General features: G+C 38.4%; 3 protein-coding genes across 5 annotated transcripts; 1 reads left to right on the forward strand and 2 right to left on the reverse strand.

Moving 5' to 3' along the window:
• Window positions 1-4,710: 4,710 nt before the first annotated feature.
• Window positions 4,711-27,578, reverse strand: rps6ka2 (ribosomal protein S6 kinase, polypeptide 2). Its single transcript, XM_084718609.1, has 22 exons — window positions 26,902-27,578; window positions 23,226-23,342; window positions 19,680-19,761; window positions 18,729-18,809; window positions 17,574-17,653; window positions 16,358-16,464; window positions 16,225-16,262; window positions 15,967-16,109; window positions 14,191-14,261; window positions 13,588-13,676; window positions 13,298-13,362; window positions 9,630-9,732; window positions 9,274-9,422; window positions 8,805-8,927; window positions 7,870-7,959; window positions 7,555-7,713; window positions 6,748-6,909; window positions 6,558-6,634; window positions 6,066-6,183; window positions 5,902-5,958; window positions 5,429-5,509; window positions 4,711-4,999 (listed from the first exon to the last, which is right to left on the reverse strand). Exons 1-22 carry the CDS (start codon window positions 27,004-27,006, stop codon window positions 4,850-4,852), a joined length of 2,247 nt encoding a protein of 748 aa, XP_084574735.1. The 5' UTR covers window positions 27,007-27,578; the 3' UTR covers window positions 4,711-4,849.
• Window positions 27,579-30,427: 2,849 nt separating this feature from the next.
• On the reverse strand, window positions 30,428-36,412 carry rnaset2 (ribonuclease T2). Of its 2 annotated transcripts, XM_084718568.1 has the most exons (10): window positions 36,244-36,410; window positions 34,974-35,054; window positions 34,724-34,778; window positions 33,310-33,359; window positions 33,037-33,094; window positions 32,616-32,680; window positions 31,645-31,758; window positions 31,415-31,460; window positions 31,227-31,301; window positions 30,428-31,087 (listed from the first exon to the last, which is right to left on the reverse strand). In XM_084718568.1, exons 2-10 carry the CDS (start codon window positions 35,045-35,047, stop codon window positions 30,893-30,895), a joined length of 732 nt encoding a protein of 243 aa, XP_084574694.1. In that variant the 5' UTR covers window positions 35,048-35,054; window positions 36,244-36,410; the 3' UTR covers window positions 30,428-30,892. The 2 variants fall into 2 exon arrangements, with proteins under 2 accessions (XP_084574694.1, XP_084574702.1); XM_084718576.1 differs by lacking the exon at window positions 34,724-34,778 and having other exon boundaries at window positions 36,244-36,412.
• Window positions 36,413-42,331: 5,919 nt separating this feature from the next.
• On the forward strand, window positions 42,332-88,875 carry myom2b (myomesin 2b). 2 transcript variants are annotated; one of them, XM_084718591.1, is made up of 39 exons: window positions 42,332-42,474; window positions 45,737-45,840; window positions 49,795-49,852; window positions 50,090-50,244; window positions 50,999-51,085; window positions 54,905-54,993; window positions 55,836-55,886; window positions 56,060-56,224; window positions 57,170-57,331; window positions 57,934-58,075; window positions 58,929-59,128; window positions 59,898-59,951; window positions 60,189-60,316; window positions 60,997-61,180; window positions 61,279-61,453; window positions 61,649-61,770; window positions 61,894-62,081; window positions 62,745-62,871; window positions 63,018-63,196; window positions 64,675-64,789; window positions 65,098-65,260; window positions 65,684-65,790; window positions 68,377-68,421; window positions 68,825-68,961; window positions 69,196-69,340; window positions 70,243-70,305; window positions 71,363-71,430; window positions 72,345-72,458; window positions 74,556-74,643; window positions 75,477-75,515; window positions 76,445-76,550; window positions 77,854-77,920; window positions 78,274-78,370; window positions 79,802-79,838; window positions 82,019-82,041; window positions 82,420-82,475; window positions 82,565-82,654; window positions 85,503-85,628; window positions 87,006-88,875. In XM_084718591.1, the coding sequence occupies exons 2-39, from the start codon at window positions 45,758-45,760 to the stop codon at window positions 87,210-87,212; spliced, it is 4,242 nt and encodes a 1,413-aa protein (XP_084574717.1). In that variant the 5' UTR covers window positions 42,332-42,474; window positions 45,737-45,757; the 3' UTR covers window positions 87,213-88,875. The 2 variants fall into 2 exon arrangements, with proteins under 2 accessions (XP_084574717.1, XP_084574723.1); XM_084718597.1 differs by lacking the exons at window positions 45,737-45,840; window positions 49,795-49,852 and having other exon boundaries at window positions 42,355-42,474.
• Window positions 88,876-120,722: the final 31,847 nt, after the last annotated feature.

Raw genomic sequence — 120,722 nt, forward strand, 5'->3', positions numbered from 1 at the left:
ACAGCCTGACAGGTCTTAAAAAATATGTGCCACTTCAGTCTTAATTTTCCACATTCAGTCAATCTACTGTCATCTTATGTGCATTCAAACATACAGTGGATCTACAAAGACACAAAACATTTACGCATGTTGGAGCTGAACAATGTATAGTATTTTACTCCTTTATGATTTGAACAACTCGATAAGATTAGAAATTTGTTTAATTTTCCAGACATTTCCACTCCTGTGTAGTAACGCCTGTGGACTGCATGTTTGACATGCCTGTGAGAACAATTTGACTATCTTGTGCTGAACTAGCTAGATAAATACTGCGATGACTGCTTGCACACAGTAACTACAGATGGATGCTAAACATTTCCTCACTTAATCTGATGGTGTTTTTACTTTGGATATTGAGCAACACTGTCAATTCTGTACAAGAGCAATGTCCATGTGCTTAAATCTAAATGTCTTTTCACTTTCCTCCCTTTGCAGGAAGATCAGAGGTCAAACACTGCTACGAAACAGCGCTAGAGAGGGTCATTATTTTGTAACTTGCTCAAGGACACATTGGCAGTTTGGTATCACAGGGACCTGACTATCTACCGTCTGGTTAAAGGATGGCTCGGAGCAAACTGAGCTACTTATTTTAATTCTTTTTTACTTGTACATGCTCACTTTTAAGGAACACCAAAGACCAAGACCTGACACGAGCCCTCTTTGATTGTATGTCAAAGTCAGATTAAATGATTTGTTGAAGCTACACAAGTGTGGAGATATTAGCTTACCATAAAATACAAATGACATTATACTGAGTTGTAATAAGATGAGAGAATTCCATTTGAAGTTCTCCCGTTATGAAAGATAATCTAAATTCTGACAAAGCTGTAATTGTTGGGTTGAGTTATTGTTTCTCGGAGCTCTTTTTCTTTCTTTTGCCTTTCATCTCTCCCCTCCCGACACCTTCTCCTTCCTCTATCTGTTGTTTGGTCTCCTCTTGTCACTCCACTGCAATCATCTTCGCAGGGGGGCTTGTCATCTGTATCTACTCATATCCTCCAATCCCTTTTGCTCTGAGCACTACTGCACTTAAATGTCAGGGCTGATGAGCCTGCCACACCCACCTGACACATCAGCTCAGCGCCTGCTAAAAGCTTTTATGGAACAGAGTGTGGGCCTGGTGGTTGATATAAATTAAAGCGTTCTCTCCTTTTTTTTTTTTTTTTTTTTTTTAAGGGATTACAGTTCTAAAGGGACAACTTCTGTAAGAAATGGAAAGAGAGAAAGTGGGAGCATAGGCTGTGATTGGTTGCCATCTAGTGGCTTTGACGAGTGCTTGCCACCACATAATGGAGAGAGAAAGATACAGTAACTGAACTTTTATTGTCTAAAACTATATTACATTTCATATATATAACCAAAGCAAATGATATTGACTTCCTTTACGTTTCATTAGTCATCTTGTTGTATTGATTTTAATTTGACTTATTTCAAATGGTTTCAGAAAACAAAGAATGAAGGCCTTAACGGCTGAAATGTGTCGGCATGCTTTTAACTGCTAAATAAGCATGAGTTAATGAGGTAATGTTCAACTGTTACCCTCCTGAGTGCCTCGGATTTCTTCACCAAGTTTAAAGTAATTTAGGGTCACAGGCACAAACCCTTTTCTTCCTGAACTGCTAACACTGATCAGTATCTGAGAATAAGCCATTCGTCTTTGGAAACAAATCCTGCATGTTTAGTATAAAACTTCAATGATGTGACAGCTGCACACACCGGACTGAGCACAGTGACCTTAATGTGACAACTCTCAGACATTTTGTTGCGACAGGAGGGAGGTAAAATCTATGAAACCCTTCACATTTATTCGAGTTTCATGTCTCACATAATCCAAGATGGTGCTGCATGAGCAGCAGCCTGTTGCAGCAGCTCTTGTTAACTGCTGAAACTCTTCTAGTCTCTACAGTTTAATTCTGCTCCCAGTAGATAATACACACCCTATACCTGACTTACTGACTGCTATGTTAATATATACCAATGTGCAACATCAATATTTCACTCAGGTGCATTATCATTTTAACTGTGCAATATCTTTATTTCCTATGAGCAATGGTGTATATTCAACTTGTTTCTTCTTGTCATCTTGCTTGTTAACTAATTTATTATTTGTTGGTTTTTATTGATGCTTCTTTTTTTTCTTTTGTGCTATAACACTGCAAAATTCCCCATCATGGGACTAATAATGGTTTATCTCATCTTGCGTTGTAGTATTTAATGTAATTGTATGGACTGATTAGTTTGTTATACAGATAAATGCATTTTCATGTTACATGTCCTTGTCTACTAATCTGTGTCTGTCTTGAACTTTACTGCATATAATCTTTAACTTGTTTTCTTGCCTCATGTTGGCCATCATTTTTTTTTTTTTTTTACTATGCTCAAACAGCTGCTTTAACATCCAAGAGAAGTGAAGCAAAACATCAGAACTGAAGAAGTTTCTTGGAGGAGAGGCAAAACGTCCTCAAGAACTCTATCAAGTCCAGTTGCCTATGACAACCCTTGCTACAAATAGCATGACCTGGATGACTGAGAATCTTCACAGACGTGAAGCAAAACAGTTTTGTTTTTATCTTTTCAAGGACAAAATTTGACTAATGTCAAGAGATGTAACTAAGAATATTAAACTGTACTACGAGGCCCTTTTCACAGAGGAAGTTTTGGCATGTTACAGTGGGAAAAGCAGACATAATAAAATAAAATGATAGAGTAATAAATGATGGTTGAATTCCACTTGACTGGATCGGAGCTGTCATTAATGTTGTTAATAACACCTGTGCTTTTCCTGATAGGACAAATCAAAATGTCTGCTGTGGAAAAGGTCTATCGTTTTCTAAGAATACATGTTTATTTCCTGTGGTACACTTTGTTAATTCCTTCACTGTACTTCAGGTGAATGATTAAAATACATTCACACATGGTACATAAACATGATTTTAATAAACACTCATTTCAGTGCTGTTTCCGTTTTTTTCCTTTATTTGTAAAACTTTGGCATTCTAGCCAATAATTTCAGTGATTGGCCAGGTATAGACAGTATGTACACTCTGAGCAATGGATGCACAACACAATATAATATGTACAATCTCAATATATCTGCAAACACATTATATACAGTCTTTCTGCTTGCCGATAATTGTACAACACTACATATATACAATCTAACCTTTTTACGGGTGGTTTTGCATGACAGTATGTACAATCTAAATTAGTAAACAATATTTACAGCTTTACCTCAAACTGATAGTTGTACATCACAATATCTACAATCTCATCTGCATCAGTCTCTGCTACAGTGCTTATTGGTTACACATCACAATATGTTGCACCTCTGACCAGTAAGTATGTGCATTAACGGTGGAGCATCATAATCTACATTCCTACTGGTAACGACACTGTAACTGTACGACACAAAGTGCGCTACTCGTATCTGCAAAACACCCTGTTCAGTCTTACCTCGTATTAGTGATTGTACAACTCATTATTAGATACAATCGGGGCAGCAGCAATAGACAGTATGTACAATCCTCTGACACAGTGCTTCTTACACACTTTGGCTTTCAGACACTAACAGCAAACAGAAGCCTACTGGCAGCGACTTGACACACTGGAGCACACACACACAGAAAGATGAACTATCACACTGAATGCAGAGTTAATAATACAAAGTAGCATAGGCTGCAGCTATGAGTGTGACATTTACCACAGAGCAGTACGGCGCTCTCTAGGTTTTCCGGCTTCTATGACTACTCTTAAAGCCAAATTACATTTTGAGTTATGTTATGAAAAATTACAACAAACTACGTTAAACATAAAGACCTTCGTAGCTCACTGTTCCATTTGATTCGGGATGTGCAGTAATGACACATTTAACAATAAACTTCATAAAGGCTGCATTTATGGAAGACAGCAATACATACAGTAAAATTATTGAGCATATTATGAACAATAAGACTTCAATGGCATTGTTAACTTAAGTTATAATTCCCTTTGGTAGGATATTTACACTTTTAACATGCATATCTGTAGAATTCAGACATTTGGTTGGAGAGGAAATATAATCTGAATGACAATGCCTCTTTCAAACAGATGTTAATCTAACATATCTTTAATGTTAGATATATACACTAGAGTAATGATTGTTAGGGATGATATTATTATGGCTGTACATGAAGAGTGACATACATGAAAATACTGAACATGAAAACTAAATTAAACTGACTATTTGGCATGTTTTTGTGGCACTGAATACTGCTTTTTCTGATTTTGGTGACCAGGACAATCTGTCCCACTTTCAGCTGTTGGAGCTACTGGAGATAAAGTTCAAGGCAGGTCATAATTTATCGGTTTATATTGCACTACAGCTCTTAACTGTTTTCTGACTTGTATATCCACTCAGACTGGAACATTTCCTTGTAAATTTATAGCCATGACTGAACTGTGACAAATGTTGTCTGAGAATGTCTGAGAATAAAATGAAGATAAATGTTTTTTCAACCTATAGAAATAAAGGGCAAACTAATCTTGTAATGCCCAAAATGTAAAAAAATAAAAAATAAAATTACACTTTGAATTGAGTGGACTAAAGCTAATCCTTTTGTCAGTGCTAGAGGACCTCTTTATTGTCAAAGTTAATTAGTCTTCATCCCTTTGGGATTGGATTTATTTATTTTTTTTTTTTGATCAGCTACATTCAGTTTATAGGCCTACAAGCACATTATAAGGAGGTGTGTGCTTTTCAGAGAGACTACATCTTCTTAAATTATGTGGGTCTAGGTTTGATTTCTTCTGAGTTTCATTGGGATTGTCGTGATTACTCCTTTTCTTTAGGATCTGGATTAACTTTGGGACTTCCCAGTTTCTTCATTCCTCGCCGCTGAGCCAGACTGGAGGACTGGACGGGCTCCAGGACCGGAGCAGGGGCACAGCGCCGCAGAGCAGAGTAGGTGGCAGACAGCGCCCCCTGGTGGAATAAAACGACACAATATTACACCATAATGATACTGCCATAACGCGTCCAACAACTAAATAAGTGGCAGACAGCACCATCTGGTGGACAGACGTAGAAACACATGTTACTGATGCTGACATTAAACCAAAATACATCCTAACATTTAAGAGTTCAGTCATTCAGGGTAATAGAAACTGTGACACATAAAAACGCTCACATGCATCACACACGCCGAGGAGATGGCGAACAGTATTTGTCAATGATTGATTTTGCACACTGAAATGCCAATTGTTCTTATAAACTGCTGAAACTTTTATTCTCTTACAATAACAGATACACACAGAAACACTGAACATATGAGAATAATTCTAAATAAAGAATTTTGATCTGACATTCTGATGAAATTTACTGTATATATACACACACGCCCACAGGTCTGACCTTGACAGTGAGTGCATCCTGTCTGGTAAGAGCTCTGTCAGAGAGCTGGTCTCTCTCTACAATCCAAGGGTGACGGAGAACCTAAAGGGCATCACAGCAAGAATTATTTCAAAAACAGTGATATACAGACAATACAGAGAGCATTCAGTATTTGCTGTGTATACTAACCTGACTACTTTAACTCAGAGGTTTAGAAAATGTGTACATAGGGGAAATGTCCATGTTTACCATGACACAGTAAACACTACAAACAAAAAACAGTATCAAGTAGTAGTATATAAAATTTCATCATTTTGGAAAATACAAACCCATTCAAAAATCAATATCAATATCAATTTTGGCATCCGTAAAATTGTGACAAAAAATATCAGTACCATATCAAATTTATAAAGTTAGGTATGACCCATCCCTAGTTTCAAGGGGCATTTATACTTTACTAAACCATACCAAGTCATATTATGGATAAAAGTTACCTGGGGGGCAGTCAGGCGCTGGTGAGGGTCCACATGGAGCATCTTGATCACAATGTCCTGTTAAACACATGCCAACATGCACAGATGATATTAGTATGTTTAGTCACACCACGACCAAACCGTTTCATTTTTTACCTTGTCTCCCCGAAAATTAAAATTTTTACCTTGGCAGCATCTGACACCAAGTCCCAGTTCCCCCCTGTGATAATGAATTTTCCACAGCCGATTTGAGCCAGAATTTCCTCTGCAGTGTCCTCAGAACTGCTGGCAAACGGACTGAAACTGTCCAATAAAAATAAAAATTTACAGAGAACAATTCAGAGGTTGGGGGATTACAATAACAGAGAATGAGTCAGACCGCAGAGAGCACTCTAAAATCTACTACTGGTGTGGAAAAACCGCATGATAAATTAAAACCTGACATTATAGAATCTAGAGACAATAAGAGCCACTGTAGAGAGGATAAAAAGCAATAACCTTTGATTTGACGTGGGTAAAATACATGGTCTCTTATTGTCTGCACTGTTATTTCACCAGGGGAGTTTATTTAGAACACATAAAGTTTACAGCAGCAGGGGGAGTGTTTATAGAAATATTACATGCAGAAGCTGAACTGCACTGCAACAGTCTGTCAGTGTTTGTAGTTTTAAACTGACCCAGCTATCATGGTGTAGAGCAGGATCCCCAGGCTCCAGATGTCACAGGCTGCATCATAACCCTGCTTCCTCAGAACCTGCACACACACACACAAACCCACAATAATTTTTAAATGTATTTTTCCATAAATTGTGTAGGTGTTGGTGAGACATTAGACTTCTTATCATGATTACCAATAAACAGAATTACCTCAGGGGCCATGAATGTTGCTGTGTAACAGGGTGTCATCAATAAGCCGTTCTCAGCCCTGAGCTGTTTGGCAAAACCAAAATCACATATCCTGATGCTTTCTGGGAGTCCACTGTCATCAGAATAGCGAATGTTACTAGGCTTCAGGTCTCGATGCACGACCTGAAAAAAGGTGAAAGACACGCACAGACAAAAACGCAGCACTGGCTTCAGTCATCTCTTGTCTTCTTTTTGTAAAAAATATCAATTGTTGCTCATATTGCTTCCGAGTCCACACACACACACAAACAGTTGGTGTAAACATTCAAGTACAATGTCAATAGCAGCGGTTTCACCACAGGAGCTTTCCCCACGGACTGGGAACCTTTGGAAGAACTATGTGTTCCATTATTTTACCCCCTAAAACGTCCCTGCTTGGAGAATCGTGCTTTCCAAAAGTACTAGAACTTTTTTGCAGTGCTGAACATCTCTGATTAGTCAAATACTCGCAGCATTTTAATCACCATTTTTAACAATCTAAATCTGTTCTTTGTTTGTTGTGCTTCAACTTACTAACATGGAGTTACAGAAAAAAAGCACATGACAGATGGACTGACAATGAAGCAGTGTCATCGTTGGTGTATAGTTGTGTACAAAAATGATATGTAAAAACAGCTGTCGCTTTTTCACACATCAGTGGACTAATTTGCCTAATCTTAGAGGGTCTTTAGACCGTGGTGAAAATGGGCTGAAAGATCCTTTCATTCCTTGAAAAGTAGTTCCTGGGACTGAAAGTACCAGGTACTCCAAGTGTTCTGTCTGTCTTACCCCCTGTGAGTGTAAATATTCGACAGTCTTGGTCAGTGTGCAGATGATGTCTGACGCATCTCTCTCTGTAAAGTTTGGCACCGTCAGAGCTCTGTCCAGCAGCTCCTCTCCTCTCAGCAAATCCTGGACCAGGAACACACACTGGCCGTCGTCAAACACCTAATTGGAAAAAGACACACACACACACACACGGCTTATTAAAAACGGTTATAAACTGTTATAAAGAGTTCTGCTTGTGATTTTTAAAATGGTTTCTGTGAAAAAAACATTTTACTGTGCGGCAGTGTGTGTGAGGGTTGGGTGTGTTAGACTTACATCCTTCAGGGTAATAATATTTGGATGCTGTCCATATCGTAACAGAATCTCAATCTCCTCTGAGGGATCTTTCCTCGCTCTCTCAATAATCTGGCACAAAAAAACAGGGGCACACAGGATATTAGAGGTGCACGGAGAAGTCATTATCTGTATCTGTTCAGCCAAGAAAATTATCTGTATCTGCATTTGGAGAGAAGACCAGACGTAGGTGTGTGTTAGACCGAAAGTTCTCATACTCATACTATTCATTTAATCCATTTCTCACTTTTCTATTTTTTATTTTTTACCTAAATTAAGTTGTATGAACTGAATCCCACCACCTCCCTTTAGCTGAGGGACACTGAGCAAAAAATATTGAATTAATCAAAAGATTTGTTTGCCACTGGAAATAGATACTCTTTACAGTAAAGATATTAAAAATATATTTCAGTTGAAGGGAATCATAAATTTCAATGACACTGCCTTCATGTTGAATCTAACTGCACTTCATAGTATTAGAATATTACAGATATATATTAATATCATAATAATATTAAAATTAAGTACTTGTGTAAAAATTTACTTAGATAAAAGTAAAAAGTATTACTCAAAACTATACTGTGTTTTGTTGTAGAAGAAATATCTGTTGTCATCACATTCTTTCTGCTTTCCACAATAATGTATTCTGATTCAGTTGCATCCCTGCAGGATATTTTGGGAAAGACACACAACTGCAACTTCTAAATATCACAATACACAGATCCCAGAGAGCATTTTGTTAGGCTGCAGCCTTTCCCACCAAGCATCACTGATCAGCCTTATGCATAATGTAATTATTACATTTTGTTGGCTGGATTTGGAGGCGTGTTTGAGACTAGACTGTGAATTCTATGAAACGCTATGAAAAAAGCTTTTTATGTACGTTCAGAAATACTTTGTATATATCAGAATGTTACCTTCACTGAATACTCCACAGCTGTGATTCTGTGCAGACATCTTCTGCAGACGGACATCGCTGTCTGTCCAACTTCCTCTTTAAGCTCATAAACTTCACTGAAGGCCACGTCACCACGGAGATGCTGCAGGGACACAAATAATCAGACAGACACACTCTCTATTATATTTCATAAATCTGTCATAGTCAAACGTGTCAGAGTCATATATCAGGAGAAAGAATAATGACTTTATCCTGCAGTTAGTTGTTGTAGTAATAAAACAGACCGTGATTTATGGGGATAATGTTGAGAAAGGTCAGCATCATTAAATAGCCAATCTCTTAATTATTTAGTCAGCTTATCTGTCATTTAACTCATTAAACTGACCAATACAGTGATTTATTTACCTAGTAAATTTGTTATCCAATCAGTGTGTGAGTGTATAATTTAAGTTAGGACATGAGTTGTTGTAAACACAGACTTACTATACCTGTGCTATGGGGTTGATGTTGTTCACCTCCTGCTGACGAGAAGGCGCTACCGAAGCAACGCTGGGCTCCTGATTTTGATTTGTTGCAACAAAGCTGAAACCACGAAACAACTGGTGCGTGTTTGCACTCGGGGGGATACCAGGAGAATCTGGACAAGCAAAGACACACAGATTCAAATGTGTTCAGTACTTGACAATGACTTATAAAGAGCATTAAAATTAAACAGATATTTCTCATGGAGTCATCAACAGCCACTAAATACATGTCATCAGTTAATGGACGCATCTCATTTTCATGTAAGCACACATGTGTTAATATATCCTTGTGTATCTGTGTTTCCATATGCTTTAGTTACCAGTGGGTGTTCTGGAGGTGAACTCAGGGTCGAAATGAAAAGTGTCTTCAGGTCTTCCAACTGTGGGTTTGAATGGAGGTCTCATTTCCTTCCTGTACAACTTCTACAGAAAACAACAACAACAACTGATATGAACATTTATCAGCAACAGCTGGTCGAATGACAAGATAACGGGATGCAAATTCATAATACAACATAACGTAAAAGTCATGCCCATAGTTAAGTAGCTGTTTTTAACTGTCACTGGATTCAGTGTGAATGAGACACAGGAACAGTTAAATGAGCACAACTCAGTTCAGACTTAATCATCCCACTGTGGCAGACTGCCTTTACACAATCTGTTTTTTCATACTGATGCACCAAACGCACCATTACCTTGTGTAAATTATGGATTTCTTGCGTTTGAACATTGTTGGAAATATTTGCTTAATGTAAGCACACAACTTATATCATATGTCTAGCATTTTTATACGCTTTAATGCAGAAATGTTACATATTATACCTTTACGCTTTTGTACATGGTCCTAATAAAGTCTAAAAAAAAGAGAAATGTTTATATACCACCCACCTGCTCTCATCCCACATCTAAGAATCACAGCTAATCTGGTGGTTTTAATGTTTATATGTACTGAGTAAAAGATGATGCAGCTTGATCTTTAAATTTTATATGATAAAATAGCAACTAAAAGTAAAATAAAGAATGTGAATATCCTAATTAATTGCTAAAATAATGTTTTGCCTCAACTCAAAATTCTTAATTTATAGACTATGATGAAAAAGTACATCTGTATCTTTGTATGTATTGTAAAGTGATGTCAGCTGGAAACATATGTATGCCTGTTCACAGTACATAGAGTATGCACATGCAGTTTTATTTAATGACATGTATTACTGGATATAACCTGCAGATGTCACCATTGCCTGCTGTGAACTGTGTGGCAAGGTTTCACATTAAGTAACTGTGACAGTCCACTAGACTTGGAAAAAAACTGGGGAGACTGTTTCCAGTAATACAAACTCCCACTTGCTTTTTAATTTGCAGTTGACATTCATTGTGATGTGCCCCCACTGGGAAGGTGAGGATGCAGATTTTGTCAGTTTTGTTTTGAGAGAAACTCCTTCAAGATCATGACATTAATAACAGACTGGAGGATCACAAAGAAAAAAAAAAATCAAACAAGATTCTGATGGACACCAGAGGACCCACTGGGCCCAATACAGCACAGTGATTTAATTAGCCTAGTGTGGAGGAGAATGTAAGCCTCTTATTGATAGCTTGTCGCATCAAGCCAGCAGCACCATCTGTAAATGAGAAAATGTGGTGTTTGGCAGCGACAAGTAGGTAGTAATGTAGTGAGGAGTAACAGTGAGAGCCAGTGAGGGCAGAGATTAGTGGGCATGCAAAGCAGATAATAGTGGATTTTGTTAGAAATGAGAGCATCGCTACTCACAACAGCGGATAAACAAGTGTCACAAGCCTTCCGAACATCTCTGACAAAAAGGAATGGATGCAACAATGCGACCATAAGAGAGATTTTAATGTTCAGTCAATAAAACAATTAAGCAGAGATTGCTCTGCTGAGATCTCTGGCTATCAAAAGTGATTTCACCAGGCTGCAAAATCTCTCTCTGTAACTCTAACAAAACCCCCCCAAAAAACCCCAAGGGCATCACTTTGTGTTAAAAAGTGGTGGGGACATGAGGGCTCAGATGAAAAAACTCAACATATGTGATTTTTGGCCGTGTAATGTGGCCTCATTATGAGGTCAAAGCAGATAAGTACAGCAGGTTGGGGGGGAAAAAATTGCATAACAGTGCATCAAAAGAGCAAAGCCAAGGCTTCTACGGAGCAGACAATCTAAAAATATTCATCATAAAACACTTCAAGAAACACTTCCCAAACACAGCTGCAACACCATGTCAATCAACCGAACAATACCAATATCATATCTACTAAAGAAATACCAGTGCATGTCAGTCAGCCCAACGATAACAATATTGAATATCATTGCCCTAAAATATGACAAAATAATAACAATAATCTATAAAAGATGTGAAATATTTTAAGGATTGTTGAAAAGCTGAGGCTAAACTGAACTGCTAGCTTTAATTTGTAAAGAGAAGCAGATGAAGGAGTATAAAGGTTGGAAAAGTGGGAAAGGGATGGGAAAAAGTATAATAACATGGTAGCTAAACTGTATTCTGGGCTTAATTTGCATGAAAATGCAAAGCAAAGCCAAGACGATAATTATGCTTTTCAGAGTGATGGAGACAAAATCAGCCATTTCAAAAAAGTGGTGGGAACATGTCTCAAGTGCTCTCAGTGTACATGAGATCTAGGACAAAGTCCCAGTCAACAGTACTGCCAATCTGTATACCTTAAAGGGATAGTCCACCCAAAAAAGAAAATTCAGTCATTATCTACTCACCCTCAAGCTGAATGAAAGTCAGGTTTAGGTTTTTAGTCCACAAAATACTGCTGGAGTTTCACAGGAAAACAGCACTGTAGATTCTCCCAAACAACGTAAGTGAAGGGTGACCAGTTTTCAAATGGAACAACCAAAAAACCCATGAACCCAGTTCAGACAGTGTTCATGCACATGTGAATGTGGCTCCAAGCTCAGGACCTATAGTGTATATTCAGGCTGGAAACATGTTGTAAATGACGTCTTTGAAGTCAACTTGGTGTGTTGAGGCTGTAGGAAACTTGAAATATACCAGATGAGCACTATAGAGGCATTTTATGTTTTTTTTTTTCTGTTATTTTATGTTTGAAAACTGGTCACCATTAACTTCCACTGTTTGAGAGATTCTGCAGTACTGTTTTCCTGTCAAACTCCCCTGTATTTTGTGGACTAAAAAGCTAAACTTGATCTTAAGTCGGCATTAAGGGGGGGTAGATAATGACTGAATTTTCATTTTTGGGTGGACAATCCCTTTACGGTTGATAAAGCTACAAATGAGTTGGTCTTCCTCAGACTTACAAACATTAAATCTCACCTCAATTATCTGCAATGCACTTCTTGAAAGCATGTACAGTAGTTACATAAGTGCTTTGCTTTTCACCAAGGTGAGGTTGCTGAGCCGCTTTTAACTGCTCTTGTTAGGGGTCTGCAACAGAAGGCTTCTGCAGCATGACTATTGCTTACATGTAACCCAGGGGCTGCAAGAAGAGCTTTCAAGTTTGGAAGAAGAAATGGAGTTTCAGAGCATGATTCAGTGATGTATGACAGGCTACTCATTAAATAGAAGCTTTAAGCGAGAGTGCTTACAGATGAAAGAAGGAGTGGATGTCAAGGTTAGATTATGATAGCAGCACAGGTAATGTGTGTAGCCAGAATATTTGTGCATGAGCAAACCTTCTGTGAGAAAGGCTATCACAGATAAGAGGATTAATTACAATAAAGTTTTGGCAAGACAGGCAGAAAAAGAAGTTGCCATTAAAAGCAAAATCTCACACAGCTACTAAAGGATGTTTAATGATTCATGATTGTGGGCAACTTTTGAGGAAGTGGATGAACAGCTGCAGGGTTTTGATGACAGGATAGAAGAATTACAGTCACCACAATGTGATTCAGACATGCTGTTTTTAAATGCAGTGCATCTCAGAAGTACAACTTCAGGGAAATCATGTAGACAATAGAGTATTCTTCCTAAACTGTACTTACATTCCAGTCTATCGATGCAAAGAAGCGATGTCTTTTTATTTCCTCCACTCCATCTGGTCCTGCACCTATCAGTCACACAGACACAGACACATGGTTCACATCTATGTGGCAAACAGACAGCATGGGGGGAAAAAAAGCAGCAAATTTTCCGGTGGACCCCCATGAGAGTTTGGCTGCCTGGACATTTGTCACATGAATGGTATCGCTTAACAATATTGGGACACTACAGGAAGAATGTGGAAGATAATCGTGATGAGCTTTTCATTTTCCAAGGTTTGTGTATAAAGTACCTAGTCGATTAGCAGGGTTCCTCTTGAAGAGTGCTCTTAATAAACTTTGTACTTCAGGACTGAGGAACTGTGGCATTCCCAGCTTAGCCCTGCACAGACAAGACAAGTAACAGGTTTGTGCACACGCAGATTTTCAGTAATGGTGAGATATGTTAACATAGTTTATTAGTTTTGGATTAGTTTAACTTTATTTTCATTGTAACAACTTAATTTTGCTTATTTAAGTATAGTGGGACATTCTGATATTGGTAATTTAAGGTTCATATGAAAAATTTATCCAGAAGTAACCACATCCAGAGAAATGAATCATTATCTACAGTTCTGTGATCGAAGAAATGCAGTTACACAGAAAGAGCAGAAGTGGACAAGAGACTTAGGGGCTGTATGTACGACCAAAATGCATCTTGTAAAAAATATATATGAAACCACTGACACACACAAACAACAGAAACAAGACACTAATGAAACATCAGTGACACATGAAACAATATTGTTAAACAATGCATCTACTGATAACTTACAACAGCACTTAAATCTGTATCCATTAGGAGTTGATCATAGATAAAATGTTTTAAGAATAACAACAATAACAATAGTCCTTACTTGAGAATAAGTGCCATTGTTTCCTTCCGATCTTTGCCTTGGAATGGTAATGATCCAGTCAGCATCTCAAACTGGAAAACAGATGATAACATCTGTCACAGCATATGGCAGCTGACCAATGACAGGCAACGTAGAGGGTAATCATGCTGAACCTTTATGCTCAGCGCAAGTTTCATCAGTAATTCGACTTCCCCTGCCTATGGACAAGACTTTCTTTGAACTGATGGTGCTGATATTGGAAACTTAAACAATGTTAATGCTTTTATATTTGTTTATCTTATATTTGTCTACATTTTGTTGAAATTAGCTCACTATTACATTAGCTTGATTAGACCATGAGTGTGTTTCTGGTCTATAAATGTTTCTAGTGGACAAATTTCATTAAAGGAAAACAAGGTTTTCCAGGTGAGGCCAGGTGAATACACTGACATTTTTAACTAACAGACAGCATCATGAAATTTCCTCTGTTGATTACTTTCATTAAGACAATTATTATCAATATTACAACTTTTAAAAATATATATATTTAAAATGCAAATAAGGCATTATCTAATGCTAACTTTTGGTGAATTTGAGTGAAATTTACAGACTCAAATAGACAAGAAAAACACCTAAATCTGTACTGAGGATGTTTTCTTTCCACTAGTCTGAAAGGGACATGTTATAGAAGCAAAACAGACCAAAATTTTAAAATTGAGAAGTGCATAAAAAAGCCTACAGTGCTGATACAAAGATGAAATGTGCCCTTTACCAACCTCAGTGATAAAGTTACAACAACTTTAGGAAATGTTTTATGCACCTACATGTTTCTGCAGCACCTCCAACCAGAACAATACCTGTACTCATGAACAGTGCTGTCATGTTTTCACAGTAATATTCATTTAAAAAATAAACGGTACAAATAATTAGAAATAATCCAATAACAAATAGTTCATATGAACTAATTTGTAAGTTTAATTTTATTTTGTATCATCAAAAGAAATCAAAAATTCAAAATAAAAAATGTAATATACAATGAAACATTTTGTGTACATATATATATATATATATATATATATATGTATAGTGTTATAATGTACTTATAACATTATAGAAGAAAACAGAAACAGGAAAAAGCGACAACTTGGCCTGCTTTTGACATGTCACTGCTTTTCAGCATAATTTTAATGGCATTTACCTGTCAAAACTATTATGATATATATATATATAAAGTTTTAAATTGGATGTAATCATAAAGAAGATTTTCCCACAAATAGGCTCTTTCCTTCCACAGCTGCCTTTAGTTTGACAGAGTCGGTTTAGTCCCATGGGAGCTATTTGTTGTTTATTTTAATAGCCTATTTGTATCTTCCTAATACTAGCCAAGGGCAGGCAGGGGTGACACTTTTCCCCGGTGCCCTGATGTAGCTGCAAGCTGTCAGTGAATGTTAACCTCCTTTTCAGTATTAGTAAAATAAGCCACCAGCCTAACAAAACAAGCAGAATCCAACAGATGCACGATTACTGAAAGTGATGGGACCTAATCTGCCAGATACGGTAATTAAGCAGCTTTACTGCCAGAAGAAAGCCAAATTACGAAACCAGCACACTGGCACATTATCCAAGAGCTCAGTTTCTGGCTCATGAGATTCAGTAAATTCATGCCGGCTGTTTTTGACAGCATGATCAGAGAACACTTGCAAGAAATAGTGACTATGTACTCAGATCACAAAGCACATAAAAAGTGAAAATAGGCTGTGAAAGTGAAAGGCTGTTTTAAGATGAAACAGTTCTTACCATGAGTACCCCAAATGACCACCAGTCAGCACTTTGTGTGTGTCCTCTCCTGTTTACGACCTCTGGAGCCATGTACTCTATTGTTCCACAGAAGGAATATGCTCTTTTATCATGGTCGATGGCCTCTTTACTCAGGCCAAAGTCTGAAACAGAGAGGCAGAGAGAGAAGGGAAGTGGAAAGATTGACATTAAGTAAAAGATGAATAGAAAGACAGACAATTGAAAGGCAGAGGATTGTTTCCAGTCGAATGCACTGACCAGTTATCTTAATGTGTCCCTCTTCATCCAGAAGAATACTGTTGGGAAAAATGAGCATTAAAATCTGCTTTTAAAAAATAAGAATTTCATAAAATGAATGGATACAGAAAAGAGAGCATTCATGAGGCAGTACTTTTCAGGTTTGAGGTCCCTGTAGATGATTCCCAGACTGTGTAGATGGTCCAAGGCCAGAGCCAACTCTGCAAGGTAAAACTTCACATCCTCCTCTGTAAACATTACCTGCAAAATATAAAGACGAGTGGATGTACTGAGCAATACATCACAAAGCAACAAATAATAAACAAATAAATGAACATGAGCAGGAAAAATCATTGGCAAAATATATTTTAGAAAATTAAAGTGATTAAAAAACATCTGGATGGCTCATTTTGGTATTTAATACTCAGTACTTGTTAAATTAATATTAAATTTGACAAATTACATAAACTAGAGCTGCAACTAACAATCATTTTCTTTAGATTAATTTGACGATTGTTTTCACTATTAATTGCTAATCAAGTCTATAAAAAGTCAAACTGTTGTGAAAATTGTGCATTACAATTTCTCAGAGCCCAAACCGGTGTCTTCAAATTGCTTCTTTTGCTTAAACAACACTCACAAACCCAAGTTTTCTTCATTTATTTTCATAAAAGACAAACAAAGCAGCAAATCCTTCACATTAAGAAGCTGGAACCAGCAAATGTTTGATATTTTTGCTTGAAAAATTAAATGATCATATAGTTGGCAATTCATTTTCTTTTGACTGACTAACTGACTAATTGTTGCAGCTCTAACCTTATCTCTTCAAAAAGAAGTACATATACATGTTCCTTCACAACTGTCTTATACAAAAACATAATATACTTGTGGACGTTGTCAAGTGTGATTATGTGTCTCTTGGTGCCTTTTAACAGTAAAGACAGCTGCTCTTTCATTAATTAGCGGGTCAGTTAATTTGTTTGTTTTCTTCATTTTAGAATCTGTGATTTCAGTGAGTTGGGAAATTTGCAACACAACAGACAAAAAAGCATCCTGCTTTAGCACAAACTCACTCAATTGATTTAGCTTTTGAACAAAAACAAAAACAAAACAAAACTGTCTTTTTAAAATTTAATCCAGCAGAAGAAGTCTCTCAACCAACACACGTGTGTGGCCTTTCTTCACTGGTGATCCATCAGAATGAAGGTAACACAGTGCTCACAAGGACAATAACAGCAGGTATATTCACTCCTGGTGATTCTGCATCAGTGTTATTCAGCCCATAAGAAACCTTGAAAAGTACAGGCTGGTAATTCTGTTAGTGGAGATGGGGACGGAGCCAGGGAGCCTGCTGTCAGGAGCAAACCTACCTCCTTTGATAGACGAGTGAAAAGGTCTCCGCCTCGGAGGAAGTCTAGGATCAGATAGAGCTTTCCTTCTGTCTGAAAAGCTGCACACACACACACACACACACACACACACACACACACACACACACACGCACACACACAAGTTATAAAACACATATTGAGGCTATATATTGGTGTATGAAGGCTGTGCTTTATATTGTGTTATTTTAAGGATGGCATTTTGAGGAAGAGGAAGAAGAAGGACAAACAGGAGGAAGGCATATGAGAAATACATGAGGGAACTGGCTGGACCATAATTATTTAAAACTTTTTAAATAAAAAATATCTTTGTTCTCGTGTGTCTCTAATCCACACAGCACAATGCCAACGCCTTTGGACAGACCCATTTGATACAGCAATATTTAGCTCTTTTGGCTCAATTGTTGAATGTCTGGGATCAAATAACATAAGCATGATCCCATAGATATCCGGACTGAGCAAAACAAGCAAGTAAACAAAGGGGGGGGGGTCTTTTACCAAGTTTTGTCTGAGGAGAGGCCCCCAGACTTTGAAAACCCCTGCTCTACATTCACTGACTGCAACAGTGTACATGACAACAAATTCTAAAATAGTCAGAAATTCACTTTTTGAGATAAAATTCTGAAATTCACAGCAGTACATCTGCCATGAAATCAAGATTTTGCCGTTTAATTCATGAACATCTGAGATTTTTTTTCAATTTTTGATAAATCAAAATAACTGGCCAGATTATTTGTGGAGAACAGTCTGAGTTTTACAGTTTTTGAGAAAACCGAATGATGAACTTCATAATCCCTACCAGCTTAAAGTATCTAAAAAAAATTCTGCTCACTGAGCCTACATTTTGATGAAGGTTGCAAAATGGTACCGATTGAAAACTGATTTGCTATGAATTTTTAAAGGCAGTTTTACACTTTAGGTTGCTGTAGCCCACAATGCCAGTTGAGAAAGTTTGGCATTAGGCATATTTCATATATGTTATGCATAGGAAGGCAGATTTCCTCAGAAGAAGAATAAGAAGTACTAGTATATATAGAAAACTGAGCATCAAAAAAGTTATCTAAACATCCTTTTGTCATTTATCTTGTTTTTGTGATATTAGACAGATAGATATTCAAATCAGACAGTCAGACTTACCATAGTGCAGTTTAACAATAAATGGATGGTTCACTTCTGCCAGAATGTCTCTTTCCATCTTAGACCGCACACGATCCCGAACTGAGAAGGAGAGAGTCGGGTGAGAAGTATTTCTTTAATAATGTAATATTCTGTTACTTCTAATGGCATGCAGATAAATCACAACAAGAAGCCAATACCATGAAGAGGTTCGCTGTCAGATGAAGCTGCATTTATGTAATCGAAAAATGTAAAGTGAATTAGACTTATCCCATGTTGCCGCAGGTCTATAGTGCAGAGGAAACTACAACAACAGTGTTATCACAGCATCTGTCTCCTTGACAGGATGAGACCATAACTATTTAAATTCCAGGGGTGCAGGTTAAGAGGATTAAGACTTGTGCAAAGACACTAAATCAGCACATGACATCTCAACCTGCTTTTACAGTACATCCTCGTTTACAATAATCCCATTCGACTCCAAACAGTTGATCTACGTCAAAAGTACAAACTAACCTCTTTTACCCCAAATCCTCCTGAATGTAGGACACTCTGACAACTCTGACATTCATACATCTCTTATCATTCCTGTGCGTGAACAATACTACTCTTAACAAAGCACCATTCAGCGCACAACAAAGAGCAAAGTTGCTATTGCAGCATAATATGTCTCAGTCAGTAATTTATTTTATTTTTGGGTGCTACAGACACACAGATAAGTTACAACTTGAACCTGGCGTAAGAAGCATAAACATCACAAGAAAAACATCCTTTACAGACAGAGCTTTTTGTTTCAGAATATTTTAAATCTTTAATCTTTGCCTCCCAACATTTTTAAGGGATTTTTTAAGGAATTAAGTTATTTTAAGTTACTGAGTTTGTTCTTTTTCATGAATTTCAAGAATCACTTTCCAAAAAGTATTACAACCAATTTAATTTACTGGCTGTCACATTTCATCTTATTATTTTTACCTTTCAGCGTGGCTTTCTTCAGGACCTTCATGGCATACAGCTGCCCTCTGTCCACTCCTCTGATCTTCCTCACCAGAAATACCTGAAATCATCATCATCATCCATAACAGTCATCATCACATTTTTGGGGGTGACAGTTTGTGACAATTTAAAACACTAATTTAACATTTTAAAAGATCATTAGGCAAAAATTAAAACACAATTAGGAAGTTTATACTTATACTTTACTTTATATTTCTATTTTATGCAAATGCATCCCTTAAAAGCCTTATGAGAGACAAGGACTGCAAATTAGCTGTGGCTAGAAATCCTACCTACACTGAATCTGTTGTATTTTTTAATTAAATGTAAAAATGTCTACATGTATCTTCCATGTCAAATAAATAAATAAATAAGCAAACAAACTTCTATTCCACCACATATCAGAGGCAAATGTTACACTTTTTACACCACAATTAGCCTGACAGTTTAGTTACTAGTTACTTTACAGATTACAATGATTCACACTGTGTTGTTCGCTTAAAATATATTTCCAAATTTGATTATTTCTTTGTTAGAATTTTCTCTGATTTAGTGAAAGCTTAAGTGTTTCTTTATGGAATGAGAAAATTGTACTCATTCCTAAATTAAATAAACTATTCAAAAACAAAAAAAACCCAAAACATTAGATCAGTATAAGATTAGATTAACTCTACCCCTAAACTATGCACTGTTATAAATACGAAAACAGTTCTTTATATTAGCTCATGAAAAGTTAACTTTTTAGAGACACTAGTTCTACAGGAGCTACAAACAAAGATGATACCAAAACTACAGCTGTGCAGTGCAACATATAAAACACTTAAGTGAGTATTTGTTTTACTTTTGATAATAAAAAGTACACTTTGCTGACAATACTTATATACTTATACTTCTGTGAGTGATATGTTGGATGCAGGATTTCTACTTGTAGTGGATTTTAATTGTCTAGTATTGCTACTGGAATGATTTTTTTTATTCCACCGTTACTAATGTCAGAAACCATTTCAGTAATGACCCACAGAGCCACACACCTGTGTTGAGACCACGCCCACCTGCTGCCGACACTTTTTCGCCTCAAAGGTAACTTTGACCCGTCCTCACCCATCGACACTTCGGTCAGCTAGCTGAGGTAAGTGCCAGTCAACGTTTCATAAAAAAGTCACATAAATTATGTTTCACTTTGATAGAGACCAGCCGAACAGCTAGCTGCCAAAAGCTAACTGTACAGCTAGCTGTGCAGACATGCTAACCAGGCCACACTGTGACTGTGTGTCTGTGCCTGACTGTTGCTTTGGAAACAACATCCAGCTGCCAACATCTGCTGTGGTTTCATGCAGACCTCTAATCCATGATCCCAAACAGTGTGCTGTGAGGCAAGTTCAGGTGTGCTCTGGGATGTTCTGACAACCATTCATTATTATTTCAATATACAACTATACAAAGAGATATAATGAATTTTGAATTTTACTATATCAGTGCTTTACACTTTCATTTGCCAGTACTGAGGCAATTCTATACTCTGGAAACCCTCAGTCATAATGAACCCTGTTTTTTTTTTTACTGTGGCACAGTTGTCAGATGGTGGGAACTACGACTGCACAATTAATATTTTAATAATATCGGAGTATGGCACTTGTGGAACCAAAACCAAAGCACATTTTTTTTTGAAAAATGTGTGAGAAAGCAGCATGATAATAATGAATGTAGTGCTGCAGAGATAGTTTGGTCTAAAAATATCACATCGTCACAATTTAATTTTTTTAAAATTGTAACACAAATATGAACATTCCCAGTAATTATATTGTGCAGACCTAGTGGTAACTTTTTAAAGTGTGAACCATCAAAAGCCCTGATTGATGATTGACACCTTATTTTTTTCCCACATGCACTGACCTCAGCCTCTGATGATATTACTCGTCGCCTCTGTTGGGTGGGTTAGTTATAGTGGCTATTTTGCATGGATATAAATACAGACGTGCCTTGATATTTTGGCTGTAGTCTACAATCACACTGACAATTCAGCAGGATTTTTACTCAGTGAAACTCAGTGATCTGTGGCATGAGTAAAGTACTACTAAACTAAAAAATAATTGAAAGTGGATGGCTTACCATCAATAAATGATGGCTGGTCAATTTCAGCACTTAAAACACACACACAAACTCTATGGTCAGAAGTAAGTGGACATCTTGTCCTGCATGCTGTTGTGTACTTTTGGTCTGGGGCAGTTTTTCACATTTTGGGCCAGGGCCCTTGGTTTCAATTCTGGGGAATCCTGATGCTACAGCATATTTGAATTCTACAGCATACAATGATATTTTAGCCCAGTGGTTTGCAAACTGGGCTCCTTGAGTGGATTGTAGGGGGACCCTTACAAAAAAAGGGAATGGAATCACATTTTGTGGAAGTTGGAACAACAAGGGAGAAAATAGGGTTGTCAGTTTTGATTAATTGTAATTTATAGAGACCCTAGTTTGATCATTAATTGACTATGAGGAATTTATTATCTTCAAATCTAAAAAAAAAAAATAAATTACTCAGAGAAGGTTCCTTAAGACAAAATCCTCTCAAATTGAGGGTCTGTGGTCTAATGTGCATCTATTGTTGGAGTCCTTGACATGAAAAGTGTTTAGAACCTCTGTTTCAGGCCAAAGTATACAGCTGCAGTCAATTAATTGATTAGTTGTCAGCTGTTAAATTAATCGGCAGCTATTTTGATAATCTATCATTTTGAGTCATTTACTAAGAAGTAATGTCAAAATCCGCTGAATTCAGCTTCTCAAATGTCAATATTTTCTGGTTTTTGTAGTCCTCTATAACATAAACTGACTTTGCGTTGTGGACAAAAAAAAAAAATTGAGGACATTATCTTTGTCTTTGTGAAACTTTTTCACCATTTTCAGATATTTTAGGGACCAAACAACTAATTTGATTAATCAAGAATGCTCTAGTTTTGGTGCTGCGGTTTGGGAAAGGCCCTTTCTTGACCCACCTGATCATACTTCTGTGCACAAAGAAAGGCCCATAAAGAGATGGTTTTCCCAGATTAATGTAGAAGAACATGACTGTCCCAAACAGAGCCCTGACCTCAACTAGCATCCAAAATCTTTGGGATTAATTACAATGCTGAATACGAGCCAGGCCTTATCAACCAACATCAGTATCACACGTTAGTGCTCTTGTGTCTGAATGGGAGCAAATCCCTGCAGTCTGGTATCAAACTCTCCTTGAAAGATGTCCCAGAGGAGTGGAGGCTATTATAGCAGCATATTAATGCCTGTGGTTTTTGAATGAGCGTGCACACACTTTTGGCCATATAGTGAATGTGTGAAGTCTAGATATTCCAATGAAACTGTTGTAGTCTCATCTACATGTAGTACATCTAGAGAAATATAACCTAAGATTAGACCTCTGTACTGTGATCCAGTGGTTTCGAGAGAACCTGCTTTGCTCAGATTTACTTAACATGAGTTGTGGTTCAAGATGTTCAGGTCTCAGCGGTTATGGTTAAAATGTTTATCCTGTACCTTTCCGTAGGAGCCCTGTCCCAGCACTTTAAGCAGCTGGAACTGAGAAGGGTCTGCTTTCTCACATCCCTCCTTAACATGGTGGCTGATATCAATCTCCTTCAATATGCTGTCATCCTGAGGAAACAGAGACAGATATTTTTATTAGTATGTCATTTAGGCTACATGTTTACAAAGACAGAAAGTCCCTGTCAGAGGTGATGAACTCGATTTCATAACATCAAATCAATAAAACAGACCCTAAAATAAAGTAAACCACTCTCATAAATACACACATGAAGACAGGTGGTTATTATTTATGAGCCATTATGTTATTGCTGGGAAGGTATGGGCCGAGGTCACGGGCAGTGAAGCATAGCGTAATCTGTCAGTCTGCTCAGTGAAGCAAATGATCAACAGCCTGAGGCTTGAATGAGATTGGTCAGTGTGACAAAATACTGTAATTCTGTAAAGCTGTCAGTGTCATTTAGAAGTTAAGAGCTTTACATCCCACTTTCAATCAAGTATAGAATGCTAACAGGACAGGAGTTAGTAAATCCAGGAAGGTAAAGGTTGTAGATTATATTTTCTTTCGATAGCTTTCATGTAATTTCTCACATAAGCTTAATTTTTAGTAAAATGTTGTGATCCTGCCTTCTGTGAGGTTTTTATTTCTCAGGGAGGAGGCACTGAGATGTTCACATGTGTAACTTGACATGGCTGAAAATGTTTTTAAAAAAAGAGTAAATTGGAGGTCAATATTATTGTATTCTTGGTTTGTATAATTGACAAAATGTCAGAACATTTTGAGGCCTTATTAGGATTAAATCAATAAAATGTATAATGTTCTATAATGGCATAAGATCGAGCTCTCTCGTTGGAATTAAGATTAATTTCTAAGGCTCTGAAGCTAAAAATAGCCAAACTGTCACTTAGATCTTTTTCTGCTAAGACAGTAAGTTATCTGATGCTATCTCTGCAGTGAGAGTGTTATTGAGCCTGTGAATAACGTCAGCACATTTGTTTTCCTGTTACAGTTTAGCCTAATCAAAATCATGCAGCTAAGCAAGGTCTTGGATCTCAGATTCAGCCTTGGAGATTCATCTTTATTATAGCAAGACCAAAATCTGCCAGCGGGAGAGATGACTCCAATTGTTCCAGAACAGTTTCCCTTGGATCAGGAATTCTGTTGAAATTAAGAGTCAGAAGAATCTCATTTGCATCAAGAAAATGACACTTCATTTGAGAAATGTCATAAAATATAAATAGAGTCGTACTGGAAACAAGTGAAATGATCTCACCCTCTTGGCAGTTCATTTTGGCATCCAATGTTGAGAGATAATTACTAAAATAGAGTTTTTTTTTTTCTTTGCAGTCTCGATCATAAAGGAAGTGGAGAACCAGGCAGGCAGAGCTGCACATTCATCCACAGTGAAACAAACCTGACAGCATATCAACGGCTGCTGACATGACAGCAGAGCAGCAGCAGTGCAGATCCACACCCCACATAAAAGAAGTCAGTGGTGTCAGAGGATTTTCTATCTCAATATTTTACATTTGCTTTGACTCAGTTTTCATATCAGACTTTGTGCAAATGTGCAAAAATAATTTCAGGTTCAAATTCTAGGATGAGGACCTGCATCAAATTACAGTGATGACATTATGTAAATGAGGTAATACATCATGCATGGAGTTTATTAGTGTAAACAGCATTTGAACAGTGCTTATATAAGATATCTAAGCACTGAGCATGTGAGTTAGGGTTTGCATGTTGCATGTAAAGGTTAAAGATAATAATTTGCACACTAAAACTAGTCAAAACTATGATAATGTAGTTTTTCAACAGCACCTGCTGTGATTTCATTGGGGTGTGGCTTGAAGTGTAACAGGCTGGAAAGTTTTAGCCCATACAGAGTAAGTACAGTAGCAGCTTGCCTCATTTTGGATCCTCATTTTGTGTTTTTTTATTGCCAGCCAGAGGTTTTACAAAAAGAAATTACAAATATTTTACTGTGCTTCTTTCTGCCTGTTTTTGCAATTATTGCCTTTATCAGAACAAATTCAAGTGCTTAAGGGAAGGTAACAGACAAGCATAAACAAAAGAGCATCCAAGTACAAATTAATTTCTATTAGATTCATCAGCAGCTTGGCCATTTCTATGTTCTACATTACCTGTTGAGAATATGAATTGAAGAATTGAGAGTTGAAATATCTAGTCTAGTCTGTCTGACTCATTGATCCATTATCTGACTGAGTTTTGTGACAGTTAGAATCTATGGCTCTGACCGTGACTCTGAAATATCAGTAGCCTAACTGTGCTGTGTATTCATAAATCCATGGTGCTGTTTGTGGTGCTGAAGTAGCAGACAGATTTGTAATTGCAACCTTTTCTCAGAGTACAGCCCGTCTGTCAGTTTTGTCTTAGATCTTTATTATTCTCTTATATCTTTTGAGAGTCTTGTAACAGTAACCTCAATTTAATACATTTTATGCTACAAAACACTTTACAAGGATGGAATACGCTCTATCATTACAGTGAGGTAACCTAAGTAAAGCCCCAAATATTCGAGAAATCAGAAACGAGACGATGTCACGGTTATCTAGCTAACATTAGTTTATATCAGTGTTTCCTCTGGTAGCATTTATCCTTGGTAATTAGCTCTGCTGTGAAGACCACAGGAAGACACTCAAAGAATCAGCATCAAGAATGTTATTAAGAATCAAAACAGATCAGAATCAGAATTGTTCAAATCCAAATGATGCCTGACCCGGCTTATGTGATTCACTGCTGTCTTATTCTATCAACAGGGCAGCATGTGTGATGTCCATCAACAAGAAGAAAACGGGTTCAAGGCCTCAGTACCACCCTCTTAGATGCTGGTGTGTAGCTGACCCTGAACTCTGACCTTCTCATGAAGTGGGAGGGAAATGAAATGAGCACTTCCCCACATGGAGCATCAAAGCATCACGTTACAGACATGGACAGTCGAGCTAACAGGTAAACAAACACAAGCAGACATTTGCCAGCCAGAAAGACTACAGTCACACTGAACAGGTAGATAGCCTGTCAGGTTGATTCATCAGCAGCCACAATAACAAAGACCACAGGAGGCGAGGAAGGGGCATCTATTTTCTATTTATATCTCAAACGTACAGGTAAATGTGCTGCAAACAGCATATCGCTTTTCTTCTCTCCCCTGCTGCTGGTTTGTTTGGGCTATAAATAGACCTCCACTGCTGCGGCCAACCACTGAATCAATCTGTCTGTATCCATTTATCTATCAACCTGCCAGCCTGGCTGCTTGTTTGCCTGTTAGCGTTTCTGTCGGATTGTATTTCCATACAGCCTGTCTTCCTCTCACACAGTCTCTCCCTTCCTATCTGTGTTTTCTGGATTTTTGACAGACGGGCAGAGCAACAGCTGTAACGATGCTGCAGTGACTCCTGAAGCACTCCACAACAAACCATAATAATACACATTCCTCCCACACCCATTCCCATGTGCACACATCCTCATCTACTGTTAATATGAAACGGCTGCTATTTTGTTTTTTATTCTCGGGGCCTTAATACTCACACAAACGCACACATGGTGCAACTGTGATGCAACCCCCCCCCAGCACACACAGATTTACACACACATGTATGAATCTTTAGTTAATATAGGTTGGCATTGCTCTTTAACAGCTTTACTAACCTCTAACTGACAGAAGCCAGTGCTGTTCTTGTTCCTTGCCGCCTTGTTCTTCAGGTAGATAGAAAACCATCTCCGCACTGTGAATTTTCGCGTGCTGGTATCCATGGCAATGGGCAGACCTGTGCATCTATCCCATAATGATGAACATCTCCCTGTAGGAGGTCCTAAGGTAGAGACGTAGAAACAGAGCTTTTTATTTCAAATTTTTTTGGTCTGTTGTCTATTTGTCCCGCAGTGTATCCATCAGCCCATCCTCAATGCAGTCGTCGCTTTTTAGTTTTCCCATCGTTCACTTTCGCTGATCATCTCCCCCGGTGGGTTTCAAGCCTGTCGTGTCCCCCTCCTCTCCGTCTCTCAGCTGCAGTGAGCACGCAGTCAGAGTTGTTACGGAGCCCTTAATCTATGCAGACGGACAGGCGGTGCTGCTGACAGACGGGGCAGGTGCTGCTTCCACTGCTGCTGGTGTTTGGGATTGTCTTGTTTTGCAGCAGGCTCGCTGCGTGAGGCTGCAGGGAGAGAGGTGACGAATAAATCTGTTCCGCTGAATCAGGAGAGGTGTGTGTGAGCTCCCTTTTCACATCTCTGCTTGACCATGTGTGTGTGTGTGTGTTCATCCCCTGCTGCCTCTCCCTCTCCCTTCCTCTCTCTCTCTGCAGAACAAGGGATTGTCACCAGTCACATTGTGTGCCGGCGAGCTTCCAACCCCCTCCCTCCCTGCCTTATTCTCCCCTGTTCCTGCCCCTCACCTCCCTCCCTGTTTCTCCCACCAGCATACAGCAACAGCTGGCGAGGTCACATGGTGTAACCCAGCTACCTCTTGCTGTCTCCCTTTTTCCTCTGTCCCTTCGCTTTAGCTCCTGCGTGACATCCCAGTAACACACACGGATACAGACAGATTTTTTTTTTTTTTTTTTACAAAAATGTGAAAATAAAGTAGAATTTAAGCAATAAAATGAGCAGTGTAACAGCAGAGGCCTGTGGAAAATCAGATTGCATCAGAATCAAATGCCATTTGAGGACAGCAGTCAATTTATGATCAATAATAATGACAGACACAAGGACAGCAATCACAGAGAGTACAGTATGATCTGGTTGATCACTGGGCGCGTGTGTGTGAGTGTGTGTGTGTGTGTGTGTAGGTACTTGGATCTGTCACATCAGCAGCTTTGCAGAACTGCAGTGTTACATAAGGGGAGAGAGAGGGGAGAAGGAGAGGGAAGTGGGAGAAATGGGGGGTGGGGGCTTTATTAGACGGAAGCAAGGGGGTAAATCGAGACTGCTGCTCTACCTGGGTCAAGTGTCTGTAGCTGATCTGCGTTGTAATTTTCCTCTAAAATCAGGTTTCTTCAGTCAAGGTAATTCACCTCTAATGTTCAAACTGTGATCCCCAAACTTGGAATGTCACACGGAGCTCATAGTACTGTTTTCATGTGTTTGGCAGGATTTGGAGCACATTTAGAATATAGCTGGCACATAGTTTCAGGGCATTTTAGCACCATTGAATATGTAATCAGATGTGTTTAGTCAATCTGTGGTGCTGTGTTGTGGGAGGGGATTCAGGATTATAGACTGGTGTCTTTGTCCTGGTAGGATTATGGCTCTGTAAGGAGATCACCACATTAATATTCATACACACAGTGTAGATCTGGACAGATAGAAAGACAGACAGGCTGGAATATAGTACTGATACTATACTACATTTGCATAGATGGACATACAGACAGAAGTTGAGATGCTCCTTTAATCGGCCGCCATTTTCAGCCAGATGGTCTCTCTATATTTATGCACAAAGATCTATTTATAGGTTGAATTCTCTTTCAATTAAATAAATTAAAAATGCAGATAGATACAGTTTAATCCATACTGTATGCTACATAATAACTCACTCATGACAGGAGGGCAGATTGACTCCATATTGACTGTTTTATTGACATTAAAAAATTACAGTACAAATGTTCATTTAAGTCATTTCACACCACAGCATGTGTCCACTGTGACAATGATCATTTACATTTCAGCTTACATTGATTTATCTGTGCACAAAAATGCCATACGGCACCAATAGAAAAAAATCATTGTACAAATCAGCGAGCATTAAAGCTACAGTTTTAAAAGTAACTTTTTGTTGTATTTGCTGAATCTGTCACTGTCTCTGAAAGCCACATCCACTGGACAGTCAGTGCCACAATATGTGATGAGGGGCAGAAACACCAACAAAGTGACTGTATCTAGCTAAAAACATTAGATTTCAGCATGTCAGAGCATTATGGAAAAGTTAGCAAACTCAAAACTGCCTGTAGATGTGAAATACTTTGATATTTGCAACTACTTGGTCAAATCACACTGATTAACCTAACAAAAAATTAGGCCTTTCACATAACGTAGTTAGCTTCAACTTCTACACTTTGTCTGGACAAATTGGCAACTGTAATTTAGGCATATCATTACTGAGTGTCAGGAGCCCATGATTTCTCCCCCATACATCCTGCTGATGCCTCATGCCTGTATCCATTCTTGTCTTCTCAGAGCCTACATTTTTAAGTGTGTAAGCTCGTACAAAGTTAGTTCTTTTGAGGGTATTTTTCTGTGTGTTAGCATACTGAAAGTGTCAAGAGGCAGCTTCGGGCAATACAAAGTCAAAGAAGAGAGATGAATTGTCTACCCCTCCAGTGTGGGCAGGTCTTAATTGCACTCTGTCTTTGTGGCTTTTGCAAGAATCCACCACGCCTAAACAAAAGTAGTCAAATACTGACATTCTGGTTTCGATTGATTAATGAGTCTCATGCCTAGGTTGTTAAATGCAGACTTTTTGGGTTGGAAGCTGGTTCTGGTTGGTTATTTTTGTTCAGATGTGGTGGATTTTTGCAACTGCCATTAGGAGTACTAATGACAGTTTGAGCAAATACAGTATGACAAAAGGTTATCCACTGTAGCTTTAAATAGTGTTTATAAAAATATTTGCTACATCCTTGAGAAACCAGCATTTCATCTGTAGGCGTAAATATGCATGTGTGGCATTTTATGTAATGCATTTTGTTCAGAGAGTCTTTGTCTTTTTGGACTCACTTGGAATTAGTTTAAGCTCACAAATGTAACTAACAGTCCTCTTGCAGCAGCAGACACAGACCTAACCAGGCCTACAGCTCAATACTACATAAGAGGCTTGGCAGACATTAGAAGGCAGCTAATGATAGGTACCACTAGTTTATGTCTGTTGTTGCAAAGCAGCAACGTAGGTTTAAAAATGATGAAACCCTTCAACAATATCCTTATTACCCACTATTATTTACACAGGGATTTAATAGTAAAGAACACCAGCTGATGACTTGAATTAATTTAATTCCCATAAAGTTGAAAAAAAAAAAGAGATGGCACATAAGCACACAAATGTGGTCTAAAATATTTCCAGCAGTCACAAGATAAACACTTGGGTTCGACAACTACACAATCACTAACATTAAGTGAAAATCACCTACAGATATGACAAAAGGCTCCGCTTATGTGCCAATATGATAGAGACACAGTAAACTGTCCGTCTGCCCGCCTGTCTGACCTGAACTCACCATGATGCCCCCCTGTTGAGCCGTGGATTGGATTCATCTAATAGTAAGGGTCAGAATGGGACATAATTCCATTAAAGCACTAAGTAGTAGTGGAGAGAGTGTGTGTGCGTGTGTGTGTCCTGGTTTTTGTAGGATATAAAAGGTACAATGCGCTTAAAGATGATTTTTTTTTTCAAGTATCTCTTCCAACCAGAATTTTCATGCAGTTCAAAATGTTTTCACGCTGCACTGAGTGTATTGAGCTGTATTTAACATAAATTCTAATTAAAGTTATGATCATGAAGCCTTAGAATAATAGCTAGTCAATGTGCATGATAATTCACAGTACAGATGGCTGATAAACAAAAACATACATCTGTTTGTATGTCTGTGTGTGTTAAAGTAAGGTTGTAATGTGTGTTGAATTTCAGTTTGCATATGTGAGTGTTTCACTGAAGAGGTGGGTAGTACACTGGCATATCATGGTCACATACACTGAACCCAGATGCTTTGTCAACAGCCATGGGATTGTCCCAGTCTCCCTTAGATATGGTTTCCACGGTGAAGTGTTTCTCACAGTCCACGAGGGAGAAGTCAGGGTCGAAACAGATCTCAATCTGCCCCAAAAGCTGGACTTCAGCATTCTGTCAAACACAAAAACATGTAATTCAATAATCTAGCAGACTGTCAGCTGACATTTGAAACCAGATACCTGGCACAAAAAAGATCCCTGAAAAGTAGGACTGCTAAAAACAAACAGCAAAGTTTAAAATTTTTTTATACCTTTGATGGATGGACACATTGAATCTTAGGTTTGATGCCATAGAAGTTCTCTATGACTCCTTCAATTTGTGAAAACTGCACAGACACACAGAGAAAAGAGCACTTTAATTCTACAGCTTATTCCTTACATCACACTAATATCTGAGATGCTAATATACCATATTGTGACATTAAAAAAATACACCTACTGAGTAGTATTTTTCAGAGGGAGTGATGTCAAACTTCTTCAGGATGCTACAAAAACAGAAACACAGATTTCTATGTGAGGCTTTGAGGTGTTGATGGAGTAGACTGTGAAGAGCACAAGATTTACGGGAACATCAAAACAAAACTAAGAACTAGAAAATAAGACACTGTTTCTGAGGAAAGAGGTGTATGTGCATATGTGAGGGTGTGATTGTGTGAAACTTTGCTGTACCTGTCCAAATCCACTTTATGGTATAGTTCCAGTGCTTTGCTGAAGTATTTGTGTTGACTATTCAGAGAATCTGCTCTGGCTGCACATGTACCATGTTTGTGCCATTCATATTTCCTGTTGAAACAGACAGACAAGTAGCAATATGCTTTACTATTACCACGTACAAAACTGAAGCCAGGAACACATTACATAATAATTATCTCACTTTGGCCAGTGATGTCTGATTTCAGGATCATGAAGCATCTCCACTAATCAAAAAATAGGGAGGTCTCCAAGGGCAGTTGACACATGATATCTTGTGGCATGCAAAGGGTTTAGGATCCAAATCCCCCCGCCCTTAACTAAAGCCTTGTCACATCAACCATAATTATATCACTATGTAGGATGCAAAATTAACCTTTGTGTTCACTGGCCAAATGACAAGTGAATGTTAAAATTTTATCAGCCACTCAATAGATTACCAGTGTGGTACTGATGAGTGAAGGGAATCTACCAGACCCATACATATTTTACCAGAATTTGGGAGGTGGCTAGTGATAATTTTGTGCCCTGTCACTAAGCTTGCTTTGTCAATGGTGTGATACATCACTTTGTTTGATGTGGCATTATACACCAGGTATTGGCCACCCTGCTCTCTGAATATTAGCATCACCTTTGAAAAACCCATATTGGTCAAGCACTATTGTATACAGTACTAAAACATGCTTCACATCACCCACCATATGATAAAAAAAATACTGTTAGTTTGAACATAAGGGAATATGATCACATACAGTATGTCTTTTAAAATAATACAAATTTCAAAGTGTGCAAAGCATGGTGTAGTGGAGCAAAATACATTGTCCACAACAGCAGTAGTCATTAAAGATAGTACAATTAAAATAAACTGTACACAAAACTAGAGGATATCCAACTAAGAGAGTCCTAGACAGATAGACAGAAAAAAATAGAATGACTGATCGATGCCATACCAGAATCCAGGAGATGAGGGGTTAATCAAGTCAGGCCAACTCTTCTTCATGTCTGGAAGCAGGTCCTGAAAACACACACCCAAAAACAGATTTGTTTTAGTTATCAGTGTACCAACTGGAACTTGATAAATTGAGGAGATAATCATGAAATAACCCTCCCTAGTTTGGTAACGCCTTATTTGACTGATTGTCTTGATTTTGTGAGTTAAGAGTTTTTATCTACTGTAGCTTTATCTTTTCTCCTTTTTCTTCTTTGTCCTGCCAAGTATCACTGGTGTAAACTAGTGTCTGTTTATGTTCCATCTCACTAAATTAAAATGACTACTACTCTACAGATTTAACACATGGCTGACAGAAGATACATGACTTAATGAATTCTACACCCGGTTATAAAGACACTCTCAATTTGAACAGTGATTACCTCTATTTGAGAAGAGTTGAAATGCCACGATGAATTGCAGTCAATCCCTTTATCTGGCCTGGAAAGTAGAAAGATTTACAATCTTAGATATATCACTTTCTCTGTGTCACTCTCTCAGAGAGAGAAACAAAACAGGAAGCAAAAACAGGTATTGCAACCATTTGCCAGGCTGATTAAGATAAGAACACACTTTTATCTCATTCAAAACCACACACACACACACACACACACACACACACACACACACACACACACACACACACACACGAATACCAGAGTCCATGTAGTGTCCAGTAGGTAATGTTGGGATGACAGTGTTCCATCTGAAATGTAAAAAAGAAAATAGTTTTGTTGTTCCATCTGGACACATAAAGCTAAAACTTAATTCTGTTATTACTAATTAATGTTACTGGCAGTACAAGATTAGAATAAGGTTGAAAGGAAAATAAATCTAATTTTGAGAAGTAGCTACTCTGGTTGCAACTAATTCAAGGGAGCAGCGTTAAAGGACAGAGTTATACTTGATAAAAGACTTAAGCGACTGATGACATAAGCAATCATGTTAAAGATACAGTATCTCTCTTTTCCCCACCACCTAAAATAAAAAAAAAAAAGTTCTTCCATTTCCCACTAAAGTACGTCACACAGTTGAGTACAGAGAGGAACTGCAACTACTTTGTGGCTTTGCGGTTTTCTAGATATTTAGCTCCTCAGTTGAGTCTTGGTATATAGAATTTTAAAACTTCTACTGAAAATGTAAAGTTTTTCATTCAATAAACAAAATGAGACCTAAAGAAATACCTCCACCACAAACAGAAACTTGTCATACTGAGACCATAATGTTGCCAAATCAAACCTTTACTTCTGACACACCAGGCACATGATGCAAAACCACATGTTACTCCAAGGTTTAAACCGTGGACGCGTGCCTGCGTTTTGAACAGAAAGCTGCCTAATCAAACCAGACTGCTGACACACAGCCAGTCTCATGACTCATAGATGTCACATGACATTTTGGAATTAAATACTGACTCAGTGTTACAGTATATATGTAAGATTCAAGGGTAATATAAAAAGGGCAACATTGTCTTGAGACGGGATACAATAATACTAATTTATATATTTACTATTTACTATCCACCCTGCCCTTCATTTGTCACAACATATATAAAACATAAAGCACATGAGGCTCTTGTGTAGATACTCAGCTTGATAAACTGCACCTTCTTTCTCATAAATATATCTACTATTATGCAAGTTGAATATTACTGGTATATACTGTTGATTCAGTGTCGTAAGTGAGTAAAGTGATTTGAGTAAACAGGATAAATAATTTAGAATCAAGTTAGTTTTAGCCTGTTTTCATCCTACAAATTAAAGAATAACAGAAGAATATGGAAATACAAATCAAATCTGGATGTAGTATGATGAATTACACGTTGTCCATATTTGTCCATATTCTGACTTGTCATAGTGTGAAAACTACAGGCATCACTAATAATAGTAACAATGGCTCTGTGCAATTCAAGCAGCTAACTAGCTATTATTAATTTTTTTTAATTACACTTATGCTTTTCCTATCGTGATATGTCAAATTGTGTTTTTTTATGAAACAGCCCTGTTGCATCTTTCACAAACTCAAAATGTATGAGAAAAATAAATAAATAAAAGTCAGGAAGAAACTCACACTACAGAAGGTGGTTGGCCAGTGGTGTGTCAGGATCAGTTTGGTCCACATATGTCTGAAATACACACATACATTAATTTCTTTAATGGTGCCCACTCCATTTATTGCCTATACAGAATGTGAATGAGTCAACTTTTCTGTTTAGAGTCGATTCAATAGACTTTCAAATGTGGAAGCAGGAGAAAACAGAGTTCATTAGACCATCTATCATTATGTTCATCTACACATACAGTACTCTTGCTGTACTTACGGAGGTGAAATCACAAAGGCAGAGGACAGGGCTGCTACAGCCAGGCAGAGCAGAAGAGAAGTACAAAGCCTCATGTCTGACCTGAAAGAAGATAATAGATTTTCCATTTAAAAGTTTCTTTTATCCACAGTTCAGTATTTGAAGACCAGAAATAACCTGAGGTTTCTGCAACACCTGCATTAAAACTTTAAATCAACACCCAGAGTGTAGAACTGGGTGTGAAGAGTTCATAGATTATTATTAAAGTACATTTCTATAATAATGCATTTGTATGAAAAAATGTATTACGAAAGATTTTTAGACGCTTGACTGGTTCACTAAGGAAGAACAGTCACGTTCACTGACAGTAAGAGAGAAACAGGTAGTGGGTTTAACTTTGGGGAAGAGACTGCTCATAAAAACTTCATATGACAGTTTAATTATGCAATCAACAAAAACCTCACCCCTAACCTTACCATGAAATAAAATGCATTTGAAAGCTCATGCCTGCACAAATTACTTGGGCTAGTTTAGCAAATAGTTCACTAAATCCCATTAATGGAGGTGATAGCTTATCTACTCATATAAAAAAACATCCCATTCTGAAATTGCCAGTGATCATCGGATAGATCTTTGAATTGTGACACAGAACTGCATATTTTAGTACAGTTTGACAGACTTAAGTCCCCCCTTTAATGATGAGGTTGACCATTTGACCATAATACACCACACAACACCAAGCAGTTTCTGCTAAACGCGTCCTGCAAACAACGACAGGAGCCAAAAATGCCAATTCATCTAGCAAGAAACTAGAGCTACTTGTTAGAAACAGCAGCTCTAACGACAGTAAACTCAGCTCAGTGCAGTTGACAGAGCAGCAATCGTAGGAAAAAATGGTGTACAACAATAAAATTTCAACACTCGGAGTGACATACTATGTGCATGTTTATTGGGCAGTGTTGAAAGAGTAAAGTCTGATCTAGTCTAAGTTAGCAGATGGCGATGAGCAACTTTGAAATCAACAATCAGGCATAAGAAATAAACACTTTCGTCTAGTTAGCGATAACTCAATTTAAAGCTACAGTACGTACCCAAACTTATGAAACGTTAGCCTAGCTAAGCTCAGCTGAAAACTCGGGAAAATATCGACAGTTAAACGTTTAACATTAGCCAGCGAACTAAACTAACTAGCCTAGTTACTCAATCTTCAGTCAGAGAAAACTGAACTAGCTAAAGTTTTAACCGAACAACTGTCTGTTTAAAGAAATATAATGTTTAAAATGTATCTCACCTTGTACCGGATATGTTGCAACAAAGATATGTGGTGGTTAAACAAACGTCGTGCAGCGTATCATTAAAACAACTTGGCTAGATGTGTGCATTACACAGCATAATAGTACGGAACAGCCTGTTGTTTATGTCCATAAACGTCCCGAAGCCGCTTCACTACCTGTCTGCCTTTTCAGCCAATCGTTCGCGCCGTATACGTCATGCGTCATCACGTGGTAGGATGGTTCGCTTGGTTTTAATTTCCGGAGCCCACCGACTGCTCTTTCTCCTCAAGCCTTGTATTGAGCTCTCTAAAACAAGTACGCCGATGTCAGAATGGAACAGTCGTCCCTCTCCAGAAAGCTCGCACCAGCGCCCGAAGATTTAATGATCATTATTGCTGTACATTACACAAAATATCAATAGTAAGATATTATTACAATGTCAAGAACTCTGGGGAGTTGTTCTGAGATTTTGAGATAAGTAGACGAATAATTAAACACCAGTTCAAATGTCAGTTCTTTAACCAAGCTGTATTCTGATAACACCATTTTAATGACTTTTGGAGACAATTTGCATGATGAAGAGTTTCAGAGCTTAAGGAACAGCACGTGTACAAGAGTGTCAGTTTCAAAATGAATTCACCAAAAATGACATATTTAGTATGTAATCAGTTATATTAACAGGTTAACAACTAAACAACACAAAATAAATTATTCCTAATTTTAAATATATGTATGTATGCATGAGGACTGGACACTTAATTATTATTGCATTATAACCAACTGCAATATCCCAGTTGCAGAAGCTGTATTTTTTTTTCATAATGGTAAAATGTGTGACAAAACAGCATGGTAATGAAGTACTACTGTAGTGCTGCAAAGATGCCCTGGCCTGGATTCTTAAAAAAAAATGTTGATTGTTTGGTACAGACCCCAACAAATGTCACATCATTATGATTTTAGTAGTTTTTTTCTCAGAGAAAATGAAAATTGTGCAAAAATGATTATTCCCACTAATAGTGAATCATATCGCAATCACAATATCTGTCAAAATAATCACATTATGATTTTTTTTTACCGTATTGTGCAGCCCAGGTATGTACGTATTTGATAGATGTTTTAAAACATTTTTACTAGGCTGTTTTTTCTTTTTTTTTTACAGAGTCCTGATGGCAGAGACATGAATGGTTGGGTCACTCACATCATACTGGGAGATTTACTCGACTCCATTGTCACTCTGTGAATTAAATGTCTTGCTGCAACTGGAGTTTTGGCCAGCTGCCATCCTCTATGCCTTGAAGCTCAACAGAAATCATGTGACCTAAACAGAGCTTTACAAACCCAGAATTAACACACTCTGCAGTTAATGAAAAGGGACAATACATGTAATATTTCTGTCAAAATTCCTAAGATCCTTCGGTGTAAATCCAAGATCAAGTACAGTTGATAGTACAGTCTTTTCCGTGTTTGTTTTTTGCAGTCATTACTTTGAATACAGTAAAAGAGTCTAAATAGAAAAACACTCAGTTCTTGCAGGCCAGCCTCATGTTTCTTCAATTAAAGACAAAGATTCAGTCAGACATTTCACTTTGTAAAGTGCTCTACATTAACGATTCATAATTTAATGTTAATCGGACAGGCCTGACTTATTAAGTGTATGAAGTGCCCAGGGGTTCCTTTTAAATAATGACTCATTATGAGCCAATGTGTAAAATTAAGTATGTCAGGAGGCTAAAATGAGGGAATAATTCATCCTGTTATGTGTCCAGGGACTTAAATGTCAAACAGTGTTCTCTGGAATAGTCAAAATTTCAAAATATCCTATTAAAAGAAGCAATGTTTGATCATACAACAAATCTGTACATGTATTTTCAATTTGCAATACTGTTTCTTCCTCTGTCAACCTACTGAACACCCCCTCATCACCCTGGAGCCCTGACTTACCAGTATCTCGCTGTCAGCCAGCAACATAATGTACTTCAGTTATCACTGGGTTTTGGTTACAGAGTGTACCACAACATGACCAACAGAGGGCTCTTTTCAACCACAGACAGACGTCAGTTCTGTTTTTCCCCACACATGCACGCACACAAAAAGAGAACAAAGACTACTGCACAGAAGTACAACAAATCTCTGTCCATATAATTCATTCATAGGCATAAAAACAAAATATATTTACTCTGTATAGTTTTCAGTGGTCCTGTTAAGGGCCCTATTGACTCCTGGTGACTGTTACGTCTCACAGCTCAATCTCAAAAAATCTCCAATCTCATGCTTATGCTCATGCTTAATATATTTTGTGTAGATAATTTATTAAAAATGTTTTTCATGCATGCATAACAATATTTGAAATTTAGCTAATAAAAAATGTTAGGCCTACATTGTGAGTTGTTATTGGGTAGGTGATGGGAATGGGTATGTGAGTCCAAAAAGACAAGATATTTAATGTTCAAACTGATAAACTTTAAACTGTTTTTTGTAAATATTCATTCATTCTGAATCTGAGACAGCAATGCTAAAAAGTTTGGACAGCCGAAACAAAAGACTGGGAAAGTTGAGTTGGAATACTCAAAACTATACTGATACCACTTCTTTTTCCAGACTGAGTACAAGAACAAGTACTTACATTTGTGTACTTGCCGATACCAAGTACTGATATGAGTACTTAATAAAGCCATTAAAAAAGATTTTTTGGGGGGCTTTTGCCTTTATTTTGATAGGGACAGCTGAAGATATGACAGGAAGGGGGGCAGAGAGAGGGGGAATGACATGCAGCACATGGGTCACAGACGAGAATCGAACCAGCGACCGCTGCAGACGACCAACAGCCTCAGTACATGGGGCGAATGCTCTACCAACTGAGCAATGGGATCATCCCTTTCTTACAATAACTTTTAAAACATGTTTTATTTTCATTAGATGTTCACTTTCTAAATGTAAAAAATCATTGTTGCTGTTTCCTGATACAAGTGTAACCATAGTTACTGTACACATTATATTTTTAGGTTATTTGTAGTAAGTTATTTTACTGATTTTGTGTTTCTTATTAAGCTGTGCAGTTTACTGTTTATTTCAGTATAATAATTTCACAACATTATTATGGACTTGCAGAATTAAGTTTACTATTATAAATCGAGTTATATATGATCATTATTTCATTATCATTTACAGCACTTTAAATAGTATTTTAATCACACATTTACACATTTAGTATTTAAGTTTCTTCTTCATGTCCCTCTTGTCTGAGAGCTAATTAGTTCCTACCTGTCATTGTTTAGGGGGGACAGGTATGAGTGTGGTGCCATGTGTGCAACACTTTTGTTGACCCTGCTGTGAACCTCAAACAGTGAATTTTTGTGTCCTGAGCTGTAAGGCTGTTTTGGTGAAGAATAAGTACACAAAGAGAAGTTGTAGCAGTTTATTATGAAGAAAAGAGGTTTACAGACTGGTGGCGGCGGTGTTTTTTTATTTGTCGTTGGATTAATTTGCCGAGGCATTGAACTAGTTTACACCCGCCGGTACTTGTTGGACAGCGGCTGGCTGCGGCTCCGCTGATGATGACGGCGCGTCCAAAAAAAGAGGGTAAGTTTCAACAAAGTCCTTTAGATATTTCCTTGTGTCGAGCGGCTACTTTTCGTGACGTGTCGGAGTAGTTTTATGAGTACGAGTACGTGAGGACAGTATCACAGTTCAAACACACCTGTTTGAAAACATTCCACAGGAAACTTGGTTAATCGATATCAGGTGATAGTGTAACGGTTGGGTATAAAAGGGGCGTCCTCGACAGGCTCACCACTACACCAGGTTCATAGAACAGTGTTTCTTGAGGCACAGTTGCAAGGAATTTAGGGTTTACACCATCAACAAACAGTAATATTAAAAGTTTCAGGTTTTGTAGCAACATATGCTGCCATTCAGACTGTTTCAGGGACGCTCCTTATTTCAGCAAACCAATGCTGAGCCACAGTCTGCTTATGGTAAAACAATGTGGCTTTTGTAATAAACAAATGCGGGTCCTAGATTGGGATGCCTGCAGTCAAGACCTGTTTTATATTTTACGTTATGAAGTGCAATTTCACTTTATTAATTTTCCAAAGTTAGTCTTGTCAGTTCTTAAACACTTGCTGAATATTCTTAATAGAAAAGGTGAACTTCTTTGCAAAATATTTCTGGCATTTAATTCAGAATAAGGGTCATTTTACATAAAATAGTAAAGTTTATCAGTTTAAATTTTAAATATATTGTCTTTGTACTGCATTGAATTGAATAGGCTGAACAGGATTTGTTTTTTATTTACTTTTAACACAGTGTCCCAACTTTTTAAAAAATTGGGGTTGTATTCAAGGAACAGTGCATCCCAAAATAAAAAATACATATTTTTCCTCTTACCTGTAGCACTATTTATTCATCGAGATTTTTTTTTATGTGAGTTGCAGAGTTTTGGGACTAATGGCACTGAATTGCAAATGAAGTGTGGTGCTCATGTTTCATGTTAGAGCTATTTTCTTTCTAGTAGAAATAAAGTAGTTCCAGTAGACTCTACTGCAGTTTCTACATGAAACTGCTTACAACAAGGTGTGTGGATTACCTTCAGTAACTCAATTCTGATTTATGGAAAACAGTGCTGCTGTTGAATTTTTCAAATGTATTTGTTTGAGCTTCGAGCACCAAAAGCTGATTGCCACTTAGTTATATTAAATTGGAGAGAAGGCAGACATCTCTATGGCCAGTTTCTCCAAAACTCACACCAAAACAATCCATATGGACGAATAGCACTACAGGCCAGAGGAAAAATATGTACTTGTGATTTTGAGTTCTTTCGCTTGAGTACCGTACTTTTAAGAGTGTCAAACTCCACATAGGGAATGAGGTCAAGGTTGATGAATGGGTCAAACAAACACAGGACTTTCACCCAGGAGAATGGAGTTTATGTCCTGTATAAAACTAAAAGTCATAGTCACTATTTTAAGTTTTTTTTTTAAATAAACGAACCAAGTAGTTTTTGTGCCCAAATCTAACCACACTGCTGCTGTTTCATAACATTAACCTTATGTTTAATGTGACATGATTTATATTGCATACTTAAGGTGCACCTGTCACTGATACTCTCATATATATTGTTGTGAGAGTCATTGGCAGTCGACCCATTCTGCCATTCAGAGATGAGGACACTGCTGCCTTTGTTGGCAAAATATCCTTTGCCTTCCTTTGCTAGTGTTGATCCGTGTTCACATATTCCCAAACTTTATGGACTGTTTCTGAGAAAGTTCAGACAGTTGCACATTTAGCTTTGAAGAAATTATCTGTCACCTGTCCTTTTTCCTTGTTTTTTTTTCTTTCACACTCTAATGCCTGTCTACATCACATACTCCTCCCCAGAACCCCCACCCTGCCTCTCTCCCCCTCTCCCTCTCTCTCCTTTTCTCAAATGTGACTCCATGTTGTCTCATCATATGAATTCGCCTCAGATGTGAAATGTGTTTCACAGCTTCACTCCACTGTGTCAGGAATAGTCAAGCTGTAACTGTAGCTGATTTTATAAATAGGCCCTGGCCAAAGTTCAGCATGCGACACAGTGTCTCAAGATGTTTCTGAATGCATATGGAGATAGATCTCAGAGAGGCGCTTCAGTACTGTCTGCAGTACACCTACAATGTTTTAAATGTATATCGGAAACAGCTGTAGATATGTTATCATTGCAGCATTTAATTGTCAGAGTTTGAAGCTCTGAAATATGTTTTAACTTTAACTTTAATCCCAGAACTGAATGACATTGTGGCACGGAAGGAATGAAAGTGACCAGCCTTGTTGCAATATGGTTCGTCAAACATATTGCTGCCTATAGACCTAGAAATTTGTATGTATGTGGCACTGCCATCACATAACATCACCATGGTCAGATTCTCTGCATTGTTTAGATCAGTTGGTTGGAATATCAGAATAACCAGCTGTTTAGCATCAGTCATTGAGATAACGTGCCAGAAACTTGCATTTGGGCTAACATGGCTTCCACCAAAAACTGTAATGGGCAAACTTTGTCAATCTAATAGTTGCCTGGTTCTAGTGGCCCTGGGTCTTGAAGGATACTGGTTATATATAGGCAGCTCTCTCTCCTTATAAGGCTTCGGGGAGAGGCAGGTGGGGGTCGGTTGGAGACGGGTGGTGGTTTTGTTGGCCTGGTACTTGGTTCAGGCTGTCTCCCTGTGGATTCAGGCTGACAACCGAAGTCGCTGCAAAGGGAATCTCAAGGGGTAAGAAAAACTACATTTTTTTTGTCTTTCTGTCGCTATCCGCTCTGTATCCTCAGCTTTTCAGCCTACTTTTGTTTTAAACCCAGGTGTAGAGGGATCAGTGGGATGGAGGAACAGAGAGCAGATTAGGGCACAACCAAGGGATGTTGCATGGCCCCTGACTAGAGCTGATAACACTTAAACGTGATGAATGGTAGGGTGTATGAATTATGAATGATGTGCAGCAATTCACTTGGAATAAATTAGTTTACCACTGTTTTGAGGATAATGGTCATAATTGCCTTGTTTGAAACAGGACAGATGACAGGACAGCCTGTTGCTCTGTGTGTTTATCATAGATGCTTAATTGGTTAAATGGGCTCCCACTGGACAGTCAAATTTGGTCGGGACTGTTGCTTAAGTGGACAGATTGCTGGTGTGTGGCTCAGGGACTCATAATGTGTTGACTGATGTTAAATTAAGAAACTTGGAATGCAAATGAGCCATTGTTATTCCATTTTAATGCCACTGGTACACAGCAAGTTATCCAAATAGCAACTGTTTATTATCAACCTGCAGAATTTTAGAGAGTTGTACGGTTATGGTTGAGAATTTTAGAGGTTTACTGTTGCAGACGAGGAGGCTCAGGTGTCATTTGGCAGCCATTTGTGCTGTTACAGTATTGGCCTGACTGACAGGGGCAGAGCACAGCCACTGGGGTGTACAACTGATGGGACAAGAATATGACTTGCCTGCAGTGACCACTTGCCTGGAGCCATCTGAGTTTAATGGTTATTTTCTCAGGAACCACAATCTGTTGTCATTTCTATTAAATAAACTTAACTTACTTACGAGGAATGATTTGGGAGTTGATTTTAGTGACACCGTTGGAGTGACAAATGAATAATTTGGAGCTTTTAACATGATTCAACCAGGAATTTAAGTGTGATTATTGTCTTTAGGGGTCAGAGGTTAGAGGTCAGAGGTATGGGCGTTATGTCATCTATCTGACCGATTGATCGGCTTCTTGATAGGCAGTTTTGGGGCATTACAAGTGAGCAAAAACATGGTTCTGGTGAGAGTTATGGTGACCCTGACACTGGGTCAGTGTTGCAGAGATGTGGAAACAGGAATGTCTTTGCCAGTAGAGCACTTCTCTGTAGCTTTCATGGGAGAGTCGCATTATGTTTCCTTTGACCTTATTTCTGGTCTCTGAAGACTTGGGTGATGTAAGGCAATTATGGTCCAACAGCACTATAGGTGCATGATGTAAGACAAAGGTATGCTGTTGCTTTGGTATGTGTACTGTAAAAAAGTGTTTCTGTCAGACACACAGCTAACAAGATTAAGAATAAAAATCATTTTATTACCTGAAAGTAATGTAAAATTAAGCTAACCTTTCATTGGAGCTCTCATTAAGAGCTTTCATTAAAGGCTCAACTGTTAAAATATAAGTACAGACCAATTTATAGTTTTCAGATAAACTCACTCATGTGAGATTTAAAGCTATAATATGTAAAAATACTAAAAGAATATTAAAATGTCTAAAAATGTCTATTTTGTTGATTTGTGTACTTATATTATCCCAAAAGTCTCCCGCATTGGTCAAATCCAGAGAAATCCTTAATTTATTCAACATAATGTTACGTTTCCTTGCTAGCTGCTAGTTGCTATAACTTCAGGGAAAACACAAGATATGTTGGCAATGTCAGATTGGGGAGAAAGCCAGTGAACGTGACTAAATATAAATATAACTTGAATTAGGGCTGCAACTAATAGTTATTTTCATTGTCCATTAAATGTCTTGTTTTGTCCACAACTGAAGGATATTCAGTTTGTTTTCATAGAGTAAAGAAATCAGAAAATATTCACCTTTAGAAGCTAGAATCGGACAATTTGGAGTTTTATTTCTTTAAAAAAGATTAATAAAACTGAATAAACATTTATCAAGTTAGTTAACTAAAGAGACAACTAACCGATTAATCATTGCAGCTTTAACTTTAATATTACGTCACCCATGAATATGAGACCAGGCAAGAAGAGAAATAATGAGACCCATTCCTTGTGTGACCACATCCCAGTATGAAAACACAGACTTTGTAGCTTCAGTGGCTAATGTTACCTTTTGGAGAAAAAATTGTAAAATTAGCTTTTAAATTGACAAACATCACATGTGTGATTAATGGCACAATTCAAACAGGATCAAAATATAATTTGTCTCTCTTCATAGACTACCATTCATATTTTTTCTGAATTAAGGTCCCATGTGTATTTGGTACAAATTAAAGTCAGTGCATTTGAAATGCATAAAACTAAATACAGTATGCACTTTCATAAATGGTTGATTGATGAAAATTTCTACAGAAAGGTTTTTAAAAATTAAAATAGGTCCATTTTTATATTGGAGTTTTTTGTTTGACTGCCAAAGAGCTGTGAGCTGAAAGTTTTTGGTAATGAATTTAAGGAATCATAGCTGTTAATGATAGCTGCAAGGCTTTCTTACTGTTTTTGCTGCTTTGCACCAGTGTGTACCATTTATGCCATGTTATGTCTTGGTTTTATTCCTAGTGCAGGTTATGGCGTGTGGATAATAGAAACTTGTTATGATTAGAGCTGTATTTTGCAGAGCTTCCACTCAGTTCGTGTTTAATTTAGTATTATTCCATTCGCTTGTCTTTAAAGTTGAAAATATTCACAGTCCGCCAGTGTTAAATAAATATATAAATGTTCGTGTTGGATTTGGAGCTGTCAAATTGATGGACAATCTTTGGTACAGCTGTGCTGTCAGGTGCTGTTTATATACGTGACCGGTCCAACAATAGCCTGCATACATGCCTTTTGTTTATGTACGTGAACACGTGTGTCTGTGTTGCTGATGTCTTTAAATCAATAAGGTGTCACCTTGTCATTCCTGAAGCTGACTGCTGTGTTTATGTGTGTGTGTCAGTGTTTCCAGCTCCGTCTGTCCAGTTTCCAGGATGGCTCTTCTTTTTGCAGAGGGCAAGACAGCCAACAAAAATATATTGTCCACTATTCTTACTATGTATTATTGCGAAGCACCAAGTCATAATAGACAGAAAAACAGGACTTGTTTCTAAAAAACCCCAAACCATTTCTTTTCTTTCTTTTACTTTGTCATCATTAGACTGCATCTAATTCCTGAGGTCACTTTGACAATCCTTAAGGGTTTGTGTATGTTGGTCTGACTTGTACGTGAGGATCTACTGTACTTTGTTACCATGTCAGTCTCTGTGTGTCTGTGTATGTGTTGCTGGTCCAACAGGTCAGTACCTACAGTGTCACCATGTCAGTGTGGATCAAACCTGGGAGTTACGACCATGAATACCACCACAAAGAGAGCAGATATGTGGTTAAAGAATACAGCAGGTACAGGTTGCACTCTGATGCTACTGTACATATAACTGTACACAGTTATATGTACTTGTAACTAAAACATGAAGCTAACAGTAGTACTTTAACAGTAGTAAGCTTTGCTATTGCTTAACCTGCAAATTAAAGCATATGGCCTAAATATAGCAAAAATAACTTAGCTTAACTAACCCTGAGTTGGCCAAGCTACAAGCTTTCATCTTGAAATCCATATCGGGGCTGAACAAAGTGTTTTTTTTTAATTGATCATTATTGGCTATATTAAGCCCAATGTAACTTCAGTCCAAGGTAACTGAAGGCTTTCTCACAGACCACTGTGCTCTATTAAAACACAGAAACCTATTTGCAATGCACAGGCGTGCGAGTGAGTGAGCTGCACAGTTTTAATGAGGGTCCCACATATTGAGAGCACACTTCAGTGAGCAGGTTGAGAGAAACTGCTCTGGATTTGCATGTGAATTTTAGTATTTTTCTCATGCTTGAGAGAAGCTGTCTGAACTTTCAAGGAGCAGAAGTCTGAAGTTGACATCTCTTCCACAGATAAAAAAAAACAGAGCACCATGGGAAAGTTTTGATGCAGAGTGACAAATATAGCTTATACTGATTTTAACATAAAAACGTCAACCTGAGAAGCTGTATTATAATAGCAAGTTAAAAAAGACAGCTTTCACTAGGAGTGAAAGAAAATATGGATACACTTCAGGATCATGATATTATGTTTTCATGGTATTGTGTTCATTCTTAAAAACGCTGTATCGTCATAATCATGATAACACATGCATAGATTCATGGTAGTGGATTATTTTATGCTGTGTTTAATTTCCCAACCACTAAATATTAGTGTTGTTATCTATCTTCATTGTTTTGATCACATAAAAAACTAAAACCTTTTAAACTATTAACTTTTACTATGACAGTTTTCCTAAAATTAGATTTAAAAAGGCAATATATCACCTTTCTTTGTAGTGCGATATGTATTAAAACCAGATTTTTAACCAATACACAGCCCTAGTTTTCTCTATGACAAACTTGCTGTTGTCATTTCTAGATAGTCCAACACGATGGGGAAAATCTTTTGCTAACAGATTTCCTGTTGCATTGTGTTTATGTGTGTGTGTTTTTATGTGTGATTTAAGAGGATTACCAACAGGTATTCTGGCTGATGTGTTTCATGTCTGTACTTACCATTTAAAAATCTTATTCTTGCTGCTTTTTTTTTTTTTTTTGCTAATAAGCAGCTAATCAGTGCACATGTTTAACAAGGTGTTCAATTAGTGGTTGTGATTTTGCTCAAACGGAGCTAACCGATTTCCTTGTTTTATATTTCAATCTCAAGTAAGTATGAAGGTGTGTGTGTGTGTAATGTGCCCTCAACAATGACCAACTGATTTGTTGATCAAGTTAACTATACTATGCTCAAAATGATCAAATCTCTGCAGACATCTCTGCACATGTAAACACTCACATATGATCTTTCCTAGTTGTCAAGGTAAACAAAGCTTATAGCGTTTGTGCTTTTTCACATTTACCCACTCTCCTCTACAGAGCAGCACACTGAAATCTGCATGTCAATTGGGATGAACCCACAGATCCCAGAGGCTGTGTAAATGGTCGGCATACCTCAACCTGGTGTCCACTTGACATTATTTTTGGTCAAGGATGGCCTTCCTCTCTTAATGTGCAACAAGGCCCTCTCCTCTTCTGCCTCGGTCACATCACTGTGGTCTCTACACCAAGTGCTCCGTCTTTTTAGGATTGCCCTTTCTGGACTGCGGGGCACTCCCCTCTATTTTCCAGTTGCAGTGGTGGAACAACCTCATGCTCAGAGAGTCACAGCTTCCGACTACTGGCTCTGTCTCTGCTGCTGACAACCTCCGTCTCTCAGGCAACAGGCTTGTTGCCAGCGCTGGGGCAGCCTTTCATGGGTTGGCGTTCAGTGTCATAGTCTGCTGAATCTGGGATTTGGTTATGCACAAAAAGATTGCTTATAGCAGAAAATAAACTGGGAGGTGTTGTGATTAGTTATTGCCAGTCACAATGGTTTGTGACAGAAATGGCAAAAACAGTTATGTACAGTTCTAAGTTAAATATTTATTTCTGGAGATACTGAAAGTCTGACCACCATATATTTCATGTCCAGTGGTGCACAGACAGACAGACATATCTAAGTAATAAGTCTGCATCATCAGAAACTTTAGGGAATTCTCTAGGGGCCTTTTTCCTCTAATATGTAACTGCCTCCACTCTGGTTTAAGAACCTAATTTTGAACAGTTCTGAGCATTTCTGCCAAAAGTGAACTGGTTCTGAAAAGTCGGTTTCCTGCCAGAACCAAAAAATAGGAGGTTCTCCTTTAGAACCAAAGTGGGCGTGTCATATTCTAGACTCTTGCATTGTGCATAGCCTGGTGTTGATGACATCTTTGATTACAGTGGTTGAACTTAAACTGGTGGAAGTGAGGGCTGGTTCACTAGATAGGAGCAAAGTTCCAAGGATTTTGAATAGAACTTGTTCAAGAACCGGAGCTTATTTGGTGGAAAAGGACCCTGAGAGACAGATTGTTGTACAGTTGTCTCATATCTCTGTGGTGCGAACCTTCCACAGGGCAAAAGCTCAGATGACCGTGTCTTGAATGCAGATGTTGTGCAGTAAGATGAAATCCTGCCATGTACCCTTCTACAAAAGCCTCTCTTTGTGGTGCTCAAGGTTCCCCAATGTCAACCACGCGAGCCCACTTATTAAATTTTCTCTAAGGTCAGGCTCAATCACTTTCCTCTCCCTGCTGCAGAGAGGTCTTGGAAAGTGGCCTGCATTCTTCTTCTGCACAATTAATTGCAACATCATTGAAATCACAGTATGGCCAAGTACAATATCCAAAGAACAGAACAGAACCAGATCACTATTTTTTCAAAAAGGAAAAAATGTGTGACAAACAGCATCATAATGAAGTGGTGTACTGCTGCAGAGATGCCCTGGCCTAAAAATCTTGTTCTCCAGATGAAAGAAAACATTTGTTTTGGTACAGACACCACCAAATATCACATCATCATGATTTTAACAGTTTTTACCAAATCATACAGCACTAGCATGAACCAGGTTTACACCCTTTTGTCTTGTGCTGGTATCATGGCACAGATTAAAAGCACTCACTCCACTATGAATGAATACCAAATGAATGAAAAAATCTAATTAGTAATCCTAATACAAAAACTACAGAAACAAGCTGTACACTTGTCACAGTACCACTTCTTACTGTAAGTCTTTATGAATGGCTGGTTGGGGTACAACAGCCAGCAAGAGCAGGCTGGGATTGGTGGAACAGAAGTGATTGACTTAACTGATCATTTCACATTTCAGTGCACTGTTCAGCAGAGAAAAGTGAACTGACCTGCAGGGTTTGCTAGCAGCCTCTGTCTTTGCTCATTGAACTATGGTTGTATTAGATAATCTTCATTTTAATTAATTCATTTACTTCATTCAATTTGTTTTAATAGTTACAGAAAACTGCAAAAAACAATTTGGAGTCAGATTACAAGCCCTGACCACCGCTGGCTACAGACTGCATACAGCCTGTTGCACATAACAAACTAACACGCGGCACAACACTAAAGCTACTCTGGATCCTTGTTATTTGGGCTGGTAGGCACCTGAATAACAGAACAGCCTGCAAGCACCAAACATCCTCAACAGCACCAGGCATTTTAACACCCACAGTTATTGTGTTTAAACCAGTGCTACTTTCTACCAATGTTACTTGGACAGAGATGCGCCCTTAAATGAGGATAATGTCAGATCTCAGATATTTTAAGAAGTGTTATATAGTGTTAAATACTTACAAACTGAGTAGATGTTGCGAAATCACATATTTTTAAGAATCTATTCAGTTCTCAGCCTGTGGAAGACACTGTTTTCCTGATTCTATCAGCAAAACTGACTCAAGTGTTTGTCTCTAGCTCTGAGGCGATGGAGGAAAGATATGAGCACAAAACACAAGTTCAAATCCAGGAATTGGTAAGAATCTGTGATGTTTCCCTGTCCATTGGATGAAAATTGTGTATAATTATCTGTATCTGAGCTCATATTGATACAGCGGCAGTGGAGCTACAGCTTTTTAAAATATTTATTTGTGTTGTTTGTTTATGTCATTGCGTTATAATATGCTATAGCAGTGATAAAGTAATATATGTGTGAGTTAGAAGTGTTTATTATTTATTTGATAGTTACTGGTAATCCTGTTTTCCTCTCTAGTTGAAGGCGAAGATGTTGGACAAATATGTGCGTGAGGGGCCGATGATCAGGGGACCAAAGTTCCTGGCCAGACTCAGATCTCACACCGTGTATGAACACACCCCGGTCAAAATCTTCTGCACTGTTGACGGTTTCCCCATGCCTGTTGTGAAATGGTAAGTGAGAACTACTCACTTTTAACATGTTGATCTAACACTAAAACTAACAAAATCTATTAAAGGGACATTTCACCCCAAAATTAAAAACGTTTTTTACCCTGTTTGTAGTACTGTTCATCCATCTAGATTTTTTTTTATGTGAGTTTCAGAGTTTTGGTTTCAGATGTAGAGATGTCTGCCTTCTCTCTAATATAATGGGATAAAATGGCACTAGTTCTGTGGTGTTCAAAGCACCATACATAAAAAACAAAAAAACAAACAAACAAAAAAAAAAACAGTCTCTTTTCAAAAATCTCTTTTCAAAAATTTAGAAAAATTTAAATTCCAAAGTAGTTCTGGTAGATTCTGCTGCAGAAAGAAAATAGTTTCTACATGAAACTGCTCACAACAAGGTCTGGATTATTTTGAGCAACCAGGTCATGAGTTCTGGAAAGAGACACTGCTTCTGAGTTTTTCAGATATATTTTTGGTGCTTTGAGCACCACAGGACTCGAGACATCTAGTTCCATGATTGAAGGGTAGGCAGTCATCTCTATGGCCAGAGGAGAAATAATTTTTGATTTAGGGATTAAATGTCCCCTTAATCAAAAGCAGACTTGTTTTAACACTGTTTTTTCAAGGTTGGCTTATCTATTTCTCTTTCTTCTTTTAGATATCATGGTAGATGTTAGTAGTGATGTTAATGAAGTTGTTGCTAGAAATGTTTTCTCTCAGGACTCTACTGGTGAGATGTAATATTTCTTTATTTTAGGTATAAAGACGATGTGATCCTGGACCTGTCCTCTGGAAAGTACCTGGTTGAATCTAAAGGTGGAGTCCATTCTCTGGAGATTCAAAGGTACAGTAAGTCAGAAAACACAGACTTGAAAATGATTTAACAAGGAGCCCTGTTTAGTTTTCGATGCCTTTATTAGCATGTTTTCATAATAAAGGAGCACCAACATTAGACTAAAAACATTGCAGCTTTCTAAACCAGATGGAGGGCTCAAACTCTAGAACTTAAGATATTATTTTTGGGCTGCACAGTTAAAACCTTTAATAGCATGGTTTCAGGATCTCTTCTGTACACGCTGGCTCAGTACAGAAAAAAAAAATTACTTGTAAGGCCCCTACAGACTGTGCCTTTCCTTGACACCCCCCTGAGGGAAACTCAAATGGTTGAATGGACCAGAGTCACATTTAAAATGTGGAGGAAAATAAAACAGTCATTTGGATCACCTAAAGCAATATCAGCATTAACCAACATTGGATATATAATAGATTTTACACCCTCCGATATGGATGCAGGGTTTAGAAATGGGCAGAACATGGACTCATGAATCTACACCAACTCCATAAGGATGTCAGCCTTAACAGTTAAAAGAGGAATTAATGCTTCTTAAAACAGACTTCTTTAGATATTTACAATTAAGGAATTTTCTAACAAAACATAAGGAGTTTGTTCTTTTTTTCTAATTTATTCTTTTGTTTTATTTTAAAAAAATAACACTTTAAGCTGGGGTGTGTTTATTTTATTTTATTTAAATTTATTGTTGTTTGCCTATAAGCCATATAGATACAGCTGTAAAAGACGGTGAAAATGGCATGGAAATTCTGAAAATGGTTGTATAAGTTGCTGGAACTGAAATAAAAACGTTAAAAGTTAAAAAAGGAGCATCACCAATTTTATGTCATGACATCATGACATGTCATGAACATGAATGAGTCTTTCTGAATGTTTGTGGCTGGTGTCATTAGGTGTCATTCAGTCAATTGTGTGATTTTTTTTTTATTTTTATTTTTTATTTTTTTATGCAAAGTTGAACTTATTTGAGATGTCTTTGTTATGACAACTTGACCTAAACCAAAACAAAAATGTTGTTTTGACAACTTGACATTAATCAACACAACATAACCTGTCAATATGTTTGTCATGACAATTTGACATTATCAAACAAAAGAAGGATTTTAACTGTTTTAAGATTACATTAAATTGCCATATGTGGTTGGTTTTGACACTGGCTGTCCTGAGACCATTATAAGTGTGTCATGAATATTTTCCTTGACCTCAAGTAAAGTGGTACATTTTGGACTTCATTGAATTTTATGAGAACAGTTTGATGACAGAGTATGGTACTATGGTGATTTAGCTTACAGGGTTATGAGTTAGGGCAAGAAAACCACACCAGTACTCTATTGAAGTAACATAATTGACAAAATGACACTTAATGAGATATGGTTATGATAAAGTAATGTCAATCTTATGCACAGTTTGGAAGTTTGAAAGATTAGGACATTTAACAAGCAAAAAAAGGGTCAAATGAAAGATTCTGTTGAGTTGAGGAAATGTCAAGGTATCTTTTTTTTTAATAATCAAACTTAATGTAAGTGCAATACTTAATCAGTGGAATGCCCTTTAATTTGAAAGCACCAATAAAAGAGAATTAAAAGGCTACAAGCTGATGCAGACGATGTTAATGTAGGTGTCTAAACATTTGAAATGAGATGGCGAAAGCTAATACAATAGAAAATGCATTTAATATGTATGTTAGGCTTTAAAGGGATAGTTTGGATTATTTAATGTGGGGAATATAATCTGGGCTACATGAGGTACTTATTGATAGTTGGTCTTTTTAAAGGATAGTACTGATTCACTGAAGTCACACAATAACACACACACAAAAAAAAAACTAACTGACTGAGGCAGCGGTAGACCCGCAACTCCTGCGTGATTGATTTCACCCACAGAGTTTGGTTAGCTTCGGAAAGAGTGATAATTGGCTTATATAATGCCAATTTTCCATTGGTGGCCATGAGGCGATGTAAAGCTGTGAAAATATTGTAAATATAGCATAGCTTCTGTGATGGTGCCCTTCTTTGCTTCTCCAAACTGGGAGCTTGCCAACTGCCATCTGCTGTAGCTAATACACTGACTATCTTTAAGTACCTCAGACAACCCAATATCAAATGATCTGAGCCATCCATTTAAAGATTTCTGTCAATTTAGTGGGTTTGAAATTCTGCTACACAGACATTTGCCCACTTGGGCCAATCTTTCAAGACTACGCCTTGAACCGTCAGAAAATCTGTCTCGTCAGTCCCATCGGGATCACCATCCAAGTTCAAAGTAGAGTAATGATGTCAGAGTCAGCTGACTGACTGTATGGGTAGGCTGTGTGCGTACAGATATGGGAGAAAGGGGTGCGGGTGGGGGGGCATATACCACTCTCCCTCCAGTCTTAGGAAGCTCAGCTGTTCGACTGCTGACCTCAGTGCTACGTGATACTCCAGGATTCTTTAAGTCATCACTCTCTCCTTGGATCCAATCACCTTTAGCTCCTCCTGTCTGTTACTTGCATACACATCGGCCAACAGACTTTACTCCTTATAGAAAAATACTCCTTAATACTCCAAGCAAATTCCTGGGTGGTCTAAAACTCACAAGACTGTGAGATAAATTACTATTTATACTGAATGCTGGGTGTTTTAAGTGAAAAAAGGAGAATGGACATGAAGGGTTTGGGACAGTATCCATGTTTTAAAAATAGGCTGGAAGACTTGAGAGGAAGAAGCTCTTTTGAATTGCAAATTACCAGCAGCTTGTCATAATTTTAAGCCAGGCTCATGCCAGAGAGAGAAATGTAGAATCCCTACCCCTTCCAACCTCTCAATCCTATATTCTTACCCCATGGCATTCTGTGCACCACCTACCTACACATGATCACACATACTTGCAGGAGTGCAAACATTTCTGTGCATTTGAGGGATTTACTAAATGCCATTATGATTCAAAATAAGAATACACTTACTGCTCTGCCTCAGCTCGCTGCTGCAACTTGCAGTAGTCACTTTTTCCAATAATGTCAATGTCATCTCCTTGTGACTACATCAGCCCACGCATTCTGAACTTCCCGTGTTAGATGATATCTGAGAACAGATCCTGATTGTTTAGATCAGAAGCTTCTGCAACTTGTTTGCTTGGGGCTTGCTTAGATTGTCACACATCACTGGCTGTATGGCTCTCAAGGGAACAAAAGCAGCAACATTTCATGTAAATATGATTTAGAGGAAGCAAGCCCAGAAGGCGATGTATTTCATCCTGAAACATGATCAAGACATGTATTTTGCAGCAGCAGATTTTATTGTAGAACTAGCATTTTTGTGTAAATTGTGAAATTGTAGCAAGTCTGACAAAAAAAAGAAACTGTCATCTGTTCGCAAAGAAGACGAGCTTTTGTTACAGCTTTGTGCTTAATGCAAAGTCTTGTTCAAGCATCACTTAATCTATCCAGAGGGCTGATGAAGCAACTGATTTTCCCTGGAAACATGATGCATTCATGTGGGAAATTATTGCTCATTTGGTGCACTAGTTTCATACACCTTGTAAAAGCAAATCCCCACTGCCAGCGCTTCAGTGGAGCAGATCCTTATGGATATACAGTATACCCTGTATGTAGACATTTACCATGTTTTTATAGATGACTGTAAACATGACTAAAGACTACCATAAACACCCAGGGCTTTATATAAAGTAATGAAGCACCTTGCTAGGATTAAACTCTAACCCATGGTTACATTCACACATCTGTAGGCTGTTTTAATGAATTTTAAATCTTAAAAGAGTCTGAGAATAGGTGTATTAGGAATACTTAACTTGTGTTTTATTGTGTATTTATAGATGCACAACTGATGATACCGCCCAGTACACTGCTGTGGCCACTAACAACCATGGACAGGCCTCTTGCCAGGCTGCTGTCGTGGTCAAGAGTAAGTCCTTCTCTCTGATTGTCTTGTATCTGATGTTGTGGTGGAGTTTTCATCATACAGTCACACCAGAAAATGCTGATTGGCAGGTATGAATGCATTCAAGCCATTTTTGTCAAGTTCTGGCTTACACTATCAATTGCAAAAGAGTCTGTGTGGGTTCTGTAAAAGTCTCAAAATATTTTAAGTTTAGGTCTTGAAAGTGACTGGAATTGCAGCCACGTATTGGAGTTCACATGTCTTCAACGTACAATGGCAGGTCTTAACCCCTAACTAAAGACTAGCTGTCAGCTGTTAGAAGAGTGAATGTTATGTTGGTTATTTGCAGTCAGATTCAGACAACAGTAGCAAATATTCCCAGCAGCTGTTTTGGAGAAGAAGCAACCAACTGAACACAACTCTGGTATGATGTAACGTGGCAACATGTTTTTTGCTGTGAAGATTTCTTTTTCCCGAGCACAAAATGGTGAATAAATAACAACATAATCAAAATGAACAACCACCAAAAACATCGCTAATTGGCCAAATTGTTATTTTAAACATCAGTATTGAGGAATTACAAACAAACGGTGCTTCCCTTGTTGTTCCTTATTAGTAGTTATGATAATAACATTTCTAACATCTCTATTCAGTTCACAATATCTGTAGTTAAATAAACAACCCATTTTTCATTATATTTAGCCGAGGCACTTGGATCTCTAAGTGCACACTTCAGGCTCTCAGTTTTTCATTACTGCTATCTGCTGCCATCTGTCTGCTTATTCACCAATCTCTTAGCCTTAATTATAACAACACTCTGTTGCGTATAATAGTTAACTTTTGGCATATTTTTTCTAATCATATAGGGTTCAAGCAGGAGGAGGAGTCTTGTCCATATGCGTGGTTGCCTTTCACAGGTGAGCATTATAATTACCTCCAGTTATGTCTAAAGATTAGTACCATTCAAAGACTGTAAAACGTCTCTCTCTTTTCAAAGTAGTGTGTGATGCAGCAGGCTGTCCCCACCAGGCACATTCCCACCTCTCTCTCTCTCATTTACTGCTTCTTTCTTTGCCCTGTTCCCTCTCAGCTGCCATGCTTCCCAAGATCCATTACACTAAAATCCACATCACTTTCCAAAAGAAGTTTGGACCGGTGTTTGCTTCTGAGGGAGGATCTGCCACTCTGACTGCCACCATGACCCTGAACCCCAACCTGGCCAACCTGCAGCCTGAGGCACAGTGGTACAGAGATGGTAATTGTTATAAAGTAGCATTTTATGACAAAGTAATTACACTATAATTGCTAGTAATATATATACTGCCTGCCATGGTGACTACCAGACCCAATCTAGTCGACATGCAGCCAGAGGCACCGCAGTGGAAAAATGGGAATATGTTACGGACACTATTTTTATTGCTAATTAATTATAGTGAAAGTAGTTAAATAGACTGTGGTGATATACCCCCAGTTCATGAGTAGTTTAATTTGCTCTGTGTGTGTCTGTAGATATTACATAAAGGTGCCATGCGGTATAAAAGCGAATTGTATAAAGTTAATCTTGTACATTCAATTTCAAACATCATGTTTAATTTATAGAAATATATTGTTACAGCAAGTTAGAGTGGAGGGTTAAGAATTACGGAGGAGGTTTTACAGGAAGTTAGCAGAATCCTGCAGAAATCTTATTGAGTGGACACTTTGCTGAAATTTAGAACAAAGATTGAAAGAGAAATTATATCAGTTTAAAATGGAGTGACTGTTGTAATCTAACATGAGATATAACAGTCAATGACAATTTGTGTTTAATCTAATAGAAAATAAGGTATAGAAGATACTGTGAATGAATATATATATATATATATATATATATATATATAAGAGAATGAATATAAGAAATTGGACTGAAATACCTCAGGCAACACTTTCAAATGTGGAATTACAGATTCAGTGATCCACACATTTTGGGACTGAAGCGAAATTTAGAAGATGTGGTTTGTAAGAGCATTGGTTATCAGAGAGGGAAATTAGATCCCTTAATTTGTACATTTCAATATATGTTACAGGACACAGTAAGGTATAGCGAGTTGGATGACTTTTTTTTTTTTTCTTCAAATGTATTAAGGAAACTGATACTCTATTTAATATACTGTATTTGCTAAGAAATCTAAATAAAGTTAGGATACCATCTCATTTTCAGACACACGTCTGTTTGATTCGAAGTGGGTGAAGATTGAAACTGGCAGAGGAGTCACCACCTTGACTATTCCTCACCTCTTTAAAGATGATGAAGGCCTCTACACACTACGCATGGTCACTAAAGGAGGCACTGCAGAACACAATGCTTTTGTCTCCGTTGCAGGTGAGGTGACTGGACAGTCTAAGAGACGTTGATAACTTGAAGTCAAACAGGTTTTTTATTTCACTGTTGTCAACGAAATGCTTAGCTGTTTTAGCAATTCTACAGGGCTCTGCTATTGTTTTTTTTTTGTGTTTGTTTTACAGTTTTTCTCCATTGCATACACACACAAGATTGGACCTATGTATACAAGTCTGAAAACGAAACTTATGTATCAACAAGACTCCAGACTGTTTAACTTGAAGCACAATCTCATTGTTTTGACTGAAATACAAATTCTTAATCACATATTTACAAAAGTCTGAACACAAATCACATAATTTTGAACATTTTACCTCATTTTTCACACTTTACTCACCTTGAAAAACACTGTTTAGTATTGCATTACAGTACAATACGCGACAGTCTTTATACTGGGTGTCGCATACAATTGCAGCCTTTTTTCGGGACAATAAAAACCTAAATCAGTAAACTTTTTAAAAAAATGAGAGAAACAATTTCTGCACATTTATACATTGAAATATGTAACATCATGAAATGAAAACACTATAAATGTACTTTATTTTCATGATTATTGACATGTCACTGTGTCACTTCCTGTGTAGATGGTCCTCCCCCAGTCCCCAATGCACCTGGTGCTCCTATGGACATCAAGATCCACGATGCCAATAGAGACTATGTCATTGTGTCATGGAAGCCCCCAAATACCACCACAGAGGGACCAATCCTGGGATACTTTGTGGACAAGTAGGAGTTACTGATATAAACACCATAAATAACTAAACTGACCAACATAAAGACAAACTGATTACTGTAAGTTATCACAGAGAGTTTGTTTGATTATCTGTACAAAATGAAGGGGTTATTGTCTTTAGGTGCAGCGAGTCCTTCCTCTTTCTCTACGCACTGTTTTACTGTAACTCTTCCATCCATTTTCAGCTCTACTCTCATTATCTTTTTCTTTTTATTAACTCTAAGTCACATATTTAACTAATATAATCTCCAACACACTTAGCTCAGCAAGTTAAAGGAGTCTAAACCATGCATCTTTTGCAGACATTCACTCTTTTTATATTTTTCACACTGCTATCTCTTATTACTTCTCAACTGTTACTCTCACAACATTCAGTCCAGTGTATTCTAATGCAGTGGGCAATATCCATCACTATAATCATTTAATCTATAATATGTCCTCACATTATTGCCTGAGTTCCTCTATTACTCTTGTGCCGTCAGATAGATTAATTGTTGTAATCATCATCAGAGTTGCACCATCTTTTTATGGTCGTGCCTTGTAAAAATCTCCTCTGCAAATGAAACCTCCACGACTTCAGAGCTTAAAATTGTCCTTTTCAGTAATCAAACCTGCCACAATTACCAACAACTATGACATGATGATGGTGGCCTTTTATATATGTTAAGGTCTCTGTTTGAGGCATTATTGTGCAGAGGCTGGAACAGCAGGCTGTAACACCTATCAAAACTGAGAAAAAAAAATCTTTTTTTTTTTTAAATGTAAACCAAGGTATAGAATGTATTTTGTGATTTTTCCAACTTTGCTGAGCTCCTTTCCCTGTGTCTTTTGGTCTTAATTTTGTAGATGTGAGGTTGGAACTGAAAACTGGACCCAGTGCAATGATCACCCCATTAAGATCTGTAAATACCCGGTGTCTGGGCTGTTTGAAGGACACTCCTTCCACTTCAGAGTGAGAGCAGTCAACTCGCACGGAATCAGCAAACCGTCCCGCATGTCTGATCCCATCGCTGCACTGGACCCCACTGAGTTTGAGAGGCTTCATGGTGGGTTTAACTGGATTCATAGAGAAATGTCATGCCTGCCTTTTATATTACACCATTTGAAGACCTGAGGTAATGTGTCCTGTAGTTGCTAACATGTCACTGGTGTTTTGGATGGAATCTAAAGTAATGAGTTCTGACATTATCATGTGTTTTTACTGACTGGACACAAAAACACTTCATCATACAGCCAATTCATGAACATGTCCATGTTAATCCAAACAACAGTTTAGTACAGTTTCAATCAAATCTTTGACTGAACCTGATCATATAGTTCAGTGCACTATCTAACATAATATCATACTATAATTAAATTTTATCTTGACCAATTACTTCTTGTGCGGCAATTATGTTAACTGACTGTAGATTATTACAAGTTATGTTGCCATTAGTGTGCTGATGAGATGTGGTTATTATGTTGCTTGTAAAACTCCATTACATCATCACTAGATGATAAAAGGCTTAAAACGGTGGTTTGATGTAATAACTTTACATATTTAGATACTATAAAATGACTGGTCTTCCTGTCACCACTGATCAAAGTATAATAATAATATGACAAATACATATATATGACATACAGTTTCATTTTATGTGATATTTGCATCCCTGTGTGCTTGCTGGTTTAATAAATTTTAAGAAGCATAGAAGAGCATTTATCCAAATCCTTTGCTATACAAAGAGTTTTACCAAACACACAATAAATGAAGTCCTGTAACTTCAACATAAACATAAGATGATTTGTGATAATGTTGTTTTCTTCTTCCTGTAGCCAAAAAACTTGGAGGAAAACTAGATGTCGTGTCTTGCTATGATGAAATGGAAGGTGAGTTTTTATTAAAATTAACGCATATCTACATGCATTATTGTATATAATAACTATAATATCCTTATCTTAGTGGCCTGTATTTTATTGTGTTTCTTGTCTTGGAATTTTTTTATCTGAACCTTGAGTCTGTAATATTGAATTGAATTGAACTGTACACTGTTGGAGGACAACAGTGAATGTCTCACAGTGTAAGTGTGTATGTATACTTAATCATCTGTGTGTGTTTGTGTGTAGCTGAGGGAAAGCCTCCAGGTGCTCCATCAGGAATTCATGTCTCAGAAGTCGACAGGACATATGTTGTTCTGAGCTGGAAAGCCCCTGCATATTCCAGCAAGGCCCCCATGTGGTACTACTTAGAAAAGGTAACAAATGATGTCATACTATCAATAAATGCTACTTTGTGTATTACAATGGACATAATACTTATTTGTACACCTTATTAGTGTAAGAATGCTTCTGTGATTGAAAGTCCATCTTTACTCCAGTAAAGCTGCAATATGGTGTGAAATCATAGTTGGTTAAAAGAAAAAAAGAAAGGGTCACATAATCAGAGGCACAAAATGATTTGAATGAGTGAGTTGAACTTCAAACCTTTATTTAAACTCGACAAATCATTGAGGTTGAGTTTGAGTTTAAAATAAATATGACAAAACACAAATGAGAATTAAAACAAAAATAACAATTGTGGATAACAAATACTTGTACTGTATAGTGCTATATTTGGTCCAATGACATTAAATTCATTTTAACAACTGACTTTTATGTTAAACATCTCAAATTCAAATTGCTAACAAGTGAAGCTAATAGAGTGATATAAGAAAAACTACACTCGTGACCATTTCACTTCTGTGGAAAATATGTTCATCCATCCATGCTTGATGAAAACAACAGTTTTCCTTGTGCAGTTGATGAATGAATCTAAAATTATCTAAAAGATCTGCAATAAATCCAGGCTAAAGAATAGCGCAACAAATCATTATGTGCATGAATGTGTAGTAACAGTAAACATGCTATTTCTTTCTCTGCCCCTCTGTACCCACAGTGCCTGGTAGAAAGCGGTGCCTGGCAGCGTGTTAACACTCAGGTCCCAATTCGATCTCCCCGTTATGCCGTCTTTGATCTGGCAGAGGGAAAGGAGTACAAGTTCAGAGTTTTGTCTGCCAATATCTATGGAAACAGTGAGCCATCAGAGCCGACTAGAACTATCGAGACTCTGCAACTTAAAGGTCTGTCTTTGTTTCTTTATAGTCTGACACAGACTATAAAGTGGAATGAATCCACACTGAAGCTGCTATTCTGATTATGATGAAATCTTTGTCTTCAGGAGTGCCATCTGCTCCTGGTCAGGTGATTGCTACCAGGGAAACTGACAGCTCTGTCCTCATCCAGTGGGCTCCTCCAAAGGAACCCAACAACCTGATTGGCTACTACATCGACCAGTGCGTGAAGGGGTCGAAGGACTGGACCTCGGCCAATCACAAACCCCGCAAGGAAACCAAGTATGTTTTCAACCCAACAAAAACACGCTTTATTTTTGTAAATTTTATTCTTTACAATTGTCTTCAATATCATAATTGGGTTCTTGCAACACGTCAAATATCATACCAAAAAAAAACATATTGAAATTGAAAACAAAAAAAAGGAGGACAGAAATTGATTACTGATGTTGACTGACTGTGATTCTGTTTCTACAGGTTTGTGGTCAGTGGTCTGACCAAAGGAGAAACGTATATGTTCCGTGTTCAGGCTATCAATGAGCTTGGTCTGAGTGATGAATCCCAGGAGTCTGCACCTCTGACTGTTAAGGCTGCCCTAAGTCAGTCTTATGTTATATTTTTGGTTATTTAAATTAATGATGATGGTGATAATGATTCCTTGTTATATCTCTCTCTGCTCGACTGTGATGATCAAGCATTAAAATTCAGTACTGCCTTTTCAGCCACCCCCTCTGCTCCTTACGACATCGCGCTGCTGAACTGTGATGGACACTCAATGGTTCTGAACTGGAAGAAGCCTCTTCACTCTGGAGGAGCAAAGATAAAGGAGTACTATGTGGACAAGAGACGCAGCGGAACAACCATGTGGAGGGAGGTTCATATCCCACCACTCTCAGAAAGACTTTACAAGGTACAATAACGTCTGTTGTCACCTTATAACATCAAAACTATCGGAAAGAACTTCATTTTTGCTTTAACTGGATAAAAGTACTTAAGTTTGTTATAGTGTCAGGGAAGAACCAACTGAAGTCACATAACTTTGTTTTACCTATGGTTTCATTTGGTTTTCCACATTTTGAAGAAAACAAAGGTTAACAATGTTTTCACCAAGAACTCCTTTAATACAACTATCCCTTATTTCATACTGGTTGTTTTTTGCACAATCGGCTTGTGTGAGTCTGGAAAGCTGCTTACCAGATTGGCGTATTAGCTGAGGTGTGAACTTGGCTCAGACTTGAGTCACAAATTTCATGGCTTTAGGTACGACTTGACAAAATTAAAAAAAGTACCCATTGGCAGGCATTAAGAATAACTCGGTCATATAGAGGCACCACTAACACCAGTCTGAGACTGTTTCATAACCTGTAAAAAACAACTTGTAGTAGCTTTAACATGATAAATGATCCAAAGCCAAGTAACTTTGTGAATCAATGACACTGAAAACTCACTGTTACATTGTGACTTGGGTCTTGGCGTGAGACTTAAGTGCAAGGACTTGAGACTTACTTGTGACTTACCAATGACTTGGTCCCATCTCTGCTTCTCAGTAACCATGGTAACATTTCTTTGACAGGTGGAAGGCTTGACAGAGGGAGCAGTCTATCAGTTCCAGGCGTACGCAGCCAACCTGGCTGGCCTCGGACCAGCTTCCAAACATTCAGCCGACTTCACCTGTGAGGCCTGGAATATGCCTGAGCCTGGTTAGTAAATGTTGTTGCTGCCTGTGCAAGTTCATGGCAGTCATGCTCATGTCCACCAAAGAGCCTTGAGAATTAGGACGAATGTCATCATTGAAATGTCCACATGAAAACAAAATGTATCTCCTCTCATTCTGCCTGTCCTTTAGGTCCCGTCTATGACCTGAGTTTCACTGAAGTTAGAGATAATTCATTGGTGGTTGAGTGGCAGAAGTGTATCTACACTGGTTCTGGACCAATCACAGGCTATCATGTTGAGTATGCTAAGGCGGGCACTTCTGAGTGGACCACAGCCAATGAGAAAGCTGTCAGTCACCGCTTCCTCAAGGTGAGAGCATCTTTGACATGGTTTATGATTCTTAAGGTTAATTTGTTTGAGAGTTACCGGTATGACTATTTATCAGTACAGTACAATTTGACGTAAAAGGTACGTGGTGGTGAAGCAATTAGTCAAGTAATTTTTTTGTCAGACAGTTAAATAATTTTGCTAATCGGTTAATTGTTTATGTATTTTTTTTGCTTCTTAAGCAGAAAATCCTGTTTCCAGCTTCTCAGTTGTGAATGTATGCTGATTCTCATAGTCTTAGTAAACTTAATACCTATAGGTTTTGTATTGTTAGTTGGCCAAAACAAGAAGTTTGAATATGTCAGCAAAGTTTAGGTAATTGTGAAGGGCATTTTTCACTATTGTCTAGACATTTTATAGACTAAACGATTAATCGACAATGAACATATAAAATTCTTTCCAGGTGCCCTTATGGCTCAGTTGGTAGACGGCACGCTTCATATACAAATGCTGAGTTTGATTTTAGCCTGTGGCCCTCAAATAAAGGGAAAAAGCCCCCCCCCCCCCCCCCCCCCCCCAAAAAAAAAAAAAAAATCTTAAAAAGATATCATCAGCCAAAGCCTTTAAATTATGCCATAAATTCAGGTTTTCAACACCAAGCAAGTTTGTGTATTTCCAGTAACTTTACCTTGTAAAATATTGAGGAGAAAACTGATATCCTTCGTGTCAAACAAGTTGCAACTATTGTACATCGTGCTCCTGATGCTACATTGTTTCCTAATATGTTCAGCTCTGTGCATTTTCTTCTATTGACTCCTGTTTGCTATAATAATATAAAAATACAATTACTTCTATAATATAATTGTTTTCAAACTTTCATACATTACATTTGAGTCTTCCGTACCAGCCATGTTTTATTCACCCTGTTGTACAGGGCAGAGTTACACTTACATTAAACTGTGTGATACTGACACCCAGTGGATAAAGTAAACAGTCACTGGATTAAGCACAGCACAAAAAGCTAAGAAAGTAGATGGTTATGCTTGATTTTAGAATCAAAAGTAGCAGCATTTAGGTGATTTATCTCATATGTGACACTGGCAACTTAATCAACAAATCAGCATAATATGTAATGTACAGAATATTTATTAGCTTAATAAAACATGGGTTGCAAAACAGTACAGATTAATTATGGGTGATTAAAAAAATGATTAATTTATTATCAAAAAAATAAAATAATGGGTCTGGGCGCTACTATATGGCCATACATTTTGCATTCATCAGCTGCAGAAGCTGTTGGATCTCAGAATTTACTACTGCTGTCACTATCTCATCTGTCATATAACCACCAACGCCCGCCTCAGAAGCTGGCCTGTCTGTGACAGTTTCAATTCCTACAAAAACTTACTGTGCCTGTCAGATTTTCCAAAACTAATGATTAACACTGGCGTAGTGAAAAATATTATAGTTCTCCTCCTTTCACTAACACTAGGTTGTTTTCTTGTCTCTTTGTTTCCTAGGTAACAGGTCTGGAAGTGGGAACTAGCTATGTGGTCCGAGTGCGTGCGGTCAACGCTGCAGGAGTGGGTATGGCCTCAATGCCTTCTGACCCCGTGACTGCTAAGGCTGTGGAAGGTAACATTTATTCACAGACAGCAGGAGACCATCAAATGTGTGTCATCTGCACCACTTTCCAGAGTTCCTCTTTGAAACGACACAAAAGAGTGAACACATGGTTTTGCCAATTTGGAATGATGCACTTTTTTTTGAAAGAGCTGGAGGAAAGATTAAAGTGGGCAGACAAATATAATGCATTGTTTAAAAACAAAAACACTGAAATCTTAAACTCAACAACAATATTCCTTTAGTGTCTTTTTTGGAGCCTGAAATGAGTGCAGTTTATAACTGACCTCTGGGTGCATTCCTCTGTCTGTGTATTTAAGGTGCTCAGGAAGTGTCCTGTGTTGTGGACGAGAAGACAGGTGACATTGTTCTGTCATTCGAATCCTGTCAAATAAACGAGGGCTCTCAGTTCATCTGGAAGAAAGACTATAAAGAAATCACAGATTTCTCTAAAGGAGTTGTGATTAAGACCGAAGGCAGCCAGTAAGATCACACACACACACACACACACACACACACACACACACACACAGTCCCACAAATCTTTGTTTCAATACAATTCAAATTGTAAGAGCTGCAGTTTTTTATCAAATAAATTAAAATAAATAAATAAATGAAACATTGTAGTCTTACAGAGATGACCTGGCCTACAAATTATATTCTCCAGACATAAGGGAACATGCTTGTTTGGTACAGATAGCAGCCAAAAAAAAAAAAAAAAAATCACATCATCATTTTAATATTTTTTTCAGTGAACTTGAAATTGAAAATTGTGACACTGATCGCAATCATCATAATTTCTATCCCTAGTTTACATATGTGAACAGTTTGATATTGTGAAAAAAGTATTTTGTAATCTCGACTGTGCATCATCTCCTCCTCCATCTTTCTATGTCTGTATTCTAGTTCTAAGCTGATCTTCAAGAACGCAGAAAAAGAGGACTTTGGCACGTACTCTATCTCTGTCACCAACACAGAGGGAGTGTCATCCAGCCATACAATCACTGCCGAAGGTAAGATTTTAAGTGTGTGTAAGATTGTAAGTGTGGCTCTGGTGCAAAACTCTTTCAAAACGTGCAGAAATCCAAATTGACTTCTATCTACAATCAGTTATTTTTATTCATTTATTTATTTAACCTTTATTTAACAAGCGGTACTATGGGATTTATTGAGTTGAAAGGGAAAATTCATTTCACATGGATATCCAATCATTATTGATGGTAAATGTGGTTAATTGAAGCTAAATTTCTCACTGCATGCTATTTTGATCAAGAAAACCGAGTTCTTCTACAAATGCTGTAGCTCTTCTTGCATCCAGTGATGTCACTTCCTGGATGCAGGGAGAACTACAGCCTGTTCAGCTTGGATGTCTAATCTCTGCCTCTGAGAGGCCAGGGGGCGCGCTAGATGAGCATTTTTGTCACCTGACGCTATGTTTTGGCCAACAAAGTGATAGTTACAGTCTAGGGTGTTGACAACACATGGAAGTCACTAGCTTACCTGCCATGCATCCTTGTACATGTAGCCACTGCCGCACAGCTCCATGAGAGAGAACTCAGTTTTCTTGGCCAATGTAGCACACACTGAGGAATTTACTGCTTCAATTGACTACATCAACACTGACTGGACAGCCACAGGAAAAGTGCTACATTTTCCCTTTAACCACCCAGCCAAACTCTGAAATCAAATACTGACTTCTATTTACAATCAGTTCAATTATTTACAGTCTAGACTGACACATTATTGTGAATGTTATTAAATTCATCGTCTTGTTAGAATTTACATTAAATTAAATATTTGTTTGCTCCATCTGTTAAAGAAGTGCATGCAAATTTCTTCCATGCCTTGATCATGAAAATTTGAGCAGCTGTAAGTATCAAAAGAAAAATTCAAAAGGAAACTATGTATCGAAGAACTGAGGCGATGTGTGGGATGAAATAAAGATGAAAGCAATGAGACTGTGCTTAAAAACGATCACACTGGCATGTAGGCAACAAACAATTTCATTACACATCTGATGAATTTGAGCAGAGCACGTTGCTCACAGAGTTTCTCCGAGCTCGGGGCAGTGTGTGTGTGTTTTAAAACCCTGTCATCACGGCAAAGGGTTTTCTGTCAGAAAGTTTCACAATATTTTTCCTGCTATTGCACCACTACGCTACAGGGCTATAATGTGTTATTCAGTGCGCCTTACACTGATTGCTTCCCATTTGGCCAGTAGTTTTTTCAGCTTAACTTACCATTATTTCTAAACTCCTCGTATACAAGGTTTCATATATATTTCACTTTTATCACAGGTACTTGGGAAGACTGATAATTTAATAGACTAACTCTTAATGCAGTCTCAGAGTGGACCTTTGGGTCCAGTTTGGGGCTTTAAGGAACACAGAGCATAACGTATTGTCTTCCCTGTGGCTGTAGAAGTATCTGTGCATTTATCTACCTCTTCCTGTTAAACACAGTTAAAGTGGTGACAACTCCAAACATTTTAATATAGAAATGTTACATATATAGCTTTAAGCACCAACACCAGACATATGTAATATATTTTATTGGGTTGTGTACTTATTCCAAATCCAGAGAAATACTTAATTTAATCATGGTAACGGTGCATTTCCTACTTGCCACTAGTTGCTATCACTTCCATGAAACCACAGCATGCATCAGAGAGTAAGGAAGGAAGTCAGTAAATGTGACTAAATGTAATGTAAATAAAACTTACTACATATCTCATCTCTGAACATTTTCATCTGCAATGGTGGTTGTTAAACAGTGAAGAAAATAACTCCCATGATCCCACACTAATTCATAATGTCATTTGTCTAACTCCAGATGTACTGCTGTTAAATTTTCTCTTGCAGGTGACTTGTCCATTTTAATTCTAGGGTTTGCCAACCGGTTTGCAAATGTTCCCCTAAACAAGTATTTTGCAGTGGCCTCGGTAAAGCGCTGCCTAAGAGATGTATTTTTCTAAACCAATCATGAAATACCAAGAGCATTTTTTTTCTATAGCAGAATGATAATGTGTGAAGATGGACTTTTCTCCAGTGCTGAGCACTGTGGAGACATGTCTGGCTATGGGAGACTACAAAATCACCAAACTATGTCTTTTCTATTTGTTTTAATTTGAGAGGGACCTCATACAGCAGAACTTACATATTGCGCATTTAAATGTCCAGTGTGTAAGATTAATGGGAATTTATTGGCAGAATAAGGCAGAAATTGAATATAGTATGTGTATAATCACTTGAAAATGAGAATTGTGTTTTTGTTCACCTCTTCCCCAGAGGCCACCATGTTAAACTGACATTTTACTACAGTAGTCCATTGGTCTATTTGTCCAATGGACAAACGCTGGCTCTATATTTGGGCATCATTTTTTTGGCCACCATAGTTTCTCCTACCCGCTTGGAAGGGGACAGTGAGGTGAGGTGAATCTGCCAGGTAGATGCCACTGAATCCTACACACTGGTCCTTTAAAGCACCCTATCAAAGTACACGATAAAATGACATCTTTGTATAAAGTGTAACTCGTATTTTAGTTGCTTGTTTGTCCCCATGGCTGCATGAAATTAATAAGTTGTCTCTTCACATTTCAGAGATGGCAAAGATGCTGGCACTCAGCTATGATATCAGACACCCAAGTAGGTACCTCTGGCTGACTCTTCCCATCTCTCATAATCTCTCTCTTTGTCCCTTTTAATCTCTCTTCTCTTACACTTTTCCCTCTGCTGAGTCTTTAATCTGTCTTACCCACTCTCTCCATTTCTCGCTTTCTCCCGTTTCACGCCTTCATTTTGCTTTGTTCTGACTTGCTTTGAACCTTTCACATTTCTTTCTTCTTTTAGGAGCACATTTCTCTTTTTTATTTGATCCAAAAAAGTCTTACCTGCTTTTGCATCACCTGCCTAACCACCATTCACCTCTCCTGTTCCTTTGCCTCTTCTCCTATCCGCTCTCCACTTCGCATACTAACAGTTTGGCTAATTTATTAGTAAATAATATTTTTCAACCTGTAACTTTTTTGTCCCCTCTTCCCACCTCTAGTCATCCCGCTGAAGTCAGAGTTGGCCTATAAGATTCTGGAGAGAGGCAGAATGAGGTTCTGGCTGCAGGCTGAAGAGATTTCTTCCAATGTCACTTACAAATTCTTTGCCAACAACAAGGAACTGTCTGGAGCTGATGTAAGATACGCTGTAGTTTAAGGCATGGATGGACATAGGGAGAAATGGAAAAAAATGACTTCCTTGCTTCAAGCTGAAAGAATTGTCTGTCTGCCCTTGATGTACACTGACTGTGATTCAGTTAATGTTGCAGCATTAAAACCATAATCGCAGTAAAAAAGTATCCTTATTCACAAAGTCTATCTTCAAGTACATTATGGCCCATTTACAACAGCCATTTCTATTTTTCTGCAGCCCAACAAGATGGGTCATGACGTCTCTACAGGTATTATTGAGTTCATCATGGACCATTTCACCGAAGAGAATGAGGGGACATTTACCTGCCAGATCACAGACGGAGGCGGCAAAGGACAGAGCTCCCTGGTTCTGATTGGAAATGGTAAGAGATTTCTTACTGTGAAGTTCTTACTGTGAAGTTCTCCACATCTCTTTCAAAACCTCTACCAAAATGAGCACAGCCTGTTGACATGTATGTAGTATATAAGGCTCAGTACTGGTACTCAATACCTTTTAAGATAGTGACCAATTATCCTAGTACCAAGTAGTATTAAAACTTCCTCAATCAAACAATGCCATAGTTTGTACAAACTGTATGGTGCTGTATGTACATACTATATGTCGCTATTGTTGTCTTTATCTGTATTTTATATAGAACTTGGAAGCTGTAGCCCTCTTTTTTGATGTGCATTAATAACAATAAAGTCAAATTGAATACGAGCATTTGATCATTTTCATACCTACATCTTGAAAAAAATTACATATGTATAGTTTTACCAAGAAGCACAAGTTTTCCTTGATTTAATGCCACGTGTGTTTGGCCCATTACCACAGCGGCTACAATCTGTACAGTCTGTGGTGTGGTGAAGTTGAAATACTACACGCCTGTGACATCGGATAAAAATAAATGCAGAATGATTATTATTTCAGGAATACTTCCATTCTCATTAAAGGTATTACAAGCAATACTCTTTTGAGATCAGTATCACTTTAAGGGTACTGGTACCATAATTTTTTTTAATGATATGCAGCCCTAGTAGTATATACTGTATGTGGCTGTGTATGAGTGTGTGTATTTAGCTTTAACTTAATCCAGAGACTACATTATGGAAATGTATTCACTTAACAGATGTAAAGGTGGGTTTGTTTTTTTCATAAATTATGATTCTACTCTCATACAGGGGGCCATTAGCTCACTAATCCACTGAAAGAATCTATAGCAACTACTGGCAACACTTTGATCTTTTAATTATTCTCTGTTTATGTGTATCTGTGTGCACACAGCTTTCAAGGCAGCGCTGGCTGAGGCTGACTACCAGAGGAGAGAGTACATCAGAGTCAAGGAGGGTAAGGAGCACAAAACATCATCCACTTTTAAGCTTGTGTGAGCTTCACTCTACTTAGCCTGAGACCGGTACACCACTATGTTGCCTGGGAGACAACTACTCTAATCAGCGAGTGTGCAGGAAAAGAAACAGACCGGCATTGCAGCAACTGGGGGTTGGAACTGTAGAACTCGAAATGGATCCATTTCAAATAGCTCGTCACATGAGAAAATAAGTTCTAAATTTAGAAACGTGTAGAAATAGCTACTGTAGGTGCACATGCAGATTCCACAGTCATATTTTGCATTAAAGGAGCAATATGTAACAATTTCTCATCCAAAAGTGAGTACAACAGTCCAAATAGTGAGTTGGAACCATAGATGGTGTATTAAATAGGTTGAAATTGTATAGAATATATTGTCTGTGAAGGGAGTTGTTCCCTCCTGGCACCCTACTCCACAGACTTGAGGAAGCTCAGGAAGGCTGCAGAAGACTGTAATTTGACGATAGAGAGTGACAGTGAGTTCTGCACTATGAGTTGATCAGCACCTTATAACTGTCAGTTGTCTGTCATTGTAAAGCTAAGCTGTTATCCTGCAACCAAAAGCCCTCTTCTACAAAAATACACACTCTGGAGTTTCAGTGACTGCGTGCCTTACTGCCTGTCAGACTCCATTAACATATTGCTCAATTTAACCGCTATAAACATCTGATCCTTCTAAAGGGTTACTGATGATTCCTTACGACTCATAAACAGACACTAACTCATTCAATAATTCAGCGTTACAAATGGAACTTAATTAACATGAAATAGGCAAACAATAACACAGGTTATGAGCCAAAATAGAGATTTCAAAGGAGGGCACTCTGGTAGAACTCCACAATCTCTGATTAAGTGTTCTGGCCATTTTATGATTTATTATGTTAAATATATCATAGATTTCACCTTTAAGAATTTTAATACCATACTTAACTGATGCACAGGACAGTTAATGGAGCTCATACAATCAAGGTCTAAAAGTAATTTGTTTTAGGCTCCCCTTTCCTGGGCGTTTCTCTGATGCTTTAATCCACCACAGGTCCCCACTTCAGTGAGTTCCTGTCACTTCAGGTTGGAGACGACTGTTCTGTCACTTTGGTGTGCAAGGTAAACACAGCCAAACTCAATAATTATTGAATATTTACACTCTAAACAAATGGGAGGCTGACTTGTGGATAGCTTTTTAGCTCTTCTATGGAGGCTGAGTGCAGGACAATGCTGTGTAATGATGAGGTCCAGACTGAAAATAACCAGAATTACTCTGTCATGATTATCTGGGCTTTGTTAGTGTGAAGTATGTAATTAAAACTATTGTAAAATCAAAGTATTGTTCAATCTGTTTGTTTATTTAACCCAAAAAAAGTGCATTGTAAATAACGTAGAAACACAGCAAACATATGCAGTAAATGAAGCTGTTAGTGACTATCATCTTTTCAACCATTTTGCAGAAATAGGCTCCACTTGTAGTTGAGTGATTAATTTGGGGACAGATAACTACAAGCCAGCGGTCCCAAGGGAAAGAGTGATTGTCTTTTTATCTATGAGACTGAGTGAGTGTAACTGCCCAAAGTACAGATGTTGAGGTATCTCTCGGTCTTAAAGTACCACCACATAGGCCGAATTTTACACACATCACTGACTTGTTGGATTTGCATCTTGTAACGAGTTATAAAATCTGAGGTGTGCCGTATTAATGGCATTGCTAACAGGTTTGTATAAGTTGGATCTAAAGTGAATTTATACTGGTGATTTTACCCGCAGAACATTTCTAATGGATCTGTTACACTCCAAGTGTTAAATAGCTCTGGTTGCCATGAAAAGATGAAGTGCAACACATTTAAACTCGGGACTGATAAATGACTTTTAGAGGCGGATGCAGTTTCTGGGCAGGGTCCATCTGAGTTAGTGCCATTAGGATTTGATGATCTGCTATATAGCAGCTATAAAAGAAGCAAAAACCTTGTTAATGTTAATTATGTTGAGTATTAAAATAATATTTGAGATTATGTCTTTCATTGCAGGTTGCTAACCTGAAGAAGGAATCAGTGTTCCACTGGTTTAAGGAAGACACTGAGATCATCCCTGATGTGAAGCCTGACTTGTCCTCAGGAGTCTGTAAACTGCCAATTAAGCTGGTAATTGCCCTTTGGTACAGTTTATTTTCTGAATGCTATGAAACTGTTCAATACTGTTATTTATTGGCATGGTTATACAATATATACCAGGATGTACTATAGTAGCTATACTGCAAGGATACAAGATTTTGTTTTGTTGCGTTATTTTGATTTGATTATTTAAATTAGGCTGGGTTGCACCAACAAGGATTACTTTTTAAAACTGATTAAATCATGGTTTAACTTTACATTATGTAGCACCAAACTTTTTTAACTATCTTAAAATTAAGAAAGATTTAATTTAAACTTCTTTTTTTTTATTATTTGCATTTTTGAGGATTATTTAACATATGATATATAACAGAGAAAAAAGAAAATACATAAATACATACATAAAACATGAACAAACAAAAACAGTAACAATATCAGGAAATGAGCAATGATAAAATAAGAAACTTAAAAAAAAATTACCTTACATTATTTCATATGATATAGTTAAATAAACCCATAAATTTAGATTTAAGTTAGAGGATACATTATATAACGACTAGGTATATCATAGGTACACACAGATTTCAGCACACATGATACCTACATAGCTAATCATACACGCTCACACACATAAATATGTGTGTACCCAAACATAGGCACATATTTACACACACATTTATGTGAATGGTAAAGAACGATAAAACATATCTTTACTGTCAGTCTCATTACTTCAGCTGTCATCTAATCAAAAGATCATTTGGAACATCGTCTGTTATATATCTCAACCATTTTCCCTTCTTTCCTCAAAAATATGCACTTGATTTCTAACTCTCATGGTAATTTTTTCCATTTTGTATATCTCCTTCACAAGATCCTTCCATTTATCATTGGTTAAGTTCTCTTTTAACCAGTTCCTTGTAATTTGTTTAGTCATTGCTACTCTAAATATTAAAAACAAGTGAGAATCTTTCTTAAAGATCACTTCTGGTATTTTCCCAAGTAGCAGAACTGGTGGATTTTTATTTAAAGAAATACCAAAGATATTGGACAATTCTGCCTTAGATTTTTCCCAGAAGCCACTTATCACTTTACAAGACCAAAATATGTGACTGCGGTTTGCTGTCTGCTCGCCACATTCTCTCCAACATCTTGAGGTTGTGTTTTCTTTATACTTACTTTGAATTTGTGGTGTCTTAAAATATTGAATTAATACCTTCTATGAATATTCTTTCAAACAGTTTGAATTAGTTGTTTCATGTATATTTTTACACAGGTATGCAAGTATATAGGTATACTGCATGACAGTTCATTTTCCCATTTTTTTTAAATACTGACATACTGACGTTTCCTTATCGTGATAGCTAACATGAATTAATTAGCCATCTTAGTTAAGAATTTTGTTTCAACCCCACAGTCACACATCTTGAGTAAATATTTTATCAATGGATTTACTTCTTGAATAGATCTCTTTTTTAAAACTTCAAAAAAATAGCTTCTCACTTGAAAAAATCTAAATAAATGAGAACTAGCTAGACCATATTGTGCCCACAGCTGCTTAAAAGATTTCATTCCTTTATCCTCAAATATTTGTCCAAATTTACACAAACCTTTAGAAGCCTGCGTTCTAAAAGTCCCATCTGGTTTATTGGGTGGGAAGTCTGGATCGGCTTAAGCATAGCAACTACCCACCTATTGTCTAAATTTTCAACATATGATTTTTTTAGATTTGGACAAAGGTAAAACTGTTAATGGATTATCTCCACAATTTAATTCCATTTCTCTCTATCTTATATGTGCGATTTCTAGCATCCACACTTTGATACTTCGTACTTGTGCTGCTTGATAGTAAGCTTGCAGGTTTGGTAAATTTAGACCACCACATCCCAATGAAATGCATATCTTTGCTTGATTTTGTCAAAATCTGAATTTACTCATTTAAACTTAGATCTTAGATTTATTTAATCTTTGGTGGTACCCAGTCTTGGTGTTTCTCTGAAGATCCAGAAACAAGGACATTTTGTTTGAAAACAACTGACCTCAGACTTTGTTCAGATTTAGAATTCAACAAATCTGTCTTCCCTCTTTTACTATACTATTTCATGTTTTTCCTGTTTTGTGTCTTCTCAGTTTTCACTGAAAACCGCAGGAATTTATAAGGCCACCATCAGTGATGACAGAGGAAAAGATATGAGCCAAATCGACATCTCTGGAAAAGGTAAACATATCTTTCATTCTTGATTTTAATCTTACTGATTAATTGCTTAATTCGCTGACTTGCTGGCTGGCTTGTTGTGTAACTGAGCAAGAATAAATAATAACCTGCAGTATAAATGGCCAATCTTAAGTATGAACTCAAAAAGATCTTGATGCTCATTAAAAAAGAGGGAGACAGGAAAAATATAAGATCCAAATGTGTATACTGTATCTGCACATGGCAAACTAATGAATTTTTAACAAACCCTCTAACCCCAACCTTGTTCTTCTGACTTGTGTACAAAAATAGGTCTTGCCATGTGACAGCTTTCTCACCTTCTGGCTGTATTTAATCCCAAGAAAATCCATTTTAATGTTCCTGTAAAAGTTTGTGTGAACTTAACTTAAGCTGGTACTCTGTAGTCCTTCAAGCTTGAACTTCTGTATGCAGTTTGATGACAGAACTGAACATTAATGTCCTTTACAGATCATCTTTTATCCCCTCTGTATTAGTACGTATTTAATCAGACCTTAAGGGGAGATTAGCTGACAGATACAGTTCTTTATACTGATTTTTGTTATTTAATCTAAATTAGTAGCCACCAAAGAACATAAATATTCAGTAAATTGGTTAAGAATGACAACAGGGATGCTGAGTCAGAGGGTGTGGAGAGAACTTGTCTCAAAAATACACTATAACTCTGTGACCATGGGGTAGCAAATATCCAGAGTACCAAATGTTTAATTTAAAGATTTCCTTACTGAGATTTGAGTGCAGTCACCAGAGGGCAGCATCGTGGTTCTCCATGCTGTTGGCTCTTTCCCTGACCCCATGTTTTTCTGCCTCTCTTCTAGTCTTCGACGATGCCATCGACAAGATCAGCCAACTGGCTGGTGGGTAACTGCCTTTCACACACACACACACACACACACACACACACACACACACACACACACACACGCATAGAGGTAAATACACAGACAGCAATGATCTGACGAACAAAAATCCATATTAAAAATGTCGTCATCATCATCTTCTACCTACCAAAGGGATCAAGTGCAAATGATCTAAATTTAACACGGCACAATCAAACCACATGTGATACGAGATTCAGATCCTTCACCAGGATGGCTGTTTTAAAATCCCACTACTACACATACACACACACACACACACTTATCAGCATGTGGCAGAAGTTGTCATGCTGGAAGCATTTGGCCATCATGCCATCATGTGGTGAAATCACTTTAAAATTCCACCGCGCTGTCACAGTGACAGTGTGGAGGAGCATCTTGCTCCTATTTTAAGAGACAGTCACTTGACAGCTCTGCAGCAACTGTTACAGCAGTGGCTGCAGAGGAGAAGAGGGTTCATTACTGTGATAATGGGAAACCATGGTGATGTGACCAGGTGGATGACACACTTGTACTCTTGTAATGCGCAGCGAGCAAAGTCCCAAATAGTGTAGTATAAAACTCCTTTTCAGGTATAAGAGCTTTAAAAAAAGAAGTTATTAAGCCTATGATGTTTGAAGCATTTTATTGAATGCAGCATACAAACAGGCTGCACTCTGCTTCATTAGTACAATTCTGCTCTCCAAGTTGGATAAAGGTAACAAAAAAAGGGAAGCCTTCAAATGGATATTGCATGTACAAATGGCTACAGATGGAAATTTGATTCTATTTGATTAGTTCTGGGCGTCCTGTTGCTCTCTGCAGCAGAGAGAGGTGAGGTTATCCAGCAGCAGATGGAAAATATGTATATGATCCTGATTTCAAATGTGCCCTCTATAACCTCTATCACCTCCCATCACCTCCTCCAGGAGCCAGCGCAGCAGAGCTGGTGATTAACTGCACAGCAACAGGCATTCAGCTGCAGTGTCACATGAAGTATTACACCTCAGAGATGAACATCACCTGGCATCATGGGTAAGAGATTGAAATAAATAACACTACTACTACCACCACAACAACATGGGGATTAGGGCTGGGTGACATGACCTTTGATATCTCAGTATCTTTAGGCTATTCGGCAATACATATCTCGATAAGCACATTTTTTCTGAACCAACATGCCATAAATTATCAAATTAGTGCAAACACATGAAGAGTATAAAACGCAGGGCGATATGAACATGGGCACTATTACAAAATATTAACACAATGAGAATTTAATCATCAGTAATGTTTATAATGACAAAGTGCATAAAGACAAATGATGGAACAGCAGTCTGGTAAGTTCATAAAATGCTATTACTTCATTGTAATGCAGCCTTTAAAACCAGGAAAAGACAAGATACTGGAATGGACAATTCTCACTCTTTTCTGACATTTTATTGTAGCATGACAATTAACTTTTTTTTTCCTGTCAACATTGAACCCTGCACAAGTAGGCAGGGCTGGAGAGAAAAAAATGTGAGAGAGTTGCTGATTCTGCCTTTGATTTTGATTACTAAAATTGAAAGCTTATTTCCACCAATTTTCAATTGATTAGTTTGAAACTGTGACAGCCCTACAACACCAACTACTACCATTACTAAGGAGAAGAAGAAGAAAATAATGATAACAATAACTCCAGTATTTGCAGTCATAGCAGTGTTTTTAGGAGGAATAAAAGCATTCTTTTAAGTCAGCCTATAAACATGCTGACCACAAACACATTATTTTGCTTTTCTCTCAAGTTAAACCGCCGGGAGTGGCAAAAACAATAAGCCACATAATAAAACTTGTGATGGCTGTTGGCAAGTGTTTTCATTATCCCGGTTATTGCAGTAAAATTGCCCTGTTTTGTGACAAAAATCACACCCCTATCATTTTCTATAAAGAAGCAAGGCTTTTCTGCACTTAAAAGCACTCTGTCATACCCCCAGAGATTATAAAAACCAGAGGGAAGGGAAAGAGAGTGGACTGAAAGAAAGAAAGATCGAAAAAAAAAAGAGAGAATGAGGAGAAATAGAAAAAAGTGAAAGATGACAGGGGTAGTAGAGCTGTTATTAAATTATTCAAAGAACAAAAATTACAGAGATTAGATTTTTAACCTCTCCCCGTCTTTTCTGCAAGTGTGTGCGAGAGTGACAGATAGCAAGGGAGAGAAATTGGTATCCCTATGCGTAACATTAGGCAGGCATGTAAACATGATTTTCCATTACCTCTGAAGCAGGCTTCACCAGCTCACACTCACACACATACACACCAACCTCTCCTCTCCTCTCCCCTCTTCTGTCCTCCTCAGTGAAACTAAACTCGCCCACAGTGACAAGGTTGTGATCGGAGGAACCCCTTCTATGGCAACAATGGAGGTATTGTAGTCTCCTGTATAATGCTGAACAGTATAAGACTCTTAAATAAATTGTACATGCACATGTTGCTTAAAAGTCCTCAGAATGCCTTTGTAGAGGTGATACAAGAGCAACTTTGAGATGATCAATAGATAATCTCACCTTTAGAAGTGGGAGCTAATGAATGAAAACATCATACATTTTAAAAGTCATTAAACTGAATTAATTAAACAGTGTATCTTCCTTTTACTTTTTGTATAAAAAAAAAAAAAAGCTTAATAGTTGGTGGATAAATTAATCTGTTTTTAAACAATTCATTAAAGATATAAAAGTAGAAAACAAACAATTGCTTAATTAATCAATTAATTTCACAGGTGATCGAGCCAACAGAGAAGGATAAAGGAATGTACTCCATCGTGATCACTGACCCTGAAAACTCACATAAACGCACACTGAACCTCAGTGGTGATGGTCAGTACTTTCTCCCAGTCTCACTCTTTTGTGTGTCACTCACTCTTTTTATTGATAATGCAGTTAAACCAAAGGCTGGAAACAACACGGTCACTTGTTTTTATGGAGCTCTTGACTTCAATCTGTAGTTTAAGACTCTGAAGTGATACTGCAACCTTTTGAGTATCAAGCACTCATCCCCGCTGGCTTGAAAACTGGCTGTAAAAAGTTTGCAGTTTGCTTCATCACAGAACAACTGCAGCTTGAATTCATGCTGGTTACAATGGATTCCACATCAGACAAGTAGAAAAATATCCTTAAAAACTCCTTAAAACACTTAAAGGGATAGTTAAGATTATTCAAAGTGGGTTTTTATGATAGTCAGTGTATTAGTGACAGTAGATGGAGGTTGGCACACCCCGAGTTTGAAGAAGCAGAGAGGAGTAACAGCATGGAAGCCAAATAAGTAACTGCTATGCAGCAAAACATGTTTTAGCCACTTAGAAAGGGGTTCAGTTTAAGTGTACACTATTCAGAATACTTTCACTGCTTCACCTTGCCGTCAGAAAGCCTTTTCTGAAGGAAAACCACCGTTACATAAACCAAATATCTCGCTATCCAGAGCAATCAGACTCCTTAAGGAAAAGCAATTTTATCGGGAGTTGCTAGACTACTGCTGCCTCAGTTGGGTCATTTGTTTGTGCTATTGTGTGTCATCGGTGAATCTGAACTAACTCTTTAAAACACTGAAGTTACACAATAACACTAACTAACAGATCGAGACAGTGGTAGTCCAGCAGCTCCTGTGCTCTGCAAAGTAAAATTACTGATTTTGCCAATGGAGTCTGGTTGAGCAAGTGAGAGTGATATTTGGTTTATATAAGGGTTGGTTCCCATCAGAAAAGGCTGTTTGACGGCAAGATAAAGCAATGAAAATATTCTAAATATAGCATACATTTAAACTGATACTGATTTTTTTAGCGGTTAAAATATATTTTGCTACAGACCTTGACTACATGAGTACATTGCTTAGCTTCCACGGTGGTGCCTCAAACTACTGTAGTTAATACACTGACAATCAATAAGTACCTTATACAACTCCACTTCAAATAATCCAGTAAATCCCTTTAAGAATAATCAACTTCTCCTTGGTCCTTCCATTACGCTCAGTATGTTCGAATTGAAATAGTTATATTTTTGGGAAAAGTTGGATAAATGCACTGCTTCCATCTGGCATTATACCCCTCCTCAAGTTCTGAAGCTATGCTGGAAATAGTGTATTTATGTTTTCACCAAGAAAGAGCAGAAAACAGACAGTTTTAAAGCTCCCTTTTAAGCCAGGATGGAGTGCTTTCATGCTCAAAAAGGTGGATCTCTACTAGAGTATCACTTTAAAATAAAGTAAGGTGACCATTAGTGTTACAATGAATTTCTGTTTTTTGTCTTTTCTAGTATATGACAAGGCCTACGCTGAGTTCCAGAAGCTCAAGTAAGAACCATACTCTCAAATCTGTTTCTCTACTTCTCCCTTTCTGTGTATATTTTAGTCAGACTAATAACTCAGATAATGATCAATCATCGTTTCCTTCACCTTTGAACCTGCACTGCTTCGTCACTGCAAGTTTGACACCTGGTAGCTCAAAGTAATGTGCAATAATTGTCTTGGATACTCTGTTCAACTACTGGAAACTATTCTTTATTTTTGTTTATAAAAAAAGAAAAAAAAGTAAAGCAGAGCATTTATCATAAATAAATTAGATTTTTTTTACTGAGCGGTTTTGATTTAATTTGAATATTAAAAATAACAACTCCAGAAATTAAACTGATTTATGTTTTAATCTTCACATCTAAAACTTTTGCTCATGTTGATCCTGCTTAATTCCCTTGGAGAGCTAAAACGGAAACTTCAAGGGTATTTACATTTTTCAACATTTTTTAAAAATGGTCCAGTATTGAGCGCAACCACTGAGCTGGTCAACTGTATAAAGTCAAAGTGTGTCCACTTAAAGTCCTCGTTTCTTGTCACTGAAGTGTCTGACATCATTATGGAAAGGATTGCAGCAGAGACTTTTCTTTTAAGTAAGATACACTTTGTTTAACCAGAAAACACGTTTCATTGCTCTTGCTACATTCACCAGACTTACTTTACAGAAACTGTAATTATCATCATCTGGACCAATTCAAAAATTGTTTCCCCCATTAGTGTCCCTAATGATGGGCCATGGACCAACACCAAGCAGACACATTGTATTGTTGAGATGCAAAATGGTACTAGGATCCCAAGTTTCCTTAACTGAATTGGAGAGCATTTTAACCTCACAAAAATAAAGCAGCATTAATACTGATTTATATTAGGATTTTTTTATTTCCAAGAAGCATCTGGCAGGCCAAATTGACCTTCATGGCGTGCCAGTTTTAGCCCGCAGGCCCCACTTTGGGCAGTCCTGCTCTAGACTATAAGCTGAAAGGATCAATAGACATACCACTTTCTTAATGCATCTACGATGCTGCTGTTTAACTTTAGTATTTTCAAACAGTGGAGCTACTCTCTGTCTTTCTTCTCAGTGTGCTGACCTTGTTGTATGCTTGCACCAGAGGTCAAAGTCTAATGTAGATGCTGATTATTCATGCCTATTTGCACATTGAACTGCTGCTACTGAAGTGCTCTATTGAAACACTGTCACTCAGCTATTATATTTGGGTTTTAATGTACTTTTCTGTACCAAACAGCCTGCATGTTTGCATTTGATGTATTTGTAAACAGTGTAAACCTGTAAATAGAGCTGTAATTCAATGTATGAATGGTCAGATCAGGTTGCTCTCTATCTGCAAGTAGAAGATTTCAGAATTTCAAAAACTGCAGTGAATCCACAAACCCCCGAGCACTGCTGTCTGAAAAAGTCCAGTTTATTATAATTTGAGATAAAAATCAATGTTAAAAATAGAAGCAGTCAGGTAGCAGAGGTCCTTTTGGGTCCTTTGGCTAATTGGGCCAAAGCAGAACCCCACATACTGAATTTTAGAAATCCATTTTAAAAAATCAATTCAGACTCCAAACACTAAACACTGCATGCAGAGTGGAAACTGTCCAAATCCCTTTTCTAATTAACATTCAAAGAGACACATTTAAGCCCAAGATTTTACAAACACATTGAGACCAGTGACACCCTGTTGCCCTTTTGATTGAGCATCAACATGCCAAGAGGAGAGCAGAGTTCCCTCAGCCATCTGGTCCTGTGGCTGACCTCTGGTCCTCCCACGCTGCTCCGACAGCCCCTCGCCCAGTTATTACAAAGCAACAATTTCATTTCTCCCATAGAAAAGATTCTGATAAGTCCCTGAGTAAACTACAGTATAATGAGGTTTGGCTCTAAACCCAGATTGCCTTGTGGCAAACCATCTGACCACTGCTACTGACCAAAAAAAAATAAAAATGGAAAAGATATTATGTGTGTGGTCAGTGCGCAGAGCCAGGTAGTGGAAACAGACCATAACAAAAACTTGGCTATACCACTTTTACAATACAGGGTTACATTTAATACTCTTATAAGTATTATTTGTCGATTCTTTTATTTTGAAAGACAAATGAATACTGAGAGGTACATTTTAGCTTACAGTGTTGCACTCAGTACTTTATATGATATATTAACTTTTCTTTGTGTGTTTCAGGGCTGAGGCCTACGCTGAGAAGAGTGAGTTCATCATTCCACTTTTCTTGTTTCTTAGCTTGTGATGGTTACTTTTCCTTAATCACTTTCTGTAGTTACTTCTGTTTAAAAAATATAATTGTTCAGATATTGGCTCAAAAAGGCAAAGCTCATACTAACATGATATTTTACATTTTATTTCTTTATTTATTTTATTTATCTATTATATTTTGTATTTTATTTTTCAACACTTAGATGTAAACCAAAATCTTTGGGGCATTTTTACATTCCAGCATTTTTTGAATATTTGGTTCTGACTGCGGTCACAATTTATACATGATGATAAAGCCTTTAAGAGTCTTGCAGGTTTTGATTTAGGTACATTTAAAGTTTGTAAGAATGTAAGAATGTTATTTGTTTTAGACCGTGGTAAGGTGGTGGGAGGACTGCCTGATGTGGTCACCATTATGGAAAAGAAGGTAAGTGTCGAAGCGTATATATGTGACCGTGTGATTTTAAGAAATTTATACTTATTTGTCTAACAAGTCGTTTTTTGTTCCTCCTACAGACCCTCAGTTTAACATGTACAGTGTGTGGGGACCCCAAGCCTCAGGTGTCATGGTTGAAGAACGGAGCAGACGTGGAACCTGACGATCAGGTAAATGCTTTCGTCACACTAACAAAGCCTTCAAACAGGGACTCGTGCTATTCTTTGGTTCCTCCCCACCACACACAACATCTGACTCTTCAAGTTGTGTACTCCATTCCCAAACCCAGCTCCTCCTTCCTCTCTAATGATTAATTACCTTATTAATCAGACACAGTTGCAACAGTATGTTTCTATTAAGTTGTCTAGTGATGCTATGGAGCCTACGTGTCTACTGGATGCTGTTGTGTTACTCCTGGTGTTTAAATATTTTGTACATTCATGCGGGTGGTATTCTTAAAAGCAACATATTTATTGTCAAAATGCAACATACTGCATGATAGCAATGACAGTTTCAGTATCATGATAAGAATTCTTTACAGAACACAGGGCTCCAGACTGGTCAGAGTGTGCGAGTTTAAATATTGTCATGTCATCACACGTGGGCAAAACATGAAAAACAGCAGAGGTGGAAAACCTCAGCAGTTCTAGATGTTATCGTTCCTGACCAGCAGTTTTGGACGTGCACATGAAGCTTTGTAGAGAGAGGCTGGTTTTAACCCTCTCTCTCAGCATCACTGGTTATACTTAATGACACCTCAGCTAATTTAAGTTTTAATGGTCTTGATAACTTTACACGGTGGTTAACTTAATGTTATTAAACTAACGTTAGACAGCTACCTTCAATGACTAATGTCAGCGTATCCTTTGTAACCAGCTATAACTTAGGGTAGGTGGCTAGTTTCTTGAATAAATTCATGGATTTTTTTCAATAGTAATGATTGCGTTAAACATTTCACTGTTAAACTGAATGAGAAACTTATTACAGTTAGATTTCAGTTGCTGTTATTTCCTTTCAGCATCACCCACAAATACTGATAATGTGTATAATTAAATTTTTTTAATTGTGTATTTTGACAGTAATACATTAATCACGCATACATTTTGCTCTTTTTATGTGTGCAGCATGTCCTTGTTTAACGACATTTAATAGACTGAATGTAAGGAAAAGATGCAAGAATTATGATTATTAATAATTTGGTGCAAAGCAAGCAAGATCATACAGTCGATTAGTCCATGCTATACCTCCACAAAGTAATTGGAAATTGTAGTTCCAGGAACAATTTTTTTAAGGACCTAAGAGGTGACTGAAATAAAATGGTGCAAGTGCACAACCAATAAGAAAAGTTAAGCACTGCAAGCTAGGGCTGGGCAATATACCTATCATATTATGACATGACACTACGGTACATATCGTGATAGATTTTGGATATTGTTATATTGTGATATGGCGCAGGTTACGTGTTGTCTTTTCCTGGTTTTAAAAGCTGCATTACAGTAAAGTGAAGTCATTTCTGAACTTACCAGACTGTTTTTTGATGTTCTATTATTTGCCTTTACCCACTTAGTCATTATATTCACATTATTGATATTTATTTATCAAAAAAATATCATTAGCTTAATATTTTGTGAAAGCATCAGTAGTCATTCCTTCAATATTGTCACAATGATGATAGAGGTAATTGGTCAAAAATACTGTAATTTTGTCTATATTGGCCAGTGATTATACAAGAAACTAATTTTATAACCATGGCAACTTCCATCCCTTATATTACATGAGATGTAACATACAACAACCTACAAAATCAATAATTAGCCCCACCCCTTAAGTTCCTGTACTTTTCGAAAGTACTACCGCTTGAGCAGGGATTTTTTGGGGGGTAAAATGATGCCCCCAAAACTTAATTTACTGCTGTTGTCAAAGATATTGATTTATCGATAAATATTAATACTGAATATTTGAAATGCTTTCAGTACTTTTTTTTTTTGCAGTATCGATGCTAGGAACATGTCCTCACTCTCATTTGTCTTTGACACACAAGAAAATGGTACTGAATATTGGTCATTTTGGTCTAATTAGAAATTCCAGTAGCATGAAAATACTAGTGGAAATGCACTATGCACAATGAGTTCCTTCAAAGTTTCCTCATTCCTTGTAAAAAAAATCCTGTAATGGAAACACAGCTTTTGTCACTAAGTAGGAGATTTTGAGCTCTGAATACTGTTGTTTCCACCAAAACATATGTCATAACTAATATTACGGGGGTCTTGTGCAGCAGCTACCTTTCATCACTCAAACAAAGGGAAAGTAGCAACCCGTAGATTAGCCTACATTGGTCTAATTAATGAGTGCAATTGCCATTGTACATATAACACGTTAATTAGAGAGGAGTCATCACTTGCAAATACGGCATCTTTTTTTGTAGGTCAATTAGATTTTTAGACCAGTAGAGCTTTTAATTTCTCAAAATTAAATGCAAGTGTTTCTCTTAATAGGAACGTAATTAGCCTTCTACAAGTGCCACTCCATAAAAATGTGCTAATGTCCAGACCGTGCAAATGAGTGGGCAGGTATGAGAGAGGGAAATTAAAACACTGTATTCTGAGCTGGTACCACTCACATAGTGCAAGTGAGAATCCAAGTACTCTGTGTTGTCTGAAGAACATCAACACAAGTGTCCTTAAACTCTGAAGGCTTTGAACATCAATAGTTTTGTTTTTGCTGGAATGTGTTGTCATTGTCATTTAATTCCAACATATTTTGGTTGAGCTAACAGAACTCAGCAGAGCAGAATAGACGAGAATACATCATTAGTTCCTGTGTCCAACAAGCCCATCTAGCAGTGCTCAGCTTTAGCTAAAGGGAGATGGTAATCAAAGCTCATGCTGCTGCTCTGAGTAAAAGATAACTCAAATTTTAAATAAAACTTTAAGTGACAGCCGTTTTAAATGTTAAATCATGCTTAAGTCCCTGTGCTGCCTCTCTCGCTTTTTTTTAACCTTTGATTTCGTATTTCAGTACGTGGTCTCCCTGGACCAGGGCAAGTTTGCCAGCCTGACGATCAAAGGTGTTTCCATGGAGGATTCTGGGAGATATACCATGATTGTCCAGAACAAATACGGAGGGGAGTCTGTGGATATAGTGGTGAGTGTCACTGCTGGAGTACCACAAATTACAGGATTTACTCAGGACCGTGAAATTTTTTTGACCATCTGTGGCACAAATCTTGTCTTTTCATCGGGGCCTGATAGTGAGATATTTTTCTGATCGCACTTGTGTGTAACTCAGGGTCAGACAAAACTAACAAGGTCAAACATCACCTCTGTAACGGCTCTGATTTAACAGGCTGAATATAAATCCTGACCTACAATATTCCTTACACAAGACTCAAAATGATGTGTTTAAGGGGATAGTTCAGAATATTTAACATGGGGTCATATGAGGTATTTATTTATTTATTTGACTCAGTATATTGCCTGCAGTAGATGCCAGTCGGCAAGCCTCCAGTTTGGCGAAGCAGAGAGGAGTGCTGGCACAAAAGATAAGCAATGTACTGCTGTGGATGCAGTCTGCAACAAAACGTATTTTAGCCACCAAAAAAAATTAATATCAGTGTAAGTGTACCCTATATTTAGAATATTTTATCTGCTTTACTATGTCACCCAACAGCTTTTTCCAGCGGGAAACCACCAAATATCACTCTTTCCAGCTCCATTAAGTTAAATCAGTAATTTTACCTCACATAGCACAAGAGTTGCTGATCTACTGTGGCCTCAATCTGTTAGCTGGTTTGTGTTACGGTGTGATGTCAGGTTAATTCAGATTCACTGAAGTCACACAATAACAAAAACAAACTAACACGTTAAGGTAGCGACAACAACAATTCCTATGTTCTGCATGGTAAAATTACTGATTTCACCCATGGAGTTTGGCTGGTTTATATAACCGTTGTTTCCTGTCAGAAAGGGCTGTCTGATGACAAGGTAAAGTGGTGAACATATTCTAAATATAATGTACACTTAAAATGATACAGATTTTTTTTTAAGTGGATAAAATACATTTTGTTGTTATGGGGCACCCCTATAGCTCAGTTGGTAGAGCGTGCGCACCATGTATTGAGGCTGTCAGTCCTCTGCAGTGGCTGCTGGTTCGATTCTCGCCTGCGGCCCATTTGCCGTGTGTCTTCCCCTCTCTCTACCCCCTTTCCTGTCATATCTTCAGCTGTCCTATCACAATAAAGGCAAAAGCCCCAAAAAATTATCTTTAAAATATTTTGTTGCCGACCTGTCCACAACAGGTCATTGCTTAGCTTCATTGCTGGTGCCTCTCTCTGCTTTCCATAACTGGCGTTGTGCTGACCACCATTTACTGTAGGTAATACACTGACTATGACGTAAGTGACTACTGCATACAACACCACTTTAATTAATGTTAATGATCCCTGTACAAACAGTCAAGTAAATGCATGTATGGGTCTACATTACATTAACATTATGTCTCATTCTACCACTTTCTCTCCAGGTCAGTGTGTACCGTCACGGAGAGAAAATCCCTGAAGCGAAGCCAACTCTGACCCCTAAAACAATCATCCCTCCTAAGCTCCCCATTGAGATCCCTCAGCCCAAGACCCAGCCTGCTCCTAGCCCCGCCCCATCTGCTCCTAGCCCTGCCCCTCCCAAGGCAGCAGGAAGAGGGGTGAAGAGTCCCACTCCCACTAGGAGGAAGTAGAAAAGCATAACAGTCATAAATGAAGAAGAAACATATTCACACACTGGTGCACATGTAGACCACACTACAAGCTTTTGTTGGTATTCTCTATCTGGACAAATATTTAAAGCATTAAATGAAATGGAGCTGCCACACTTGGCGTTAAATTAGAGAATCAAGGAAACCCTGATAGCTAGAATAATAGCTGTAGTAGTACAAAAAAAGAAAAAAAAAATGTATTAATGTGATAATGCTGTATGAAAACAAAAAACCTGAAGTTAATAAAATAAAATATGAAACTAACTCATATCTGAACATGGCTAAATTAGAAATGAGTTTAATTTGACTGAAATGAACTGAATTGAAACTTGAATAAAGTTGAAATTTGATTAAAAACTATTGCTGGAAAAAGTATGAAATGTGTTATAAATTGACGCTGGAATGTAAATGAAGCAGAACAATTAAACGTAGTTTTCACAGACAGTCCTGCGTACAAATGTTCACAAAAAAATCTGATATAATAAAGGTATATCTGGAAAAAAAGGGTATATAGCTATTGAGTATATTGTTGGTCACCACCATGGAGACATCTGCTCAGAATGCTTAAACCTCTCAGAGCTTTACTCACCGTCTCAAAGCATGACAACATAGAGCATTAGATAAAAACTTTCTGTAGGAACAATAGCTTTATTGTGCCCTCATCACTATACTGCTTAAAAGGAAAGGTCTTATTTTTCACTGATGCCTGCATTCTTGATGATGTGCATTGCAACATATAGCACTTTATGAGGCCCTTGGCAGAATTTGTTACGTCCCTTTCACACACCCTCACCACCACCACCCTTTGAAGACAGGGCCAAGCCAAGTCATGGTGGCTCTGCAGAGAGAAGTGGGCCCACTCTGCCTATAGGGAGGGGCAGCTCTGCATATGATCAATGGTTTGGCTCGTGCTTGCGGTCGTGAGACGCGTATAATACATGAAGGATTTCATTTACATGTTTCAGAAAATCTTGCCCCGTTCATGGTTTCTGCAGGATCTTGATGCAAGAAACGACACAGGCTCAGCATCACAGCTCAAAGTCACTGCTACATCCAACAACGCTTAATAGTTTTTATCTTTCTTTAGAAATAAAGCAAACTTTCACAAAGAACACATTAACACGAGTACAGAGAGAAATAGCCTGCACAAAGCCATCGTAATGCTCCCACCTCTGTCAACAAATATACAACACCGTCCTCCTTGACATCACCATGGTGAGATATGTAACATGCTGAAGATCAGCTGGCTGTGAATCACCACTTAGTAAACCAGAGCCGTGGAGCAGGACTGTCACACTGCTGCCACCGAAAACTGTCATAACCGAGTTCTGCTAAGTAATATTGACTCTGACTGTTAGCAACAAATCATATTTTGGGGGAAATCTATATGCATTCTACCTTACAGCTAAACATCAATAATGTACAGTCCTCCTGGTCATCAAACCAGCAGCAGAAACAGACATGCTTGGAGCGGTCAGTCAGGTTTAAAGTGCAGGAAGTAGCTGATGAAAAAGATGGCTGATGAGATTTGTGGTTCATTAAAGCCGATGAGAGGAGAAGAGCAGACGGAGGGAAGAGAGGGAGGGGAGGAGGGTAAATTCATTGTTTCTGTGTTTGCTGTTGCTAATAAAAGAAAGAGATTACACTTTGCTGAGCCTGTTTATTCATTCTGTCAGAGAGAAAGGCCGAGAACAAGAGACGGATTGTGAGAGAACTGAAATAATGGAGAGACTGAAAGCGAGAAAGTGAGACTGTGAGGTTGCTATTGTTTTGTGTTAACTTTTGTTGCTGATGTGTCTGCTCTGGCGGTATGAGACACGTCTTGTCATGCTTGTTAACAAGTTGAGAATGAGTTGAGTGTTTGAGTGAATTGGAAAAAGATATAGTAAGAGAGGGTGTGTGCATCTAAGTTATTTTGCAGTTGTTGCTGCTGTTGTTGTCTTCTGGACCTGAAGACAAATCTCATCATGTCATAAATCGTGTGTATAAGTGTGAAAGGAAGGAAGAAATGGACTGAGACAAAGTGTGCGTGAGAGATGGATGTAGATAATTCAGTGTTGCGTGGCAATGAAGTGCTTCTGAAGTGCGACAGAGGAAGAGGAGAAGAAGAAGGCGACACCGTGTGTGTATGTGTATTAGAGAGCAAGAGGGAGTGAAGGAGAGACAGAGATCTGAATCATTTTGATGTTTTCGCTGATCATCTGCTGTGAGATCATTTTTCTGACTTTTTAATTAATTTTCACATTTTTAATCAACATAATTACTGAGAATCCAAATGTTACCATGACAACCAACTTTTAATTTCAATAAACTTGGGAAAGGGCTCATCTCTGTGAAACACGCAGATAGCCTGTGCAGTCACAGACACACAAACAGATGCATACATACAGACACACAACCACGCACACAAGCATCACCACACACACATATAGACGGCTGCTATCTAAATGGAATAGCTAGCCAGTACTGATAGCATGAAATTGTGTTTCCAAATATAACACCGTGTCATTGGAGTGTGTGAGAGTGTGTGTGAGTGTGTGTGTGTTGAGAAACAAGACTATAGAATACATGCTCTTCTACAGTCCTCCACATGGGGGCACTATGGTAACATGCACACATACTTAGACACTCACTTTTAGGTACATGCACGTACACACACACACACACACACACACACACACACACACACACACACGGATAGACAGGCCTGTCCTAATTAAAGCAGCGCTGTTCAAACAATGAGATAAACTAGGAGCAGAGACATTTTGTGGGTGTGCACTGACACAGCCACATTTTAAAATACTGCTATTACGCACACACACTCGTGCACATGGACATTTTTTAATTTGCAATTTGCATTGTGGGGGTAAATGCTGACAATTACTCTGATGATGCTATTGATTACTGCTGATTTTTGCCTAAAAGAGAGAGGAGGAGAGAGGTGCACAGAGGGATAGAAGAGGAGGAGAGATTTGAGGAACAAGGGAAGAAGGAAAGAGAGGAGAAAACAAGCAGCATGTTATTCTACAGGCTTGTCACGCTGTTTCAGCACAGATGATCATTTCTTTATTTTACTGTGAGTAGAGAGACAGCTATAGGAGAAGGGGAAGGAAGGTGAGGGAAAGAAAGTTGAGAAAGAGTGCAGAGAGGGTGCAATAAGGGAGATAAAGAGGTGCGGGAGACACAAGGGAGGAAGGAGGAAAACAAGCAGGAGAGAAGCAAAAAGTGAGAAAGGTGGGTTGCTTAAACCTGATTTTGAAAGTGCACTGCATCGGATACACATGGTTGGCTTCCAAATCTTTTGTCTCGTGCTCATAACATCCTCACACTATAATCAGACAACAGTGGGGTGTCACACTCCTTGGTATAACTGAAATTAACCTGCTTGTTTCTGATTCATCGAACGTGTCAGCACCTCCAGTCTCACAGGAGCTCCCACACCAATTAAAGAAATCTCAATCTGCAAATGCTGAGTTGTGAGTATGAAGTTTGACACAATCAAGACAGCTGGAACGTGCCTGCTCATCAAAGATTGAATTTGTAAAGTGCACACAATAGCAGATAATCCTGACTGACCTTTGGTCCTGTCTAACCTCTGGCTGGGATTTCCCCTCAGACTGGTGGCAGATCAGCCCAGTAATCCTCCACTGTGCTCCCAATACATGTGAAGAAATAAAGACAATACAAACGTCCAACTGATCGACAATAGATGAAGGACAGAGACTCAAGAGGGTATTAAAATAGTTTTGTGAAATGATAGCAGGTTAGATTCATCCATGCTGCAATTCTTAATGTAGTATTTGGACATTTTGACTTCAGGCATGTTATTTGTCAGACATTCCTCGTGCGTCTTCTATCCCCAGCACATGTTCAAAACACGTCCTGTAAACTTAAAGGCTGCATTTACATGAAGTGCAAAATGACTCATCTTAAGAAGATGGCAAGCTTAATGTTCACATCTGGTATGTTTCCAGTGATATCAAGTGATGCTTTGCAGGGAAACATGCTTCTCCCTCTGCAGGGAAGTCAGGTAGCTCAGCTGCACAGCAGCTCCCCCGGAGCAGGTAGTGACTCAGTGTCTGGCTGTTGGAGGCTTCAGCAGGACAGATGCTTGACAACACGGGGACTTAAACCCTGAATCTCTGGCCCAACGACAGTGTGCCTACATGCCATTCCATTCTGTGGCACCAATGCCACTCTGTCAGGATACTGTGGGCCCTTTCACATTGTTTGTGTCAATGTGTGCAATAAATCATACATTGTCTAATTGTTTTATAAAAACTGAGAACTGTTAAGTTCACTCTTTTCTTACAGGTGACATGGAATCACCATGTGCTGAATCACAAAGGAAGCATGGAGTTACAGAGCAGTTGACCTCGAGACAATCAACATGGCATCTTTCGACCAACCAGTCAGATCGGCTGGAGAGACAGCCAGGAGTGGAGCAGTAGAGAACTAAGGCCCACCCACCTTAGTTACTGTTGCTACGCCTGTCAAGCTTGTCCATTCTTGCACTGTACTTAAGCAGTTTACAGTGGTAACAATGGCAGATTTAAAAAAAATGTGAATGGCTATTAAAACATGAGGTCTTTGATTCCACAGAGAAGCAAACAAAAGCAGCTTCTCAGTTCAGGCTGACGACTGATTATGTCAGCTAAAATGTTGACTCTCACTAGCAGATTTTATATGTTTAACTACCTAATGTAAATTAGTGCTAATGCTGAACTCCTTGAGTCAGCGGAGAAGTTTGTCTCCAGCTGAGCGCTAAACTACCCCAGCTTAGACCTAGGAAAGTGAGACAGAGAGAGATACAGCATCCCACTTTGACTCTGCGCCAGTTCACAGCCTCCTCATCCCACATAACAACTGCAAATGCAATTGTGTTTGAGAAGTTTGGCTGGAGGTATCATGACAGCAGCTAGTAAGCTAGCATTAGTTAGTCAAACATGCTAACATTCACAGCTTATGTTAGAGCACATAAAGACAAAGTTAAATTCGTTTGAAACACGTGGTCGTGTTCTACATTTTTGACAGACAACAAAAAAAAGACACCACATCCAGACTCACGAAATAGAGTAACACTCTTAGAGCCCCATGTACATTGCTTGCACACACAGAAAAATGCCAAGGCCTGCAGCATCTTAGTTGCAATGCGCTATATGATTGGACAGCTGCTGTCAGGAGGCGGGGCTTAACGAATGGTCAACTATCGATAAGGGGAATCCTAAATATTCTGGTGCATTTATTTCAAAAAATCCTCATGGCAACGTGCGATATGAGAGAAGGTGAAACAAGTGGCTGTTAAACAAGTTCAGCCATTTTGTACACAGAGCAGGCAGCAGACTTTACAAACTGAGTGTAAAAATCACTAAAAACTACAAAACTAACTTTGGTAGAAGCAGAGTGCGGGTACTGTGCTGTCAGCCACACCAGCGCACTGCAGAGCGTGCAGGGCAGTTGACGTGCTTTGTGGTGTGCTGGGATTTTACACCTGAACTATGAGCAAGAGAACAGACAATTTTACTTTCTCTGACTGTGTGGAAATCTGATGTTTTCACATCACAGGTGATGAAAATATGTGAAAATATTTTACTAATGTGAGTCTTATTGGTAACACTCATATACGCTGAGTTCAGTGTAGTGCTGAACTAAAAAAAAAGGGAATAAATTGCCAAACATTCATATTGAACAGGTAAATCCAATTGACTGACAATATTCTGAGTTGACTACAGCCCTAGTTTACATCGATGATGTTTTGTGCAAAAACGCAAAGATGTCAAACTCCTTATGTGAAGATGCTGACCATATTATGATCACGCAAATTCAAAAAATGCACTTAAGACATATTTCCTGGGTGTATATGTACATTCATAAAGGTATACATCGTTTTACTTTATCTATATCTTAACCTATTCTGAATTTAATTATCTTTGTTATGCGTTTATCATGAAGGGACTACATCTTTCATTTTATTGTGCAACGCTGTATTGTATAGTCATAAATAAATTACCTTGATGGAAGTTAGTTTGAATGGAGCCTCTAAACTGCAAACATTTCTGAATGTGACTAATCAATCTGAGCCTGTGTCACTCTGCCCTCAATGGAAAGAGAGAGAGAAAGAGAGAGAGAGAGAGAGAGAGAGAGAGAGAGAGAGAGAGAGAGAGAGAGAGTGGGCGATGAAAATGAATAGTCGTTTGTGAAACTCAGACTCCACTCAAACTGCCCTGAAAACATTTTTCTGCAAGAATGGAAGACAATGAGAATGATGCGTGATTTTAACTTCAGCTGCTTATTCCTGGAAAGCTGACTTTTTTTTTTTTATGGAAGACTCCCGACAGCACAACACCCCCCCCCCCCCCCCCCCCAACAGCTGAATTACTAACAAAAATGAAGTCAGTATTACCATACTCTTCTCAGTCTGTCTCTCTGCCTCTATCTCCCTCTAACTCGCATCTCTCTGTTCATTCCTACCCCTCTTTTTCTACCTCCATTTCTTCTCTCTTTCTGTCTCTCCTCCCTCACCCTTTTTTCACTCCTTCTCCAATCACTGTGAAATTGCAAGGCGGCTGGTTGGGGACTTTTCTGACAGAGAAATTTGGCGCCGATCAGAATCACTAGCGAGCATTCCTGCATTCCTTTCCCAATTTAAATGATTTTGCAGCTTCACAGGCAGACCCACCCAGACAGCCAGACATACTCACATTGACACTTTGCAAGTCTCCCGCCCTCTCTTTCACTTGTGCACACGCTCACTCTTTTATTTCTTTCTCCCTTTCTCTGTCATGCACAAACAAACATACACATACAAAACACAATTCAGACCTGAAAGTGGTGGTGGTGGCACCTCGCCAGAGCCCATATAGTTGCTTCACTGACTTCAGTTAGCTGAGAAAACAGATGAAAGACGAAAGAAGAGAGACTGCAGCTGGGAGGAGAGACAGCGATAGGACGCCAGATAGATGGCCTGGCAGTTTAGCAAAGCGTGTCATTAAAACATGAATGATATGTTTATCCTGGTGTATATCTGTGTTGCAGAATGCATTATTTTGCAGTCTCATAGTAATATGCCTTATTTCCCCCAAAACCGCATGCAGATAAATTTTGAGCTCCTTGGAAACGGTGCAGTCCCTTATGCATGTTAACATGTCGAAGGCACACAGACAAAGGAAGCTGTCGAGCCTGCTGGCAATTTTCTTTTTTATTTTTTTTCCCTCTTGATGTGTAGGGGCCAGCTGTCTCACTGAGATTATTATGTGAAGGCAGCGCACCAGGTTTGCCTCACCTGTCTGTTCCATGCATCAGATGTTCTTCTTGACTTTTTGTGCTGAGCAGCCGAGGCACAGTGAACAGGTGTCTGCAGCTCCTGAGGGCTAAGGGGCACTTTCAGAGGAAAAGCTATATCATAATCAGCCACTTCAAATTCAGCTTTTCACCCTGCCTATGAAGCCATCACGCTGTCAGCTGCAAACAGCAAAGCCAAAAGTCACGAGCTTTCACTCATTTCTTGATTTTAATGCTATGTATCATTTTCAAAATTATACTCCAAAATATTTTGACAGCCTGAAGTGGTGGAATGTAACTATGTATATACTCTATAACTAAGCATATACTCCCTCAATAATTGTAAAAGTATTTTATACCTCTACTTCACTACAGGGGTAGTGTACTTTTTAGTCCACTTTTTAGTCCACTACATTTATCTTACAGGTATAGTACAATACAAGATTTCACATACAAAACACAAGAACATGCCATAAAAATTATGTATTGATTGATTATTTTCTCCACCCCAACCAGCAACAACATTAGTAGAGGATTACAATTCATCTAAATGTCTTAATTTTATTACCTATAAGTACTTTTTGGTAATTTTCCCTGAAATAAATCTAAAAATGATGAGGATATGATTTTTGATAGGGTCTGTGCCAAACGAGCATGTGCCCTACTGTATGTAAGAGGAATATGATTTGTAGGCCAGGGCATCATGATGCTTTGTTTATGATGGTATGGTGTGACTTGTGACACTTTCATCAAAGAATTGCAGCTCATGATATTTGGATATTGAACTTAGCCACATTGTGATTTCAATGATATTTCAATTAATTGTCAGCCCTACTTTTAAATAAAGTAAAATTATGAAGGCCAGACTTTTATTTGTAATTTAGTGGGGTTTTTTGTGTGGATTTGCTTGTTTTATACAGTAACAGCCTTATTATCTCTAGTCATAAACAACTTTCCCTTTGCACTGAAAAAAACAAGCAGAATTATTGATTCTAACTCCTTCCTCTGTCTTTAAGTCTTCATCATCTTCTGAAATATGAGCAACTAAATAAGTTAACAAGTTTTACTTGAATGTCTCTTGAGCAAAAGACATTCATTTATCTAAGTACTAATGTCCAGTGTACTGAGCAGTACTGATGACTGATGGGTTTTTCTGTATTTAAAAAACAATGTGTGGTTAATTTTCAAAATGATTTTCTGAGTCCAACAACAAAGGCAGCAGTAAGGCAGAGTCAAATTGACTGTTCCAAATATCCACTTCAAGACACCCTCCTCAGCAGATACAGGCTTCTCATAGGTATCATACCTTCAGCCACTGTTACTGGCCAAAAACAGAAATAAGTCCTGATGAAGTAGTACTCAAATTAATTGTTGTAGTAGTAGTGGTAGTAATACTTGCTGTAGTTGTAGTAATAGTTGTAGTAGTTACAATTATCGTAGTAGTAATATAACTTGTTGTAGTAGTTGTTAATATGATATATCTAATTACTTGTACTCTTCTTAAATTTGGTTAATATTATTATAATAAGATCTATAGCTGCAAAAACAGCCGTGTCAGATGAATTAAAGTCTGTTGTACTTGTTTAGTATGGACAGTATGTGAGGTCAAAAGTCCCGCAGGTCAAACTCAGCCTCTGGTAATGTGAAGTGAACCATTTAAGTCCAGCAGAGAACCACTACTGCTGTGTGAACAGTGTGTTTTAATATGCATGCCTGGACATGAGAGTACAGCAGTTGTGGTTGTGACCTTACAATTAGAGGAGAGGGCTCCTGCCCACAAGGTCCTGAGGATCAAATTCACCAGGGGCAGTTTAATGAGAAAGATTCAAATTTGCCACTCACCTGCTGTCACTGCAGCCATTATATGTCTGTACGATATTTCTGCTACATTCAGGTGTAGTATATGTGCTGTAAATCATGGTGGAGCTGCAGGTTGAGGTGGACTACACGTATCAACAATCATCTTTTGTTTTCAGGTTGCTTCATGGTCAGTGTCTTTTTTCCTACATCCTCTCTTTAATCTTACACCTCTCTGAATCCTCCAATAAAAACAAGAAATGACTTCATAGTTACGACATTTGAGATAAAAGCCTTCCGGTTGTCTCCTTTCTCTCTGATCTGCTTTTCTTTTCTCACAAAATGAAATAAAATTATTTACTTTGAACTTTTTAACCTGTTGCAGCACAGATTGTCCACTTTCCCACTTCTAAAGCTTGTAAAGTTATTTGAGCTTTATTCAAGGTCACCTGTGTACAATCAGGTCAGCAGGTAGCAATAAATTTGCAACCTCTGTTCTGGTCTGCTGTGTGGTTTTAAATTAGCTGAAACTTGAATAATCTCTGCAGAGAGTTTACAGAGTAAAAATCCTCTCAGCTCCTGAACTGTTGCTAAGCAGGTAACAAACCCATACCAGATTTCATTTTAATCTTTTATTGCCCTGGTGATCCATGTGGCTTCTCCTTGATCTCTTGACACTTTTTTAAAATTTCTGTTAACCCTAGAACTGCACATTTTTAAGAATAGGAGTGGGGGGAAATGGATAAAAGTAGTGGTCAGTTTTCTGGAAAATCAATTAACAAACCATTTATAGATCAAATAACCAGACAGGAATGTCTGCTTAAATTGATCATAAGATGAGTGGTGTCAGCAACTTCCTGGGGAAAACTGTACAGATGAGCGACAAATTAATGGAAAAACAAATTAAGTTTGTCCATTCTAGGCTATTGTAGAAACATGGAAGTTCAACATGGAAGAGAACCTGTACATATCAATATTCTATTCCACTTCTACCATATTCTGCCAATAGATCTCCTTAAATCTTAAGGTGGGCATACATGATCAGTAGTAAAATCACTCTGCGTTCTCTGTGACATTGTTTCCCTGTGGGTGGAGTGGTGGGGCCCAACTAGGTGGAAGCACTTCCCTTGGGGTCGTGCACCACTCAAAATTCCCTCAGAGCGCTGCACTCAAAGTTCCCCAAACTTTATAACACAACTCAAAAACATACCACAATCTCAACAGGGAGAGTAATGCATGATGAAATGCCACCTGTCAGATGAGGCTATCGGATTTGTGAATAGGCATATATCTGCTAAATCCAATTATAAATTTAGCTTAGCTGTTTATGTACGCCAGGCAGACATGTGTAGCACTGCACTTTGTCTCTACAAACCTTTACGCACTACCATGCAGTGAGCCAAGAGAAAATTTCTTTTCATCTGAAGGCAACTTTTCATATTGGACCTTTAAAGACTGAGACACCGACCAGATTGAGATTGGGATTGAGATTCAAGAGCACATTACTTAATACTAATAGTACCCACTACACATGCCACTTATAAAACAGATGTCGCCCCATCCCAACATCTTGGCTTACTATGGCAACCTGTGGTGAAATAAGTACTTAACTCTAGCCAAGCATCTCAACTTTTAAGAATATTTTAAAACTCTCTACTACCCCTGAGATTAAACATTAGTAAACATACTCAACAGTCCATCTACACTTCATGTGTATTAGCTACATTCAAAGCAGACTGAATATGCTGTAATATAATATGCATGAAAATTTTCAGTATCCATGTACTGTAACTGTTTGATTCCACTGGGCATGGCTGCATCGTATTCTGACTGTGACTCCTGGTGACCTTGGCCATTCTAGACAATGCTTGTGATTTCACCAAGGGTTCTGCAGTGAATCTAAGAAGCAGCTTGCCACTCCGCTCCGTGGAGAATAGTTGCCAAGTCTATTTTTGATGGATGCCGCGTCAAACTGCAGATCGAGCCAGGCACGAAGTCAGACACAGGAACGGCATTGGGAATCTGGACAGTTTTTTCTTAAATAAAACACCGTGTAGCCTCCTGATTACAAAAACAGACAGAACCAGATTCTCCTGGTTCAGCATGAAGCCGTGTGAAGGATGGATCAAAATGACGTGGCAGACACAACATGCACAGATGACTTAAGACATAAGGCTGGTTAGTAATAGAGGAATGGCCCAGTTTTCCTCCACCAAGTCTCTGCTGTTTTGTGTGCATATGGCAAAGGCTGATACCAAGATCTGTGATTAGCTGGTGGGTCAATGCTGGAACAAACTGGTTTACCCAGTTCATTGTAGGTGTCTCTCTCTCAGCCTTGTTGTAACTTCCACTTAAACCAGGTGATGAGCTTGCCAGTATAAGTGTCTTTCAAAGCCTGATCTGGAGAGGCTTTCTTCCTGGTTTGGTGCATCCCTTTGATCCTGCAAGTGTGATTCACTTGACTCTCATCCCTTTGTGGCACTGGACCTTCCCTCAACACAGAATTCCTTGAATCATTGACTTAAACTATTTCAATTGGGTCTGTGATTTGATCTGCCTGAGACTGCAATTCTTGCAGAGGCTGTACTGGCAAGTAACAATGCCTCTCGCCTTCATCATCCTTGCTGCTCTCAGGTTGTGCTGCATTGTTTTATTCTTTGTCTTTCCTGATGCTCTTTTTATTTAAGAAACTTTGTGTGAAATCTTTAACAGTACGTAACGGTAAGTGGAAGCGAGAGATTCTGCAAAATTCTGCTGTCACTCCCTTTGCCTTTCTCAGGCACAACTTCATAGATTGGAAGGTCCTTGTTTATCTGACGTAGCACTAGATACAGTCTTACCAGCGACTCTGGAGCTTCCTGTTCCACCCATGGGAGTCATACTTCTGACAAGGACAATGTCACCCTCTTCCAACACTGAGCTCCTGACTTTGTTGTCATTGTACCTTTTACTTCTCTCTGCAGATCTCCTTGCATTCTCTTCTTCAGTGTTTCCATTTTTTATGTATTCTTGGTGGTCTGTGCCCAGTCTCTGGTGTTAGGAGGAATGATGAATCAGTAGGTAGTCCTGGACCTCTCCTGACCAAGAGATAAAAGAAAAAACCCTGTGACCTCACTTCATGTACCGTCGTAGGCAAAGATAGCCTTGTTTAATGAGTCCTTCCAGTTGGCTTCCCTCACAGTTGAAATGCTCAACTTGACCATTTTTCTCTGGGTGATGTGGTATTGTCATTGTTCTGGCCTTGCCAGTTATTCAGTGTGACTTCTGCCGGTCCTTTACTGTAGTGCAGTTTTTGAGCATTGACTTTGTTTTTCCTGTGTGCCATGAAGTTAGTCTAACCTCTAATTTACACCAGGCGCTAGTGCGCCGCGTCACGGCTGTGCTGTGGCACTCGGGCAGATACACAGCCATTCTAGTCAATGCTGTAATTTACACCAGAGGCGCCATGGCGTGTCTCAGCAGCGTCACAGAAGCGGCTTGGCGCTCAGCTCCGCAGAGAATACGCAGCAAGTCTATTTTTGACGGATGGCTCGTCAATTGGCACAGAGCAGGTCGAACGGGTAGGAAGTCAGGCATGGAAAAGGCAGGGAGAATCTGGTTGATTGTCTCCATTAATACTCTAATACTTATCTTTTTTTAAATTCTTGCCTTGTTTAATACTTAAATGCTGGACATGCTCATGTAATATGATGTGATGTAAGTGATATTTATCACTACTGTTGTTTATGTATTCTTGAATTTCACACTGCTCATATAAGTAAAGCATCTCAGCATCACTTTGTGGTCCAGAGAGTTACTGTATGGACGAGTTTAACTTGCTGGAAAACTGAAAGGGGAAATTGAGACCAGTATGTTCATCCTTGAGCCTGAAATGCCACAGCTTGCTAGTTGAGCAAACAGCTGAATTTTAAGTTTTGCCCCCTTGGTCATAATGTACTTCTCGAGGAGAATCCAAACTTCAGGTTGCATTAATCATTAAATATCTTGTCAACCATTGTCTTGCATGATTTTGATGTTGTGGCATAGGCTTGTGTGAATCATGTGATGTCCTCTGGAACATCTGTCCACATCAGCAGACACCTATTCAAAAGGCTGAGTAGTGACAATACTGGTGAGAGGTACTCAGGTATTTCTGCTATGCTTCTTGCTATTTAAACAGGAGCAGCTCAAAGAAACATGATGTTCAATCTCCGTCTGTGTCTGCAGCCAGAAGAACCTGTCTTATAAGTCAAGATGTCCTCTCTACACCTTGGTGTTTCATTTTGTTATTTAATGCTTTTAAAAAGTGTGTCCCTCAATTTTTGATGGACAGACTTGTTCTTAAGGCTTTTTTGTGACACAAAATATCCATAATCCAGTGTCAGCTTCTCCTGTTCATGCAACAGCTGTCTAGTCTGCATATAATTACATCATGAGCAGTGGATTTCTAGGCTTGGTACCCGACAGCAAACACTCAATCACAGGACCAATACACTACCTACTCTCTGTGAGCCAATCAGATCTCTTCAGGAGGGACAGTTTGAGGCTCTGTTCCAGTTGTCACTTCACACTGGGCTGTCAGGACCATAGACCATATGATATTAATGTCCTCCACCTCACAGGCTATACTGTTGCTTGCACTGATGGAGATGACAGTTTCTGTGTAATACCTCCATCATACTCTCAGTGTCAACAGACATTATCTATCCATCCAGTAGAAGTCTGACTGTTGACAAGACATAAATGAGTGAATTGTTATCTGTGTACATGACGCAATAGGAGCCAATCAGCAAGTCTGCAAATTCCCACTGACACTCCACTTCAGAGCCAGAATCTGCAATTTTCCAGAATGAAAGTGAAAGTAGTTCTTCTCAGACTCAGTGAGTTTGTGTGTTGCATGTGCAATGACTTGTACTTGTTCTGCCTGCTCCTGATATATACAACTGCATGGAGGCCTTGATTGGAGAGTTTACTAAAGTCTGAAGGATGGAAAGCCCTTTGCATTTTTCTTTCATTGGTTTACTCTTTGGTTTTTAGACCACTGCATATCTGGCGAGGAATTCTAGTGGGGGTCAGCAATATATTGCCTGTAGTACAGTTCCATTTATTTTACAGGTCCATTAATGCTCCGAGCTCTCCAACACTACTTTCTTTTTTCTCACTGCAATGGTGTCAACTGGGTCCATCATAATGGCCTCTGCTAATACAATATGTGCCAGCTAGTGTACTTCCTGTCTAAACAACTCACATTTGCTGGGCTTAAACTTTTTATCATGCACTATGAGCTGCTTGAGCCCGACTGTCCTGACATCTTCCACATGAGCTGAGAATGACTTGCTGAAAACTATTCTGTCATTAAGATATGGAATACAAATTTAATCCCTCAAACCTTGCAGTTTTGCATATATCACTGTGAAGCAGCAGGTGCTTTCATCAAGCCAAACAGTATCCTGATCCACTCACACAAACCCCAGGGGGTCACCAAAGCAGGGAGGTGTGTGCTCTCCTCAGCCATGAAACCATGATGATAGGTCTTCCCTTGGTCTAACAGAGAACCAAGAGTTGCCTCCTAGGCCATCCATGATGTCTTGTGCTCTCGCAGTTGACTGGCTGTCAGGAATGGCTTTCCCGTGCAGCTCACAATAATCAATACACAAGGACTACACAAGATACATAAAATGAGTTTTTTCACCAAGCCTTGTGCAGTGAGCGCAATGAGATTAGGCAGATAATCTGTCATTTTTCTCTGTAATGGTTTGGGCACAGACAGATAGGTATTTGCAACAGACACTGGGTCTTTTACTGAGATGGAAAGCTGTAACTTTTCTATGCATCAAATGTCATTTTTCTGAGAGAGGGAAGCTGACTCATCTCTCAACATAATCTGTACCACTTTCAGGCTCTGAGAGATTGTCCAAGTTAACTTGAGTCCCACTGTCATTTGCTGAATAACCTTGTTTTGTGGCTTGATTTGGATGCTTTGAAGGTGAACACTTGGGCTTCTGTATGAACTCTTTAATTTGTGAAACTTTGGCTTTCAGGTTGTTCAGAAGAAGTATGTTGGGGCACATCTCTTGGAGCTCAAACTGAATGTCTGGATGTATTTTACTGCTTTTCTGCAGGTCTGTCTCTAGTCTGAGCAGAATGAATGACTGCAGAATGTTATGTTGTTAACATTCTCCTCTTGTCTTGTCTCTCACTCTCATAAGCACAGGAAGTGTTCAATATTTCCAGTAGCAGCTCATCAGAAACATTTGGCTGCTCAAGGTATGGTTGAAGGTCATGTTTTTTGTTATGACTCTGCAAGCCAGTCAACACTGTGCAGAGGAACATGTTTTGGATAACCCCAGGGTCATATTTTAATTCTGACTCAAATTCTTGTGAGGCAAATAAAATCTTTTGTCTCAAGTCCAAGGCACGGATGACAAGATTTGTGGGGTCTCTTTGGCACTTTGTGCCTCCAGACTTAATTCTTTATACAGGTCTGTTGCACTTTCTTCCTAATAGAGGCACCTGAGAATCTGCCTTAGTTTGGGTAGTCTCAGGTTAGTTTTCCCATCTAGGTAACTACATAACTACATGCCAGGAGCCACAGCATGTTCAACATCTGGAAAATATTGTCCATCAACTTTGACTGAGCACGAAGCATCATAGATGTAAAAGCACTTGCTGGAGTCTTGTGTATTGTGTCCTGTCAGCTTGAGTCCCTCAGAGTGCCATCTGCCTCTCATGTGTAACAGCCCGATCCAAGATGTTGTGGAGCAGGTCTCTGTGTGTGGACACAACAGCCTCTGGTTTCTCATTGTTTGACCAGCTTGAGTCCCATTTTGTCCACTTCATTTTCCTGGCTGGACATAATTCAGAAGCAGCCTTAAATCCCAGCTGTATGGCTTGTATCAGCTAACCTCTTCTCCTGTGCTAAACTGGAAAAGGTAAGCCAGTCTTTCTGTCCAGGCTCACCAATTTAACTAGCTATCTTAAAGTCTTTATTCCATCAAGGGGGGACTTCAGAGGGTGTACTGTAAGGGCTAACATATTACTGTAAGTGGTGGCTATCTGTGCTCTATTTACCTCAGTTTCTTTGGATAATTTGCTTTTTCCTTGTTTTTCCTCTTTTGCTTGACTTAGCTGGCTTTCTTGCTCATATATCTGTTAAAATTCTCGACTGGCAGTAGTTAGTTGACCTACAAGTCAACAAGAGATGTCCATTACAGCATGCATAGTGCTTGCTTGCATAAATTGTATAAATTTTCTGATTTCTCTTGTTCTAATTACTCCATGTTTCATTCGGCAACTTGGACCATAGTAGGCCATTGTAGCGTTAGCTCCGAACTTTGATGTACGTCAAATTGCAGGCAGGGTGTGCTCAGTTATCTCACAGATCAATGTTTCTACTTCACCACCTGATATCACCAACCTGGGTTATCCGACGGGCTGAGTGAAAACTGGGTTTACTTTGGGTAAAAGCTAGTCGAATCATCCCAACCCATCCCCTGCAAAGTGTCTCACCTCTGAATAGGGGGTGATATAAAACAACTGTGTGTGTGTGTGCAGCTCTGAGGTCAGTGTATTCAATAACTGAGACACAAAACAGGATCTCCCACTACAGACTGTGTAACCAAAGTAACATTACTGACCAACTTCCTTTTTCTCTTTTCATTTAAATACAACGATAAAACAGTAAACAAAATGAGACACTTAACAGAGAACATAAAACTCTAGAGTACATTATTTTATAGTCTACTCTGTAAAGTACCCACTACAACAGCATATAATTCACATCTTTTTCATACTCATCAAACCATTCATTGACCCCTCCTTCCCTTCATGAAGTGATTTGATATCTCTCCACTCATTTATTCAGGCTTTTTCTTTTTTTCTCACCTGTCTGCATAGTTATATTGCAGCACAAGGGAATATAACTAGGAAATGGTACCATGTGACCACAAATACATAGGAGACAGAAAAACAAGACAATGCCATTTAAAGAGACAAAGGGAATAAAAGAACTGAGGATGGAGAGAAGAGAGAAGATGTGTAGGAATAACAGGGCGGTCAACAACACGTGAGGTAAATGTAAGCATAAAAATTTAAAGTCAATTATTTGGTGAAAATATGATGGAGCTGTGTTGCTAAATGTGTGGTAGCAAGATGCTGTTGCTCCTGGCAGCAGCCCTGTACACTTCCACTGTCATGGCAAATCATTGTCAAGAAGACCACAGCGCTCACACGCGTGCGCGCACACACACACACATTCTTGGTCTCTCTAGCAATATGAGGGTCAGCTATGCAGTCACCCGTACCTGTTATTCTCTTTGCTTTCATGTACACGCAGAGCGGAAGACATCAACAAGCTGCAATAAAAATTGTGCATAGCAAGTCCTTGACTATGTTCGGACATTTCAACCTCAGGACTACACTACATACTCACTGGCCCTGGACATAACTGAACTATGTTTGTGAGTGTGTATTGACTGTGTGTGTGTGCGCGCTTCATTTGTGCACTCTAGCCAAGAGAAAATAAAAAAAAAAGCAGCAACGATCTTTTCAAGCTGGAGACTGGGGCTCAAAATGTTGCATTGTGCGCCCGGAAATGAGAGAATTATATCATCCTACATAGACGTACACACACACACACAGACACATGCACTCACACTCTCACACTCACACACACACACACACACACACACACACACACACACACACACACACACACACACAGCAGTTGTGCAACAGCATAAATACTTAGGAGCAGCAACAGCGCTCAGATTTAAATGCAAAATCCATATACGTAAAAAAGTACTGCAGTGGTTGCATTTTGGAAGCTGTACAGAGAATAGTGAAGGTATGGGCAACTTCATATTATCGTTCTACAAATTTCTGACCAAATTAACTGAGAGGTACTCATTTGACTATATGTTTAGTTTGCAGCTTGCCATAGTGTTGTACTGTTTTATACTTAGAAGTGTTTTGTACACCCGACTTACATGAGTGGTGGGGAGAATATTCGAGACGCATGTCACTATAGTGCACTGTTCATTATAATCTTCATGAAGGAAAAATATGTGGCAGAGCTGTAGTACTGGTTCAAGTGTGCCTAATAAAGTGGCCAGGGAACGTATACTCAGCGAGACAAAAATAATCTGTCAAATGTCAAAGATTTTATATGCTATTTACACCACAGCAGCTATTACTTTAATAATGCAAATCAGTAAGTGCGTCTTTGATATAGCAATTAGGGTTGCAAATGTTGTGTATTTTCCTTAACCGATGAAATGAAAACTCTTACATTTAATTAATCAGTAAACATTAATAAGACATAAAAAACATGTTTATTCATGATTTTTAATTATAATTTCTTTCCATTTTAAATTTCCTTATTCAATGAAAGCCTCCACCAGACAGAACAAAGTCAATGACAAAGTTTCTGCCATTTCTATACTATTGATTAATCATCAGTTAATACATTTTTAATCAGTTGAATTATTAATGGCCATTAATGGACTAATGATTAATCATTTACATCCTTTATAGCAATACTGGATTAAAGGTACTCTTGCATCAGGGTGACGATGTATCTTGATTAGGGCTGCTGCAATTCGGTGATGTCGATTTACTTGTTGTGCGTCGATGCGTCGCTATGAACAGCTGCGCCTGGTCAGAGCTTGGATTCACCCACAGAGCAAGCTGCAGAGAGCCTCACCACGACCATCTAAAGTGTGGGAGCATTTTAGATGGAGACACAACAATTGACCCTTTGCTAACCCCCACCTCCAAACAGTGACTGTCCAATCATAACTTAGCAAACGTAACTAGAGCTGTCAAGCTTTCCATTTCTCTAACGTTGACGCAGTGTGCAGGAGGCTCTGAGAAGAGCAATACTTGGCTTTTCATGAGTCTGACTTATATGTAGTCTCTCAAAATGAAACACAAGAGCACATGTGTGGTGAATGGATTAAACTCTGTCCTCATCTGCTCTGACATAAGATGCAAATATTAGCATGTCCAGCTAACTAGCGCCATCTTTCTAGCTGCAGTAAATTTTTCTTCAGCCAAACTTGTTAGATATCACTGCATCTGCATTTGTACTGTGGGGGTTTGAGAAGAAGGATGTGAGCTGATGAAGAATCAAAGTGGGTCAATGACTATGCATCTCACTCTGGTTCACTGTTTCAGGTCTAAGCCAAGTTAGCTTAGCTCTTATTCTGGCTGTCTTCCTCAATCGAGGTGCGACTCATATCACTGAGTAACCTGTCTCCAAGTCCGCTGCACTAATATTCACTGGATTAGCCAAAAGCTGGCATTCATGTCTGGTTTTATTTATTAACGGTTTCACAACTGACTTCAAGAAAAAAATCTATATATATCAATACAATTAAACAAAAATATATCCACACTGCCCACTCCTAGTCTCATGCTGTATGTAACAATGGGACACCATGTTATATATTTGCCAACTGAAAATTATTCTTACCTATCTCTTCATAATTAAAGCCATTTCTCTTCTCTTCTACAGAGAAACATGAGCTCATTACATATTTGTGGAGTGTTAAACATGTTTGCTTGGTTGCAAGGATAAAATAAAATGACCAAAACATACACAATACAGGTATGATTTTACACTTACCTACCATCTTATACAATAGAGAGGGATTAAAGAATGTGGGTTGTATGAACATTCAGGTTGTGTGTGTCTGTGTGTGTACATTTCTGTCTGTGTTTCTTATGTCCTAGTTTCCAATCAAAGGCATGATCCAACAAGTGGAGCACTTACGTAATGCTGTGGAGGTAGTTACAGTAAGGACAGAGACGGTTTGCTTCCTAATGTGTGTGATGCATTGAGATGTATGTGTGTCCTGGTCTGTATGTGTGTGTGTGTGTGTGTGTGTGTGTGTGTGTGTGTGTGTGTGTGTGTAGACGTCAGGTGATCATGACAGCTGCTTTAGTTACTAGAGCACCAAAAGGCCAAACACGTTTCATCCCTGTCTGTTTCTGTTCATGGACCCACTTTCTATTCTTCTTTCACCCTTGTAATCACTCTCTCCCTCTGTTTCTTTCTCCTCTTCCTGTCTGTCTGTCAGAATATTTTCCTCGCTGTATTGTCATTTTGAATTGATAATATTTGTTGAGCTTATGGGGGAATATTTGGTGGCTGCTCATGCAGCCATGAGTCTCAGTGTCTGCTCTGCTACATTGCATACTCCAGTGGAGCAGGTATGAAATGGGAGTTGTGGTTGCTCCAGCCTGTTGCAGCTCAAATAACAGTTATATATTTATATATGTATTTTATTTTAAAAGAGTCAGTGGGATATACTATTCCAGATCGTATAGCATGCACCTACTACCACCCACTGCTGCTGTTCCAAAATACAGTGCATTTCATAAATAAAAAATAAAATACATTCATAGTCTGTTATAAATTCAAAATACAGTTAATTCATAGTCTGTAATGATGTTAAAAGCTATAATGAGGTTAAAAAGATAGATACATTAATAAGCAGCATTCATGAGGATTGGTTAAAATCATAAGATAATTTAAAACAGTAAAAATTTGTCTCTTGTGATTATTTCTTCCATTTTCCAGGGTTGTAATATACACAGTACCTTGTCATTTCACCGAAGATAATGGAATTTATTGTTTATTGTTCTTATGAATGTTTACATACATGGTGTACAATATATGGAGATAAGTACTGGCACAAAAGTTTTTACTGTGTCAGGGACAAGTTGACTTGTGGTAATAATTAAACATCTGCATTAATCCAAACTTTATATATAAAGATCAGTCCTGTGAAGCCAGTTAGATGCACTGCCAGATATTCCTTTATTAGTCCCACAACGGGGAAATTGGCAACGAGGTAGTGTCTTGTCATTCGTTTGCTCAGTGTGATAGAAGGTGGTGACTGTGGCGAGCAGATGGTTTGCAGCGGAATTGTCTTTGCTAGATGTGTGTTACTGAAAAGGAGAAAAGTAATGGTGCCTTTCCTCAACGTCCTTAATGTTGCCTTCGGTATTAGCAATCTCCATCTGCATCAGACATTGTGGGAGAAAAAACAAGTAGCGCACGCTGAACAATCACAGTTCCTGCAGTATCTCTACAGCGGCTGTAACCTGTAGTATAGCTGACAGTGTTGCCCTTAACACACAGCTGTAAATCAAGCTTTAGATCTCACTGCTGACTGTGGAGCTGAGCATTTCCATATGGACTGTGGTTGACGAAGTGAAGAGTGTAAATCTGATCTTGACACTGTTAGAGGAGTGAACTACCATCAAGTACACTAAAGATTAAAAAAAGCCCAAATCCGTAATCTTAACTAATTTCATACAAAACTTTTAATAAAAATTGAATCACATTGAATTTTTGATAGAATATTTCATTTTCATGTTTGACCCTGAAAAACAATCTAACAGCACTGATCTTTTAGTTTTTAGTGTGGCTGTTTAGTTACAAGTTTATATTAAAGCATAACAAATGTAGATGAGAAAATATCATATCTTCTTTTTTGAAAGCCACGGTGGTGAAAATGCAGAGACTTTGATTATGTTACTGTACCACTATCTTGCTGTAGGATACGTACTGTGCGACAGAACAATGTTTATTCTCTTTCTATAATTCTTACACAGAAACAAGTGGAGCCACCTTGTACATATTTCTTGTTTTGTTGCTTGAACTTGATGTCTAATTTCTAAAAATGATTTAAATGCATTCTGATCGCAAAAGATCTATAGACTTAATATTCTGATCAATATTTTTCCCTCCAAACCCATAGATCAGTTAGTTTCTTACTGTGTCTGCGTCTCACATGGAACAATAATTCTCAATTGATCACAAGTGTGTGCCCCCCCCAAACTTGAAATGAAACCCTCCAGCTTAGAAAATCATTTTTACTGTCCACTATTTTCGGCTTGACTCCAGGACACCTCTCGCAAAGCTGAATTCAACTCAGTGAACTATATCGGATGATAATCCCTCCCTTGCTAGCTACCTGCCGCTGTCAAGCTCAAGAGTCACAACTGTAAGTGGCAAAAACGTATTGACTGCTGTCAAACGGTGCAGAAAGGAATAAAATAAGAATCACTTGACAATATGACTTCACATCTCATCACTGTAGGACAGATACAGGATAGATTAGAGGAGCCCAGGCCTCTGTAAATCCATTTATTCATTTTCTACAGCCAGTTGCGTATCAGTGGAGTCAGGAATCTATCCCTGCATACACAGACAAAATGCACGCATCCATGCAACACCATGAAAGGCTACCAGCCCATGACAGGATGAACACAGATACAGCAGCTACACAACCACTCACACTAATGGTAATTTAAACCCTGCTGTCTCACACCTACCTGAACAGTTTGTGTTTAGTGGAGAGAGAGAAAGAGAAAGAGGAGGAGGGAGCCCATACAAACTAGAGATGTGACCAATCCAAACCAATATCTGGGCCCAGTATTGTCGTAGGCAGTCATCCGGTATTGGACTCGCTACACACGATCTGCATTGTAATCTAAATTCCACAACACCACATGTTGCCATGTGTTTTCTATTTGAAGACAAGCATGGGTGAGAGCTGAATAGTGTTGTTCACTTCTGATCTGCATTTGCATGTAGTATACAGGATAGTGTTGTCAAGATACCAACATTTTTACTTCAATACCAATACTATGTTTAGTGTCACAAAGCTTGATATCACAATGAAAACGGGTAGAAGTCGATGCTAAAGCGTCGATTCTGACGCCTCCGCCTGCAACAGTTTCATACAACTGTGACTTTTTGTGTTCCCTACACCTGATTGAAACCATTGGTTCATTATAAATCCTATTTGCAAGTGTCCCAGGAGTTTGAGAATTATGGCTCTATTGATACAGTATACAGTTAATGAGAAAAGATTGCAAGGAAAGAGGTATTACCTTTATTACCTAATAGTATCCAACATAGTTATTCAAAAATATATCAAAATCAAATATAAAAAATTGACCAAGTTAGTGGCATAAGTGTGTTTTTAGAGACAGGTCTGTCAGGCGGCCATTTTGCGGCCATCTCGAAAGCGTTGGTCTCCAAAATTTAATCAGTTCATGTACCTGTTATAGAGTGATAGTACACAAGATTTGGTACAAATCCGTCCACCCATTCAAAAGTTATCATGCAAAGAAATATCTGTGACGGACGGATGCACGGACTCACGTATGGCTGGATAACCGGAGAACAGTATGCCTCCGGCCTGGCACCTTCGGCAGGCGGAGGCATTATGATACTGGAAGCTGAAACAATGCTAGTTTGATACTAGTTTAAAACTAGTTTTCCTTGATACATAACAGATCACAAACACAATGTCCACAAAGGACATTAACCCTGGACATACAGTACGCTGCCGCAAAACCATGAGACTCACAGACTGCACAAAATACATTTACAATGAAACATGAACTATTTCATTCTAATTTCATACATATAAGGGCAAATTGCTAATCTCTTGTTATATTTATTAGGTCAAATGTCAATATATTATGTACTACAGACCTGCTGCGCACAATGTAATGTATTATTTTATGTATAGTTCTAAAACTTCAAACCATGATTTTACTAACAGGACATTTCCACTTAAAGGTGGACTACATTTGTTTTGTATATATGTACACATGGGCTGCAGACTCTAGAGATAGAGTTACTGGTGGTCAGAGAAGATTAGAGGCAGGCTTGTGACCAGAGGGTCACCACAACAATCCCCAAAATAGCAGGATAAATCTGGGCTTGCAAAGTGAGAAATAGCGGTCCTTGCTTTTCTAACATTGTACAGTATTGTGGCACCACTGAGGAACCATTGTGAAAGACCCAACAGGTCAGACTGTGGTTTTACTGGGCAGCTTATACAGTAGATGTGAATGTGTGAAACTGTGTGAATGTGGTCAGGGCATTTCTGCAAAAGATAAGTGAGACTTCCCTGAAAAATGAAGGACTTAAAAAAGAGCAATAGGTGAGATAACTTCATCAGGTGAACTGCTCTGCACAAAGACCTGACTCAAAAAATGGTTCTTAATGTAGTTCTGACTGTAGTTTCTTACTGCACTAAACTGTGTGCCAAACCATTCACTTAATTTAGCTAAATGGTTTTGATTTAACTCACTTTCTGACAAAGAGAAAAAAAGCAGATCAAAGTACTACAGCACACTGCACGATGGACATTTGTGTGTCATTTTCAGCCTGTTTTGTTTTCATTATTATTTCTTCTGCTCACAATGTTTGATTTTCTTCCAGTTGTCACCTCCCACTAACCCATATTAGTCTGCTCAGTCGTCACGCCTAAAGAAGTCTCAAAAATCTGAACTTGTGTTCCTGCTTGTACTGGACAGGTTCTCATTTGACAATCAGGTTTCACAAAGAATAATGTTAGATACTCGGTTCTCATATTCCCCAAGTAATACGGGAAGCAAATAAGGACAGGCTGGATGCTCAGGCTGAGGCTGCCACTATGTACTAACAGGTGTTAGATGCTGGACTGAAGACTTTATCATTCCTGAAGAGGAGCTAAAATCAAAGAATGTGGAAAAAAGGAACAAACTATAGGGGAGATGAGATTTTTTAAAAAGGCCAGTCTTCGGTCAAAATGTAATTCCAGGGATAGAAGTGTTGGATAAAGCACCAGAGAACAGAGCTGCTGGGGCGGTAAGGGGAAAGGACATACACTTATAAATCTCTGTATGTCTCTGTCTCTTCAGATTCTATTACGGCGGACTGCCACACTATCACAAAACCCACGGTCTGACACCTGTGTGTGTATGTAGGTCATTATAACCTCTACAGGTTGCTGGGTATCACACCTGACACCCACATGGTGCATGCATGCACACACACACAGAAGACTCTGAAAGGTGGTGGAATTGATTTTACCCAGAAAGCTCCAATACAAAGTTACTTATTAGACCTGCCAAGTGCTAATGCCCTGCCCACCTGGCTGAGGTGTTTGTGCACCGCTTGACCTAGATGTCACTTTTCCTCCTTTGTCTTGGTACTATTTTCCCTTTCTCCCCTGCCTATTAACAAGTCTTTTACCCGTCTCTCCTCTTTTCTCTCATTTTTAGTCAAGGTAGTGAAACTGCTCTATACGGATAGCAATGCTGAACTGTCTCCCCTTTTGTCCATTCTGTTGCTAGGGGTCTGTCTCACACTAAGACATAGTTTGATGACATCATAAAGTAGTGTGGGATGATGGGAGTTGTTCTCTTAATTGTTAAAATAGCAATATTGCCAATGAAAATCTATCTGACATGACTTTTGCAAGTTGACTTCCTTCCTCCCTCTCTTACATATCCCATGTTTCCCTGGAAGCCATAGCAACTAGGGACTAGAAGGAAATGCACTTTTACCTAAAATAAATTGTGGATTTCTCTTGGTTCCAGGCTTCTGTTTAACAATAACGTTTGCCTAGCTATGATGCTACTTGGCTCTACAAACTAGTTATGACAAAGAGGAGAGGCTCAGCCACAGCAGCTCATGTTCGTTTGTTCCCCGTGTTGTGCGAAGTCTTCCCCTTACCTTAACCTCACCTCAACCTTATTCCTAACCTCACCCTGACAGGGTTGTTGCTGCTGCTGGAAGCAAGGTAAGGCCAAACACCAAGTCATGTCTCTCACAGCTACCTTTCTCCAAAGCTGGCAGCCCTAACTGGTATGTGAGCAGCACTCACCCCCAGCAAGCGCCGCTCCCCAGAAACCACCTGTCTGTGCTCAGTTCTCCCCCTTTCAACATTTCGCAGTCTGTCACTCTAGTCCTCATGATCTGCAGCTCTCATGTTTGACCATAGTCATTCTGTTACAATAACTTTACACGATAGAGGAGACCACAGGAGAACAAGGCAGATAAGCAATGTTTTCGAGAACTGTATAGTAGACATGTTGTGATATTTAAACAAACCATCAGTCAACAGGGAAATAAAAGCCTCTTGTCTACAAGAACAGTCTGTTGAAGGAACTCCAGCCAGCTGACAGTGGGGTCAATGACAGCCAGCTGGCTAGCCAAAGATCGCTGCAGGTGCTAATTTGGGGTTGTGCTGGTTGTGTCTGTGTAGGGTTAGGGATAAGGTTGGGGTGAGGTTAAGGTAAGGGTAAACAGACTTCAACACACGACTGGGGACAAAAACACAAGCTTCCGTGGCTGAATCTCTCTCATTCCAGTCCTGCCCAGTTCATACCACCAGTTAGCATATGGCTAGATACTAAATGTTTAGTGAAAGCAGGGAAAGGTATAGCCAATCAGAGGTGCAGTAGGGGCAGATCATTCTGCAAGAAATACTGGGTATGCAGGTCTCATGAGTAAGTTAAGTCTCTCATGCTAAAATTAATTATCGCTGCGAGCGTATTAGCGTATCAAAGCCTCACCGCACAAAAGTTGACTTGAGCGTGACTTGACTTTCACTTTGCCTCGGTTTTCTCTACTCCCACCCATCTCTAGCTCCTGCAACCGCTACCCACAGAGACAAACAAACACACAAATACAGTTTTCACAACATCTTAGCTTCCTATTGTATGGTACAAGTGGTTAGCCATTTTATCTCTGTGTTTGTCTGTGTGTGTCTGTGGTTCAAAAGAGTTCCCCTAACTTGCTGCCATGTTGAATATCCACCATCAGACACCGCCTTTGCCCAGACAAGCAGAGAGAGAAAACGAGAGCAGAGAGAAGCAAAGACACGGGCAGAAAAAGACAGAGAAAGGCAGGAGAGTGGAAGATGAGAGGAGACTCAGGAGGCATTTGCCCGACAGGAATCCTGAATTTTCATTCCTTGTCGCAGACACACAAACATGCATATACACAAAGAAAGAGGGAGAGAGCGAAAGAGAGAAAATGATTCACTCACACTGCCAACTGTGGATGATGCCAAAATGATAATCATGCCCGAATCCCTGCAATGATGCCAAAATCCATCGCCATTTCCCATTTTAGGCAATTGGCCAATACAATAAGTACATAATAGCATTTCAGTGTTTCCCCAAGATATGTTTTTTGGCCCCTGAAACAGCATTTAGATGTGATACTAAAACTCTCCATTGAAACCAATAATAGTGAAATTCAGTGACAGCAAACCACGTGGTGATAAAGTTCTCCTGTTAAATCAACAACTGTCTGCCAAAGATTAAACCCAGAGCAGCGAGGGCTCTAATATGTAATGATATCGAGAGACAGATGCTGGAGCCCCTTTGCTGATAATGAGTTACAGACTGGCTCACTCTTGTTTACAGTTTTTCACAGTCACTTAAAGCCTCCCCAGTCGAAGACGACTTGATATCAGTCTGATAATGGCACGATCAAATTGACATAAGGGAATATGAGCTCTATCACATTTTATCTCATGTTGTGTGACACTGTCCCATAGGCTGCTTTGGTTGTCTTTGACTAAGATAAATGCATAAAGAAAAGCACATCCATCTTTTGCCCCTTTTTGAGTTTTTAAGACATCTCTGGGCACCGGTTTGATTGTGGCACATGATGAAATCAATGATATTGATGAATCACAGCTCAGTATGCTGACTAAGCTCTAAAAATTGGCAGCACTACTTTAGTTCGTCTAGTCTGTGGAAGTGTACCCTTCACATAAATTCCTCTCCTCATCAAATTGTGACTACATCTACATGGCTTTTATTTTATTTGTTATACCCTTTTTACAGATTTATTTTCATTTTAATAGTATAAATCGTTCTTAAATGTAGATTAATCAATTATGAAATTATATTAAATTAATTGCTATCAAAACTATTCTGATAATCGATTAATCAGTTTGAGGAAAACTGTCAAAATTCTCTAATTCCAGCTTCTTAACTGTGAATATTTTCTGGATTCTCTTCTCCTTTATGACAGTAAACCAAACATCTTTGGGTTGTAGGCAAAAGAAGACATTTTGAGGACATCACCTTGGGCTCTGACATTGTATAGACCAAACAACTAATCGATTATTCCACAAAACCATTAAAATAATTCTTAGTTCAAGCCCTATTTAAATGGGCTCCACATTAAAAAAGGTTTAGCTTTTATTGTCTGAGCCATGCACCTTTACATGGGAAACCAATAAGCATAAAAACTAGGACTGACTGATACGGCTCTCAAACTGTAACTCAGTATTTTTAGGCTATGCTACAATATACAATATCTCAATATACATATTTCTCTAGAATAATATACCATTAATTCTAGTTAATACTTCAAACATACTGAAAGATGATCTTAAAGGACATAACGCATTACTTTGTATTAAACCACCCAACAGTGGGGCTTCACGATATGAACAAAATCAAGTTGTAAAGCAGCCTTTAAAACCAGGAAAATACATCACGCATCTTCAGGATATAACAAGACGATATCTAATCTCATATCACAATATTGATATAATATTGATATATATAGCAAAGCCCTTACAAAAAAAATATTCTCCTGCTTTTTTTCAATCTAAAAATAAGTAAAGGCTGTTAGCTGCTATGTGGAAGCAGTGATGATGGAAATGATGATAGTTGTCAATCAGACAAGACTGATCACTCGTCCCAACTCTTACTTAGTTTAGCTTCCTCCTTCCTATCAACATACTGCCAACCAAGATATTTGTCCTATCTGGTGACCAAGGTTGCCTGGTCTGTATTATGATGAGTGAGTCCAGTGAAATTAAAGGAGGTTTGCGATTTGAAAACTGAAAGAAAAACAAAACACAGCATACAGACAAATAGCATAAAACACGCAGGAATTACAGGTGTCCACAGTTGTAGGACCAACATTCAACCATTAAATTCCTAACAGTTAAAATGACAACTGTTTGCCACTGCCATGATAAGCGCCAGTGACCTACATGACCTGGCTTGGCCAGAAATATTCATAGTTTAGTCTTCCAGTTTTGCTTACCATAGAGAAAACAGGTCTACACATACACACGCACGCACGCACATGCGCACGCACATGCGCACACACACACACACACACACACACACACACACACACACACACACACACACACACACACACACACACACACACACACACCTTCTGCTGACTCCAGTATAAGATGTGGTTGTTGCCCTCCCACTCTCTTTCTTGCTGCGTCACTGATAACAGTATTTGGTTTGTTCAAGTGTGTCACAGCATTGTGAAAATAAATGCACACTATCCTGCACTGGGACTTGATGTTAGACAGATAACAGACTAAATTAAGGCATCAGTATCTGAGAGATTCCGAATTACAAAAATGTGGTACTACTGCTGATTACAAATTAAGACTTTTAGCAACATGGCTGTTTTCACATATGTAAATACTATTGTAGAGCTCATTGTTAGGGACGTATAACCTTTACGTATTAACCTTTACAGAGTGCTTCTTAATAGGAATGCAAGAATATGGATTTTTTTCCAGCAAAGAGTATAACCAATAAATACCTCTTTTTTCACACTGATAAAAATAAGACAACCCATAATTACCCATTTTTGTATTTTAAAAAGAATCTCATACGACCTGTAATTTATGCGCACCTGAGGGTAAGAGAGGTGAAGATGTGGTGAGCAAAGATGGATAATTAAATATTCTATAGCTCTGATGGAACTAAATCAAATGGCCATCACAACAAAAAGAATTACCAATTCTGATTCTTCAAATGTTTATTTATCTTTTCAAGTGCATATATATATATATATATATATATATATATATATATATATATATATATATATATATATATATATATATATATATATATACTTTGGCTTTTATGGAGCACTTTGTCTGAGAATTCAAATTAAATTCTTTGACATAATCCATCAAATCAGATAATTATTACAGCTGATATTTATCAGCTCTAATTTCATTGTGTTACTGTCATTTTTGGAGCAATCTGACACAGGTATTCCCTTCAGGATGAATAAAGTTCTATCTTAACATCAGAATAAAAAATAATATATATTTTTCCCATTATCTACAGGTCATTTATCAGCCCAGATATTTATCATCCATCCCTACTGTGATGACTTAACAGTATTTAGTCAGCAAAACCTTTGGCAAGAATACTGTGGAGCACAGAGTAACTGATACAAATAACATACTGCTTTATGAGTAGAAGAGGGGGCTGAATGCTGAAAAGACTGATTGTGATTGAAGATGAGCACAAGTAACGATTTAATGACTACTAAAGAACATCAGAAAAAAAAAGTAGAGAGAAGAGGAGAAAAGAGAGAGCTGATCTGAAGACTGGGAATAGGAGAGTAAACAAGACATGGGTTTAGAGCTGAGATGACAATGATGAAAAAAGAGAAATGGCTTTTTTGCCATCTGCTTCAGCCAGGTCACCATGACAGTGTGAGAGTCTTACTTTGCCTCTCCCTTCCACTTTGATTTTCACTTCTTTGTTATGTTGCTGACTTATATAATTCTAATTTTAGGCTCAGTGCATTATTAGTTAAGGCATAAAACACAGAGAGACGAATAACAAAAAGAAATCTCAGGCAACAGTAATAAAGTGGATCCAGGATCCAAAAATATCACTGTCTGAAATGGGAGGGAGTTAGAGATGGTGAAAGGCAGAAGTATTAAAGATCTTGTGAAATTAAATAAATATACAGAGCATCAATGTGTGTAGACATGTTTGTGACAGAGAGCATGCATGCAATTATGCATGTAGAAAAGAGTGGAAATGTGAGCATGTTACATACAGTTCCTCTCTCTCTTTCATTTTGAGTAATCAGATCAGTTTAATAAAGCATCAATGATGACCATCTGGTACCCAAAGTCAAAGCCCACTCAAAGAGGACACTAAGACAATATTGGAAAATAAATGCAAGACAAATAAATATGAAAAAATACTTTAAAGATCCATAAAGCCACACAGATAGTAGCTCAGATAGTGTTTAAAGCCAAGGCACCGGGTAGCTATCAACTGTTACTGTTAAAATTTGATAAAATTTATGATGATAATAGAATGACATGGTGTTTCATTTATAAGACAGTGTCATATTCTTTATCTCTGATGGGATGAAGGAACTATTGCCAAGCTGTTTTTATCACAGGGATCTGAAAAACAGCTAGAAAAGAACTGAAGGGGCCACCAATGCTGTCGTATTTCAAATTGTATTGTTAGCAGCTCTTTATTAATTAATCAATCAAAACAGTTGTTTCTTAATTAGGGGACGAGATATCTTATATGATTAATCTCATATTTGCTTTAAGCCTATGTCAGACTATCATCAGGGATGGACTCTGAATTCCCACAGTATTTCTGAGCTTAAGGTGGTGCTATCAGACAGAAATTGTCTGAATGTCACCACTTTGTGTTTTGGCTGGTGGATAAAGGCCCTGTTTTGTTGTAATAATTAGCTCCCCTGCGTTATGTTGACAGAGTGTGATCTCCTTGCAGGTAACTTTCTGAAACTGGTCAGCCTGCAACTGTGAAACTGGCAGGTTTTCTGAGGGATCTCTGCTCCCACTACAGGGTGACAATAGTCTCTGCATCCCTACATATTTCCTTTAAAGTTGACACAATGTAAGGAGGGTGCTTACTGTATTTAAAGGCCTTTTGTATACTACTGATCTTCCTGCCTAAAACGAGGCAAGCAATCTGAAGTACTTTAGAGCAAAGTGAAATATATAGTTATTACACATCAGCTAGGTAGACCATGAGTCCCTAAATGTAAGTGTGGATCATGTTGCAAGCCAAGTGAAAACACAAAAGGCCCTATCTAGAGCCAGTGTTTGGTTTTGCTGTTCTGGGCTACTGCAACATGGTGGTGAAACATGGCAGCCTCTGTGGAAGAAGAGCCATGATTTAAGTAGATAGAAGGCTCATTCTAAGGTAATAATCATTATTATTTTCAGATAATTATACACACACATGTATACATACTTATGAATATTGTATTCCATTCCTGTCACATTCTGCCAACAGATTCCCTTGAATCTAACACACTGAAGTTCAATGCCTGTGTCTGATAAGTCAGTCACTTGGCGTGATAATTGGTAGAGACAATAACTACAATTATTTAATACTGCTACATCACATTAAATAAAGAGAAAAGCAAACATTTTCCTTGAACCTGTTATCCTGCTTCATCAAGTCAAATTCCAAACACGTTTTTGTAATGGAAACAAAGTTAATTTAACTCAGAACTCTATGCTTCAGTTGTAATGAGCTCCACCTTTCCTTGTAATGGTTTGCACCTGCAAAAAACTTTAAGACGATGAAGAACACATTATGTATATATGGATAATGACTATCCACATCTGTAGAAATTATCCACATGGCTGAACAATTAATCTAAATATTATCAAAATCCCACCATGAGAAGTGTAATATCCAAATCACAGGAGCTGCAGTTTTTTGATAAAGAAAAAGATGTATCACAGCACACATTATTACATTATAAAAGTAATATTGTGGTGCTACAGAGACGCACCGGCCTCCAAATCATCTCTGACTTCCAGACATAAGGGAACATGCTTGTTTGGTACAGACCACAGCAAAAATCACATAATTTCTTTTTCAGTGAAAATGAAAGACAAAATTACGATTCCCACTAAAACAGTGACCCATATCACAATCACAGTCTCTACCAAAAACAACCATAATATGATTGTCTGTGCAAGGAGGCACATTTAAAAACAAAGTTCATAGAAAAGCATAGAGAAGGAGAACCAGAACATCATGGAGTAGATTTTTACAACAGTGCCGAGCACCAACAGACCTCAGCCAAACAAATACTGTAACAACGAACCCAATATACAACATGCCACATCCACAATTCAGCACCGCAGACAGCGACAGTTAGTTCACAGATCACATGAAACAGATGCAGAGACACAGACACAAGCAGGATGAAATCATCTCATATTCAGCGTCTAAAAAGAAACCCAAGATTTGCGAAACTCTCGCGAGAACTGTACGTGTGTTTCTTTAATGTTCACGTTGTATATTATGTGTTATAATATGACAGCGCTGTGGGCAAGATGTGGTTTAGTTTAGGGGTAAAAAACAACACTTTGGTGGTTAAGGAGAGATCGTAGTTTGAGTTAAAATGCTCACTCGCGACATCTCGCGACATCTCTCGCAGGTCTCTGGTTCCTTTCCAGACACGCTCGCAGAATAGCGCCACATCCAAATGTATCTACACCCATCTCACATTACATCAGCAGTAAATCACAGGTTAGCTAATTAGTGGTGCAGTGGATTGATTATCATAAGTGGTAATAAATACGTGAAAAGATTTACTCACCACAAAAAACTGGAGGCCTGTCGCCGCTCATCTCAAGTTCTTATCCAGTGAATATGTTGGAAAACCGGATATTTTGGCAGTCTTCAAGTCAGTCTTTGTCCTTAACGTGATACTGTACCATCCATTCGCAAAACAGCACATTTTACCTTGGTTTTACCTTGGATAAAGTTACTCACAAGTCTGCTGTATTGATCCAAAAACTCTCGTGCCAA

Source organism: Lutjanus erythropterus, chromosome 1, assembly GCF_056507025.1.
Source record: "Lutjanus erythropterus isolate fLutEry1 chromosome 1, fLutEry1.hap2, whole genome shotgun sequence".
Lineage (NCBI taxonomy): Eukaryota > Metazoa > Chordata > Actinopteri > Lutjaniformes > Lutjanidae > Lutjanus > Lutjanus erythropterus.

Excerpts from the sequence above, each read along its gene's own strand:
- rps6ka2 (XM_084718609.1), bottom strand. The coding sequence starts at position 27,006 with ATGGATACCAGCACGCGAAAATTCACAGTGCGGAGATGGTTTTCTATC. Across the intron at positions 17,654-18,728 it reads TATTGTTAAACTGCACTATG|CTTTTCAGACAGAAGGAAAG; the intron begins GTAAGTCTGACT and ends GTGTGTGTGCAG. Across the intron at positions 9,423-9,629 it reads CACCTCCAGAACACCCACTG|ATTCTCCTGGTATCCCCCCG; the intron begins GTAACTAAAGCA and ends TTGCTTGTCCAG.
- rnaset2 (XM_084718568.1), bottom strand. The coding sequence starts at position 35,047 with ATGAGGCTTTGTACTTCTCTTCTGCTCTGCCTGGCTGTAGCAGCCCTG. Across the intron at positions 31,461-31,644 it reads CATAAAGTGGATTTGGACAG|CATCCTGAAGAAGTTTGACA; the intron begins GTACAGCAAAGT and ends CTGTTTTTGTAG. Across the intron at positions 31,302-31,414 it reads CCTCTGAAAAATACTACTCA|TTTTCACAAATTGAAGGAGT; the intron begins GTAGGTGTATTT and ends GTGTCTGTGCAG.
- myom2b (XM_084718591.1), top strand. The coding sequence starts at position 45,758 with ATGTCAGTGTGGATCAAACCTGGGAGTTACGACCATGAATACCACCAC. Across the intron at positions 69,341-70,242 it reads CCTGGTTCTGATTGGAAATG|CTTTCAAGGCAGCGCTGGCT; the intron begins GTAAGAGATTTC and ends GTGTGCACACAG. Across the intron at positions 78,371-79,801 it reads ACTGAACCTCAGTGGTGATG|TATATGACAAGGCCTACGCT; the intron begins GTCAGTACTTTC and ends TGTCTTTTCTAG.